The 130566-nt window shown below is 40.1% G+C and overlaps 1 long non-coding RNA gene and 1 pseudogene across 1 annotated transcript; both read right to left on the bottom strand.

Moving 5' to 3' along the window:
• Positions 1-54858: 54858 nt before the first annotated feature.
• Positions 54859-64132, bottom strand: LOC134810649 (uncharacterized; annotated as a pseudogene).
• Positions 64133-76410: 12278 nt separating this feature from the next.
• LOC134810878 (uncharacterized) lies at positions 76411-106266 on the bottom strand. Its single transcript, XR_010159596.1, has 3 exons — positions 106172-106266; positions 95009-95127; positions 76411-76620 (listed from the first exon to the last, which is right to left on the bottom strand). It is a non-coding gene; the product is annotated as an uncharacterized LOC134810878 (long non-coding RNA).
• Positions 106267-130566: the final 24300 nt, after the last annotated feature.

Below are 130566 nucleotides of genomic sequence, written 5' to 3'. Positions count from 1 at the left end.
TGACCAAAGGAAAGAATATTCTTGCAGCATACTACAATTAACCTGGTTCATTTGAAAAGGGAAGACCAAACCCACCAGTTTGGGCTGGCAGTCTCCTTCAAGATAATCCATCTACCTTTATTCTGATTGAACTCAGTAGGGGTTTTTTTCAAAATGTAAATATCTGTATTAAAGGGGTTTTTTTCTTGATAATATAGAATCTTTTTTAAAAAATGAAATTAAGTGTAGAGAGAGTGGAAGTTCCCTTATAATTTCAACCTCTAAATGTAAACACTGTTAACAATTTGCGATACACTGGTAGACTTTCTAAGTGTATTTATGAATACATTATTAATATATAGTTCTTCATAATATATATACTGTTCCATAATCTTCCAAATAACCTGCTGATTTTTTTAGGAAGCAAGCTTACTTCTTATGAAGCTGAAACAATAAATAAGCAATATGGATATTTTGAGCCACTTAGCATCTCTCTTGGTATAAATAAATACATTTACATTGTTATTTAAAAGATAAAGTAAATTCAAAATCTAGAGTTTGATCTCCTCACAGGGAAATAATTTTTTAGAAACCCTTAAGGATCAATAAATTAACAAGTGGCAAGTTCCAATTGCTCTCCCGTCTAAAAATAATAATAAAATCAGATTTTCTGAGAGGATTCTGTGAAGATGGCAAAGTAGAAAACATCAGGAATCTGTCTTCCACCTACACAACAATTGCATTGGCAGAACCTGTCTGATGTAACTATTTTGGAGCTCTGTAGTTTATTGAAGGATTGCAATTTTCAAGGAACATCTTGGATGATGTTTTAGTCTGCTCAGGCTGCTATAACAAAATACTTTAGACTTATCAAGAATAGAAATTTATACCTTATTGTTCTGGAGGCTGGTAAGTTCAAGATCAAGGCACCGGTGGTATCTAGTGAGGTCTGCTTCCTCATAAACCACACTTTTTCCCGTATTCTCATATGGTAGAAGGGACAAAAAAGTTCTCTCAGGCCTCTTTTATTAAAGGGCACTAATAAATAAGAGAACTAGGAGCCCTCATGATTTAATCACCCTATAAATGTCCCACCTCTTAATACTATTGCATTAGGTTTCAACATATGAATTTTGGGGAACACAAACATTCAGGTCATAGCAGATGATAATTATAGTTAGTTTTAGTCAATTTCACCAATGAGCACAGTAACAGCCATTCATAATCAACCCCCATCTCTGGCAGGCAGCCTTATGCGTATTCTAAGAGCAGCTTGCATGTAGCTAGAGGGAGTCACTGTGGGCAAAAGGCACCCAGTCTTCCAAATATTAGAGATCTGATCTCTGATTACTAATTTTTGTTTCTGATCATAATAAGGCAGCCATTGTTGTTGCATCTCCTCTCATTATTTCAAGCCCCTCCCCTTCTGGCTGAAGTGACTTTCAGAAGATTTAAAGGGCTGGCACCCTCCTGCGCCCTTCATTTTTCTCCTTGTCTTATTTGGGGAGCCAGAGAGTAAAGACTAATAATAATAACAATTCAAAAATGTATTAGTCCATTTTCACCTGCTATCAAGAATTACCCGAGAGTGGGAAATTTATAAAGAAAAGAAGTTTAATTGGATCACAGTTCAGCAAGCTTAAAGGGACACATGACTGGGAGGCCTTAGGGAACTTACAATCATGGTGGAAGGCAAAGGGGGAACGAGCACCTTCTTCACATGGTGGCAGGAATGACAGAGCAAGGGTGGAAGTGCCGCACTCTTTTAAACCATCGGACCTCTTGAGAACTAATTCACTAGCATAAGAACAATTAGGAAAACCTGGCCCCATAATCCAATCACCACCCACCAGGTCCCTCCCACAGCATGCAGAGAACAGCCCCTTTGGCTGCTTTCACTGGCTGGCATTGAGTGCTTGTGGCTTTTCCAGGAGCAAGGTAAAAACTGTCAATATATCTACCATTTTGGGGTCTGGAGGACAGTGACCCTCTTCACACAGCTTCCTGATGCAGTGCCCCAGTGGGGACTCTGTGTGGGGGCTCCAACTCCACACTTCCCCTCCACCCTGACCTAGCAGAGGTTCTCAATGTAAGCTCCAACTCTGCAGCAGACTTCTTCCTGCACATTCTCGTGTTTGCACCCACAGGCCCAACACCATATGGAAGCTGCCAAGGCTTGGGTCTTGGACCCTCTGAAGCCACAGCCTGAGCTGTCCCTTGGCACGTTTTAGCCATTGCTGCAGCTGGAGTGGCTGGGACACCAGGGCACCATGTCCTGAGGCCCCACAGAGCAGTGGGGCCCTAAGCCTAGCCAAAGAAACCATTTTTCCCTTCTAGGCCTCTGGTTCTGTGATGGGAGGAACTGCCTTGAAGATCTCTGAAATGACCTGAAGACACTTTTCCCATTGTCTTGGCTATTAACATTTGGCTCCTCTTTAGTTATATCAATTTTTGCAGTCAGCTTGAATTTCTTTCCTGAAAATGGGCTTTTCTTTTCTACTGCATGGCCAGGCTGCAAATTTTCCAAACTTGTACACTCTACTTTCCTTTTAAATATAAGTTTTATTTGCTTATTCAAATGAGCATAGGATTTTAGGAGCAGCCAGGCCACATCTTGAATGTTTTGCTGCTTAGAAATTTCTTATGCTAGATGCCTTAAATTATCTCTCTCAAGTTCAAAGTTCCACAGGTCCCTAGAGCAGGGGCACAGTGCCACCAGTCTCTTTGCTAAAGCATAGCAAGAGTGACCTTTTCTCCAGTTCCCAATAAGTTCCTCATCTTCATCTGAGACTACCTCAGCCTGGACTTCATTTTTAATATCACTATCAGCTATTTGGTCACAATCATTCAACAAGTCTCTATGAAGTTCCAATCTTTCCCACATCTTCCTGACTTCTTCTGATCCCTCCAAACTATTTCAAACTTTGCCCATTACCCAGTTACAAAGTCATTTTCACATTTTCAGGTATCTTTATAGCAATGCCCCACTCCTGGTACCAATTTTCTGTATCAGTCTGTTTTCACACTGCTATAAAGAACTACCTGAGACTGAGTTATTTATAATGAAAAGTGGTTTAATTGGCTCACAGTTCCACAGGCTTAATAGAAAGCATGACTAGGAGGCCTCAGGAAACTTACAGTCATGGTGGGAGGTGAAAGGGAAGCAAGCACCTTGTTCATGTGGTGGCAGGAGAGAGAGAGAGAGTAAGCGGGGAAGTGCCACACACTTTTAAACCATCAGATCTTGTGAGAATGTACTCACTATCGTGAGAACAGCATGGGGAAATTCATCCCCATTATCCAATCACCTTCCACCTGTTCCCTCCCCAACATTGAGAATTACAATTCAACATGAGATTTGGGTGGGGACACATAGACAAACCATATCAAAAAGCAACTGCATATATGGGGAAAATTATTAAATAACTGTGCCTGCCCAGAAAAAGACACAGACTCAGAAAAGACCTGGGAAGACCTTAAGTTAACACCTCAGCATGATTCCAGGCACAGAGATAGACTGCAACAGTATTTTTAAAAATAACAAAATAACAGCAAACCCTGGATAAGGGGAGAATCTGATTTTCAGGGTTACCCCATTATTCGACTCAAAGGTTAAATTTTCAACAAAAAATCATAAGGCACACCAAAAAAAAAAAAAAAAGAAATGGATTGCTCATTCAAAGGAAAAATAAATAAATCAATCAAAACTGTTCCTGAAAAAGACCTGATGTAGATATACGAGACAAAGACTTTAAATCAACTCTCTTAAATATGCTCAAAGAACTAAAGGAAGATGTAGAGAAAGCAAAGCAAATCATGTGAGAAAAAAAGGGAAATATCAATAAAGAGCTAGGAAACCAAAAAAGAAACAAAAAATAAACTCTGGAGCTAAAAAGTAAAATACCTGAATTTAAAAATTTACTAGAGGGGTTCAAAAATACATCTAAGCAAGCAGAAAAAATAATCCGCAAATTTAAAGATAGGACAATGGAAATTATCAAGCCTGAAAAACTGGAAGAAGAAAGATTAAAGAAAAGTAAACAGCCAACCAACATGACTATTATGGCAGTCAAAGAAGGAGAAGACAAAGAGAAAAGGGAAGAGAGGATATGTGAATAGATAATAGCTGAAAACTTCCAAAATTTGATGAAAGACATGAGTATACATACATCCAAGAAGCTCAATAAACTCCAAGTAAGAAGAAATCAAAGAGACACACACCAGACACAGTATAGTCACTTTCAAAAGATGAAGAGTCTTGAAAGCAGCAAGAGAAAATTTGCTGATAATTTTCTGATAATAAAATGTACTTCATTTACAATAGCATCAAACAGAAAAAAATACTTAGGAATTAACTTAACCAAGGAGGTGAAATACTTGTACAATGGAAACTACAAATTATTACTGAAAAAATTAAAGATATAAATAAATGCAAACATATCCCATGTTCATGAAATGGAAGACTTAATATTGTTAAAATGTCAATAATACCCCCAAAAGACCTACAGATTCCATCTAAGCCCTATTAAAATTTCAGTAACTTTTTTTGAAAAAAAAAAAAAAAAAAAAAAACCCTGAAAAACCCACCCTAAAATTCATAAGGAGTTTCAAGGAAACTTGAAGAGACAGAAAAATCATAAAAAAAAAAAAAAAAAAAAAAAACGAACAAAGCTGAAGGACACAGACTTCCTGATTCCAAAACTTACTACAAAAGCTACAGTAATCAAAACAATGTGGTACTGCCATGGAAACAGATATGTAGATCAATGGAATAGAATAGAAAGGCCAGAAATAAACTGACATATGTGTGGTCAATAATTTTTTGGCAAGATTGCCAAGATCATTTAATGGGGAAAGGACATTCTTTTCAACAAATAGTGGTGAAACAACTGGATAGCCACATACAAAAGAGAATAGAATTGGGCCATTATCTAACATCATATACAAAAATTAACTCAAAATTGATCATACCTAAATATAAGCTCTAAAATTATAACAGCTCTTAGAAGAAGAAGACATAAGGTAAAAGCTTCTGACATTAAGTATGACAATGATTTCTTAGATATAAAGACAAAGGCTCAGGCAACAAAATAAAAAATAGACAAATTTAACTTCATGAAAATTTAGAAGTTTTCTACATGAAAAGACATTATCAACAGAGTAAAAACACAACCCAGAAAATGGGATAAACTATCTGCAAATCATACATCTAATAGGTAATTAATATCTGGGATACATAAAGAATTCCTAAAACTCAACAGCAATTACAACAAAAACTCATTTCAAAAATAGGAAAATGACATAAATAGACATTTCTCCATGAAAGATACACAAATGACTAATAAGCTTTTGAAAATATGCTTGACATTACTAATCCTTAGGGAAATGCAAAACAAAACACCAATGAAATGGTACCTCACACCCATCAGGATGGCTACTATCAAAAGAACAAAAAATATCAAGTGTTGGTAAGGATGTGGAGTAACTGGAATGCTTGTGCACTGTTGGTGAATGTATAATATTACAGTCCCTATGGAAAAGAGAATGGCTGCTTGTCAAAAAATTAAAAATAGAGTTATCATAGCCAGGCACAGTGGCTCACGCCTGTAATACTAGCACTTTGGGAGGCCGAGGCAGGCGGATTGCCTGAGTTCAAGCATTCAAGAACAGCCTGGGCAACACAGTGAAACCCTGTCTCTACTAAAATACAAAAAATTAGCTGGGTGTGGCAGTATGCGCCTGTAGTCCCAGCTACTTGGGAGGCTGAGGCAGGAGAATTGCTTGAACTCAGGAGGCAGAGGTTGCAGTGAGCCAAGATCATGCCACTGCACTCCACCCTGCGTGACAGAGCGAGACTCTGTCTCCAAAAAAAAAAAAGAAAGAAAAAAATAGAGTTATTGTATAATCCAGCAATCCAAAAGAACTGAAAGCAGAGACTCGAACAGATATTTGTACACCCATGTTCATAGCAGCATTATTCACAATAGGTAAAACGTGGATGCAACCCAAGTGTCCATTGACAGATGAATGGATAAGCAGAAAGTCTGTGTGTAATGAAAAAGTATTCAGCCTTAAAAGGAAGGAAATTCTGACATCTACTACAACATAGATGAACCTTGAGAAAATTATGCTATGCGAAATGTCAATCACAAAAAGACAAGTATTATATGATTCCACTTAAATGAGGTACGTAGAGTAGAGAACATCATAGAGAAAGAAGGTAGAATGGTGGTTGCTAAGGGATAGAGAGGAGTGGGGTAGGGGGAGTTATTGTTTAATGGCTGTAGAGTGTCAGTTTTACAAGATAAAAATTGTTCTGGAAATGAATGGTGGTGTTCTGAAATGTTCTCGAAATGGACGCTTGCAGGCATTATGAATATATTTTATACTACTGAATGATACACTTAAAAATTTTTAAGATGGTATATTTTAAGTTATAAGTATTTTACAACCAGGAAAATGGGAAAAAAATCAATTATCTAAATCCACCGTGTGTAGAGAACCAAGTCCTTTTATTGGAAATTGACTGTCACAGGAACAAAGGGAGGATTCTGAGCTATGGGAACTCGAAGGACAAAGTCTTTTTTTTTTTTTTTTTTTTTTTTTTTTGAGACAGAGTTTCACTCTGTCCACCAGGCTGGAGTAGGGTGGCACAATCTCAGCTCACTGTAAGCTCCGCCTCCTGGGTTCACGCCATTCTCCTGCCTCAGCCTCCCAAGTAGCTGGGACTATAGGCGCCCGCCAACACACCCGGCTAATTTTTTGTATTTTCAGTAGAGACGGGGTTTCACCGTGTTAGCCAGGATGGTCTCGATCTCCTGACCTCATGATCCGCCCGCCGCGGCCTCCCAAAGTGCTGGGATTACAAGGGTGAGCCACCAAGCCCAGCCTCGAAGGAGAAAGTCTTGACTTAAGGTTTATAATTAAAGACATCCTTCCCACCAAAACTACAGCTAAGGGAAAAGGCAATAAATTACGATAATTTTCAAGGTTTGCAACAACAGAAATCCTATTCTTTAATACTTCTGAATAGAAGTTAAATCTTGACAATAAAAGAAATATAACAATAAAATGAAATTATATGATCATTTTCAGAATGAAAACATAAGGTAGTTCTCTCTTCTGATATTTGTAAGAATCTCATGTTTACACATATCTTACAATGTTTATACATATCTTTAGTGAGGAGGGTTTGGTTTACTGATTGTTTCACACTTTAAGTAGTACCTGAAATGCTTTACTACATTGAACCTGCTTTTTATCCTAAAGAAAGAGTGACTGTCTTTCTAGGCTTACTTTAATCAATTTTAAAAAGTTCAAATGTCAAATTATTGGGGTAATTTTTCCAAAATTTTTTTTCAAATTTATGGTCTTTCGAGATGATTTTGAAAGTGTAATATGATAAGATTTTAAATGGGCTATGAAAGCAGAACAACTTGTGTTTAGATCCCAGTTCTGACAATTAACGTGATTGTAGGAAATCAACTTAGGGTCCTTGTGCCTGGGAGTTTTTTAACTTATAAAATGGATATATTTAGTAATACTCCATCAAATTGTCATAAAAATTAAATGAGATATTGTCTATGAAGTGTTTAAAATAATGTCTGATACAATAAGTTAAATTCTTGAATCTTATGTAAATATGTTTATTAATTATATAAAAATAAACATATTTCAGCTGCTGGCAGAGTGCACAAACACAGCGTTGGGTACTCAATAAATTCTACTGAGTGAAAGTTAAGAAAACACCTGCATTGGCAAGTAAGTGAAGTGTTATACAAAGTGATGTGTCGATCATTTTCCACCTTCTCCAAGTAAGGTTAGAGCTCCCTTCTCAAAAATCCCTCAGCATTACATTAAGTTCATGTTTTTATTATAGGACTTTTTCTTTTCTTTTCTTTTCTTTTTTTTTTTTTTTTTTTTTTTTTTTTTTTTTTTTTTGAGACAGAGTCTTGCTCTGTTGCCCAGGTTGGAATGCAATGGCATGATCTCGGCTCACTGGAACCTCCTTCAAACAATTCTCCTGCCTCAGCCTCCCAAAGAGCTGGGACTACAGGTGCCCACAATGACGCCCGGCTAATTTTTGCATTTTTAGTAGAGATGGAGTTTCACTATGTTAGCCAAGCTGGTCTCGAACTCCTGACCTTTGGTGATCCGCCCACCTCGGCCTCCCAACTTGCTGGGATTACAGGCATGAACCACTGTGCCTGGCCTATTATAGGACTTTTAACTATAGAGTTCTCTACTGCCACAATTGTCTCTTGCTCAGATCTGTAACCTCAGAGCCTGGCACGGTGTCTGAGGTTTAAGAAGTTCTCAATAAGTTTTATTTGAATAATTGAATTTCAATTACTTAAATTAAAGATAAGACTCATTTGTAGCAGAACATTTGTCAGAATAATCCCCCAGCCAAACTGACTGTTCCTGGGGAAGGAGGGACAGCTCTGAAGAATGCTAAAATTCATAAATTTTAAGTAAGAAAGGTTCATAATTTGTGGCCTCAATTATGCATTGAACAGTCAATTAATAAGTACCTTCTGTGTGGAAGACACTGTACAAGATGCAAAAGTAAAAGAAAATAACATTTCCCTGCCCTGAGAGCTTATATTTGAGTAGAGAAAATAACATTTTTACATAAGTCCCTCAACGTAAGATATGACAAATTCTGTATAATAAAGTTTCTTTAAAAAAAAAAAAAAAGGCTGGGCGTGGTGGCTCACGCCTGTAATCCCAGCACTTTAGGAGGCCGAGGCGGGCGGTCATGAGGTGAGGAGATCGAGACCATCCTGGCTAACACGGTGAAAACCCGTCTCTACTAAAATACAAAAAAATTAGCCGGGCGTGGTGGCGGGCGCCTATGGTCCCAGCTACTCGGGAGGCTGAGGCAGGAGAATGGCGTGAACCCGGGAGGCGGAGCTTGCAGTGAGCAGAGATCGCACTACAGCACTCCAGCCTGGGCGACAGAGTAAGACTCCATCTCAAAAAAAGAAAAAAGAAAATAAAAGAGAGGAGAGCAGAGGACAGAGGAGGGGAGGGGAGGGGAGAGGAGAGGAGAGGGACGGGCGCGGTGGCTCACGCCTGTAATCTCAGCACGTTTGGAGGCCAAGGCAGGAGGATTACTTGAGCTCAGGAGTTCAAGACCAGCCTGGGCAAAATTGCAAAACCGGGCTCTACTAAAAAAAGGGGGCTGGGTGGATTTCCACCTAGTGTGATAAGGATGTGCATCCTAAGACAAAGGTGGGTGTTACAGGTAGGTAAGAGCTCAGTGAGGAGGGGGATGGATAAGGAAGAAGATGGAGAAAGGACATGTTAGAATAAACAGCAAAACTGTAAATAGAAGAGAATGCAAGATGTTTTTAGAAAATTTCCAGCTTCTCAAATGTATTTGTAATGTTTGTTGAATGAATGAATGAATGAATGATTTAGAAAAGCCCGGATAGAGGTGTACTGGCAAGAACTCTGACAGCCTGGACTTTGTTGAGTTTAGGAAGATTTAGAAAAATTAATGTGGTATAGTTAGAATGCAGAATGGTTTGACAGCAGGAAGGAATAATGTGGTATAGTTAGAATGTGCAGAATGGCTTGAGAGCAGGAAGGAATCTAGTGTGAAAACTCAAGTTGAGATAATTAGTGCCAGAGCAAGGAATTGAAGGTAAGAGAAAAGCCAATGAGAATAATCTATGAGGTCAAATTGCTAATGCTTGCAACTGACTGAATATGAGGGATCAGTGGAGAGGAGGCAAAAATGACTTTTCATCATTAGACAGTCAACCTTTGGCCAGCAGATGAGAAATCCCTTCCTTGTGACTCATGCATTACCAGAAGTCTCTGATTTCCTGGAATTTTTGATAAAATTTCTGAATCTCTTAATGATAAATTTTAAAACCACAATTTGTAATATTTTGCTTATGTAGTAGTATCTCTATGACAGTTTTTGGAGCAGACATTCTTTTCCAACTCCTGATATGATCAGTCCCAGTGTTACCACATTTGACTAATAATTGGTCTCTGAGATATCTATTACCTGAATACAATTTGTTGCCAATCTTTTTGTGTTAGATTTGCAGTGAATGAATGGCTGGATTCATGGTGTTCTTTTAAATAGGAAAAATTCTTGGTGAACTCATAAAAGGTAAGATGGGCCATCCCACCATACTGATCACAAGTTTCCAGGATTCAATCTGTGCGCACACTGTTCACTGCAGCTACTGGGAGTAGATTCCAATGCATGGCAATTGAGGGACTACGTAGCTAATTCACATAACCTAAAGCCACATCTCTGGGTCAGATTTCTCTCTTTAACTCTTCTCTTCAAAATCCAAATATGTATTTAGAAATCTTCACCTAGATGTCCCATGGGCACCTCAAATTCAACATAGTCAGAACAGAGTTCATTATCCTTCACTGAAAACCTACTTCTTTTCCTGTATCTCTTGACACCTGTGTCTCAGAGTCATGCTGTTCCCTCTCTTCCTCTCCTTTTCTATGTTTAGTCCATCAGGAAGCCACTGCTTGGCAAATTTTGTGACAGGACCCTCCTCTTCAGTTTAATTTTCTTGTTTTTGTGTTTTGCTTCAGTCCTATTTTGTCATTGTGGATGATGTCTGCAATCATCACTTGCCTAGGGTTTCTGCAATAGCTACAAACAAGCCTCATGCCCTCCAGACTCGGCCTGCTCCAATCTACTTGCTGTATTACAACTAGAGTTATTTCTCTAAAATGGAAATTTGAAAATTTGTTATCTTACTTGAAACTCATCAATGGTCTCTAATTTCAAAATAAAGTCTAAACTCTTAAATCTAGTCCCCTGCAACAGCATGTATTATGTTACACAATGACTGGCTACTCTTTTATCTAAATCTTCCAACATAATGAAAGCTTCTAAATGTTTTTGGAATGAACAAATGAATAGCATATTGTATACTTTTATGACATTGAATTCTCACAGAAGAACATCATCAAATAAATACAGTTTATATTCTGCAAAGGAAAAGAATAAGACTCAGAAAGGATATTTAACTTGTTCAAGTAACAGAGAGTAGCTGACAGAAACTGGATTGAAGAGCAAATCTATCTAACCCCAAAGCACTACAGCTCAATGCCCTTTCACATGGCCCTAGGTTTGTATTTGTTGTTTTCTGATTTTGTAGCAGGCAGGCCTAGATGAACCTATGATATACTTCTCATTGCTATTGTGTATGTGTATATGTATGTGTGTCATTAGATTATAAGCTATTCAAAAGCCATAATCACCTTCACAGCCTCAGTACCTAGCATAACACCTTTTAGATATGCCTTTGGTATGTTCTCAATGACTATTTATTGAATTAAATAAAATAGTGCAATGGGGAAAATGATTTTGTTATTTAAGAAATAATGAAACTTAAACTAGTCATAAACATAAAGAAATTTTGAAGTACCATTTAAGTAGCACTATGTATGAGATGTATAGTAGTATATAAAGAAAAAAATATTTGCTATATGCATGTACCATTTGTAGCTCATGAATTTTAGCTACTAAAGGAGACAATATATGTCTAAAAGTTTGGTATTAGTAATAGCTCAGTGTTCACAGGGCAAAATTTTCCCATTAGATTATTAATAGGATTTCATTTTGCTTTAGATTCAGATCATCCTTGGCCAATGTTATTATTAGTCTTTCATCTTGAAGTCTCTATATAGAAAAATTTGTCTGGAATCATAACTCCTACCAATAATGAAAGCTTCCAGGGTGGGGGTTCTTAGAGAAGTGATCTCCTAGGAACCCTCTGGCTTTTGCAGAGGTGATCTTACCTCTGTATTGATCAGCTCTAACTATTGAAATGAGTTCTAGAAGTCACACTTCCATGATAAAATTTGAAAGAGTAAGAGAACAAGATGGAGTTGTCCTTGTGAAAACAAAATCACTGAAAAAAGGTTGGGAAAATTGGAAGTGTGTAGCCTGGTGAGATGCTTCAGGAGAGGGTCATTTCTGTATTCAAATATTTGTATGGTGTTTGTAAGACACACATATAAAATTGCTTACTGCATGCCCTGTTTCTAGAAATTGCTCTTCTTTGTCCCCTTCTCCCACATGGTTGCAGCAGGAATGTCCATGTTCCCACATGACAGAGCCCACAGCACAGTAGATTTGTTCAGCAGTGGAACGTGTTCCAACCAGAGCAATCATTGTCTTTTCCAGGAATTATGGGACAAAGAATAAAGGGAGGAGGGGGGTGGAAGTCCTCTGGATGGCAGAATCTGAAACATGTAAAACTTGGGGGCTGGCTGGGCGCGGTGGCACACGCCTGTAATCCCAGCACTTTGGGAGGCCAAGGCAGGCAGATCACGACATCAGGAGATCGAGACCGTCCTGGCTAACACTGTGAAACCCCATCTCTACTAAAAATACAAAAAATTAGCCAGGCGTGGTGGTGGGCGCCTGTAGTCCCAGCTACTCGGGAGTCTGAGGCAGGAGAATGGCATGAAGCTGGGAGGCAGAGCTTGCAGTGAGCCAAGATTGCAACACTGCACTCCAGCCTAGGCGACACAGCAAGACTCCGTCTCAAAAAAACAATTTGGGGGCTATTGGTGACCATGCTTTCTGCCACATGAACTCAAGAAGAAAGGAAATGAGGAGTGAGGCAGAGAGTCAGGGAGCGGAGAGAAACATAAGCCAGGTTAAATCACCAATGAGAAACATAGAGAGAATCTTGATATTTTTGACTCTCTGATTCCAGGTCATTCCTAAGACCTAAGTCCATTTCTCTTCTTAGTTCCTAGTAGACAACTTGGCATTCTTATAATTAAATTCCTCTTTTTGCTGAGGTTAATTAAGGCCACCCAAAATGCTGGGATTACAGGCGAAAAAAAATTTTTTTTAATGTGATGTTTGGTGGAATGGAATGTAGCAACTATAAATGACAAGATGGTGATGAGAATTTGAGAGGAATTGCTAACCTGATACCAGCAGGCTAGTCTTGCAGGGACAGTATGGGAGTTAGATAAGAAAGCGTATGAATGAAAAGTATGAGGGGCTGGGCACGGTGGCTCATGCCTGTAATCCCAGCACTTTGGGAGACTGAGGTAGGTAGATCATGAGGTCAAGAGATCAAGACCATCCTGGCCAACATGGTGAAACCCCATCTCTACTAAAAATACAAAAATTAGCTGGGCATGGTGGTGTATGCCTGTAGTCCCAGCTACTCGGGAGGCTGAGGCAGGAGAATCGCTTGAACCTGGGAGGCAGAGGTTGCAGTGAGCCGAGCTCGTGCCACTGCATTCCAGCCTGGTGACAGAGCGAGACTCCATCTATAAAAAAAAAAGAAAAGAAAAGTATGGGGAGGCATGACCTGGAGACGGCTGGGAGGATCCACCAGCTTCCTGACAGGATACCAAGTATTCCCAGCATCTAGACAGTGCCTGGCACACAGAAGATGCTCAGCGAAGTCATTAACTAGATGGGTGCGTGGGTGGATGGATGCATGGATGGATACATGAATGAAAAGATAAAGCAATAAAAAAATTCAGCCAAGAAAATATGAGAGGAACCTAAGAAATTAGAATTAACTTACAGAACTCAGTTGAAAAACCGTCTCTTTAAGGCTAGATTACATGCGTTGGATCTAATTTCCTATTTCAAGGCTCCATTCACTTGGTTTCAGAAATAATTGTAAGTCTGACCACTAACATAGAGCCCTTACTGCCTTTCCAGACACTGAGTATATAAACTAAGGAATCCCTACCACAGCCACAAACATAGATTCTCCATCACCACAGCTCAGACTCACTCCCCGAGAGCATAAGACTCGAGCTAACCAATGTTACTTCTCTGTCCTTCAATCTGAAGCAGATTTTAAGTGGGAGAGGAATCTCTGAACTAAACAAGAGGTTTGAAAACAATTTTGATGGTTGGAAATAAATTAAGGTGCTTAAAATGCCCATTAAAGACAGTGAAGAGCTTGAGTCATGCTGGTAACAATATAGAAATCAGACACTTTTGAATCTGAAAACTCTTAAGTTACGTAAGTGACCTGAGGGTGCTGGGAGGAGAAGCCTCAGAGTGCCTTGTTCAAATTCCTAACTAGAGCTCAGGTGCTATGAGGATTGGAGAATAACAAGCTGCTCCTTTCCCCAGCACCCTTTCTACTCTTCACACGTTCAAGCTCTGTTTAAAAGATTAAATTTCTTTTCCCTTTCTACTTTCAAACCCTTGTCTTTCAGCTGTCTCATTTCTTGCTTGGAAGTTTTGGTGCCCTGAATTCCATTTAACCACATGCATCAAGCACTGAAGGCCAAGGAGAGAAGGGCAGAATAATTCCTTTAACCATGGACACCAGCATACTAATCAAGTGCTCTGAATGGCCAAACTTTCCACATGCTGACTTAGCTTCCTACTCATTTCGTCCTTGATTTCTTCTTCTGATAATTAATCCACTTGTGTGATTAAAGAATATTATGCAAAGTCTTAGGCCAGGCAGGCAAAATATTAGCTTTAGCATTGATGGGGAGCAAGGGGTAAGGTGTTATGGGGACCAAGGATTTTGGGGGCTAAAATTTCACTGAAAAATCACTGAGGTGAAGCAGATTGATTAATAGGAGAAAAGGCATACAAACTTACATAGCATGCATACACAGGAGTCTTCAGAATGAAGACCCAACCGCCCAGTGAGGTACAAAAGCTTATATACCATCTTCAGGTTACAGAAGGAGTGGGGGTTTGGGTCCTGTTTAAACAGGTATGAGAAGGGGAAGAAGAGGAGTTCAGCTGAGAGGCAATAAATGATTACTAGGGAGAATGATTGGATCATAGAACAGAAATTAACTTGTAAATAGCTCTCTTTGGAATTTAAATGATCCTTGGAGACAGTCATTATCTTGAAAAAGGGTCTGTTCAGCTGTGGTTACATTTTTGGTCTGAAATCTTTCCTGTAATGGATAATGAGATAACAAGGAGGGGAACAGGAACAATTGTTCTCCTTGGTGGGTCAGTCCTATCTTTCTGTAGACAGAAGGAAAGTTTCTTCCAGGGCTTGTTGATCTCTAAGGGTTTTTAATTCACAATACTCATTATGCTAAGGAACCATATTTTGGGGTAAAATATTTAGATTTCCTTCAGTGTTTTATTTTTTTCTTTTGTTGAATCTAGTTTATAAGAGGAGTAACATACAGAAGGCATTTTAAAAGGAGCCCATACCTTTCAGTTTTGCACTTGGTGCTAGTAAAAGACTGACTTATACACTCCAGGAGAAAGAATGACCCATTACAGTGTTGCCTACATAGCACATACTTGTGCCACCAACATGTACCAGCATGGTTCACCTAAGGATTGAGCTTTTTAAAAAGCTCCTAATGTGGCTAGTGTCTGTCCTAGTCCTACATTAGTCCTGATGCTGACTATTTACATCTGATACCACATCATTTCTTTCCCATCCACTTCACTATGTATTTATTTATTAATTCATAGCCAATTTTATTTAATTAATATAAAAACATTTTTAAACATGGATGTTCAGGTTATTACCATATCCTGTGTCATAAGGCAAAAGTCCCTAGCTATTGACACATTAATTCAGAAATCTCAGTAGCTTCACATAGCTCAAGTCCAGTTGGTGGCAGAGATAGAAAGCAAAAGGTGCTCGCATCCACACAGTCATCCAGGGACCCAGGCTCCCTCCAACTTGTTGTTCTACTATCCCTTGATACACTGGGGTCCTCTACTGTATCATGGCATCCAGTACATGGAGGAAGAGAGAAACAGATCATGAAGATTGCCCATGAGGCTTTCATAGGCCAGTCCTGGAGGTGGTGTCCTCACTTCTGCCCACACTCCATTTCCTGTAGCCCATTTCAATGGGCTCACCTGTTACAATGAAGGCTGGGTGTGTGTAGTAGCTATGTGCTCAGGAGGAAAGAAAAATGGAATTGAAAAAAAAACTAGCCAGCCTCTGCCATATTTAGTCACTGAAAAATAACAATAATCTAATTAATATTCAACATTTTTGAATACACACTCTCTACCAATCACCATGCCAAGCACCTGAAACTTATTCCTTAAATAATTCTTTCACAAAACCTTAAAAACTAGGCCTCATTATTATTATTTCTGTAAAAAATAAAGTAGAGGTTCCTCTTCAAAGACTTTCCTCCCCACTTAATAAGGAATAAATAGTAACTTCTCTTAGAAGCAAAATTTATTCAAAGACCTGTGCTAACATTCTTAAATATCTGCTAGCCATGATAAAGAAATCAATGTACTTTGTGTTCTTAGCTCCCACAATTTAGCCTAAATATTTGCCCTGGCATGCTTATACTGGTCCAAGCAAACGTTAGGTCATAGCCTGTTCCTCTTCCTTATTTAAAGGTGTTTTTACCTTTCTCAGCATTCCACAAGTTACTTCCTCCTTCCTTTGTTCTCCTCTACCTTTGCCTCTTTTAAAAAGTTCTAAGTTGCTAGCCAATCGGGACAAATACAGAATGTGAGGTCCCATTCCAGCCAATGGAAACCAGACACAGCAGTAGGTGGACTTGTCAGATTATAAATGACTCTGTCTCCTTTGTTAGGTGTACTCTTGCAGCAAAACTGCTGGCAAGTGTACCCTTTCTGCAGGAAGTAAAAATCGCCTTGCTGAGTAAATTAAATTTATATTCAAGTGCTATTTCTTTGCGGCACCAGGGAACAAGCATTTCAAACATTACTATCTCATAAATGAGGATTCTGAGGCTGAGGAGTTGAGTAATTTAACCAAAGTCATACTGTTTTCCATGGCACACAGTGGGAGCCCAGGCAGCATTTCTGGAGTAGTGTTCTGCAATCACTGTCAAGACAACCAGTGTCTTCGGCCACCTGCCCTCTTGTCTTCTTCTACGGGGTTCCACACTTCAGCCCCAGGACCATGGTATCAATTGCTTCCTAGGCCACCTCTTCCCATCTGATCTTGTCGTATCGACCGAATAGACTGTTATTATTTCACTTCAAGACTTAAAATGTAATCACAGATTTTTAGTATGAGCAGCCCCCTTCCAAATCTGCTTAGACTAGATCCTAAGCTCAGGTGGTCCAGCTCTGCTTAATGGGGCAGGTATGATATATACGTAGCCTGTGAATTCATTTGGGGAAAAATAGCTTCTGAGCAGTTAGGCAACTACAGGCATGATCCTCCATGGGCATATCCTATTTCCTACCTCCCTGTCTTTCTGCTAAGAATATTATAACTGCCCAAAGGTTCTCCTTACCTGCTGCCTAGACAGAGCTGATTTATCAAGACAGGGGAATTGCAACAGAGAAAGAGTTGATATAGGAGTTAAAGAGAAATTATTTAGGCAGATAGTGAGGGTAACAAAGTCCTCAGTAAGGTTTTTCTTTTAATGAAAAGCAGCCTCAAAATCATTTCCTTTTCTAACAAAGAGCATCCTGGAAAATCAAGCTCCAGACATAGACAAGCAAGCTGGAAACTTGCACAGGTGAATGCTGGCAGCTGTACTAATAAGGAAAGGCTATCTGGGGGCTAGGCATGTCCAACATGGAGGCTCCATCTTCCCTTTTTCTTGCCAATCAGTGTGCAGTAGGGAGCAGACAACATAGTGTTGTCAGGCAAAGACCCCATTTGCATGATAAGATTAGGGTGTGGCAGGCCAGCTTCCCCACATGCTATGTAAATGTCACACCTGGTCCAACCAATATTTGGGCCCTATGTAAATCAGACACTGCCTCCTCAAGCCTGTCTATAAAACCCTGTGCACTCCACCACCAGCCGGAAGACCCACTTCGGTGCCCCTCTCTCTCTGCAAGGCAGTTATTCCCTTTCCTCTTTCTTTCACCTATTAAGCCTCTGCTGTTAACCTCACTCCACGTGTGTCTGTGTCCTTAATTTCCTTGGCATGAGGCAATGAACCTCGGGTATTACCCCAGACAATGGCACTGCTTCAGACTTTAATTCATGCAGAGCTGGCTGTACAGAAGACCGGAGTTTGATTACTACTCAAATTAGTATCCCTGATAATTCAGGAATCGGGTGTTTTTAAGGATAATTTGGTAGATAGGGAGTTAGGAAGTAGGGAGTGCCAATTGTTTGGGTCAAAGAATAAATCATAGGGGTTCAACTGGGTTTTCCTTGCTGTCTTCTGTTCCTGGGTAGGATTGCAGAATTTATTGAGCCAGTTACAGGTCCGGGTGGCATCAGCTGGTGCATGGGAATACAGAATCTGCAAAACACCTCAAGCACTGATCTTAGATTTTGCAACAGTAATCCCAGGAGCAATTTGGGAAGGTTCAGAATCTTGCACCTTCTGGCTGCATGACTCCTCAGATATAATTTCTAATCTTGTAGCTAATTTGCTAGCCCCACAAAGGCCGACTGGTCCCTGGGAAAGAAGGGGGTTTGTTTTGGGATAGGGCTGTTATCATCTTTGTTTCAAAGTTAAATTATACTAAATTCTTCCCAAAGTTAGTTCACCTGTGCCCAGGAATGAACAAGGACAGCTTGAAGTTTAGAAGCAAGAAGCTAGGTCAGATCTCTTTCACTGTCATAATTTTCTCACTGTTATAATTTTTGCAAAGGCAGTTTCAATATGTTCATTCTCTGCATGATCTGGCTGTCAGAGATCAAAGTCCTCCCTCTGTTCTCTATGTTCTCTCTCTCTCTTTCTCTCTCACACACACATGCACACACACATACCAAAAACCCACAAACAAAAACAAATGAAAATTCCATCTGGGACTGGAGAGAAAGTCTGCATTATTTTTTTCATCCTCCAAGTTTCCAAACCAAATGCATATGGATGACATAGGTGCAAATATGAAAAGTAATAGAAAAGGTGATAGAACAATATTAATTCTAACTGCTATGACTTAGGTGCTCTGGAATGGTTCTTAAAATATTGCAAATGGTGCGGAACCAATGCTGAACAACAGACATTAGAGACAAAAGGAAAAAAGTGGTTGCAGCTTTTGAACTAATTCCCTGACTCCCATCCTCCTCCAAATAGACAGTGGAGCCCGAGGCCATGCGATTTCAAACCGGTTAAGTGAGCCTGGAGCGTCCTCCTAGGAGCTCTGAAATTCACTGCAGGCTCAAGAGAGCCCTTTAATGGATTCAGTTTTTGGACTCAAATGCAAAAGGTGAACTCAAATGGGCTTCTCTAAACCTTAAGCTGTTAAACAGGCAAGAACAAAAGCTCACCAAGAGCCTCTTTCAAACTGCTCTCAGCTGCAAAACATTTTCTCAAACAGACCTGCTTTTGGAGTAATAGACAAGGCTTCTCTGTTAAAAATTGAGGCAAGATTTTTTTAGAAGCTTCATATTGTTATGAAAAAGCACAAGTCTCATACAGTAAATTTTTTTGTAATTCTCTTTATACTTTTAAAGGGAAAATGCTCTGGGTTACTAAAGCAGAATTTTTGATGGTTGCATTTCAGGAGGAAACCATCATAACTGCTTTAAATAGACAACACTGTAATAAGGGCAGCTGATAACACAATTAATTCACGAAGGGAGGAAAAGAGATAGAAAAGGCAAACTTTTGGCAAACTATTAATAGTACTTTAGTAGAAATAAGCATCCTGTGAGCCTAAATTACTGCTACAGAAAGACTGAAGAAATTTTTTTAAGTGAGGTCACAGCCATTCTAATAGGCCTCAGATTTGTATTCAAGAGTCCCAGGAGTTGCTGGTTTGGTTGCATTCTATGCCAAAGCAAGCTCATATTAGATCACCTTGGAGACAGGAGGTGCAGCAGGTGAGGACTCTGAGTCGGAATCTGCTCTATCACTCACTAGCTGAATGAGCTTTGGCAAGTCACTTTACCTCATCTGTCTGCATCTGTAAAAGGAGATATAATATTACCTAAAGCACGAGTCATTCTTGGCATAACTGATGTTTGTATGTCCCACGTGTGCTCCACTCCTCAACAAATGAAATTTAGCAGCAAAGTCTTAAAGAAAAGTGGCATGAAACTGCTCTGATTGGACTAAAGGACACTGCAGTGGAGCCAGCCCCAGGTCCTAGTGTGCAAACAAAGAAAGGAGATTGAGGGGACATCCAGACACTCTTGAAAACTGCTATTTGGCATGGGTTAAAAAGCAACTTTTGAAGTTGACGATTTAGGTCTTGTTTATCTCTGCATTTCCAGTGCCCAGAATATGGTAGAAATATTCGATTAATGCATGGAGAATGCATGCATACCTGAGTGAATGAATGAACAGCATCATCTTCTAAATCTTTCACCAAATTTTGCTCAGTTTGCAGTGGGCCTTTCTCTGGCCAGACTGCTGATAGCCAAGACCCAGAATGTACATCTGCTGTTGTTAAAGTTAAGCAAGACCTGTAAGAATGGCCAGAATATATTGGGTATCTTGAATCTGCTTCATAAATTCTCTAGAATTCAAAAAGAAAAATGTCTGGCTACTTGAAAAAAGTGTATTGCCTGATAAATATTCAATAATTTTTAAAAAATAAATTAAAAAGATAACCAAATCTGTTCAATTAGTACCTGTGTATGTAGCCTTCCCTCCCCAGCCTCCTTTGCCCCGGGCAAGCTGAGGACACTTCTTTCATTATAGTCTGGAGCTGAGGGATCTGCTGAGTTGAGCTGAAAACAGGCGGCTTTTGTGGTGGCCCCTCCTCTGCAGCCACATGCCAACAGAGATTCGCTGCAAAAACAGGAGAGCTGCAATGCAGTATTTTCCTCTGGAACTTTGAAGCTATATTAAAGATTTCAGACATACAATGAAAGCCTATTTGTTTTCAGTGTTCAAATGCAACTTAAATGGTAGCTGTTAAAGGAGGCAGATGAATTATAGTCAGCTCAGCAGCACTTTTTTGAGCTGGCCGATCATAATGGTATTTTTCTGAACTAAATTATTTTAGGTCCCCTTAAAAATTACGTAGCTCTTCCCTAGAAAGGGCCTGCTGCTATTAAGTGTAGCCCTTTAGTACCATTGTGGAGAGTAGAGCTGGAGAGAACTCAGCTGTCTGCTGAAAACAATCAGCCCTGAACCTTCCAGACCCAGGGAAAGAAAACTGATAAAGGACCAGCAGGGAACTCATAGCAAAACAAAGGGAAATTTCAAGCTACCTCTCCTTTTTAAAGGTCATTTGTCTTACTCCTACTGATGGTAATCACAGGGATTCGGATTTCTCACTGGAGACTTGTATTCTTCTGTGCAATCTTACTCCTGCGTCCTCTCGTTTCTGCACACTCGGTGTTCCAGGGTATGCATTACTGTCTAACACGCCAGCACATTCTTTTTCTTTCCCTGTCTTGCCTGCACTTTCACATGCATGCTGCTAAAAAAAATTTCTAGTCTCAATATAATAAAAATCTGTCAACACCAACTAGTAGAATACATCTCAGTTGCCAATTCTGAAGTCCGACTTAATTCTCAGAAATCAGAAGAGAGTTAATGCGAAGAAGAGGATCTGCAGTATTGGAGCAAAATGTCATGGGCGAAGTGTGAGAATGCTAGAGAACGGAAATGCAGCATTCCTTATCCACTCATTTTCATTTAGTAGATTTTTATGGTGTGGTATGGTAAGTGGAATTTGGTGCTGCACTTTCAGAGGGTGATACTCAGAACCAACGTAAGACTCCATTAATCCTCCTAACCCTTCAGCAAGATAAAGAGCTGGCTACAAACTCGGCTTTATAAGTACGGAAATGGAACACTAACAGGTTAAGAAACGTGGCCAAACTACTTGTCATATTAATGCAGAAAACCACACTCTGTGTGTGTGTGTGTGTGTGTGTGTGTGTGTGTGTGGTGTTTGGATTTAGGTCTACCGTTCTATTATTTTGCTTTTTGTCTTCAATAATTTTTGTTTCTCTTTTCATCCTTCCTTGCCCTTTTAAATTTATTCAAACATGTTTTAGTAGTCTGTTTTAATTTATTTCATTTTTTGATTTATTCCTTTGTATTTTGCCTATTTACATAGATATATCTGTATGTATATATACACATAAACTTTTTATAAGACTTTTCCCAGTATCTTCCCATTTCAAGAAATGCATACAATCTTATTAGAGAGTGAAAATGAGTTAAAATGTCTTTCAGAAAGTCAATCTTTGTTTTCTTCCTTTCCAGCTAACTTTATTTCCCCTCTCTGTCATCTCATAACTGGTTAAAAAAAACCCAGGATGGCTCATCATCAAATCATTAAGCCAGGTCTATGAAATTGCCACTTGGTTAGCTAACATTATCCTGCACTCAGAGGTGAAAATATTGAATCTTTAATTAACCTGAAACTTTTCTGCAAGCAGCTAGACTCTTTTATTCCCGAACATTAGATCCCAACTCCTCTTCCCATAACTAATATCTTAAAACGGAATTTTCACAAAAACCAAACAGCTTCCTAAATAAGCTCTCTGCTTCTCTTCTTGTGAAATTGCTTCTGCCATGGAATTCTTTGAATGTCTTTCTCATATTCCCTACCTGAATTAATTCATCAATATTCTGTGAGAGCAGCCATATATGGGTATGAAAGAGAGAGTTTATACAGCCCTTCACCCTGGGCACCCCTGAAATGAGGCCATTGCTTAAACCAACTAGCCTATCATAATATTGGCAATTTATAGAGATTTTTATCAGCAAGGTAATGACCATCTGAAATGATCACCTTGACTTCTCCGGATCCTTCAATTCTTTTAGCTTATTATTATGAGGCAAAAGCTATGAAATATCTTATCCTGAGAGGCACATAAATCATCAGTAGAGAGATCATAGCAGAGTTCTGACTGAAGCAGCACTGCCATCCACGTTCAGTGGTGACAGATCCTGTGGGGGCATCGTGAAGACACACCCTCTCTGCTGGTCATGTGGACAGAACCTGTGCCTTTGCTCCACCATGCATTTGACTGCCTCTAGCATCCTCGGATGGCATGATGCCCACCATTCCATCATCTCTGCTGATCTTGTGCTGTGCTCCACAGCACAAGCACCTGTGGTTGGAACATGTCTGCCTGCTAGATGCACTCCTTGTTGTACATAATAATTACCCAATGAATTCAGATTTCTGGCCCTAGCAGTTCTCTTTCAAATAGTTTCTGTCTGTCCCACAATAAATAAGATTGACGCCAACCACATACTTTGATTTTCCATCAGAATCCAGGTTTAAGTTGCTCATCATCAGCAGTACCCTCACACTTGTTAAAAGGTATATTCTGGGCTGGGCACGGTGACTCACACCTACAATCCCAGCACTTTGGGAGGCTGAGGTGGGCATATCACAAGGTCAAAAGATCTAACCATCCTGGCCAACATGGTGAAACCCCATCTCTACTAAAAATACAAAAATTAGCTGGGCGTGGTAGTGCGTGCCTGTAGTTTCAGCTACTTGGGAGGCTGAGGCAGAATGGCTTGAACCCAGGAGGCAGAGTTTGCAGTGAGCTGAGATCGAGCCACTGCACTCCAGCCTGGTGACAGAGCGAGATTCCATCTAAAAAAAAAAAAAAAAAAAGTATGTTCTGGCATTTGCGCTGCAGGTTCAATGTTGTGACTAACTCATGTTTGTGCTCTTAACCTTAAACTGATTTCTCGCTCCCCATATCCTGCCAGCTACTTTGGCTGAAGGAAACCAGACTAGGCACGTGCATCTCAGGTTGAAGGAAGACAGGCCATAGGGGAATTCCTTTCCAAAGAGGAAAAGGATAGGAATCAAGCCCACGTGAATGTCCTGTATAACAGAAAAAGACAAAGTTGAAAAATCAAGTATTGTCCCTCTCTTGGGATGGAACCCCAAGGAGAAGCATAATAAAAACATCCAGAGAGTTTGAAGAAGCCAGAGAGCAACAGGTGAGTCTATGGCACACCTCCAAGTCTAGCTTGTGTGCCTATGGGGAGGGAGTGGCAGGAGAATCCCCACGTTTAGCCATAGCCATCTGGTGCAGGAGCAATATTACGGCAGTGGGAAGGAATAGTTATAGGAGCTGGAGGTGGTGCCCATGGCTCTTTCATAGCCTAGCCAGTTCCTACAAAAGCCCAAAAGTCTCCCTCTGTCTCAATTGCAGGATAGGACCTGCACAGTTACTTAAAGTGCTGGGAAAGCAACAGAGGTTTGAAATTAGGTTAAAACAGCTTCAACACATAACGACTTCATGACCAACTGAAACCACAATATCCAGTAGTGAATGCAGCCCTCAGAGAAGGCCCAGCAGTCGACAAGGCCCAATAGCAGGATGAAAGGTTCTGGACCTTCCCACCTCCCCACACTGCCACAAGATCATTAGGCCCTAGATGCCACCTTAGCAAGGCACAGGGGAAAGAGGGGAAATGTGAAAACTTACCATCTACGTAAGATAACAGTCATTCAAAAGACCATTTCAATCAAAGGAGACTAGGTTACATTGATTCAACAAGCTAAGTTTCTCCTCTATATAGAGTGATTATTATAGGAAAGGATGGAGCTGGGGAGGTTAGATTGGGAATAAATGTATTCATTATTTAATAAGCAAACAAAACAAGACTCACAAATTCTATTTTTATGTACAAGCCTTAGAACAAATCTTGTTCCTGAGTATAAAGAGACACATAAAATGCACTCATAGTAGGATTCTTTATTATTACAAAAATAACAGAATGATCCAGATGTCCTTCAACAGGAGAACGGATAAATAAATTTAGGTAAAATCACACTATGAAAGACTTACCATAAAAAAAGTTATGTATATCAACATGGATGAATGTCACAAACATAATATTAAGCAAATAATGGAAGTTGCAAAAGGATACCTATGATATCATTTATATGAAATTTAAAAACATGCAAAAGTATGGATTTAAGATAACAATGATTGTAGACATTTAATATGGAGCTTCTAGGTACTATTCTAAGATTTTATGTGTATTCAATTAGTTACTCTTCATAACCTTAAGAGGTCAGTACCATTATTATCCCCATTTTACAGATTTTTTAAAAAACCAAAGTATATATAAAGAAATTAAATAACTTCTAGAGGACACACAGCTAGAAAATGGGATTCCCAGGACATAGACCTAGGTTGTCTGGTTCCAGAGTCTATGCTTTCAACTACTATGCACAACTGCCTCTCAAACTGTATAAAAACAAAGTAAAACAATAAATAAATATGTAGAATGATAAAGCCAAAATTCAGAATAAGTGGTAACCTATGAGAACAGAGAGAACAATAAAATGGGACCAAGTGCATGGGCCACAGAGAAAGGGTTTGAAAATTGCAAAATTTTCAAACATTACATTTTGTACTTTGCAACTGATGGTTTTGGGGTCCCATATAAACACATTTTTTCCTCTTGGGAAAATGGATGTAACTTCCAATCTCTGCCTAACACTCCTCTGAATCAACAGAGATGTAGGATTGATGAGTTTCCCATTTTTGTTGTTGTTGTATTTGTTTTTGTTTTTAAGAATTAAAGTTATTTCATTTCTTAAGTTTGGTGATATTTATTATGTTAACATTTACACGTTTATTCCAATATACCTGGAATATCTTACCAAAAATTGTTAAGTAGCTACATTTTTTACACATCTAAGTATAGTATGGGTTAACTTAAAATGCTATTACATATGGCAACATCATCTGGAATACTATTGGCTCATGAATTTGGGTGTAAATTGGGTTGCAGTTTGGGCAGGCTGTTCAGCATCAATCAAGATCAGCATAAATAACTTTAAGAATGGCCCATGGGGATATACATCAAGCTGTCCTTCTGAGGGTTACCTTCTAGCACTGATCAGGGTAGTGAGAAGTTTAGGGACTCCAGTAAAGCCAGATTCACATAATTGGAGGCACACAGTTCAAAGTAGATGTCACAGCAGGGTAGAAATACCTATGGTTTTTCCATGAGGTATACCAGATTACTGCCAAAGAAGGATCCAAACGAGCTGAATGAAAGGAAGACTGTGGAAGGTAAGCTACGAGGCATTTTCCCTGATGCAGCACACTTCAAATGGCTGAGCATTTGTGAAATATGGAGTAGAGCCTGCTCAGAGCCCATAACCTTCTTCACCCAACATGGAGAATTGGCTTCTTTACCAGGAATCACCTTTGGGAAAGGAACATTAGGCCTGAAACATTCACCCACAGCCATGGGGCCCTCTCGGTAACTAGAAAGAATGTCTGAGTACCCACAGTCTGGTTGGAGGGAGAGAAGAGAGCCAGAGGGCAGTCCGCATAACCTCATCAATGATCTCCAGAGGTCTTTGGGGAGGTGGCAGGTGGAAGCTAGTGCAGAAAGAGTGGCCTGGAACATGGTCAGATATAGGATACTGCTGAGAAAGTGGTGAGTATATTATCCAAAGGCTAAATAAGCTTACTGACCTTTTGTGGATAAAGAAGAGAGAAACTAGTGATTTTCCAGCCTTGTAAAACTCTGCCAAGAACTTTTCCACCTCAAATTTATGGATGATTCTTAATCCTGCCTCAACCTTCAGGTTGATTCAAAAGTTATTTTTTTTAATGTTCCAAGAAATGATAGTAGCTCTCCCTCCTATGGCAAAATATTTCCACTAAGCTGTGAATTGCTCTCCTTAGCCTGCTCCCTCGCCCTTGGAGATAAGCCAAAGCTCTTGACTTCAAGGTTCAGACAATGCTTGCTGCCAGCTGAAGAAAAGAAATGAAAAGAACTTGAAAGGAAGAAAAGAAGAAGCAGGCAATTTTATTGGCATTGTAAAATTTTCAAACATTACATTTTGTACTTTGAAATAAATGGTTTTGGGGTCCCATATAAACACATTTTGTCCTCCTGGGAAAATGAGTGTAACTTCCAATCTCTGCCTTAACATTCCTCTGAATTAACAGAGATGTAGGATTGATGAGTTTTCCATTTTTGTTGTTGTTGTATTTGTTTTTGAAACAGAGTCTCATTCTATTACCCATTGCACATTGGAGTGCAATGGTGCAATCATGGCTCACTACAGCCTCAACCTCCCAGACTCAAGCAATCCTCTTGTTTCAGCCTCCCTAGTAGCTGGGACTACAGGCATGTACCACCATTCCCAGCTAATTTTTAAATTTTTTGTAGGGCTGGGTTCTCACTAGGTTGCCCAGGCTGGTCTCAAACTCCTAGACTCAAGTAATCCTCGAACCTTGGCCTCCCAAAGTGCTAAGATTATAGACATGAGCCACCACACACAGCTGAGATTTCTATTCATTTTCCTAAATTTTCTGTGTCAATAACTGCTGTTTTGAAGAAGAAATAGAAGGGAAGACAGAATAAAGAAAACAAATCGGGCCGGGCATGGTCACTCACACCTGTAATCCCAGCACTTTGGAAGGCTGAGGCGGGCAGATCATGAGGTCAGGAGATCTAGACCATCCTGGCTAACACAGTGAAACCCCATCTCTACTAAAAATACAAAAAATTAGCCAGGTGTGGTGGCAGGTGCCTGTAGTCCCAGCTACTCGGGAGGCTGAGGCAGGAGAATGGTGTGACCCCAGGAGGCGGAGCTTGCAGTGAGCCGAGATGGTGCCACTGCACTCCAGCCTAGGTGACAAAGCGAGACTCTGTCTCAACAAAAAAAAAAGAGAGAGAAGAAAAAGAGAGATAATACAGGAAGGGAGGAGAATTAGAGAAAAGCAATTAAAAAGAGAAAAAGGAGTAAATGGATACATAGATTACAGTGTTTCCATTGAGGTATTGGCAAGAAAACCAGGGTTTTGTATCCTGGACATGAGGTTCTACTTTTCTAAGATAATTAAGGATTGTTCTCAAAGTTAGTTTCATAATACCATTGTTTGAGATTTTCTAAGATAAAGAAAGCTGTAGAATTGAAGGAGATAGAAAAGATCTGAGTTTGGCTGGGCCCAGTGGCTCAAGCCTGTAATCCCAAAAATTTGGGAGGCTGAGGCCGGCGGATCACCAGAGGCCAGGAGTTCAAACCAAGCTAGCCAACATGGTGAAACCCTGTCTCTATAAAAACACAAAAATTAGCTGGGCCTGGTGGCAGACACCTATAATCCCAGCTATTTGAGAGGGCCGAGGCAGGATAATAGCTTGAACCTGGAAGGCTGAGGTTGCAGTGAGCCAAGATTGTGCCATTGCACTCCAGCCTGGGTGACAAGGGCAACATTCCATCTCAATAAAAAAATAAATATAAATAAATAAATAAAAGATGTGAGCTCAGAAAGAACTGAGTCCCCAAATGCTGGGGACAGGATCTCCCAAGAAGGACTCTGCCCTCTGTACACAGCACTTTCAGGGCTTATAAGACCTCTAAGAAGAATCATTGCCAGTGTGCCTGAAGAGTTTAGGCAGTAAGTACTACAGCCTGGGAGCCTTGACAGAGATTTCATGACTCCACAAAGGGAAAATAGAAGCACAAGGCTTCAATGACAAGCAGACATTGTCAAAGACAAATGCCAATAGCCGCCATAAAAACTAAAACTGAAACTAGACCCCTTCCCAATTGTTCTAGAGCAGTGGTTCTCAACCAGGAGCAACTACCCTTCAAAGGGATATTTGGCGATGCCTAGAGATGTAGAGGAGGAGGGTTCTACATTTCCCACATGAGCACCCAGATGATGCTTCTGACATCTTGTGAGCAGAGGCTGGGATGCTGCTAAACACACTCCAGTGTACAGGACAGCACTCAAAACAAAGAATTATCTGGTCTAAAATGTAAGTAGTGTCAAGATTAAGAAATTCTGCTCTAGTCTAAGCAAGTTCTACTGATCTTGTTTCACCCTGAAGAAATAGGGAAAAGTGGGTCCCAGATGACTGAGGTTGAATTTTATGACAACTCTGATGAGTAAACATCAAGCCATATTTGCTTTTTTTTAAAAAAAAAAAAAAGGTGTGGTGTGTTTGGAGCAAATGCATTTTGTTGGACAATAGGAATCTCCCTCCACATTGCTAAGAATCCTTCTAAGCATAACATTCCCCAGCATGTATTACAGCTTCTAGAGTTGGTGCAATAATATGATTTTGAGAAAATTATCATGACTATTTCACAGCTTCAGAGAATACTCAGAAATGGCTACTGAGTAGAGGGATTAAACTCCGAATCTGGCCACTTGGGTATGCTCCTTTGTCTGCTATCAATGTAGACATCCTGACCAGGCAATGCAGATGTAAATCTCTAGAAAAATGAGTAAGATATTTGCTTTGCCCAAGTACAGCAGTGGTATATTTCAAAAATATCAACCAATCTCTAAGGAAGCAGAAGTGCTCCTTTTTGCTTTGCTTGCAAAAATACGTTTCCTGATATCTATATCTAGTCTTACCATAATAGCCAGGACTCCAAGGAAGGAGAACGGAAAGAAAACCTAAAAGCCCATCTGGTAATGGATAGCAGGCTGAGGTGGAATTGGCCATAGTCATAAGAGCCACCTCTCCAATATGCATCTGAATAATCCATTGGAGGTAGCCAGGAAGGTACTAACATGGGGCTCTCATATTATACTGAGGTATACCTCATTCTAATGTGGCTAACTCAGAGGCTGGGGAAAATAATATGATTCTGAGGATTTAAAACATTGTGGTTAAGCGGGGCCTGGACAAAATATTATTTAAAAATCAGTAAAATAAATGGATGTAGTTTTTTTTGTGCCTCAAGTGCCATGGAGCAAATTTTTACATACGTATTAAAACATAGACCCATAGACATTAAAATACATACAAAAAATATGGAGAACATGGAATAATCTGAAGAATAAAGGACTAATCACGTATGAAAAATAAAATGAATATTCCATTGAATTAAAGACTTCATCTAGTTTCAGAAGAAAATCCTTTCATTTCTCTGCAATTTAGTTTTTTTGTTTCCCTTTAGAGAAAATAATAGTTGCTATTAAAAAAGTATGAGGAAAACTTTGTTTCCATAGCACTTTTACATAGAAAGCATTACATAAAAACATTTCCTTTCATAGACGTGCTCTAAAATGCCCAAAATGCTATTCCTCCAAAACACTTCCTGAGTAGAGAAAGTAAACTGTAATTTAAACACCAAATAATGTCTACTAAAAGAGTCACCCACTATTTAAAAACAAGTGTCACTTTATAACAATTTAATGTGTCTGAATGATTTAAACTCTAAACTGTTTGGGACCATTAATCAAGTTTTAATTCCTCTTCTCTAGTCTAACATGTCAAGTATCTGATATAAAGAAATAACATTAACTCAGATAAGAAAGAGGAAAACTACATCTAACTATTAAAGTAATAGTGTCATAATTTTTTAAAAGGATGCAAGTTAATTGATTCTTACATTTTATTCTCTTCTCAGAATTTAGTTCATCTTTATTCTTTTATGTTTTTATAATATGACTATAGATTATGAATTAATCTGCTTAAACGGGATAGTATTTCACAGAAAATGGACATCCTCATGAATCCCAGAACTCCTTACCAAGATGAAAGACCATGTTTATTAAAACAGTATTAAATTACTCTGCAATAATAATTGCTCTGCTTCCTTCTTCCATAGAGAATGATAATAAAGGAAGACTTCCTTTTACCAATGTCCACTGCCATGTCAAAAACTGGGGCTGTTGGCTTGATTTAAAATTTGGCTGTAGGGCCTACCACTTCTAATTAAGATGAATAAATCTTGATTTAGAAAAGAGAAAAAAATGCTTTAAAAAATACAGCATGTCCTAATCAAATAAGAAGATAATTCAAAGGTTTTTATTTTGCCCATGGAAATGACTGCCAGTTGAGACATATAAAAGCAAATTTAATCAAGTTGATATAATCTAATATATAGGAACATACTTGAGCTGCATAATATAAAAAAAGAAGCTCCCTGTGATTCAGGAATTCAACACATAATGAAGACTAAGTCAACAGAATCAGTATCAGTAACTCCAGTCCTAAATAGGCATTTTTAAGGGTCTTAATTTTTTTCACTGTAGCTATTTATATTAATCAAACAAAGCAAAAAAACAGTAAATGGTCAGTGTGACAACGACTACTTTTTTAGAAGCCAGAGACTTACAAAGCATAGTTAGAGAAGATATGTGGTATGGAAACCTGCAGATACTTGGCAGTGTGTTAATATATACCTTAGGTGAGTGACTGAGGTACTCGGTCAATTCAGACTTCTTTTTTCTCTTTTTTTTTTTTTTTTTTGAGATGGAGTCTCGTCTGTCGCCCAGGCTGGAGTGCAGTGGCGCAATCTTGGTTCTCTGGAACCTCCGCCTCCCAGGTTCAAGCAATTCTACTGCCTCACCCTCCTGAGTAGCTGGGACTACAGGCGCGTGCTACCATGCCCGGCTAATTTTTGTATTTTTAGATGGGGTTTCGCCATGTTGGCGAGGCTGGTCTCGAACTCCTGACCTCAGGTAATCCACTTGCTTCAGCCAGATTTCTTTTTAATGTTGGGTTCAGTCAGAGCTAGAAAGACAGGTACAATGAAATGGAAAACTATGACGTATATTCAAGAAAAATGGCACTCAATAGAAACTACCTCCAATTTGGGCCAGATGTTGAATTTAGCAGGTAAAGACATTAAAGAAGCTATTACAAATATGTTCAAAGAATTAACAGAAAATATGCTGGATTAAAAGGAAATTAAAAGAAAATTTGCTAGTGATAATAAGAAATCTCAGCAAAACAGTAGAAATTATGTTTTTCAAAAAGATATAGAGCTGAAAAGTAAATAACTGAAATTTAAAATGGCTAAATGGGCTGAAGACCAGACAGAAGACCAAATAAAAGTAATTCATGTAATTGAAGATACATCCGTAGAAACTGTCCTAGCTGAAAGAAAAAAAAAAATAGAATAAAAAAATTAAAAACCTCAGAAAACTCTGAGAACGATATATGAAGTGGTCTAAATAGGTATAATGGAAATCCCAGACTAGAGAAAAAAGGGGAGAAAAAATTTCAAAATAATGTCTTAAAACTTTCCAAATTTGTTGGAAAATATTAATTTATAGATCCAATAATTTTAATAAATCTTAATTCAAATAAACAAACAGCAAATTGTCCTCATACACAACATGGTCAAACTCCTGAAAGTCAAAGATAACAAGAAAATATTTAAAACAGCCAGAAAAATATATATTATACACAGGAGAGTCACAGCAAAATTAATGATTAACTCCTCTTCAGAAATTATGGGAGCCAGAAGAAACTGAAAGGAAATGCTCAGTGCTAAAGGAAAAAACAAACAAGAATTCTATATCCAGCAAAGCTATTATTTAAATTAAAAGAAAAATAGACACTTTTAAATAAACAAAAATTGAGTAGATACATCCCTAGGAGAAGAGTCAAGTGGAACGCTACTAAGTGGCAACTACACAGATCAACAAAATGAAGAGTCCCAGAAGTAAATGTATGATAAATATGAAAAACTAGTAAATAGATACATCATTTGCTCTTTCTCTTAGTTTCTCTGAAAGAAATATGTATGTTTGAAGTAAAAATAACAGCACTGTATAATGGGTTTACGACATACACACACGAACTATATATAATATAGTACTGGGAGTCGGCAAAGAAAAATAGCCTGTTTTAACATTGCTATGTTTTCCCCCAAAGTAATTCAAATATTAACTCTGAATTGACTGAGGCTAATTTTTTTTGTTTGTTTGTTTGAAACGGAGTCTCGCTCTGTCACCCAGGCTGGAGTGCAGTGGCGCAATCTCCGCTCACTACAAGCTCCGCCTCCCGGGTTCACGCCATTCTCCTGCCTCAGCCTCCCCAGCAGCTGGGACTACAGGCACACGCCGCCACGCCCAGCTAGTTTTTGTATTTTTAGTAGAGACGGAGTTTCACTGTGTTAGCCAGGATGGTCTCGATCTCTGACCTCGTGATCCGCCCGCCTCGGCCTTCCAAAGTGCTGGTATTACAGGCGTGAGCCACTGCGCCCGGCCTGACTGAGGCTAATTTTAAGGTCCTTATTGTACAGTGCTAATTTTAAGGTGCATATTCCCTACAGCAACCACTAAATTAATAATACAGAGAGACACAGCCAAAAATCTCACCAAGAAATTAAAATGAAATACTAAAAAAAATAATTGATTGGGAGTCCTAGCCGGAGCAATCAGGCAAGAGATAGAAATGAAAGGCATCCAACCTGGAAAAGAGGAAGTCAAACTGCGACTGTATGAAAGGAAAATATCCTGGGCCCCCAAAATCACTAACGAAAACACGAGCTGGAAACTGCTTAGGGCAAACCTGCCTCCCATTCTATTCAAAGTTATCCCTCTGCTTACTGAGAAAGCTGCGTGTCTGATTAGATTGCCTCCTTTGGAAAGGCTAATCAGAAACTCAGAAGAATGCAACCCTTTTTGTCTCACCTGTAAGTGATCTGGAAGCTCCCTCCCTGCTTCCTGCCTTTGCTTCAAGTTGTCCCACCTTTTTGGACCAAACCAATATACTTCTTATATACATTGATTAATGTCTCATGTCTCCCTAAATTGTATAAAACCAAGTTGTGCCCTGACCACCTTGGGCACATGTCGTCAGGACTTCCTGAGGCTGTGTCGCAGGTTCATCCTCAACCTTGGCAAAATAAACTTTCGAAATTATCTAAGACCTGTCTCATATTTTCTGAGTTCACAGCTGTTTGCTGATGACATGATCATATACTTAAAAAACCCTAAGGACTCCTCCAAAAGACTCCTAGATTTGATAAATGAATTAGGTAAAGTCTCCGGTCACAAAATCAAAGTACCCAATAGAGTAGCACTGCTACACACCAACAACAACCAAGATGAGAATCAAATCAAGAATCCAATCCCTTTTACAATAGCTGCAAAAATAAATAAATAAAAAAAACCACCTAGGAATATACTTAACAAAGGAGGTGACAGAGCTCTGCAAGGATAACTACAAAACACTACTGAAAGAAATGACAGGTGACACAAATAGAGATGCATCCCATGCTCATGGATTGTAATAATCAATGTCATGAAAATGACCGTACTGCCCAAAGCAATCTACAGATTCAATACAATTCCTATCAAAATAAAAAAATTATTTTCACAGAATTAGAAAACAATCCTAAAATTCATATGGGAAAAAAAGAGCCCAAATAGCCAAAGTAATTCTAAGCAAAAAGAACAAATCTGGAGGCATCACATTACCTGAATTTAAATTATACTACAGGCAACAGTTTCCAAAACAGCATGATACTGTTATAAAAGTAGATACATAGACCAATGGAACAGAATAGAGAACCCAGAAAGAAAGCCAAATACTTCCAACCAACTGATCTTTGACAAAGCATACAAAAACAAAAATTGAGGACAGGACATCCTGTTCAAAAATCGTGCTGGGAAAACTGGATAGTCACATGTAGAAGGATGAAACTGGATTCCTATCTCTCACTATATACAAAAGTCAACTCAAAATGAATCAAAGACTTAAATCTAAGGTGGGAAACCATAAAAATTCTAGAAGAAAACCTAGGAAAAATTCTTCTGGACATTGGCCTAGGCAAAGAATTTATGACTAAGACCCTAAAAGCAAACAGGACAAAAACAAAAATAAATAAATGAGACCTATTTAACTAAAAACCTTCTCTACAGAAGAAATAATCATCAGAGTAAACAGAAAACCCACAGAATGAGAGAAAATATTTGCAAAGTATGCATCCAACAAAGGGCTAATACCAAGAAATTATAAGGGATTCAAACAAATCAGCAAGAAAAAACCCAAATAATCCCATCAAAAAGTGAGAAAATGACATGAAAGGACATTTCTCAAAAGAAGAGCTACAAATGGACAACAAACATATGAAAAACTCTCAACATCACTAATCATCAGGGAAATGCAAATTAAAATCACAATGAGATACTACTTTACCCCAGCCAGAATGGCCATTATTAAAAAACAAGAGATCTTGGCATGGATGTGGTGAAAAGGGAATGCTTATACACTGTAGGAATGTAAATTCGTACAACTTCTATGAAAAACAGCATGGAGATTTATTAAAGAACTAGAAGTAGGTCTACCATTTGATCCAGTAACCCCACTACTGGGTATCTACCCAAAAGAAAAGAAGTCATTATATCAAGAAGACATCTGCACACATATGCTTATCACAGCACAATCCACAATTGGTAAGATATGGAACCAGTCTAAGTGTCCATCAATCGATGAGTGGATACAGAAAATGTGTACTGGCACCATGGAACACTTTTCAGCCATTAAAAAGAATGAGGTTAGGCATGATGGCTCATGCTTATAATCCCAGCACTTTGGGAGGCCAACGCAGGTAGATCACTTGAGGTCAGGAGTTCAAGATCATCCTGGCCAACATGATGAAACCCTATTGCTACTAAAAATACAAGAATTACTCAGGCATTTAGTGCATGCCTGTAGTCCTGGCTACTCAGGAGGCTGAGGCAGGAGAATAGCTTGAACCTCGGAGGCAGAGGCTGCAGTGAGCCAAGATCATGCCACTGAACTCTAGCCTGGGTGACAGAGCAAGATTCCATCTAAAAAAAAAAAAAAAGAATGAAAGTGGCTTGAAGCAACTTGGATAGAGATGTAGAACACTATTCTAAGTGAAGTAACTCAGGAATGGAAAACCAAACACCATATATTTGCACTTATAAGCTATGAGTATGCAAAGGCCTACAGAGTGGTATAATAGACTTTGGAGACTCAGAAGAGGCAAGGGGAAAGGTGGGAGAGGAATGAGGAACAAAAAACTACATATTGGGGGCCGGGCGCGGTGGCTCATGCCTGTAATTCCAGCACTTTGGGAGGCTCAGGCAGGCAGATCATGAGGTCAGGAGATCAAGACCATACTGGTTAACACCGTGAAACCCCATCTCTACCAAAAAAAATACAAAAAATTAGCTGAGTGTGGTGGTGGGTGCCTGTAGTCCCAGCTACTCGGGAGGCTGAGGCAGGAAACTGGTGTGAACCCAGGAGGTGGAGCTTGCAGTGAGTGGAGATGCACCACTGTACTCGAGCCTGGGCGACAGAGCCAGATTCCGTCTCAAAAAAAGAAAAAAAAAACTACATATTGGGTACAATGTACACTACTTGGGTGACAAATACGCTAAGATATCAGAATTCACCACTATAGAATACACTCATGTAACCAAAGCTATTGAGAAAGAAAGAAAAGGAAAGGAAGGAAGGAAGGAAGGAAGGAAGGAAGGAAGGAAGGAAGGAAGGAAGGAAGGAAGAAAGGAAGGAAGGAAGAAAAAGAAAAGAAAAGAAGAAGAAAAGAAAGGAAGAGAAAGATATAAATCCTTTTGGATCAGGACTCTACCCTTATGACCCCATTTAACCTTAATTACTTCCATAAAGGCTCTGTCTCCAGGCACAGTCAAATTTGGGGTTAGAGCTTCAACATTTTGAAGGACACAAACATTTAGGCTGTAACACATGTGTATCATATACATGTAACTTATCTCTCCATATAAAGCTTTATATCAATTGAATCACATTGTATATGATACTTCAAAAATATATGGGTAACTTTTTATGGCACTAAACATAGAAACAAAAAATAAGTGGTTACCACACACACACACACACACACACACACACACACACACACAAAACAAAAACAAACAAAAAAAAACAGAAAAGGACAGAGAACAAAATCAAGTAAGATCAATATAAAACAAATAGCAAAATGTCAGACTAAAAACCATCTTATCGGTAATTATATTAAATGTAAATAGACCAAATACTCCAATCAAAAGGCAAAGATTGCCAGACTAGATATAAAAGCAAAACTCAATTCTTTGTTATCTACAAAGGGGGTGCACTTTATTTTTTTGAAACAGAGTTTCACCCTTGTTGCCCAGGCTGGAGTGCAATGGTGCGATCTTGGTTTACTGCAACCTCCACCTCCCGGGTTCAAGCGATTCTCCTGTCTCAGCCTGCTAAGTAGCTGGGATTACAGGTGTCCAGCACTACGCCCAGCTAATTTTTGGTATTTTTAGTAGAGACGGGGTTTCACCATGTTGGCCAGGCTGGTCTCAAACTCCTGACCTTAGGTGATCCACTCACCTCGGCCTCCGAAAGTGCTGGGATTACAGGGGTGAGCCACCGTGCCCACCAGGGGTGCATTTTAAATACAAAAATACAAACACACTGAGAAAGCATAAGAAAGTTGAAGTGGCATATTAAATTAGACAAAATAGACATCAAAACAGGGAATATTGCTATGGACAATGATATAAGCTTCAATATATCAGGAAGATATAACAATTATAAATATCTATGTGCCTAACAAGAGAGATGAAAATATATGAAGAAGTTACGGAACTAAAGAAAAACAGACAAATCCAAATCATCTTTAAGACTCTAACACACTCTTTTCAGTAATTTATAGAAAAAATAGATAAAAATATTGTATGAATATAGAACACCTGAATGACATTAACAACTATCTTCACCTAATTGACATTTTTAGAACGCTGTATTCAGAAACTGAAGAATACACATTTTTTGGAAGTGCATATAAAGCATTCACCAACATGGATCATATGCTAGGCCTTAACATGTCTCAATAGGTCTCAAAATATTTAAATCTTAACAGAGTATGCCTTCTGACCACAACAGAATTAAATTAAAAGTTAACAAAAATAAAAACATTTAGAAAACTTCAAATGTCTGAAATTTAAGTAACTCTAAACATTCTATGTATGAGTGAGAAACAAAAACAATAAATTAGAAAATATTTTAACTAAGTAAGAGTTTCTGGCAAGGTGCAGTGGCTCATGCCTGTAATCCCAGCACTTTGGGACGCTGAAGCGGGCAGACCACAAGGTCAAGAGATAGAGACCATCCTGGCCAACATGGTGAAACCTCGTCTCTACTAAAAAAAAAAATAACAAAATTTAGCTGGGCGTGGTAGCGGGTGCCTGTAGTCCCAACTACCCAGGAGGCTGAGGCAGGAGAATCACTTGAACCCAGGAACCCGGGAGGCGGAGGTTGCAGTGAGCTGAGATCATGCCATTGCACTCCAGCCTGGCGATACAGCGAGACTCCATCTCAAAAAAAAAAAAAAAAAAAAAAAAGAGTTTCTGTGATATGCAACAAAATCAATATTTAGAGGAAAAATATAACATTAAATGCTTATGTCAAAAGAGCGCAAAGGTTTCAAACCAGTGATCTAAACATTCATCTTATAAAAAAAAAACCTAGCAAAAGAAGAGTAAATTAAACTTACAGTAAGAGAAGGAAGAAAACAACAAAGATAAGAAAATAAATCAATGAAATAGAATACTGAAAAAACAATTTTAAAAAAATCAATGAAGCCAAAACTGTTTTTTTCAAAGATTAATAAAACTGATAAATTTCTAGCTGAGCTGATCAAATAAAGAAAGAGAAAGAGAAGAAACAAATTACCAACTATCACTTCAGACCCTACAGACATTAACAGGGTTATAAGGGATTATCATGCCAATAAATTTCACAAAAATAGATTAAATGAATACATTCCTTGAAAATCACAAATTTATTAAGTCTCACTTAAGAAAAAGTGGATAATTTGAAAAGTGTATATCTATTTTAAAAATTAAATTTGATTTTTTTAAACTTTCCACAAAGAAAACTTTAAGTTTATAAACTTAACTGGTGAATTCTAAGAAAGTCCAAAAAACTCCTCCAAAAAATCATACAGGAAAAAAACACTTCCCAATTTTGTGTGTGTGTGTGGGGGGGGGTGTATGTGTGACACTAAGTCTCTGTCGCCTGGGCTAGAGTGCAGTGGCGTGATCTCGGCTCACTGCAACCTCCTCCTCTCGGGTTCAAGTGATTCTCCTGACTCAGCCTCAAGAGTAGCAGAATTACAGGTACCCACCACCATGCCCGGCTAATTTTTGTATTTTCAGTAGAGACAGGGTTTCACTATGTTGGCCAGGCTGATCTCAAACTCCTGACCTTAAGTGATCCGCCTGCCTAGGCTTCCCAAAGTGCTGGGATTACAGGCGTGAGCCATGGCTCCTGGCCCCAATTCTTTATTAGGCAAGTATTACATGACTACCTAAAACATACTACAAAATTACAAGAAAAATAAACCTATAGATCAATATTTCTCAAAAACATACACACAAAAATCCTCAACAAAATTTTTAGCAAATCCAATAATATATAAAAGAATAACACGTCATCATTTACTAGGCTTTACCACAAAATCAAAACAACAACCATATAAACAGAATAATGAGGAAAAAACATGATAATCTTAATATATAGGAATAAAACATTTGAATAAAATCCAACATCTACATATGATAAAAATTCTCAGCAAAATGGGATTAGAAGGGAAATTCTCAACATCTAAAAAATAGAACATCTATTAAACAAGCAAACAAAAAAAACCCAGTAACTAACAGCATACATAATGGTAAAAAAAAGGCTTTTATAAGCCTTCCTTATAAAACGGAAGGCTTTTTTGATTTTCTCTTAAAATTGGAAAAAGGTAAGTATGTCCACACTCATCACTTCTAGGCAATATTATACTGGAAGTCCTAGCCAATGCAATAAAACAAAAAAAAGAGGGGGGAGGAACAAAAAACAGACAGATTGAAAAAAAAAAAACTCTCTTTGTTCACAGATTATGTGATTGTCTATGGAAAAAATCCTAAGTAATCTGTGACTAGAACTAACAAGCGAGTTTAGCAACGTCACAGGACACACTATACAAGCATTAACTGTATTTCTGTCTCCTGGCAATGAAAAATTAGAAGTTGAAATTTAAACAATAGTATCACTTACAATGCATCAAAAATTATGAAATATTTAAGAATAATTTTAGCAAAATATGTGTTATACTTTATCCACTGAAAGATACATGATTGCTGAAAAAATTAAAGAAACCCTAAATATATGTATATCAATACTCTGTTCATTAATTACAAGACTCAATATTGTTAAAATGTCAAATCCATCCAAACTGATCAACACAATACCAATCAAAACCCCAGTTATAGAAATTGATAAACTGACTATAAAACTCTATATGGAACTGCAAAGAAACTCCAGCAGCCAAATAATTTTGAAAAGGCAGAACAAAGCTGAGGACTTACACCACATGATCTCAAAACTCACTACAAAACTACAGAAACACGACAGTTGTAGTACTGGCATAAAAGATAGATTAGTAGATAAATGGAACAGAATAGAGAGCCCAGAAATATTTCCACAATATGCAGTAAATTAATTTTTTATAAAGGTAACAAAATAATTCATGGGGAACTGATAGTTTTTTCTAAGTGTTTAGAACAATTGAATGACCATATGTAGAAAAAATTCTTGGATCTTTACTTAATATCATATTCATAACTTAATTTGAAATAGAAAGCTATAAAACTTATTAAAGAACAAATCTTGGAAATCTGGACTCAGACAAAATGTTTTTACTATTCTATTAGAAAACAAAAACTATTAAAGCAAATTGGTAATTTGGAATTCATCAAAATTAAAAACTTATGCTCTTCGAAATTTACTGTTAAGAAAATAAAAACACAAGCCACAAACTGGAAGAAAATATTTGCAAAACACATATCTGGTAAAGGACATATCGCTAGAGTACATAAAAAACCTTAAAAGTAAATGAAAAGAGGACAAATACCCTTTTTTTTTTATTGGGCAAAGATTTAAACAGAAGCTTCACAGAAGATGATATACAAATGGCAAATAAGCACATAAAAAGATGTTCAATATAATTAGTAATTAGAGCAATGCAAATTAAAACCACTTTGAGATACCACTACAGTCACCAGAATGACTGAAATAAAAAGACACAATCAATTACTAGTGGAAAACCAGAACTCTCAGTCACTGCTGGTGAGAATGCAAAGTGGTCACTTTGGAAAATAGATCGGCAGTTTTTTTTTAATAAAATTACACACTTGTAATATTACCCAGAATCTCACTTCTAGGTATTTACCCAAGAGAAATGAAACATAAATGTCCACACAAAGGCATGGATGCAGATGCTCATAACAGCTTTATTCAGAGTAGCCAAAAACTGGGGGGGAAAAAAAAAAACAAAGGTCCATTAGCTACAGAATGGAAAACTTTAATATATCCATACAGTGGAGCATTAATATAAGATAAAAAGGAAAAATTATTGATGTTTAATAACATGTATGGATCTCAAAAGCATTATATGAAGCGAAAGAAGCCAGACACAAAATATTACACACCTTATGATTCTATTTATATGAAATTCTGGAAAAGACGAAACTATAGAATAAGAAGGTAAATCAGTGTTTTACTGAGGCTTCAGTGGAGGAAAGGAATTGATTACAAATGACCATTAGAAAATTTCAGGATGATGGAATGTTCTCTATCATGATTCTGGTGCTTGCTACCTGACTGTATGCATTTGTCAAATCTCATAAAATTATCTACCTCACACTGAGGAATTTTATTTTATGTAAATTACACCTCAATAAAAAATAAAAACAAACCTAAGGGTAATAAAGTTGCATAAATCTGAAACATGTAATAAATATAGTAAAAATATTAATAAATACTAGTAAATTATTAAATCTAGATGATGCATATGAGGGATTCATTACACTCTCTTCTACTGTTTCAATTTCTCTGTATTTTGCTAATTTTCTTTGTAAAAATGTTTTAAGAATGGTGTTGATTTTTTGTGAAAAGACATCTCTAAGTGAACATTAACAATTTTTAAAATCTTAATAAAAGGGTTTTGGGGTTTTTTTTGTTTTTTTGTTTTTTTGTTTTTTTGTTTTTTTGTTTTTTTGAGGCAGAGTCTCACACTGTCGCCCAGGCTGGAGTGCAGTGTCGCGATCTCGGCTCACTGCAAACTCCGCCTCCTGGGTTCACGCCATTCTCCTGCCTCAGCCTCCCAAGCAGCTGGGAATACAGGGGCCCACCACCACGCCCGGCTAATTTTTTTGTATTTTTAGTAGAGACAGGGTTTCACCATATTAGCCAGGATGGTCTCGATCTCCTGACCTCATGATCCACCCGCCTCGGCCTCCCAAAGTGCTGGGATTACAGGCGTGAGCCACCGTGCCTGGCCGGGTTTTTTTAAAAAAAACATTTGATTGTGGTCACCACCACATCTAGTGGTTCTTTGGAATGAGTTTATGACCCCAGCTGAGACTGAACTGACATCTCTTGAACTTTCTTTAAAAACAGTCTCATGAGCAAGAGAAAACCAGGTAGTAAAACTACCTGGTGCTATTTTATCACAGTGAATAATTTTTTATTGACTCAGATTCCTTTCCTTTTTTCCTTTTTTCTTCTTCTTCTTCTTTTTTAATGCAAAGTTTGGTTAAAAGATTTTTTCAGGTTTTCTGTTATTTATTTTTGATGACTTTCTTTTCAGCTTGACTACTCACAAGTTTTTTTTTTTTTCTTTTGGTTTTTTTTTAATCAGTTGGTCATTTTATTTTTAGAAAATGAAGGTGTAAAAAAGAACATATTTCACTTCTCTCAGTTTCTGAAGCAGCTCTGAGAAACTGGGTGAAACAGAGAAAATACTAATGCTGACAGTTAGCAATTATTAAGAGTCTTTGTTAAAAAAATTCTGAAATTCTATGATATATTAAACACTCATTAAAATTAATGAGAATGGTTTTATTCTTACCTGTGAAAAAAATTTTAATGCCTGGTTTAGATTTAAAAATTTTAGTCTTGAAAGTGTTCTGTAAGTGTTAAGAAGTCTGGAGGGACCATCTGAGAGAAACTGAGAATGCATAGAGTTGTATGAAAAAAATAAAATTGTTAAGACTATGATGGGTAAGAAGACAAATGATATCACAGCATTCTGCATCTCCCTTTCTACCACAACCGTGAATTAAACACTCTTCTGGAAGTTTAAACAAAATCAATATTTTCCTCCATGTCAAATACATAAAAACATATTTTCAAAGGAAATATTTGTCTAGTTATCTATTTGTCATAGTGGAAATGATCAATATTTGATATTGGGGAAATCATTTATTCTTGTTTATGTTTTCAAGTAAGCAACTTTCCTTTAAAAAGAGTCATGTTTTATCTAAAATTTCTCATTCTATCCTCTTTCCTTGACTTGATAAAAGAAAGGGGATGGGGGAAAGAAAATTCTCCTAACTTACTAAGTATGGAAGGAGTTAACTATATCATTCCCAATAGAAGGAGGAAAATAAATATGATTTCCTGAGAAATAAAGAAGACTATGAAAGTAGCTAAAATCTGAAAGTCTTTCCATTTATACTGTAAATCTAAACCCACTCAATAAACTTTGTAAAATTAATCCAGGAAGAAGGGTAGGAGACACATGAAAATTAAACACAGCTTGCAGCACACTCAGCATTATCATTAGGTCAGCCTGCTGTCTGACCTGCTTCCTCATAGCTGTTTGCTGACTATCACACCAGAATCACATAAACACTGTCACAAGATTATAGTCCCCCTTACTTGCTCTATAGACAGCAACTTGAACATTATGAAATGTTAAGTTTTCCCTTTGAGACATTTTTTCATGTCTTGCATACCAGTGAAACTATTGATTTCAACTGGTCTAAAGGACCCCATGAGAAGCCAAATTATGAAAGAATGCAATTTCTACATCCTGATGATTTCATCCTACTTACTTTGACCAATCAATGACCCCAGTTTTCCAGCACATTGCCCTCCATGATCCCCTTAAAAACCCTAAACCAGGGCTGGGCCTGGTGGCTCATGCCTGTAATCCCAGCACTTTGGAGGCTGAGGCAGGTGGATCACTTGAGGTCAGGAGTTTGAGGCAAGCCTGGCCAACATCGTGAAACCCCGTCTCTACTAAAAATGCAAAAATTAGCTGGGCATGGCAGCAGGTGCTGGTAATCCCAGCTACTCGGGAGGCCGAGGCAGGAGTATTGCTTGAACCCAGGAGACGGAGGTTGCAGTGAGCCAAGATCATGCCACTGCACTGCACTCCAGCCTGGATGACAGAGCAAGACTCTGTCTCAAAAAAAAAAAAAAAAAAAAAACCCCGAACCAGAACGCCTCAGGAAGATGAATTTGAGAGTCTCCTCCCATCCCCTCACTTGGGCACGCTGCAATCGTTAAACTCTTTCTCTGCTGCAAACCCTGCTGTCTCAGTATATTGGTCTCTTGCTGCAAAACAGACATATGAACCTGTTGCAACAAATTCCGCATTCAGTGTCATTGAATCCTGTTAGCACATAGTTTTCTCATAATGTCTCAAACACAGTGGAAGCAGTTTTGAAATCTTCTTTAGGAATCTTTCACTTGTACTCCTGAGGATGTTAATTTCTAACAAACTAGAAATTTAAAGGTCACTCAGACAACATTTTTTCTTAACTCAGATAACATTTTCTTAACACTAACCAGCTACTGCTGATTTTTACTTACTTTATTTTTCAAAACAATATTTCACAAAGAGAGAGATGGAAATTTCAACATCGAGGATTTCATATCTGTTCACATGTGCTTTTTTATTATTAGGCAATTCCTTACCACATGCCAGTAAAAAGAAATTACAGAAAAATCACACAGAATACAAAATTTTAAAGTCTGTCATCTATGTAAAATTTACAAGGTAACATCAAAGACAGTTTTATCTCACACTATTGCAGAAAAAAGTCACCAAATAGTAATTTAGTAACACTGTGTAGATGTCATTGGGCTAGGCACTGTGTAACCTACAGAAATATTTGCCTACCCTTAGGAAGAGTATTGTTTTGTTAAAGAGAAAGACTTACAGATCTACATCTCAGGACAGTAATGCAAGAAAAGCCATGCGGAAAATCCATGACTAAATGCCAATAGTAAGGTCCCAATAAGTACAATGCTCCCTCGGAAAACATAACTCCTGTATTCCATTGAAAATTCTGTGAACTTCTCAGTGTATAACAGCATTGGTTTTAAATCATGCTTTTTGAATAGTTTGTCATACAAGGAAAGACAAAGAAATCAAATTAGTCCCACTTTAGTGTGAAATCAGATTCTATCGTCTAGAACCTCATGGTTAGCATTAATAAAAATGGAAGTAATAATATTTTCTCATTCGTTTTGAGGATTACATCAAACAACATAAGAAAGTTAATTTCAAATAATTGAATATGATCTTTTTAAAGTAAGAGGCTATTGTGTTTACCATTATTGTTGGATTCCAAGTATTGGCTATGGGTTTTCTATTCCTTGAGAATCTTGTTATACTATACCTAAATCTTAATTTCTACACACATAGAATAGAGAGTCCTTCCCATGATTCCTGCAGGATTCTTCCTTATGCTTCTGTCTCCATCAATCTGGTCAGGAAGCACAACCAACCCCTCACCCTTCTTCTGAATTCCACATTAATATCTACTGGTCCATAAGCAGAGGCTGTGTGTACCAAGAGATGTTTAGGGGAGAGTGAAGGAGCATCATCCCAAAATTTCAAACTTTCAATGTCTCCACCAAAGTCTCTCAAAGTAATCATGTGGTCTGAGTAACAATAGTACACTGGTTCACCAAATACTGCCTTGAGAGGAAGCCATTCCCTTCACCATTTTTTTTCCTCCTCAACCTATTCTATATTTACTGAGGCCTGCTGGCTACCAGTGACGGGCTTGCAAGTGATTCTAGCTCTTCTTTTCTGCGACCAGGCTTCCCTTACTGGCAGCAATTGAAGGATTTGGTCCCATCCAGGGCCCCATATGGGATGTGGAGATCCAAAAAGATCTGAGGAGCACTGCTCAGACCTCACCCTGAGACTCACCTCTGCTCCATCTCTAGTCACAATCCTACTGTTATATTTTATCCCTGAGAGCCTCATTGACTCTTTTTTTGCTTTTCTGGAATTAGTTTCACTAATAGCAAGGATTTGAGGACTGCTATAAGCCTGAATTTCTCCAGTGAATGTTGCTGTAAGCTTCTCACACCCCCAGCAGCATATTCTAGGAGAGCCTGATTTTTCCAAATGGCATTCCATAGTATCCTCTGGTACAGTTTGCTGCAAGAATCACTCAGTTGTATGTGCATATGATGTTTTTCCCCCTAGGATGTGGTCAGGCATTGACCAAAAAGTGTCCCTGAAACTTCTAGCTTCCCAAATATTGGTTTGAATATTGTCAGGTATTCTGCCATAGAAACAGACCCTGGCAGAAACAAAGCCACATATAATCCCTAATATCAGACCCAACAGACTTTCTTTAATTACTGATACTTCTCCATCCCCAAGGCCTCCCATGCTCTATCATGCTATATATGTCAATAGCATGTTTTAACAACTACTCAGAATTACCTTCTCCTCTCTGAGGCACATAAAGTCCTTAAAACACCTCCAACTTCTAGAAGAAAATTCCCATTATGTACAAGAGTCTGGTCTTCAGAAAATTCTGTTTCACCACCTGAAGCATTTAATAATAAAAGTTTGTTATATACCAGGAACAGCTAATTATACTTTACAAGTATTGTATCATTTAAACATCATAATTCCTCTATTAGGAATTAATCATCTGAGCAGGAAGCACAACTAACTTCTCACCCTTCTCCTGAATTCCACATTAAAATGGACTGGTCCATTAGCAGAGGCTCTGTGTACCAAGGGATGCTTAGGTGACAAAGAAGGGGCATCATCCCAGAATTTCAAAGTTTCAATTTATTGGTGCCATCTGCATTTCTGAAGTGAGGAAACTAAGGCACAGAAAAGTTAAGTAAGTTTCTTAGGTGACTGACAGAATTTCATAGCCACCCTCTGGATTTGTACAACATAAATGTATCAGAATTACTAACCTATGACCCTGGTCTGGAATCAGCCAAAGCTTGTCTGTCATAGCCCTCCTAAGACTGTTTTATTTTTCAAATGAAATTGAGTGTCATTTGAAATAAGTCTAGCAGAGCTTTTGGTATCCTTCTGCATTGGTTTCTTCATAAGAAAATTTTCCTAGGAAAATTTTTTCTTGGGCTTCAACAAATAACATTGCAAAACATTGAGTATGTATGGTTCTAGCAGAACAGCCTATAAAGTCTATAGAACAGAACTCATTCCAAGCCTCACAGTTTCCCCCAAAAGCTGCAATCGGACTTCCAGGAGCACCATGACCCTGGCACAGCAGATCCAATTCTCTTGCACCCTAAATCCAGTGATTTGACATTCAGAGTGAGGGTGCATTTCTGGACCAATTTAGGGTTTATCTGATTAATCTAGTTCAACAATTCCATGCAAGCCCATATAACATCCAAAGCCTCCTTTAAAAAAATCTAGACAACTTGGCCAGGCATGGTGACTCATGTCTGTAATCCCAGCACTTTGAGAGGCTGAGGCGGGTGGATCACTTGAGGTCAGGAGTTCGAGACCAGCCTAGCCAACATAGTGAAACCCCGTCTCCATTAAAAATACAAAAATTAGCCAGGCGTGGTGGTGGGCACCTGTAATCCCAGCTACTTGGGAGGCTGAGGCAGGAGAATAGCTTGAACTCTGGAGGTGAAGTTTGCAGTGAGCCGAGATCACACCACTACACTCCAGCCTGGGTGACAGAGTGAGATTCCGTCTCAAAAAAAATAAAATAAATAAAATAAAATAAAATACAACAAAACAAAAAATATCCAGAAAACTCAACAAGTCATGTTTCTGTAGTTTTGTGATAGTTTGGAGTCCATTCTATGATTGGGGGATTATTTTCTAAGGCCTCATTCTGCTTCCTCATTCTCACACATACTTTGGTTGCCTAGCTCTGCCCCAATTTAATTAGGTATATAAGGTTCAGCCGCTCAACAATTTTCACTAAGCACACATACATAAAAGTGAAATAAGAAAAAAACTACCGAAGTAATTTCACTGAAGTTTCAGAAGTAGGAAGTATTAAAATGAAAAATGCTTGATACAAGCCCATCTTGCTTGATTCATTTTCCCTGCAGAATAACAGTAACTCTTCTTTTTTTTTTTTTTTTTTTTGGCATTCGAGAACATTCCACAAGAATTCAGATCCCATCAGGGTCTAACTTATTAGCTCAATCAATTTTCTAAACACTATCTTCTTCCAAATGAAAGAAAATAATTTTCCGACGTAATTTTTTTCAGCTCATTAGATGATGGTTGTTCTCACAAAGAAAATAGTCTAATTCATGCCCTTCTGTTGCTTACTTTTGCTCTAGATTTAGGTGAATTGGCAATGAAAGCATAATAAATTAAATGCATTTATTTTCCATTATTTCTCAAAGGCATGTAGGAGTATATTTTATTTTTAAGCTTTTGAAGCATGCATAGTATTTCTGTGTATATTTCCAAGGTTTGGGCTTATACATTTGTACACAAAACTAAAATATTTACCCTGTTTCCATGGTTTTCAATGCAATAGTGATACAGTATCTAATTTCCATGGCTCTCGGTAATTTGTTAATATATACTAACAATGTTTCCATTTTTAATTAAGATTAATATTTTACCAAAGATGGTCTTTTCTGTTTTATATATATACTGTATTTGCACAACATATTGTATACACACAGACACCTCTTATTCTAATATCAACCTCAATTCTAGGTTATTGCACTAACTAGTTATGGTAAGTTGATGTATTGGGAGTCCTGAAGACAACCCTCAGGCTAGATGATTGAATAGAAAGACTCACAGGACTCAGAAAAGCTATTATAAACACAGTTCCAATTTATTCCAGTGAGAAGATACATATTGAAATTTGCAAGGAGAAAAGGCATACTGGACAGAGTCCAGGAGAAGCCTGACACAAGCTTCACTTATCCTTTCCCAGCGGAGTTACATGGACAGTGCATAATTCTCTCACTAATAAGGTGTGAAAACACATGCTAATTGCTAAGTGTTGTGAACCAGGTAAGCTCACCCAGCCTTAGTGTCCAGAGATTTTATTAAGGGGTCAGTCACATAGGCATGTAACATTCATATGACTGACCTTAGCTACTCAATCTCCAGGCCCCCACTCCCAAGAGGTCAAACAGAACGTGACCCATGGCCTCAAGCACACAAAAATAGGCATTTGCCATAAATTATATTGTTGACATGAACTATCTGGTGTGGCTGAAGACCTTACAAAGAAACTTACAAGGTAGGATACTCTACAGACTCAGAGGTCTTCTCTTAGAGACAAGGCCAAGGGCCAGTCCTAAAGACATTGAGAATGTGCAGGATTTAAGCAACCTGGGCCTCCTGAGTTAACCCTTTCCTGAACAACTGAATAATAGTCCCCAAAGATATCCAGATCCTAATTTTTGAGATCTGTGAATCTTACCTTATATGGCAAAAGGGACTTTGTGGATGTGATTAAATTAAGAATGTTGAGATTATCCAGGATTATTTGAGTGGGTTCTGAATGTAACCATAAGAGTATTTTATAAGAGGGAGGCAGAGGGATCCTGTATCCAGTGATCTTGGAGAGATCATGCATCAGAATTAGAAGCTGATGACCCTGGTCCGGAACCAGACAGAGGGCAACATGAAAACTAAATCAAGATATGAAGCTGCTGGCTTTGGAGAGGAAGGAGCCATGGGCCAAGTGATGCAAAGAATGCAGCTAGAAAAGACAAGAAAAAGCATCCCCCTGTAGGCCCCAGATGGAGGATGGCCCAAACAATACCTCAACTTCAGTTCAGATTTCAGACTTCTGATCTCCAGAACTGTAAGAGAATAAATGTGTCTTCTTTTAAGCCACGTAGTTTGTGGCAATTTGTTACGGCAGCCATAAGAAACTAATACACTTGGGAACAAAACCATGTAATGAGATCACTTTGGCATTTCAATTACTAAATCTTCTTGGAAGTCACCCTTTCATTTCATTCAGAGTGAACTGTTAAAGCAAGATGTCAGTATATACATGAACACACATACATGCATTTAAAATGCAAATGATCATAAGTACAAAACATTTCAAGAATTTGAAAGCCTAAAGAAATAGCAGGCAAGCTACCCTAAACCAGATGGCTAACTAATGGATTCAGCAGTTGTCCTATAAGGATATTAAATTCAAATATCAAAAGCTGTAATATCCTGAGTACTGTGACTTGAATATAAAAAATAATTGCTAACATGAAAATTTCAAAAAGCAAACTGGCATCATATGAAGGATAAGATAATCAAATGGCATGGGAAATATCAATGAACATGACTGTGTTTCTGGTGGGAATTTCTATATTCTATAGTAAACCTGAAGTCTACTCAAAATATCATGTTTCCTGTTTTTAACGATGATCACATTCTGTCCCTGATGACTTGCCCAGCTTCAGGTAACATACATATTTTCAAGTGCAGAGGAGATGCTTTCCCGTTGTAATTCACATACATGTATTTTAGCCATTAGATCAAAACAGGTTTTTTTCCTTCCAAGTACACTGGTGAATCTTGAGTCTTTTTCTCACTGAAATGTACCTATTAATATTATCATATTTGTTTTTATAGTTTATTAGCCTCCCTTCTATTCATAGCCTAAGCCAGAAGAAACATCACATAACCAGGATGATTTTCCTGAGCTCTATTTTTGTGATAAAGGTAAGGTTGTCAAATATGAATTTTTAAAATTAAATTAAAGTAATTTTAAAAGGGAAGAAGGGATGTTTATCCATTGTTTCCCATTTTTAATGTTTGACACTGTGCTCTGTAAACTGATTTTCATTGTATACTATCCATATTACACAATTAGTGAATCATCAAAGACTAAATTATGTGCGTATAACTTTAGAATATATCATATTGTATTAAATTGTTTGAAAATTGATGGGCTATATATGGATTATCTTTAAACAACAAATAAAGCAGAATATTAATTTTCTCAGAACAGCCCAATGTGTGATCATTCACAAATGGTCAAGATTTAGTTACATCTACTTGTTGGTACACTTTAGTAAACATGCACCCTCTATCAGGAACTTTATGACCATTTCTGTAAGAGTAGACTTCAGTCTTCACTACTCCCACTTCATTGAAACTTTATTTAATAAATTAGGAGACAAAGGCAACAAGAAATTGGACAGTTTAACCAATTCCCCTGGTAAGTTACCAGCAGGGTCTAAAAATGGTTACAAACTTTACCAAAGATACTAACACATATTCCCAATTTACCATGAAATATTTGAGAACATATTTCTTATTGAATATTCATAAAATAAACAATATTCAGGGGTTTTTCCCCTAACGAAAAGATCGGAGAATTTTTAACAATCTGGACAAGTTCATATTTATAAAAGTCACTCATTAACCGCTACATTAGATCTATGAGTCTAAATTGAAGGGAAATGTTAATATTTGACATTGAAAACAAAAATATCCAATAAGTAATTTGTTTCTGAAAAAGTTTTTCAAGTTATAACCAAAAATATCAGATGTCCTCAGCCATTTGAAGGGCTGGAGCTTTAGGGCCTACTCAGGGGTCATGACAGCCTGCCATCCCGTCCGTGCTGGCGATGGGCTGTGGATGTCAAGGGGAAAAGCAGCTCTCCTCAGAGTCCAGCTGGCAGCTCTAACAACTCAGGCACATGGGGCCGTTTCCACTGTCATTTCCATGGAAACCACTGGTAGCATAGCTTACCAAACCAAGAACCAGGTATGACACTTCTCAGCTAACTGCATGGCAAGTTCAATCTCTGACGGACAAAACGAGGATGAAGTATTTACATAAAAACCAATATCCTATACACTGACCAAGACCCAGGTGAAGATTTTATAAAATTAAATTAGTGTGAGGGTGGGTCAAGGCCTCCCTTCCCTGCTGAGTAATAGATGCCTATTTGCATATGACTGTCCACCCCAGAGGCCAGGGCATCCCAACAGCAAAAGAAGTAAAGGCTTTTGTGGTTTATGTATTTTTGCGTGTGAATGTTAATAGCTCACCTTTACATATGACTTTCTACCAAGGAGACCAGGTAATAGCACAGATTCTTACTTCAGTTCTATGAGTGCTCTTACTCCCTAATATTGTAAAATTATTGAACATTTAAAAATAATTTTCCATTTATATTAATGTCTCTTACTTGAGTTAACAAAGAGAGAGTTCCCAGTTTGTCATAATAAAGTACTTACCTAAATTTGCAGTTCTTGGGTATGTATGACTTGACACAGATACAAAGAGGACTAGGAAAATTCACACCCACATCACGATCACTTCAGGAGACTCTGTCATCCTAAAAGTATTTACTGAACACCTACTGTGTGCCATGCTCTAAATGAGTGCTAAGGATACAGTGGGAGCAAGACAAACATGATCCCGTGTCTTCAGAGAGCTTGCAGCCTAGGGTGTTCCGTACTTTGGGTGATCAAAGCCTTGTAATTATTGGGCAGAAATTCAAAGAAGCAGTCGTGGGTAGAAGAAGTCTTTGCTAGCTGGAGTAATACTCATCTAACGCACATGTCTTTCTAGTTAGCCTATAAAACACGAATTGCTTAGGGGAAATAATGTTGGCTGTTATTAAAAAAATAAATAAACCCTGAAATCCCAGCTCCTGACTTACCTCACGGGAAGGGGTGAGGGCACTGTTTTCCATGATGTTCCTCGGGATCTAGGCTACTTCCAGCTTGTGGCCCTATACTCTTCCAGGTCCCTGGAATTTTTATCTATTCAGTGAGTAAAGAAAGCAGGAAGATTACGGATGGGAAGATGTTATAGACCAGGCATGGGATTTGGACACGTGACTTCTGTTCAAATTCCACTGGCCAAAGCTTGGCCACACCTAACTACACTAAAATCCAGGAAATATCATCCAGCAGTGTACCCAGGAGATGAAGAGAACACCCACACCAGGTCCTCCCAGCTCTCTATATTCCACCAGCTGATAGGAAAAGAGAGCAAAGAAAGCATGAGAGGGCTGGGCACAGTGACTCAGGCCTGTAATCCCAGCACTTTGGGAGGCTGAGGTGGGTGGATCACCTGAGGTCAGAAGTTCAAGACCAGCCTGGCCAACATGGGGAAACCCCATCTCTACTTAAAAATTAGCCAGGCGTGGTGGCAAGTGCCTGTAATTCCAGCTACTTGGGAGGCTGAGGCAGGAGAATCACTTGAACCTGAGAGGCGGAGGTTGCAGCGAGCCGAGATCGTGCCACCAAACTCCAGCCTGGGCGACAGAGCGAGACTGTCTCAAAAAAAAAAAAGAAAAGAAAAAAGTAAGCATGAGAGAATTTTTGTGAGCTAGAACTAGACGGGAACACATGACCTCCTCACATTCCACTGGCCAGAACTCAGTTTCCCAGCCACACTTCACTGTCAGGGACCCTGCAAGTTTGCACATGGGTGCATGCTTAGGAGTAGAACACCGGTCTTGGGGATTTCCTTCCGTACCTAACCCAGGCTCCTTCTCAATCATTAGTAAGACAAAGAAGAAAAGTGTGCCCTTATTTGTTTATGTGCATTCCCTTAGCTGCCCCATGTGATTAATTTTTTCTTTTAGCAAAGTCCTTGACATTTATTTTTTCCTATTTTACATGAGAAATTAGAAGACTCAAAAGGTAAAATGATGAGTAGCCCAGAGTCAGATAGCTAACCAAAAACAACTTGCCACTAAATTTCAGGTCTCCTAATTCACAGTACATTTAGTTTATTTTCATTAAATATGTACTGTGCATTTAGCACTGTGTTAAATACTTGGGGGATAAGAAATAAATAAAAGACCTAATATTCATCTCAAGAAGCTTTAGATGTTTTCTTTTCTTTCTTTCTTTCTTTCTTTTTTTTTTTTTTGGAGACAATATCTCTCTCTATCGCCCAGTGAAGTGCAGTGACGTGATCTCAGCTCACTGCAACTTCCACCGCCCAGGTTCAAGCAATTCTCCTGCCTCAGCCTCCAAGTAGCTGAGATTACAGGCATGTGCCATCATGCCCAGCTAATTTTTGTATTTTTAGTAGGACAGGGTTTCACATTTTGGCCAGGCTGTTCTCAAATTCCTGACCTCAGGTGATCCTCCTGCCTTGGCCTCCCAAAGTGCTGAGATTACAGGCGTGAGCCACTGTGCCTGGCCCAGATTCATTCTTGAGAAACAAAATATTTACATAAAACAAATGCACATATTTAATTGCTATTTAGAGGAAAATGCATGCAATGTATCACACATAATGTGATGCCAGCCTCTGAGCATGCACTCCAGGAAGGTTTGATGACAAGAAAGACCTGTGCAGAGCGTAATACCTGGGAAGAACTTTGTGGAGTTCAATCTTGAAAAATAGTAGAATGTGGATGAATAGAGAAAGGGGAAGGACTTTTTGAAGATGACACTTATGGTGGGAGGAAAGCATGAGCACAATTGTGCTCTGAACAAAAAGAGAAGATAAGTGTGGCTGAGAATGAGAATTGGTACTGGGAACAGTGGAAGTGGGAGACAGAATCTAGGGGCCTTGTGGTAGGTGGTTCTGAAATCATAAGCAATTACTGAACCATAGTAGGCACATGAACTGGCCATAGCATGCCTGTCCAAGTGTTTAAGAAATATCTCTTTAAGAAGAAAGAGATGGACCTTTATAGAAACCAAGGAACAAAAGGATATGCAAGAGAATTTGTATGAAGAAAGCGTGGGAAAGGAGAAGACATCATCTGACCACAGAATCTCACAGTTATGGAACCACGTATACAAAATGTTAAGATGTTACAGGATAAATGCTGAACCCAGTAATTTAGGCTGACAGCCCTACGTGGTGGCCCACTTATGGTAAATCTATGCATTCATGTCCTGTTTACATTTTTACTGTGAGGGGAAATTATATAACCACCTAAATAAGACCCTGTGCTCTCCCCTCAAAACAATAATATTTTTTGGCAAAGATAATTAAGTAAAGCCACAAGCCTATTAAGAAATGCAAGATTATACACATTATCTCCTACAGGCAGGCAGTGATGTTTGTAATACACTAAAGACATGTCTTCTCAAAAGAAACAGATGTTCTTGGTTGACAATAGAAACGTAAACAGAATCATACAGAATGTTCTCATCGTTTAGCCTATTTATTTATATACTGCCTTTGCTAAAAAAAATTAATTAGACAAGCTTACAGAGATAAAATAAAGCAAGATAAAATTTAAAAGGTGATGGAACCAGGGCAAAAGAATAATAAAAGTAGGAAAAATAAGATAGAGCCATGAGTAATGTTGGTGTATTTTAAAAACAACAACAACGACGACAAGGTAAAGCCCTTCACTGATTAGAAGTGAATCCAAAATTTGATTCTCAATTTTCTGCCCAAAGCAGAATTGTTTATATGATATACAGTATCCATAAAACAAACCATTTACTCAGAAGGGAAAAAAGTCATTCCTGGATCTAGGATCTTGAAGACTCTCAAAAAAAAGAGGTAAAATTTCCTATGTTGTAGTGGTCAGTACTCTTTCAGTTGCAAATGAGAGAAAGCCCAACTCAAACTGGCTTAAGCAGAAAAGGGAATTTACTGACTCATGTAACTAAAAATGTGTAAGCTAAAAAAATTAAAAATTAAGTTCTTAATCTATGATTTCAGGTATTGCCAATCCAAATGTTCACAGTGTTGTCAGGAATCTCTCCCCAGATATCAGTGCTGCCTTTCCTTTGTGGGGCTTGTATTAGTCAGGGTTCTCTAGAGGGACAAAACTTATAGGATAGATAGATAGATAAAGGGGAGTTTATTAAGGACTATTAACTCACATGATCACAAGGTCCCAAAATAGGCCATCTGTAGGCTGAGGAGCAAGGAAACCAGTTCAAGTCCCAAAGCTGAAGAACTTGGACTCCGATGTTCAAGGGCAGGAAGTATCCAGCACAAGAGAAAGATGTAGGCTGGGAGGCTAAGCCAGCCTAGTCTTTTCATGTTTTTCTGTCTGCTTTATATTCTGGCAATGCTGGCAGCTGATCAGATGGTGCCACCCAGATTAAGGGTGGGTCTGCCTTTCCCAGCCCACTGACTCAAATCTTAATCTCTTTTGGCAACACCCTCACAGACACATCCAGCAGCAGTACTTTACATCCTTCAGTCCAATCAAGTTGACACTCAGTATTAACGTCACAAGTCCATCCCTTGTCAACTTGAACTTATACACATCTCCTGAGATCAAACATAATATTAAGACAATAATAAGGTCATAATTACACGTAACATAATACAACTATCTTTTGTACAACCAGAAATGCTCCAATCCCCAACTGAAATGTTATTATATAAAGTTAACAATATTTAAACGCTGATATGAAGTCAATAAGTCTTATGTCACATGATAAAGGAAAATGGAAATAAAATGAAGATATTTTCTTAGTATAAGTGTATACACACACAAACATGTTTTTAACGAAAGAAGGAAGAAATACTCATGGAAATTACAGTCCTCGTTTCTGCAACTGGTCACGTGGTCGTACTGGTATTAAGGACTACCTTCTTCTACTACCCATTATGTATTCCCTTTGCCTTCAGGAAGCACATCAGCAGGTCATGGGTTTTTTCCTGGTGGAGTGACACAAACCTTCATTCCCCAACAGTCTTGGCCATTTGCAGTTCTGCCTGGATTGGGCCGTTGTAGTCTCCCACTGACTTTAATCACAAGGCATGGTAATAGTAAGAGACACCCTAATGGATCTCCTGTATTCCATGCAGACTCTTCCTTACCTCCATTGTGGAGTAGTAGACTAATTTCATCTTGATAGTGGGGTCAATCACCCCAGCCAACACTGTAACTCTCTTCTTAGCCTGTTGACTGAAAGGTAGGAGCCCAAAGTGTCCAGATGACAATCTTTAAACTTCCAGTTTAATGGAATCATTGTTGTGTCTCCTGGTGGCGGTGTTCCTCCCTCTGGAATTAAGACCCTTAGGCCAGCAGAACATAATGTCACAGGAACAGGAAGCAAAACTTTTGCTAGTGAATCACTAGGGGTGATGGTGAGTGGTGCCACTTCCATTTTCACCCCTTGATTCCTGTACCCATGAATCCTGGCTATAGGAGAAACATATATTGGATGCTGATTCAGGGCATACACAGCCTTCTGGAGAACTTTGCCCCAGTCCTGCAAAGTATTGTCACCTAGTTGGCATTGTAATTGTGACTTCAAAAGGCCATTCCATCGTTCTTAAAATCCAGCTGCTTCAGGATGATGGAGAACATGGTAAGACCAGTGAATTCCATCAGCATGAGCCCACTGCTGCACTTCTTTAGCCATAAAGTAAGTGGCTTGGTCAGAGGCAATGCTGTGTGGAATATCATGATGGTGGATAAGACATTCTGTGAGTCCATGGATGGTAGTCTTGGCAGAAGCATTGTGTGCAGGATAGGTAAACCCATATCCAGAGTAACTGTCTATGCCAGTGAGGACAAACCTCCACTCTTTCCATGATGGAAGAGATCCAATATAATCAACCTGCCACTAGGTAGCTTGCTGATCACCCCAAGGAATTGTGCCATATCGAGGGCTCAGTGTTCGTCTCCGCCACTGGCAAATTGGGCACTCAGCAGTGGCTGTAGCCAGCTCAGCCTTAGTGAGCAGAAGTCCATGTTGCTAAGCCCATGTGTAACTCCATCCCTGCCACCATTGCCACTTTGTTCATGGGCCCATTGGATGATGACAGGGGTGGCTGGGGAAAGAAGCTGAGTGTTGTCCACAGAATGGGTCATCCTGGAACAATAAAAGTTCCTGTGTCCCCCTCACAGTTTGTGCAATGGGGGTGTGGCTCACTTTTTCAGTGCTCTGCTACTCAAAACTCTCAGGCAGCATACAGACAGGCAGGCTGTGGGGCTCCGACCCCAAGGCAGTGTCTAGGGGTGAATGTTTACAGCTCCTGAAGCCCCAGTGGGCCTGGAGCAGGGCTGCTCAGTGGCACAGGCTCTCCTCTGACTACCCCGGCCAAATTCTGCCTCGTTCCACTGGTCAATGGCCTGCCAGCATGCCAGCATCTCCTGCACCAGTGCATTTCTCTTGACCTCCAGCTGCCATGTGCTCTTCCACTGATGTGCTCCTCTTGACATCCAGCCACCTGTGTACCTGCCTGCTAGGGTCTCAGGGGTTTTTATAGGCACAAGATGGGGGTGTGCTGGGCCAAGGTGGTCTTGGAAAATGCAACATTTGGGCACAAAGGCATGAGTACCTGTCCCCACCTAGGTATGTGGGCACAGACCTGGGGGTGGAACTCTCACTGGGGACCTGCCCTTCTCCTCCCCTTCCATATCACATCCCCCTTCTGAAGAGGTACATCTAACTGCCTTTAGAATATAGACAATAACAGAGCTTAGTGCTTCCTGCTTACAGGGGGCATTGTTTTGCAGAAAACAGCAGTCAGATTCCTCCCAGAGTTCTATCTAAGGGTTCTTAGCAAAGGGAAACCACCATCCGAGGCTCAGGTTGCCTGACTGTTTGGAGTTTGATGGCTTGTAAGTGAGAGGAAAATAACAAGTTTTATAATGGTAAGTATGCACAGGTTAAACATGTGTATTATACAAGGAAAGAATTTCATGCCAAAGATTACAGAAACAAGAAGTAAAATATACTAACCACAACATTGTACCCCAAGCTGTTTCACCCTGGTGAAAGAAATTAAACTTTAGAGCAGTTAAACTTTTAGAAGAGAGATAACTGTTCTTGCCGTATCTTTAGCAGTTAACAGGTGCACCCTGGGAATTCTAGGGTTTGTGGGCTTGCCTGGCAGCCATTAAAGCTTTTGTCTCTTTCCTGTGTTTCCTTTCTCTATTGTAGAAGACTGAGGTGGCTACTTTCAGGAGGTCCTCTAAAGTACTATCTGGTCCCAGGGTCCATTTCCGCAACTTCCTCCTGATATCAGGAGCTGCCTGAGTAATAAATTTATCCTTTAGGATTAGCTGTCCCTCAACTGAATCAGGAGATAGAAAGGTGTGCTTTACCAAGGCCTCTGTTAGCCTTTCCAAGAATGCAGTGGGATTTTCATCAAATCCCTGGTCAATCCTGGGCAACTTAGTATAATTGAGAGGCTTGGTCCTAGTTGTACGTAAGCCCTCCATTATGCACACCTGAAAGTGTCTCTTTTTCCAGTCTTCCACCTCGTCATTGGGATCCCATTTAGGGTCATTCACTGGTACTGCTTCTCTTCCAGTTGGATAATATTTGCCCCCTTCTCTGATGCTATATGTGAGGCAAAGCTCATCCCCAAATCTCTCTGCTGCTTGCAGAGCAGCCTCCTTCTCAGTGTCCATCAGGGTCTGATTCAAAAGTAACATAATGTCTCTCCAGGAGAGTTCAAATATTTGACTGAAATTCTGGAAAGCCTCTATATATCTATCAGGGTTGTCTGAAAACTTTCCAAGATCCCCCTTAATTTGCTTTAAGTCCTGTAGGGAAAAAGGAATCTGGAACTTACTGGACCCAAATTCACTGGGCATCTGTTGAAGGGGCAAGAATGAGACTGGAGCTTGTTTAGAGTGAAGATTTCTAGGAGCGGGTAAGTGACAGGCTGAAGCTAAATAGGAAGGTTGGGGTGGACCCAGAGAAGCAGGTCTGGGGGAAGCTGGCTCCTCTGCTGGGGGTGCCTCTGGGACTCATGTCTTTAATTCCCTGGGTTTGCCCTTTGCTGCCTTCCCTGAGAGGGCAAACAGGAAGGCTGGATCGATCCTACATTGTCGGCAAAGATCTGGATTGCCTTGCAAGGTGTAGAAAGCCTGCACATATGGGGCCTCAGACCATCTGTCCTCACATATACAGAAAAGCTCCAATTGCCAGATTGTATCCAAATGAATGGTTCCTTCCTGAGGCCAAGCCAGTCCTTCCTGTAAATCATAATTTGGCCAAACCTTTGTGCAGAGGGCTATGAGGTGCTTTTCCTCCAGATTCTGAAGGTCAAAGCAATCCCAGTGGTTCAGGATACACTCCAGAGGAGTATAAGCTAGGGGTGGTGAAGAGACCTGGTTGCCCATTCTGAAAGACAGAGGATAGAGACGTCCCTCATTCCCTTCCTTCTCTCAGTGAAAACTCCGGGTGAGATGGAGAGAGAAAGCAAGCATCCTCCCTTCACTCCCCACCACTTATCCCTCAGCCCTGGTGACCTTGGCAGGTGCCAGCCATGGGTATCGATGTGGTATGCACCCATGAAGCAGGGAAAACCTGGAGAATAGGAATTAACCACCCTCACCTATGCCTTCATTTCTCCCTGGTATCAGCAAACTTTGAGTGCCCTGGGCCTGTTTATGCCATGAAGCATGGCCTCCTTCTGTGGGGTGGGATTCGGTTGGCAGAAATTTGTCCTGCTCATTTACATTGTGCCTGTTGCCTGTCTTTCAATCCTTCAGACCTCGTTTTCCTTTCTAGGGCCTGAGCCTGAAGCTTGGAATTGAGTTTGGGACTGAAAAGATATTTTAGAGGCTGTTTTTATGTGTTTAGAGTGTCTCAAATGTGCCCTGCCCAATTTGCAGTTATCAGCCAGCAGGAGTCACTCCTCTGTTAACTTCCCTATCAGAAACAGAGTTGGAAGTGGGGAGCCCTCTCACTTTGAAAAGGAAAAAGAGAATAACAGCTTAAGTGGCAAAACAGGGAGATTCTGGGGAAGAAACCCTTGCTTAGTGTAACTGGGCCTTTCTAATCCTTACATCTTTCCCCCGGTTCAGACGGGGTTGAATTCTTTGGAATGAGGTGGAGTTTGGCCAGGGGAGTTGGAGGAGAGCCCAGGCCACCAAGCAGCCCGACCCCAAGGGAAAACCACCTCCCTGGTTAATTCCTATTCTCCAGGTTTTCCCTGCTTCATGGGTACATACCACATCAATACCCAGGGGAGGAAAGTTTCCATTGGCACAGCAGGCGAGAAATATTCATTTGTCCATTAGCCCTGTGGGGTCATGGCTACCACTGTGGCTTTCTCCTGGTCTCCCATCCCTCCATGGCTGCTGGACTCAGCCTTTGTCTGCTGTCGGCATGCCCAGGCACCCGAGCTGGGAGGGGAAAGGATAAGGAGAGGTGCCCTGAGCTGTGCGTGCTTGCGGCTGTGGAGGTAGAGGCATATATGGCAACTCTAGGAACAGTTGGTCTGATATGTACCTTTGGAGCCTGGGCCAGATGCTCATTTTACTTAGTAACTTTGCCACAGCCTGTAGCAAAACTCTTAACATTATAAAGGAAGAGATAAGAGCCATTTCAAACCATGAGAAAAGAGACAAACTCTGGGGGTTTTGACCATCCCAGTTAGGGCAGAGGCAGAGGCCGGCGGATCACCTGAGATCGGGAGTTCGAGACCAGCCTGACCAACATGGAGAAACCCATCTCTACTAAAAATACAAAATTAGCTGGGCGTGGTGGTGCATGCCTGTAATCCCAGCTACTCGGGAGGTGCATGCCTGTAATCCCAGCTGCTCGGGAGGCTGAGACAGAAGAATCACTTGAACCCGAGAGGCGGAGGTTGAGGTGAGCCAAGATTGTGCTATTGCACTACAGCCTGGGCAACAAGAGTGAAACTGCGTCTGGAAAAAAAAAAAATTCTGTGAAGGAAGACAGAGCTTCTTACCCACAAGAAATAGAGAGAGATGGCAGGGTTTTGGAAGAGAGAGGCAGACCCCACAGTTTTACATTCGTTCATACTCACCTTCTAGGATCCAGGCGCGGTCCCCAGTTGAAATGGGAAAAGTTCCCTTGTCTCCCTCGCAGGGCATGTGATGGGGGTGTGGCTCACTTCTTCAGTGCCCCACTGCTCAAATCTCTTAGGGAGCATACAGACAGGCAGGCTGTGGGGCTCTGACCCCACAGCAGTGTCTAGGAGTGAATGTTTACAGCCTCTGAAGCCCCAGTAGGCGTGTGTTACAGGGTGCTCTTTTAATTTAGTTGTCCATGGGTGGCTTGTGTTAGCTCAATTAGATCCTCTGCCTTATTACAAGGACAGAGGGCTTTCTGTATCCCAGGGTTCTTGCCTTGGTGTACCAGAAGAATCGGATCACACATGGGCTTGGAGAATCAATGCAAGGTTTTATTGAGTGGAAGTAGCTCTCAGCAGATGGGGGAGCCAGAAGGGAGATGGTTTTCCCTTGGGGTCGGGCTGCTTGGTGGCCTGGGCTCTCCTCCAACTCCCCTGGCCAAACTCCACCTCATTCCACCAGTTGATGGCCTGCTGGCATGCCAGCATCTCCTACACCAGTGTTTTCCTCTTGATATCCAGCTGCCCATGTGTTCCTCTGCTGATGTGCTCCTCTCAACAAGCAGCCACTTGTGTGACTGCCTGCTAGGGTCTCGAGGGTTTTTGTAGACACAGGATGGGGGCATGGTGGGCCAGGGTGGCCTTGGGAAATGCAACATTTAGGTGCAAAGGCAGGAGTGCCGGTCCTCACCTAGGTCCGTGGGCACAGGCCCAGGGTTGGAGCTCTCTGTATCAATCTTATCCACTTGATTATTAAAATCCTCCTCTGCTGAGGTCACCTGTTGGTGAGCACTCACATGGGATACAAATATCTGCACAGTTTTTGACCACTCAGAGAGGTCCATCTACATACCTCTTCCCCAAATTTTTTTGTAACTGATTTTCCAATCATGCTTCTTCCAAGTCCCTGACCATCCAGACAAATCATTGACTACAGCCCATGAATCAGCATATAATCACACATCTGGCAATTTCTCCTTCCATGCAAAGTGCATAACCAGGTGCACTGCTCAAAATTCTGCCCACTGGGAAGATTTCCCTTCACTGCTGTCCTTCAAGGATGTCTTATAAAGGGGCTGTAGTGCTACAGCTGTCCACTTTCGGGTGGTGCCTGCATATCGTGCAGAACCATTTGTGAACCACGCCTTAGTCTTCTCTTCCTCTGTCAACTGATCATAGGAAACTCTCCATGAAGCCATCAGTGCAGGCTGGGGGACAGAAGGCAGGGTAGGAGGCATGGAGACCATGGACATTTGAGCCAGTTCCTCATGTAACTGACTTGTGCCCTCAGGACCTGCTCCAGCCTGATCATGTATGTATCACTTCCATTTGATGATGGAATGCTGCTGTGCATGACCCACTTTATGGCTAGATGGGTCAGAAAGCACCCAGTTCATGATAGACAGTTCAGGTCACATGGTGACTTGATGACCCATAGTCAAACGTTCAGTTTCCACCAAAGTCCAGTAACAGGCCGAGAGCTGTCTCTCAAAAGGAGAGTAGTTATCTGCAGAAGATGACAGGGCCTTGCTTCAAAATCCTAGAGGCCTCCGCTGTGATTCACCTATGGAGGTCTGCCAAAGGCTCCAAACAGCATCCCTATCTGCCACTGACACCTCAAGCACCACTGGATCTGCTGGGTCATATGGCCCAAGTAGCAAAGCAGCTTGCACAGCATCCTGGACCAGTTGCAGAGCCTTCTACTGTTCTAGACTCCACTCAAAACTGGCAGCCTTTTGGGTCATTTGATAAATGGGTCAGAGTAACACAGCCAAATGAGGAATGTGTTACCTCCAAAATCCAAATAGGCCCACTAGGCATTGTGCCTCTTTCTTGGCCATAGGAGAGGCCAAATGCAGTAACTTATCCTTCACCTTAGAAGGAATATCTCGACAAGCCCCACACCACTGGACCCCTAGAAATTTTATTTAGGTAGAAGTTCCCTGAATTTTAGTTGGATTTACTTCCCATCCTCTGGCATGCAAATGTCTCCCCAGTAAGTCCAGTGTGTTTGCTACTTCTTGCTCACTGGATCCAATCAGCATAATGTCATCAATGTAATGGACCAGTGTGATATCTTGTGGAAGTGAAAAGCGATTGAGGTCTCTCTGAATAAGATTGAGACACAAAGCTGGAAAGTCAATATACCCCTGAGGAAGGACAGTAAAGGTAAATTGCCGGCCTTACCAGCTGAAGGCAAATTGCTTCTGGTGGGCCTTATGGACAGGAATGGAGAAAAAGGCATTTGTCAAATCAATGGCTGCATACCAGGTGCCAGGAGATGTGTTAGTTTGCTCAAGCAATGAAACCACATCTGGTACAGCAGCTGCAGTTAGAGTCACCACTTGGTTAAGCTTATGATAATCTACTGTCATTCTCCAAGATCCATCTGTCTTCTGCACAGGCCAAATGGGAAAGTTGAACAGGGATGTGGTGGGAATCACCATCCCTGTGTATTTCAAGTCCTTGATGGTGGCACTAATCTCTGCAATCCCTCTAGGGATGCAATATTGTTTTTGACTTACTATTTTCCTAGGTAGAGGCAGCAGCTCTAATGGCTTCCATGTGGCCTTTCCCACCATAATAGCCCTCACTCTACCAGTCAGGGAGCCAATGTGGGGGTTCTGCCAGCTGCTAAGTATGTCTCTGGCAATTATACATTCTGGCCCTAGGGAAATGACTACAGGATGAGTCCGGGGACTCACTGGACCCACTGTAAGTTGGACCTGAGCTAAAACTCCATTAATCACCTGACCTCCATAATCCCCTACTTTACCTGGAGGACCACAATGACGTTTTGGGTCCCCTAGAATCAATGTTTCAAAACTATCATTTTGCCACATTTATCCCTCTCTATCTCAAAAAACAAGTTACTTCTAACCCAGGGTGTAGGTGTTATTTGCCCCAGCAACATCAGCTCAGAGCCAGTGTCCAGTAGTCCCTAAAATATCTGATCATTTCCCTTACTCTAGTGCACAGTTACCCTGGTAAGAGACTGGAGGTCTCCTTGGGGAAGGATGGGAGAAAAATTAACAGCATAAATTATCAGTAGTATAGTGGGTTCATTCCTCAAGGGGACCCAGCCTCCCCTTCATTCCAGGGGTTCTGGGTTTGTAAACTGGCTCAAGTCTGGAAACTGATTGAGGGGCCATGATTCTCTGTTTTTATAATTCAAATTAGTCTTTTGTCCATTCGACCTGGAATTTTTCTGCTTATATAAATTATAGGAATGGGCCGGGCACAGTGGCTCATGCCTGTAATCCCAGCACTTTGGGAGGCCGAGGCAGGTGGATCACAAGATCAGGAGTTCGAGACCAGCCTGGCCAATATGGTGAAACCCTGTCTTATCTAAAAATACAAAAATTAGCCAGGTGTGATGGTGGGCACCTGTAGTCCCAGCTATTCAAGAGGCTGAGGCAGGAGAATCGCTTGATCCCGGGAGGCAGAGGTTGCAGTGAGTCAAGATCATGCCACTGCACTCCGCCTGGGCAACAGAGCAAGACTGCATCTCAAAAAAAATAAGAAAGAAAGAAAGAAAGAAAGAAAGAAAGAAAGAGAAAAGAAAAGAAAAGAAAGAGAAAGAAAGAAAGAAAAAGAAAGAAAGAAATAAAGAGAAAGAAAGAAAGAGAAAGAAAGAAAGAAAGAAAGAAAGAAAGAAAGAAAGAAAGAAAGAAAGAAAGAAAGAAAGAAAGAAATGCAGTAGGCTTCCTATCAATTTCACTGCTAGGAACAATGTGATTAATTAGCCAATGCCATAGCTGTATATGAGTCAGACTATTCTGATTGCTGCTTTGCTTCTGCTGTCCACTACAGTAGCTACGCCCACCTTGCCTTTGATGATTGAGTGCCACCAATTGGCCCCTGTCACCTTGCGATCCAATTATTCCTGTTGTATTTATATTTTGTAGTTGAGTAGTTGCGGTTCCCACGATTAGATGTGACATACAGAGAAGAGCAATTACAGGGCTCTTCAAAGATGCAGGTGCTGCCCTCACAAATCTGTTTTGCAAAACATTGATCGAGGGTATATCTTCTGGACTCTCCCAGCTGGGATGAGTAGGTGTAAAGTGACTAATTCACTCCCCCATTTCAATCTCCCTAAGCCTTTGGATCCCTTCCTCTCCATTAAACCAAGGGAGATCAGGCATTTCCAGCTCGTTCACAGTGGGCCATCTTTTAAAAAAAGACATAAAGTTTAATATGTTGTAGTGGTCAGTACTCTTTCAGTTGCAAATGATAACTGGCTTAAGCATAAAAGGGAACTTATTGACTCATATAACTAAAAATGTGTAAGCTAAGAAAATTAAAAAGTTAAGTTTTTAATCTGTGATTTCAGGTGTTGCCGGTCCAGGCGCTCACACAGTGTTGTCAGGAATCTCTCCCCAGATCTCAGTGCGACCTTTCCTTTGTGTGGCCCCATTTGCAAAAAGACTCCCCACTCAGAAGTGACAGTGACCAGCAGCAGTTCCGGGTGTAAATTCTACCAGATTAGCAACTCCAAGAAGAATAGATTCCCTTTTTTAAAAAAAAATCCCAGCTTCCACCACAGCTTCTGTCCAGGAAAAGTTCTGTGTCTCCTGGTGGTAGGGTGGAATTCGTGGCATCCAAACCACATGGACTTGGAATCGGAGATGGGTGGTTCCTTAAAGGAATCCTGACCAAGCAGAATCATGCTCCCTGTACATCCCAACAACATGATAATAGCAAAACAGGTAAGTATTTATCTAATAACATTGAATCTTATACATTCCCCTGAGTGGCGTACATGTTCTTACAACAAAACTCTACAATTCTACAAAGGTCAATATAGTGTTGGTCAGGTACACAACTCTCTTTTAGTATGGTGTAGTGGGGTTCTACTTGTCAGGCCTCTGGAATAAACCAGAATTCACCCAGATGGTTTAAACAAATAGACTTTAAGAAAAAAGCTATGTATAAAGATGTGGGAAGGGATAAGAGCAAAATAAGAAGGGTGTCTTGGCACCCAAAATCTAGCGGTATTAGAATGTTGTTAAAACTCCTGCAGCCAAAGGGACATGGCTTTGCCAGTGGAGCTGTGGCTGTGGAGGAAGGCACTTGCTCCCAGTGAAGCAGCCCTACAGCCAGGAGAAGGTGGGAAAGAAATATCTTGATGTCTCTCTTCTCTTTACCCTCTGATTTTCCTGTTGGTGCCAGAAGAGTTGGCACAGATGAGTAAGTGATGTAGTCTGTAGTGGTCGACTTCCTGTGACACAGAGTGAGAAGAGAAGGATGGAAATGAATCTGCAGGAGCAAAGAGGAACAGAGGGCATAACCTAGCATATCAGAGTATTAGACATAATTTAGGTGGTGGCCCACGGGTCCCTCTTTGGCCATGCCCACCTACACACACCTCCCAATGTCCACTGGCTGCAGTTCACTAATCCAAGGATAGAGATGCCTGACTCAAGCAAGTCAACAAAACTCTCCTCCCTGAATTTCAATTTTGAACAGACATACAGAGTCTTCAGGGTGTGGGAGCTGAATCATCATACAGCAGCACCCTAGAGAGAAATTCCTATCGTTTCTGATGCTGAAGTCTCACAAGCTTCTCTGGTTCCTGTCCTTCCTGTAGCTTGTTTTTTCAGCTGTTTCTCCACTTACATGAGCTACCCTAGTATTACTTAAATAAATTCCACTTTAAATTTTGAGCCAGAGTGGTTTTTCTATTGCTTGGAACAAGAAACAGGCTAGTTACAACATTTGGGATGGATTTTTTTCTCGTTTATACATTAACGAGGACTAGGTGGCTCCATAGCTGCGTCCAGTTTGAGCATGGACATTACGTGTTTCTGGTTAATGTCCAGACTTGTGCTCTTTAACTGTCGATACAGTGATATCTTTGGGTCGAAGTTGATGAGTTTAATGAGGACAAGTTCCTAAATATAAAAACACAACTTGAAAATAGTGCAAAGAAAGACCATTGCCAAAGATGAAATTCACTTCACAAAACAATTTTGGGTCAGTTCTGACAAAGATGAATGAGAAGCCAAGGTCACAATAATTCCTATCTGAAAACATTCAAAAACTGTTATATGCAACCTTTCCATTCAGCTGTAAATAATTCATAGACAATAACATCAGTTCTTGGATATTTTGCTGGCTTGTTTGTTTTGTCCTTGACCAGCTGGCCCAGGTTGATATTTCACTCTTGCCTACCTGCATCCTTTCTGCCCTTGCATTCACTGGACCTGGTGAATGGCACTGAGCTGATGGCAATGGGACAAAGGGGACAGGGAGCAGTTCTGGCTTTGTGAAGATTACAATCTAACATTTGTTAAAACTGGGTAGTGGGTCTCTTGGAAAAGGGAAAGAGGAGGCCAGATAAATGTGGGTCAAGGAAATCAGGAGTCTTCTAGGGACAATCTGAGATCCATTTTGAGCCCCACTTTAAAATCCAGGAAAATTACAACTCAAGAGAATTGACTAGGGCAGAGCTTAAGATGGACAGACACCCTCCCAACAGTATATCCACCAACCACTTGCATCTTTACCTTTTATCCCCACAATCCTCAGATGCAATAATGGCTAGTCAACTAACTGGGACCCTCTGGGAACCTCTGGAAAATAATTCTGGACAGTGACATGCTGAATCTTCTAGAGTTGACCATGACTTTTTTGGGCTCTTTTAAAGAAACAGCACTGAGCAACTTGCCTACCATCCTCTTAATTTACACCATTATCCCCTGCGCCCACAACATCACACTTCAAATAGACCCTGTCAGTGCATTGAATCCAGACATGAGCAAACGAACCGTCCCATGACTCATGACATGGGGAAAAACACCTAACACTTTTCCTCAAGGTGGGCTCTGTATGATGAAAACTTGACTGGAGACTAGATGGCTTCCAGACAATACTCAGCTCCTCCATAGCTCCTAGCTGGCATCAGTGAGTAGCATTCCCCAATAGAGACTGGGTCCCTCCAGATGTGGACTCCACCCTTACCAGATGGCCCACCATCCTCTTTCCTTTCTTATATTCCCTCCATCCATTTTTCTTTTCCCAGCCAAGGAAAGCCTTTCAAATCCCAAAGGCTGAAAAGCTTGGCTTTTACTCATTACGTATCATGGTCTAGCTTGGCACTACCCAATTTCAGCCATAGTAAAAATGATCTGTAATTTTGAGCCATACAATACAGTAGCCTAGCCACATTTATCTATCAAGCACTTTAAATGTGGCTAGTGCAAATAAGAAACTGGCTTTTTCATTTTATTTACCATTAATTAATTTAAGTTTAAATAGTTACTTGCTATAGGCTGGTAGCTACCATGTTGGACAGTGCAGGTCTAGCCCTTGACACTCAAACACTAAGAATTTACTCTCTCTTTTTTTTTTTTTTTTTAAAGAATTAATTCTCTTTTATTTTTCTTTCAGATTCTTTCTGATTTTCTTCTGATGTTTCTAAGAAAACAAACTTGGAATATTCTAGCTAAAGAGTGGGATAAGTGAGGACAATATTTCAAAACTATCATTTTGCCACGTTTATCCCTCTCTATCTCAACAAACAAGTTACTTCTAACCCAGGGTGTAGGTGTTATTTGCCCCAGCCTGTCTGAGAAGGATTTCATATGCTTCAGTACTGGGTAACATTCTTGCCTGTCTCATGTGTCACTTCTTAGGTCTCCCAGGCAGATATTTCATGGTAGAAATAAAGGGCTTAACAAAATCAAAGAGGGCAGAGAGAAGTAAACATCATGCCCATGACTCCACACCACTTTTCCTGTATGTCACACTAAGAGGTGTTTGAACCCCATGTAACATTGTGAGGTGGAGGTGGCCTGATCTCACCATCCAGCCTGAGTCCTATAAAGGTGTGTCTAGGTAAACAGAGGCTTGTGCCCAGGAATGGCCAGCCTCACAGGTTGCCAGAGTCCTGGAGTGGCTTGGAAGTGGATGACTGTGTGCCTGCTCAAGGGCTAGCAAAGGACCAGCAACAGCAGCCTGAACCTGAGGAGGCCTGGAGAGCAGGGGCAAAGGATGACTCAGCAGTGACTTTTACAGACCATTGGCCAAGGACCAGGTGGGTTCAATGACACCTCAGTGGATACAATAATGGACAGATGGCAGCTAAGACCAAATGTCGCCCCTCCTTCCAGGTCTTTGGCATAGTTTAAGTCTCTCAGAAATATGATGGAATCAGAGAGAAAAATAGAAGACCAAGGAAGTTGAAATTAAGTTTTTATAGACCCCAGAATATTAGCATACAAAAGTAAAATTTAGTTATAGAAAAATAAGTTTACATTTATTTCTTACTTAGGTTGGTGAACTGCTACATTATTATAATGAGATTATTACTGTAACACATATTTTTTATATTATATTCCCCCAAAAGTGTCCACTGAAAGCGGACTACAAAACCTAGGCCCCAATTCCTCCTTGTAAAGGAGGAATAGGTTAAATTAGTACATGTAGTCCTGAGTTTCTAGTATTCTCCAATAAAGAAAGGCAAATTAAATGCAAACTAGAAGCCTATGATTCTCAAAGATTTAGAATTTTACTTATGGGGAGGGAAAACAAATAATTTTTTATGCTAAAATATATTAATACAAAACATAAAATTTGCCATTTTAACCATTTTAGGTGTTGAATTTAATGGCATTAAGTCCATTCACATTGTTGTGCAACCATAACCACCAACCTCTCCAGAATCCCAAATTGAAACTCTATACCCATTAAAGGATGACCTTTCATCCTCATTCCCTTCAGTCCCTGGCACCCCCCATTCATTTTCAGTCTCTGTGAATTTGACTACCTTAGATATCTCAAGTAAATGGAGTCATAGAATATTTGTTATTTTATGTCTGGCTTTTTCACTTGGCATAATGTCTTCAAGTTTCACTTAGGTTGTGGCATATATCCAAATTCCATTTTTTTTCTAAGGCTGAATAATACCTCATTGTATGTATTCACCACATTTTGTTTATTCATTCATCTGTTGATGGACATTTGGGTTCTTTCTACCACTTGGCAATTGTAAAGAAAGATGCTAGGAACATGGGTGCACAAATATCTGTTTGAGTTCCTGCTTTCAATTATTTGAGGTGTATAACCAGGAGTGGAATTGCTGGATCATATAATAATTTAATGTTTAATTTTTGAGGAAACACCATAGTGTTTCCCAGAGCAACTGCATCATTTTATGTTCTCCCCAGCAATGAACAAGGGTTTCAATTTTTACACACCTTTACCAACATATTTTTTATTTTAAAAAATCAAGTTGGAGTTAGCTTTGATCTACTAGAATAGAAATAAATTCTATGCTTACTTTTTCTTTTTAATTGGGTTCATGTTGCTGCTTTTGTCGAAGCATCCAGCAAATTGCTTCTAACACTCATTCTTTTCTCCTCGTCTCCCTGATTTTACTATTGTGACAAAGCAGATCAGAGAAAAAGTCAAGAAAATAGTAAAGTTTGTCTTTCAGTCCTCTCAGTAGTACATTTACCAGGGAGCTGCATGCTCTCTGCCTCCCCAGCCCACCCTGGCACTGCTCATCAACCCAGACGCCTCACTCCCAGACCTTTCTCTTTTTCCCCCCACTCCCCACACCCCAGTGTAACTTGGGGAACCTAATATAGAGTACAATGCTAATACAATACTTTGAAAAGCAATGTGCATACAGACTACTTTTGTAAATAACACCTTAATCATGACGAATGACTTGAAGGGGGAAAATGTCAGGTGCACCAATAGGATGCGGGGGAGTTGCAGAGGCTCAGTGTAGACGAAAGACCTAGACAAGAAGTCCTATCATATCATTTCTAATCAGACACAATCGCCAACTAACTGGAAAACTTTAAGCAAGCCATTTAATGTTTCTGGGACTGTTTCCCCATTTGTAAAGTGCAAGATAAACTCCTTCCAATGAAAAAGCTGGATGATCATTTCATCTGTCTAAACATTTGAATGTATATGAGTGAGTAAAAATAATGTCCTTCAACAATATACTGTGCCATTTCTAAGATGTGTCCTATCAAATATAAACCCACAATAAGAGTATGGCGAGAGTGCAGAAATAGGAAAGCACAACCAAAAGCTTGGTCTAGAAGTAGACCCAAGGATATCAGATAAAACTTATGCATTGTTTAATCACTCAACATGTGCCAACTATAGTAAGTCCTCAATGCCTTCAATAGATCCTTGGAAACTGCGACTTTAAGCAAAGTGACATATAATGAAACCAGTATTTTTTTCTCATCAGTGTTATAATGAAACAACACTGAAGGAGACAACATTATTGGAGGACTTGTTGTTCATTGTTTCACTTAAAGTCACAGCTTCCAAGAACCTATCCATGGTGTTAAGTGAGGGCACACTGTGCTATATTTTGTATATTAATATTATTAATTTATCACTTAATTTCTGCAACATGATTATTGAAGTAAGAGAGTGAGAAAGTAATGGATGTCATGTTATTTATTTATCTATTTTTATGTATTTATTTATTTATTTTTGAGACAGAGTCTTGCTCTGTTGCCCAGGCTGTAGTGCAATGGCACAATCTTGGCTCACTGCAACCTCCACCTCCTGGGTTCAAGCAATTCTCCTGCCTCAGCCTCCCAAGTAGCTGGGATTACAGGTGCTCATCACCACGTCCAGCTAATTTTTTGTATTTTTAATAGAGACTGGGTTTCACCATGCTGACCAGGCTGGTCTCGAACTCCTGACCTCAGGTGATCCGCCCGCCTCAGGTGATCCACCCATTTGTTTTCTTTTCTTGCTTTATATTCCTTGGAATTGAATCAAAAGCCATTTCTTCCTCTTCACACCAGGAGAGTTAGCTGGGACAGACTGTATTGGTAAATTCTAGCCAGAGGTTATAACTGTGACCCACAATGTAAATTTGGTTTCTAAATGTAAAATCTACAGTGTCATTTTTAAAATATAAATTAGTCAATTTACCAATATTTGAAATTAAAGGTGTTTCACATGTTTTCTTTTATAAAATCCAAATTTTCAACAACTCTTGAAAAGTCATTAGAATTAGGCAACACTGGGCATTTATTACCAACAAGATCAGCCGAATACAAGTAACACCTACCTATTTAGACTGAGTGTGTGCTCTGCAGTTCACTAGACACTCCCACTCTCCATTAATCTGTATGTTACTGCTTAACTACCCGCAGAGGGTATTTCAATTTGCACCTTCTGAGATGTTAAGTTACCAGCTTTCGTTGTTTAGGCTCTGAAGGGAATCCACATGAAACCTCAGATGGGGAGGGCATGGAAACTTTTGTACACAAATTGTAAAATAGGAAGGCATGGGAACCTACCATGGGACAGTAACTAGATGCAGAACACTGGGGAATGGGTGGTTACAGCTTCCACAGGTGCATGAGACCCTGGCCACTCTGAGCAGGCCCGGCCAAAACACCAAAATCTCCTAGGGGATGAGGACATGACTTGATAACAAGCCTCAGGTTCTTACACGCCTGGGTAATGCCTGCGGTTCTTGCCAGCCTGGGCAATGCCTGGGAGTGGTGCCCCCGTGGAAGATCCTCACTACGAAGGGCTTCATAGTGGCCTGTGCAAGCAGGACGACAAGCCACGTAGATCTCCATGAAGACGTAGCAAATGACAACGCCTGAGGGCAGCCCCATTAACTGTGAAGAAAAATGGCAGAATTTCCTTGGGGACCTCTTTACAAGGGATGTAGGAGCACTTAGGGCTTCTTTTATCTTCTGGAGAACTGAAGAGAACCCACAGAGAACAACTAATGAACTTCTGACACAACTGAGTGAGGTGGTGGCAGTGTGGTGGATGGTGAGGGCAGGAGCCCATATTCTTTGTGTGTGTGTGTGTGTGTGTGTGTTCCAATAAAACTTTATTTAAGAATGCTGACATTTGGCCCGGTGCAGTGGCTCATGTCTATAATCCCAGCACTTTGGGAGGCCGAGGCCGGCAGATCACGAGGTCAGAGATCGAGACCATCCTGGCTAACACGGTGAAACCCCGTCTCTACTAAAAAAATACAAAAAAAAATTAGCCGGGCTTGGTGGCGGGTGCCTGTAGTCCCAGCTACTCGGGAGGCTGAGGCGGAAGAATGGCATGAACCCCGGAGGCAGAGATTGCAGTGAGCCAACATCGCGCCACTGCACTCCAGCCTGAGCAACAGAGCAAGGCTCCATCTCAAAAAAAAAAAAAAAAAAAAGGAATGCTGATATTTATTTAAATTTTATATAATTTTTACATCATGAACTATTATTCTCCTTTTGATTTTTTCAACCATGTAAAAATGTAAAACTATGGTTAGCTTTCAGGCCATACAAAAACAGGCAGGCAAAAGTTTGCTAAACACTGAAATAGAGGAAGGAGGAGGAGAAAGAACAGGAAATAAATGACTATGGTAGAGCAATATATTAGTTTAGTGTTTATATTAGGCTAGATTATGGTGAAGTAACAGACAACCTCAAAATCTCAGTGATTTACAATAACAAAAGGGTATTTCTTATTCACAGCACATGTGTACTTTGTGCTGGCTAAGTTCTATTCCATGTTATTTTCATCCTGGAATTCAGGTTCATAATGCAAACTCCATCTGGAGTACTGCTGCATCTAGGAGCAGAAGAAACACAGAGAACATGGCAAACCAAGTGCTGGCTCTAGATGTTTCTGCCTGAAATTGACATACATCATTTTCACTCTGTTTCATTGGCCAAAACAAGTCACATACCATGCTAAACTACAATGGGGTAGGATATAGAATCCTCTTCCAGACCAGGGCAATTACTATTTATGAAAAATAACACAAGAGCCCATATTTTCAACAAGCTTTCCTGGAGGTTGTGCTAAACAAACAGGGTTGGGAGCCCGAGTTCCAGCTATTTGCTCATTAATGTCCCTTACATCTCCAAAATTCCATGATCCTAGGAGTTATTTTGCATAAGGTTCCCATGGATGGGTAAAGATTGAAGGATGTAAGAACTTGGGTGCAGAGCATGTTGGTTGGCAGAGGAATTTATAAACATAAAGCTGCCTTACCAGGGCATAGGCCCAATGTAGGAATTCTAATTTGCCCATCTATTAGTACCATCACCAAAAATTAAAGAAAACTTTCACTCAGGAAATGGCACGTGCTTCCTAAACAGTGTGATGGTAATGGCCACTGTTGGCTGCCCAGCGTGCATTTTCCCCTCCTGGTAGCACCCTGAGTACCCTTCAGGGCTTTCCCTTTCCCCTGGTGGTTGCAGCCTCAGAATGCAGACTAGGCTATTTTGACAAAAGCTCATTTAAACAAAGTAGGCTTCTCTTACAACATTCAAGGTGGTCCCCAGTCCTGAGGGGCAGGCCAATAGTGTCGGGCACACGGGCTCCTTCCATGCTTTTTTCTTTGTCATCCTTGAGGTATGGCCTTTGTCCACGAGGTCAAGGATGGCCATCCACAATCTTTACATTCCACTATAAAAAAATGAGAAAATGAAAATAGAATAAGTACCTTTCCTTCTAAGGGTACAATCTAGAAGTTGCATAAACCATTTTTGCTCATATGGTCCCATTGACTAGAATTAAGATACACATACTTCTGTGTGAGGGAGCCTGGAAAAATGGGGTGTGTGGCTCCAATAAATTTTATTACTAAAAAAGAGGAAAGCAGACAATGGGTAAGTGGTAACTATAATAGGCTGTTTTGCTTCCCTATAAAGGAGTACCTGAAGCTGGGTAATTTATAAAGAAAAGAAGTTTAATTGGCTCATGGTTCAGCAGGCTGTATAGGAAGCAGGGCATTGGCATCTTCTTGGCTTCTGGTGAGGCCTCAGGGAGCTCTTACTCATGGTGGAAAGTGAAGTGGGAACAGCATGTCACATGGTGACAGTGGGAGCAAGAGAGAAAGGAGAAAGCATCACACACTTTGAAACAACCAGATCACAAGAGAACTCACTCACTATCATGAGGACAGCACTAAGACATTCATGAGGCATCCACTCCCATGACCCAAACACCTCCCACCAGGCCCCACCGCCAACATTGGGGATTACATTTCAACATGAGATTTGGAGGGGACAAACATTCCAACTCTATCAGTAACAGTCTCTGCCACAAAGGTTACATCCCTGGTGCCTGCCCTCCATTAGGAAGGCCAAAGAGCCCCTATCTTCCTTTCACAACACCGATATAACCAGGGGTGGGCAGGTAACTAAGCATGGCCAATGGAAGGCTCTTTTCAGGGCTCTGAATACTGAGTGAATGAAGCAAGGATGGAAAATAGCATCAGAAGGTAGGTATTGCAGTGCTGCTGTGTTGAACCACTGCTGCTAAGACAATGTTGTGATGCTTCCTTTCCCTGGCTTCTGGAACTCTGCGGCCTCCAACAGGTTCCCAAGCCTGCTCAGAGCCTCCTGTTGATTTTATACCCCCATTCCACCCCATCTACCCCATTCCAGACATCTTTCCAATAAATTTACTTTAGTTGGCTAAATTCTATATTCGTTGCTCTTAATGAAGACCCCTCTCTTAGTCTGGTTTGTGTTGCTATGACAGAATACAATAGACTGGGTAATTTATAAAGAAAACAAGTTTATTTCTTACAGTCTGGAGGCTAGGAAGTCCAAAATCAAGGAGCCGCATCTGATGAAGGCCTTCTTAATGTGTCATAACATGGCAGAAGATACCACATGGCGAGAGGGCAAGAGCACGTCAACTCAGTTCCTTCCTCCTCTTTTTATAAAGCCTTGAGTCTCATCATGGAGACCCCACTTTTATGACCTTATCTAATCCTAGTTATCTCTCCAAGATCCTACCTCCAAATATCATTAATATATAAATTTGGGGAAAGTTTCCAATACATGAAATTTAGAAGACACATTCTCACCATAGCAAATCCCAATTTAGCCTCAGCCTAGGGAAATGGAAAGAAACTCAAAACCAAGAAGTTAGATAAACCCTAGTATGCTCTCAGCCTCATGCCACACTGGAGACTTGGGATTATATCACTGTGGCTCCTGTTTACAGTGACCTAGGGCCCACTGTAGAATTTATCATTCCCATTGCACACTTCATCTATCTTATCTATTGCTGCATAATCAATAACCCCAAAAATTTAGCATTTAAAGCAATAAGCATTTATTATCTCACAGTTTCTGTGAGTCTGAAATCTGAGAGTCACCTAGCTGATTTCTCTGGCTCATGAGGAGACTGTCAAGCTGTCAACAAAGGCTGTGATCTCATTTGGATGCACAGCTGGGCCTTGAGGGGAGGGACAGAGATCTGTTTCCACGTGCATTCAGAGGATGTTGGCAAGCCCTGGTCTTCCTCATGTGGGTCTCGCCACAGGGCTGCTTACAACATGGTGGCTGGTTTCTCACAGGGGAGAGATCTAAGAAAGAACAAGAGAAAGCACCCAAGATGAAACTCATATTTTACAGCCTAATATTGGAAGAGACAGCCCCTTATTTCTGCCATTTCCTATTTGTTACAGTGAGTCACTAAATCTAGCTCACACTCAGGAGGAAAAGATCACATAAGGGCATAGGTACCAGAAGGCAGAGCTCACCAGGCCATCTTACAGTCAGGCGGCCACACCATAACGCTCATCCATCATGAATCAGTGAATCACAATCAGGGGAAGAGGATGAAGGGTAAAGCTTACCTAAAGCATAATTTCATTTTTTTAAATGAAATGGCCTAAATACATTTGTGACTATTTTGCTTTCAAAATATCAGGCAGCAATTGTCAGGCAGAACCCACCATTGCCAATTTTTTTTTTTTTTTTTTACTGTACTATAATTTACATCACACTGCTACAACTGCTATTTTATATGACATTCCCAAGGATATTTTAAATGATGCTAAAAAAGACAGTTATATCAATTTCTGGTATTTTATTATTATTATTAACAATAACAACCAGATGAGCAAAAAGAGGTAATATGTCCCTTTCTCATTTATCTTATTTTAGTTCTCTGTTAGGATTTCTTTAGCTGCCATTGTAGCTTTCAAAAAGATAGCTCAATTGCTGAAGTACTACCCATTAAATTAGAAATGATAGGTTTGCCAAAGAAATAAGCTATTATTTAGAAGTAAAAAGCATAGGCAACGACACTGCTAACCCTCAATGAATTTCCAGAAGTCTTAACACCATTTCAAAGCCATTGTGAACAACGAAACTAAGTTGATACTTTTGAAATCTAACACATTGTTAAGGCACAAAATGACAATACCTGTAAATACCTAGGATTTCTCAATTATTTAATAAAAGATCTCATGTGCAAACAAAGTAATGTGTAAGCATCTATGTGCCAGTTGTTTAAGCCCGGGAGTCCTCTGTGACTTTTCATAGTTCCCACCTGAACAAGTGTGATCTTCCCTGGGGTTCTACCTCTCAGGGCAATCACAAGCAGGGAGAGCTCATGCAGGGTCAAAAAAAAAATGTTTTATTTCAACATATGAAAGGAAAGGAAAGGGAACATTATTAGCAGGGTGCCCAGATTTCCCTTTACTAAACACATCTTCTCATTTAATCCAATCTTAAACATCACTTTCCTCAAGGAAAACTTTCCTAACCACTGTCTCTAATGGATCTCAGACACCCCTTCCCCATTTTTCTTTGCCACCCACACTGTTTATTTCCTTCATAGCACTTATTTTATTTTTAATTGTGCATTTCTTTGTTTTCTTACATATGCACCATCCTAAACTGCAAGCTTCATGATGGTAGTGTCTCCACTCACACCATCAGGCAGTGCAGCAGATGGGCTGAGCACACACTTCTGGAACCAGGTTGCCTGGGTTCCAGTCCTGGGTATGGAAATCACCAACTATGTGACCTACGCAAGTTTCGTAACCTCTTCGGGCCTTACTCTTGTCATCTGCAAATTGGGAATCAAAGTAGTACCCCCAGCACTTTTGTTATGAGGATTAAGTCAAAAACTGTGTATTAGTTATCAATGAATGCCTAGCTTTGGGCTCAGTAAATGTATGTTTAGGAATAAATTCAACTCTCACAATAGTTCTACCAAATAGACATCATTGCTAAGTCTACACATGAACAGTCCAATCCTCAGAAGCCAGCTAAAATCACACACTAGTAAGTCAGTCCTGGTAGTCCTAGATCATACATGTTACCTCCAAACAATCTGTAGTTCTTGGATCAAATTATCTAGTTTTGTGTTGCCTGTGATGTTACTCTTTATTGTTTTCTAGCCTTTAGTAAAGTTTCCCAGCTTTAAATTAACTATATTATGGGTTATTAAAGAAAATATCTCCAGAAGCTGGACTTACTTATCATAAAGACTTGGCAGTTTCCTTTCAATAGTGTTTGCTAATTTTCACAAGAACCCTGCTAATAAGGTATTAAGATCCTCATTTTACAAAAGAAGCATTGGGAAGGAGTTGAGTAACTGCCTCCTTCCTTCAGCACAGTTGTATAGCAGGGCTCCAAATTGCAGTGGTTCCATCAATGAGTTCTGGAAGCACATACCCCCGTTCTGAATCCTGGTCCACTCTCTTAAATATCTCTGATTTAGCTTCCTAATCCAGAGAAAATAAGGAGTTCATTTCTCAACTCCTCATTGAGTTGTTGTATAATATAAACAACATCTATACATGGAAAGTGACTAACATATTTCTCAGCTCATAATGTGTTCAATCTTGATAAATTCTAGTGCTGATGGTAGTGGTGGTGGTGGTAGGTGGTAACTGGTAGCAGCATTCCTACCGTGTACACAATGATATTTGAAGGATGAGTTGTCCAGATGGACAAGGAGAAGGTAGATGAAAGCCCATTCTTACAGAAGATACAGTCTATGAAGGCTTGAAACAGGATGGCAAGTTTGAGCAATATGGCTCCAGGAGAGGCATGGCATCAGATGAAGAGAGAAAGGTATAAAAGACTGGGTTTGTTATGAAAAGGAGTTTTAAGTGGAAAAAAGATATGGGTAGATTTGCATTTAAGTCCAAATGTACTGAGCTTTTAGGGTTGAATCAGAGGAGACAGTCATGAAGACCAGGACACAATCAACAGTGAACACCTTAATTGAGGCTGGATTTGCAAACAGCAAGAAGGCACACAATTTAAACTTTTGGGAAACAGACATGACAGGATATGACTGTGTCTTGAAGGGATCTAGAAAGCGAAGAGGCTAGGATCTTATGTGTTTAGGATAGGTGACTAAGTAGATGATCCAACCATTAAGAAAGACATTCAGAAGGAACATCAAGCTTCAAGATGAGGCAGAAAATGAAAAATTGTATCAATGAATTCAAAACCCTTAGAGTAGAAACTCATCAGACAGCGAAATCTTATAGGACAAGAGATCAAAAAGTGGGTGGACATATATCTTCTTGTGTTTTTACTGAAACAACCTGACTTAATGGTCTCCAGGACAGGATTCCTGGGTTGTTTATCTTATAATGTAGTTCCTGGGCATGGTGTCTTTCCCCCAGAATTACGTCTGAGAGCTAGGTCTGAGACTAGTGCTGTTTCTTCACTTGAGCAGCAGAGGAGCTAGTTGGCTCGTATTTAGGACCATGATGTGAGAAATGGGAGAATATTTAAACAGGCCAGTAGTATAAAACTCAGCATGGGCCAGGCATGGTGGCTCATGCCTGTAATCCCAGCACTTTGGGAGGCCAACGCAGGAGGATCGCTTGAGCTCTGGAGTTCAAGACCAGCGGGGGCAACATAGTGAGGCCTTGTCTCTATTTTTAACTTAAAGGAAAATAAAATAAAATAAAACTAAGCATGAAGATAGGTGCCAAGACAAGAGACACTATCTCACTCCCACCCAACACATGCATACACTGAGTGGAAACCAGGCAGAGCTGTCTGGTCAATTCAAGTTGTTATTTCTCTGCCCTAATGCTCCCCATTTTAATTTGCTGAGTGAATATAGCTACATATAAGTTAAACATGTAATGTGAGTCCTCTATACAGGTTTGATCAGTCTTCAATGGATAATTGAGTTAATGAATGAGAAAACCTTCTGAACTTCACAAGCTTTCTCATGCCTACCCCAGTGGAAGGTAATACTGTGTGTAAACTCAGAAAATGGAGTCCTGTTAACCAATGGTCTTCAAATTTTCTTGTGTGCTTACTCCTTGAAGGAATTTGGACAGACCAAGAGGTCCTTTGCATATTTTTAAGTTGATAACAAAATGTTTTCAGCAAATTTAAATAGTTGCAAAATGTATAATTTATAGGATAGTGTCAATAATGAATTTTTAAGATAAAACTATGAGCTTACTCTTTCAAATATACTCAGTGGAATATAATACTGTATGATTTTGACAAATCCTCATTCACTTCCAAAGTATCCACTAACTGCTGGGATCTGTGGCTCACGCCTATAATCCCAGCACTTTGGGAGGCCAAAGCAGGAGAATCACTTGGGCCCAGGAGTTCGAGACCAGCCTGGCCAACATGACAAATCCCTCACCCCACTGTCTGTACTAAAAATACAAAAATTACCTGGGTGTGGTGGCATGCACCTGTGATCCCAGTTACTCGGGAGGCTAAGGTAGGACAATTGCTTGAACCTGGGAGGCAGAGATTGCAGTGAGCCAAGATCACACCACTGCACTCCAGCCTGGGCGACAGAGAAAGACTGTCTCAAAAATAAAAATCAAAATAAAATATCCACTAACAAGCTCTTCTTTAACAGTGAAAATTCTTACATTATTCCTTTTTTGCTCTTTATATACTTATTTCCATTCTACTGTCCTGTCATAATTCTGTCTTAATGTAATGTATTGATGTTTAATGATAATTTTATTATTCTATCATAGTTTTCTATTGAAAAATATGTATGTAAACTGAAATCAAACTTATTTCTGTAACTATATAATTATATGTTAAAGATATTTTTCTTTGAGAATGTTGTCAATTTAAACATTACTATTGATTACAAATGATCAAAACAATGTAAAATACATTAACTATGTTGCTTAAATACCATTTAACATAACAAGTAACTATTTGTTGTTATTGTTGCTGTAACAAATTACCACAAATTTAGCAGCTTAAAACAACTCATTTGTTATCTCACTGTTCTGTGGGTCAGAAGTCTCAGTCTGCTCAGTTTTGCAAACAAAAAATCAAGGGTTAGCAGGATTGAATTCCCTTCTGGAATCTTGAGGAAAGAATCCACTTCCAGGCTCATTCAAGTTGTTGGCAGAATTCAGCTTTACACAGCTGTAGGAATGAGGTGCTATTTCCTTGCTGGCTGTGGGCTGGAGACCACCCTTAGCTCCTAGCACCTGCCCTCTGGTCCTTGCAGGTGGGTCTCAGGACCAGCAAGGGTACAACATATCCCTCTCACTCCACATCTCTCCTGCCTCTTCTTCCACTGCTGCATCCCTCAGACAGATGCTTCTGCTTCTACAGACTCATGTGACTACTCTGGGTTCACCATAATTCAAGATAATCTTTCTATTTTAAGGTCAATTGACACATCAATTGATTGGTAAATTTAATTCTGCAAAGTTTTTTCACAGCAGTGCCAAGATCAGTGTTTGACTGAATAACCAGGGGTCAGGAATCCTGGGGGGACACCTTTAGAATTCTGCCAACCACAGTAATCTGTTATTAGAAAAATAGCTTTTAATGAGATAGACGAGGCATTTTTTTAAATTAGCCCATGTGTCTGTGGGTGAATATTACTCATTGCCAGGATGAGACACATTTTTAAAGATTGTATTTCTGTTTTTCACTTTCAAATATGTAAGTGCTGAGGAACTTTGTTCACATACATAAGTAGACGGGAATGGAAGGAGTTTTGTTATAGCAACACAACTGGTCTGTAAACACCTTCTAAATTATTCTCGAAAGTATCATAAAGTGATATATCATTTGAAGTTTTCTTTTGTTCAATGATTCATCAACTAAAAAGCCACTGAGGGTCTCCCGCAATTATGTTGAAACCAAACAATTAAAAGCCATCTGATATGCAACAGGATTCTTTACACAACCATCTCATTCCCAATTTCTGGAACACACAGTGGTCCCTCCTTCTCCATGGACCCCAGCAGATGCCTGAAGCAGTGGATAACACCAAATCCTATGTGTACTATGTTTTTTCTATACATATATACCAATGGTTAAGTTAATTTACAAATTAAACACAGTAAGAGATTAACAAGAACCAATAAGAAAATAGAACAAATTATAACAATATACTATAATCAAAATTATGTGAATCTGGTCTCTTTCTCTCAAAGTACTGTAATATTTTCAGACTGTAGCTGACCACAGGTGAGTGAAACTGTAAAAAGAGAAACAGTGGATAAGGAGAGACTACTATGTGCCAAAAAGTCTGTACCATGCCCATTATTCTTTCATTTATGAAAACAATGAAACAATTTTTGGAGGCACAAATAAGTTTGAAAAGAAAGAAATGTTTCATTCCCCAGCTATAGCTACTGCGTAAACAATATTTTTAAAGTAAATACCCATGTTCCAGAGGTTGGACTTGTCCCCACAAGCAACCAAAAACCCAACTATACAGAGTGAAGGTCCAAGGCTGCTTTAATTATACATTCAGTAACAAGAAAAGATTCAGAAGTGGTTTAATCATAAAATCTACATTAACCTAAAATAAAAAGGATTTTTTTTCAGATTGGCAACAATAACAATAATAAACAAACATCCTCAATACCCCTCAAAACTAAAACAGGAATATCTGTAAAAGAATACCTAGTCCAGTGGGCTAATAGGTTCTTTCAAAAGAAATGCAAGCTCTGTAGAGAACAACTGGCAGGACCGAGATAGATTGTTTGGAATTATGCAGGATCTATATTATCACATCAACCTCCTCACCTCATCCTGAGAGGCCACAAAGCATAAAACCAAAGCCAACATTCTCTCTTAGCCCACCTTACACCTTACCTGTTGCCATCTCAAAAATAACCCTTGTGCCAGTTATCAATCTATTCCCTCATCTCCAAAATCACCCTTCTTTGCCTGCTGTGCAAAAATGGATCTAGATGCTTTGTTTTTCTTTGCCAGTTGGCACAATATTAAACTTTGTCAGTAGAGGGCACTGGAGAGACATCACAGGAAGGAGCAATTTTCTTCCTGGTTCAGGTGTGCTTTCTCATAAGGCTCCTGAAGCACAGCTGGCTCTTCCAGCACCCAGCTCTGGCAGTGCCTACGGCATCTTCAGGGCCCAGCTCATACAGTACTCACAGCTTCTCCATGGCTAGCTCCTGCAGTGCATAGCAGTCAGCAGCACCTGAAAGCCAGCAGCTTCTCTTTGCACCCCCTCACCAGGAGGCTTTGTAGCAGAGTGGCTCCACTGACACACCTCCCCATCAACAGCCTTCCCTGGTACCCTAGAGGGTATACTTCCAGCAACTTCCACCAGAGCATGATCACAGCAACTTCCCTGCCATTCTACGGACCACAGCCATGCCTTCTACAACAAGGACTTGATCTGTACCTGAGGAACTGGGAGAGAGCTTCCTTCTTGGGTACCCTGCCCCAGCCCTAGGAATAGGGTTGCTTCATGTATCTGCCATTCCTGTATTCTTTGCCATTCTCTTTACTTCCTCCTAGTTAATCCCATGTAACTCCAATTCCCTGTTATAATTAATAATTCTTCACATTAAACTTTCCCTGTGCAAATATCTGTGTGGTGCCCATTTCCTGGTTAGACCCTGATACAGCCCTAAAATCAGACACTTCCAAGGGGATTTGCCTTAGCTCAGCTAACATAGGTATGTCTCTTTGAGATTCACAGAGAAGGAAATTTTTTAAATATGTCATAGTTTCTCTTTTAAACAGATCACTTTGTCTGAGACAAATTAATATTATTTTTAGCAAATTCCCTTATGATACAGAATGAATAATCCCAATTCATTTAACCTTTCTTCACAAACTCCTATTTGAATCATTCAGCATACTTTTCATTGGCGTTTTGGGATCTTCTAAATGTGACGAGGGGCTGTATGATCTCAGACAGACTTTCAGACATGCTGCTGTGCACTTCTGTTATAATAGTTACATTTTCACAAATTATGAAAAGCGAGAAACATGCCGATGAAAAGGTAAAATTATTTAAATAGGTGGAAAGACACTCTCGCTTTCATCTTTCTTTATTAAAAATGGAAGTGTGGAAAGCAGAAGAGAAAAGAAGGAAAACCACAAAATGTTAGGCAACCTAATCAAAACTAGAAAAGAAGCTGGTGATATCTAAATAATAAAATAACAACATGGAATTGTGAGCAAGGCATCTAAGGAGCTTTTAATTCTAACCTCAGACTTCTAAAAAGATTTCTAGTTGCCCTCAAGATTATTTGATGGAGCCTAAGGTACATATTAACCCATCATTCGAATTAATTCTTCTTTTGCTATTGTCTTCTGAAACGAGCCCAGAGAATTCTTCTATCCATCAAGGTCATTTTCTGTAGCAAGGGCAACAGAATTCTGCAGCCAATGTAAGTTGATTCAGCAGCTGTAATAACATGAAGCCATCTGCAGCCCTACATTTAGTATGCAAATGAGAGAAAGCAAAGGTCTAGCATTAGATGCAAGATCTTAAATTCTGTATTTCTCCTCTCTGGCTTTCTATCTGTTTACCTCCAGTAACATCTGATTCATTCTTTCTTACATCAAATAGTTATTGAGCATCTGAGGATACAGACATGAACTAGAACAATAGGAGAAAGCTACTCTGGCCACTTGACATTTTCTTATTCTACCTAGTCTACCAAACTCCTTTTAAATTAATTTGCTCCCTTAAAAGCCAGGACCAGCCAGTTGTTTACTTCCTCATTTCCCACTCCCAGGCCATGAAGCATTGTGGCTGTCTCAATGTTTCTGATGATCCTCTAGCCCCAAGCCCATTCCTATGCCAGCAGCTCACAGCACTTGACTGCGACTCACTCAGTTTTGTGGAAACTGAGGCCATACAGCATTAAACCCTTCAACTTTGGTTCTTTCCTCCTCAACATTTGTCCTGATTTGTTCTCATTTTTTCAAATTCCTTTTTGTCTGATCAGTGACACCTATCTGGTAAAATATTCCTAAGATTTTTCAAATTTGTGCTCCAAATGCACCTCTATAATTCCTCCCTGATGCAAGCCCTAATCAGCCCTCATTGGAAAGATGGCAATATGTTTATTGATATCATCTTGTATTGGTAAGTGTTCTTAGTTGCAAGTAAGAGAATCTTCATGTTCTGGTTAGCTGCAGAATCTGCAGAAGGGCCAGGCATCGAGCTCTGGAGCTATGCGTCCAGGAACAATGTCCAACCATACCCTAGGGGCTGCTCAGTAAAAGCTCCAGTGCCACCACCTCCTGGCATCTGGGAGGATGAAGACAATGCCAGAGACTCTGCCACAGCTGCTTCCAAAGAACCAGATATGTCTGTCACTGTACTTGCTACATGAGCTGTTTTCCCAGTTAGCCAACTCCTATCGTGGCTCAGTTCCAAATCCAAGTCTTGCACAGGTGCCTCTGAATGGTGTAACTGAGATCACACACCTGTACACTAGCTTCAAGGGAGCCTAGGAATATGAGTTTCCCGAATTATAGTTTGGAAAGGTAAAATTCACAATGTAGAATATTCATAAAATGTAGAAAGTACTCAACAATGTTGGGCTGCCACAGAAGCAAAAGACCACTAAATATACCCCTTCAATCCATCTTCTAATATAAAATATAATTATTTTATTACTATTTTTAAAAATAATTTTATGGATTCCCTTTTACCCAAAGATTAATGTAAGCTGCTAAAATAATATGTAAGCATTTGCATGGTTTTGCCTTCTTTTCTTCTGTTCATTCCCTAGTATTTCATTCTCGTAAAAAACTAAAGCATTATAAGATTTTTTTAAACCCATTGGTGGTTTATGACTCTCTGCCCTTGCATGTGCTTTTTTTCCTGCATAGAGTGTTCTTTTCCCTTCAAGTCTCTTCTTAGAGCATATATTGCATGCCAATCTGTGGACTATGCACTAGAAAAACAAAAATTAATAATTAGCTCCCACCTCAAGGGATTTAGCAGGGTGAGAGAGATATGTAAGCAAACAGTATGAAAACATAAAGCTACTCCTGGGATAGAGTGGTGCTGTTGGGCAATCCGATAGATCCCTGTCCAGAGAACTATGTAGACTTGGATAAGGAGGTTAATCACTTCTGTTTGGAATGGCAGAGATAAAGAGAGTCAGGAAAGGTGTGGCAGGATAATATTTTCAAATATCAATACTTGGGGACTTTTTGATACCTGATATTTCCCTCTGATTCTCTTCCATGTCAACAGAAGTACCTTATAAGCTTTATGGCTTTTCTCATTCAAAACTCTAAGCCCTTAGGACCAAGATCACGTACCAGACGTGCCTGAAGTGTATGCACCCTACAGACATGATTTGTTTGGCTTAAATGCTGTTTTTATTCATGTAGAATTAGTTGTCAACACAAAAAAGTTTAACAATTTCACATAAGACTAAATTTCCAGCTTCTCTTGAAAAATCTGGAACTTCTGCAAACTTCAGGTTCACAAGTTTCATGGCATCAATCAGCTGGAGCTGTGTAGTGGCTGCACCTTTAAATATACCCAGTCCCCACCACTCCCTGTTGTCTCCTACACTCACCTGTTTCACCTTTTTACACTAACTACCTTACCCCAGTAGGCATTTTAAGTTTCAACACATGTCTTAGAATAACTGAGATGGTTTTTAGAGGAGCTAAATGTGAGAAGAGGATTCTGGAATATAGATAAATATCAGTAAGACTAGGACTTCTCACCCATCATAGAAAGAGTTGTTGCCTGGCTAGGAGTGGAACAGAATAGCAGTCTGTGGATCTGAGAGCAGTGAGAATGCAGCCCACCTTCATGGCCATATTGCTTCAGAGATTCTAGCCCCCAGCAATGCATGATTGGTTGTGAGTCTATAGTCAGAATGCACTGAGAACCTGACCAAAACCTCTATACCCCAAGAGTGCCATGAAAGTATCAGACAGCTGCTGGAGCTGCTGAAGCTATCAGGAAAAGGACACAGATGGTTGTGAGCAACCTGGGTAACCAGGTTTGAAGACTAACGAAAATACTTTTTTCTTTAATTTTATTAAACAATCATTTATATAGCACATATTATATGCCAGCCCTTTTCCAATTACTTTATCAATATTAACTTATTTAATCTTCAAAACAACATAGTGAAATAAGTACTGTTGCTATTCCAATTGTCAAACAGAGAGACTGAAGCATGGGGAAGTTAAAAGAGTTGCCCAAGTTCACACAAGTAATGAGAGATAAAGCTGAGATCCAGCCCCACACAATTTCTCCAGAACTCCTGCTCTTCCCACAACCTGGTGCTACATCTTAAGAGAGGGGGATAGCCAGGCTCAGTCTTGGGAAGGCTGCAAGGGATGGAGTGTAGGGTGCAGCCAGATACAAACATTAGACAGAGAGAAGCATGCCTCCTCCCATGTAATAAGAGGGACAGAAATGGTGGAAGAGACACAGGTTAGGACCAGGAGGAGTTTTTTTCTGAAAAAAAAGAAAAATTCAACTTGTATTTTAGATTCAGGGGGTAAATGTGCAGCTTTGTTATATGGGTCTATTGTGTGACACTGAGGTTTGGGGTATTAATGATTCCATCACCCAAGTCTGAACATAGTACCCAATAGGGAGTTTTTCAGCCCTTGTCTCCTTCCCTTTCTCCCCTCCCAGTTGTCCCCAATGTCTATTATTTCCATCTTTATGTCTATGAGTATCCAATGTTTAGCTCTCACTTATAAATGGGAACATGTGGTATTTGGTTTTCTGTTCCTGCATTAATTTGCTTAGGATAATGGCCTCCAGCTGCATTCATGTTGCAGCAAAGGACATGACTTCATTCTTTGTTATGGCTGCATAGTACCCCATGATGTCTATGTACCACATTTTCTTTATCCAATCCACCATTGATAGGTGCCTGGGTTGACTCTATGTCTTTGCTATTGTGACTAGCACTGCAATGAGCATATGAATGCATGTGTTTTTGTTTTTTTGTAGAATGATTTATTTTTCTCCAGGTACATACCCAGTAATAGGATTGCTGGGTTGAGTGATGGTTCTGCTTTTAGTTCTTTGAGAAATCTCCAAACTGCTTTCCACAGAGGCTGAACTAATTTATACTCCCACCAACAGTGAATGCATTCCCCTTTTCCACAGCCATGAAGAGTTTTTCATCTGGTGACTTCTATTTCTTTTTCTCTAAAGTAAGAGATAACACTGTTTGCTGAGATGAAGGTAGAGGCAGAAGGAGCATAATTTGGGGAAGGGTAGAAAATGTTTAGCCACTATGAACAATGAGGGGACAGCTGGCCAGAGAAATGCATGGGGCTGGCTAGCTGTGTGGAGAAACCAGCTGAGGCTGGTAACTGCCTATGCATGATGATTGCCACCAAGGCCGGCAGCACAGTCTGCAGGGCCAAGTGCAAAATGAAAATGTGGGGCTCCTTCTTCAAAAACCAGGACAAAAAGGGCCACTAAAGATAGTAAAATAAACAATTGTTTTCCTTTCTACATAGTCTCTCTTGTCTTGTCCTGATGTTTGCTATATGCTATGTAATGTCACCCTCCCTCCCTCCTGCAGGGAGATACTCTTTGGATGAGTGTGGAACCTCTCAGGCCCAGAGCCTCTGACTCCATGTGTGTGCTTGTGTGCTTGTATGTATGTGTGTGTGTGTGTGTGTGTGTGCATGTGTGTCCCACCAACTAATGGTTTCCCTTCCACCAGCCCCAGGACCAATATCCCTTCCCACAAACCCATCCCAGCCTACAGCAGATGGGCACCAACCAGGGGACAGACTCTACACATGGGAAAGCATTGGGCACCTGGATGGCAGATGGGGTAGGAACCCCACCACCTGAGTCACTAGCAGGTATTGCACTGCAACCAGCCTGGAAGGAGGACAGCCACAGCCACACCCCACCCCAGACAGTGTGGGCACTGGCGCCAACCTCTGGGAGCAGAGCAGAGGACAAGGTAGGGAGCAGGGAGTGGGAAGCAGCAAATGGGGAGGCCGTTCATATGAATCACAGCAGCCCCTCAAGAAAGGGGCTTTTAGATTCTAGCATTCCAACCAAAACATCTGCTGCCTCTCCAACTAGGGAGTGCAGTCATTCAGGCTGGGGGCTCCTTTCACCAGGATGACCTCCCCAGAAGAAATCTCAGGCTCCAAACAGAAGCAGCTGAACATGTAACAACACAGTTTCCAACAACAACAGGTACACGGACACACCAAAATCCAAACAGAAGATAATTTCCTGCCTAACTTGAAAGAGTGGAGATTATGAAACCTGAGAAAAGAGAACTTGTATAGTCTTAACATCCAAATAGCTATGGCACTTCAGAGAAGCCTGTGTTTAAGGAACATTTTCTAATTCAATCCTTGCTTCCTAATTCACACGTCCCAATAATTTTTGGTCTTCTTAATGAGGTACTTCACCTTGTGGCCATCCACTCATGTGCAGAGCAAACATCTTGCTCCCCCAAATTAAGGTGGAAATAAGCTTGTGGATTCAATCTCTTCTGGAAGGTCAGGTGCTAAGTAACCTGGTTTTGCTAATTCGTGTCTCAAATATCTACCTGTGAAGTTTCTATCCTACTCCAACAGTGAACATTTCAGATTTACTTTATAGAATCAACTTTCATTTTCTCAGACAGTTTTGATCAACCTAATCCATTACTAGTTTCAACTGGGAAGAAAATTTCTTTAAATGAGACAAACTTTTGGAGCATTCTCAGATAGATTCAGTTTATAATATACTAATAATAAAGGAGTCCCTGTTGAAGAGGAAACTTCTGATCGAATACTCTTGGAAGATTCTGCCCAATTTAAAAATCTCTTTGAAACATTAGAAAAGGATTGAAAAGTAAAAAGACCACTCCAGCATCATGTCATCTCATGCTTTCTCTGTGGAGGCTTAAAACAGATATGGCAAGATTTACGTTCTCATATTTCTCTTTGAAATTGGCAGTAAAAAATTAGTAGTTATGCAATTTAAACAAAAAAAAGCTTTAAAAATTATAGGCCCTTCCAAAATTGATTGAATTTGTAGAAAAATGTGTATCTTTTTATTGCCTCTGAACTCAAGGAAACTGAACTGAATGAATGCCTATATTGAACCAAGAATAGCAGTCTATTTAAACTATGTGAAATAGTGCTGATTTTCATGGCTCTTAACTAAAAATTCATTTCCCTCACTCTTAAGCCCAAATCACATTCAATTCTATTACTGTATGAAATGATTGTGACTTGAAGACTTTTATAATCTAACTTTTGCCGATGACCTATATGCTCTAAAAAGCTGAGCTGCCTTCTCCCTAAGAGAAATGGCAGTGGGGTTAATCCAGCTTATTTGAAGGGCTGCTAACTCCCCGCCCCATCCAACTTGGCTTAATGCAGGCCAGAGGTATAAGCATTATTCTTAGAACCTTTGAACTGGGTGAGGCTGTAGAGATCATCTAGTACAATGTCCCATTTGCCTTATGGATTTCACACACTTGCAAATGAATAATTCTTTTTCCAAATGCACGACAAGTTACAAAAAATAACCTCAGGGAACCAGAGGTGCATGATTGGATATGTAGAAATGGTAAGCATTTTCTATATTAACACATAAGTGGAAAGAAATCATTTCTATTTTTGTCAAATTTTAAAGAAATCACTCCTAACTGATCATTAAACTTTAAATATTGAATTTTATCCAAGTAAAATCAGTATTTCTTACAGAGATATTGTATATGTATATACACATACATATAGAGTGTGTGTATATATATATAGCCATATATATGTATATCTCATCATGTAAAAGATATAGACTAATACAAGTTCATGCTAATATTTCTCCCAAAGAAAAATAAGATAAAAGAATATCCTATTCCCTTCTTAAAGGAAAAACGCTTGATTTTAAATAGTGTTAATGCTATAGTTGTTATAGTAATTTCTCCCTTTTCAGTACACAAAATGGCAAATACTAGAGAATTTTTAAATGCTCAAAGTAGAATCTCAATAGATCATATCCCAAAACAGTCAACAGTTTGGGGCAGTTGATTATTCTCCTCCCTGAAACACCGTCTCCATTTGCTTTGCAGGACACCACGCTCACCTGTTTGTCCCTCTACCCATTGGGTATCTCTTCTCAGTACCCTTTGCTAGTCTTTCCTCTTATTCCCAACTTCTCAACATTGAAGTTACCCGGACTCTTTCCCGTGCTTCTTCTCTTCTCCGCTTGTTTCCCTAGTGATCCTTTCCAAGCTGATGGCTTTAAATACCATCTATTCATTAGGGATTCTAAATTTATATAATATCTCCAACCCAGAACTCTACTCTCAACTTCAGAGTCAAGATTTCAACTGCCAACTTGACATCTCTGTTTGAATGTCCAGTAGGCAACTCAAATTTAACATACACACAACTGAGCTTTAAACCTTCTTTGTCTTGACTCATCCCCATCTAAGTTATTGGCAATTCTATCCTTCCAGACATGAGGTAAAGACCTTCGAATTGTCTCTAACTTCTCTCTTTCTCTAATACCCCAGATCCAGGCTGTCAGCAAAATCTATTGACTCGCCTTTGCAATAAATACAGAATTCAACCACACCTCGCCACGTACATCACTCTCACCCTCATCCAATCCACCATCAACTCTGCCTGGACTATTTTAACATCTGCCAGAAGGGTGTCTCTGATTCCACCAACTCTTTTTTTTTTTTTTTTTGAGACAGAGTCTCACTCTGTCACCCAGGCTGGAGTGCAGTGGCACGATCTCGGCTCACTGCAACCTCTGCCCCAGGTTCAAGCAATTCTCCTGTCTCAGCCTCCTGAGAAAATGGGATTACGGGCGTCTGCCACCACGCCCAGCTAAATTTTGTATTTTTAGTAGAGGCGGGGTTTCACCATGTTGGCCAGGCTGGTCTCAAGCTCCTGACCTCAAGTGATCTGCCCACCCCGGCCTCCCAAAGTGCTGGGATTACAGGTGTGAGCCACCGTGCAGGGCCCTGCTTCTACCAATTCTTAATACTGCAACCGAAATCATCCTTTTAGTCTTACCTAGTCTTGCTAATCTGTGTCCCAAGTATCTACTTGTGACTTTCCTGTCCTACTCCAATAGTAAATACTTCAAATTTACCAAAGTCAGATTATATTATACCTCTGCTTAAACCCCTCCAGTGGCTTCCCAGTTCACTCAGAGTAAGCCATATCTTTACAATGGTCCATGAGGCATGATTTGTATGAACCTGTGTACACACACACACACGCACATCTCCTACTGCTCTCCTCCTTTTTCTGCTCTTTTCTACAATTGCCTCCTGACTGAGTCTCAAAGACTCAAGATATCCTCCTGTTTCCAGGGGCTTTTCACTAGCTGTTCCTTCTGCTCTTCTTCAAAGAGGCGCAAAACTCCCTGAACCTCCTTTGCTCAAATATCACGTTCTTAAGTCTGTCCTGATTAATCTATTTAAAGTCCAATAGCCCCCATCTCCCAGAACACACTAGCCTCCAGCTATGGCCTGAATGTTGGTGTCCACCCAAAGTTCATATGTTGAAACCTGATCATCAACATAATATTTTTAGGAAGTGGAGTCTTTAGGAGGTAATTAGGTGATGACCGCAGAGCTCTCTAATGGATGAGATTTGTGCCCTTATAAAGGAGGCCCCAGAGAACAGCCCTGACCTCTTCTGTCACGTGAGGACAGAAAAAAAAGCACCATCTTGGAACTAGGAGGCAGGCCCTCATTAGACCCAATCTATTGACACCTTGATCTTGGACTTCCCAGCCTCCCCAACAGTGAGAAACAAATTTCTGTTGTTTATAAGTGGCCCAGTCTTTGGTATTTTATTACAGCAGCCAAGTTGACCAAGACTACTTCTTTCTTGCTTTCTTTTTTCCCTTTATCATGTATCAGTTTTAAATATGTTTTGTAAATTGCATATTGAGTTTATTCATTTTCTTTCTTGCCCACTAGAATGCAAGCTTCATGAGAAGGGGGATTATCTGCTCTGCTTACTGGTATTTCTCTAATACCAAGGTCAGTACCTAGCAGTACTCAATAAATGACTGTTGAAGTAAATTCAAATATAAACTTTAAACAGCTAATATAGTATGAAATAACTCTAGGGTAAATTTTGTTTTCTTAAAGTTAGAAGCTTTTAAAATTATAATCCTTAATTTTTGCACATTTAAATATTCTAAAGATTCTTCTTTCAGCTACAAATTAGGAAAAAAAGAGATATAAGATAAAGACAAGTAAAAATGGTGAATATATTTTTGTAACTTACTTTGGTTCGATTTTGTATCTTTATAGAAGCCAATGAATTGATTTTTTCTGACCTTGGCCAGAATTTTATATATCAGCCACAAGCCTTTTCCAGCTTTAAAAAGTTACCTTTCCATTAAACAAAAAGATATCAAAATAAAGGGCGACTTGCTCTAAAGCTATAATTTGATTAAAATACAGCCAGAAAGATCAATAAAGTTAATATGGATTTGCAGACTGTATTCCAGAAATCTGTCTGCCAATCAGTCTAATGGAATTACTCTTACCTTATTGAGATCCTATTGAATATTTGAGCTCAAATATTCATAAAGAATGCTGTGCTATTATTTAAAAACCAATTACAAAGTATTTGGTTATTACATCTACCACCTGATATTAAGGAACCAAGATCAACAAGATTTTACAGTCTGTCTCTCTCACATACACAAACGCATGTCCACAAGGCACAAACACGAATAGGCTGAAATTTTTTACCACAAAAGGAAAATATTTAACTCCATTTTCAAAGAGTGAAGACCAGAAAATAAATTACACATTTAAATTCAGAAAGATAATTAGAGAAGTAGAATGGGATGTTTCTCTGATTTTAAATCTAATGCTTAGTTCATAATTAGAAAAAGCATTGTTCTTTCAAGAACAATATAAATAACAGACTATGCTAACTATGCCAAAGAAAACTCAACACTGCTCCCACTATTTGTCATCTACTCATAGCTCACAAACACAGTGGTAATAAAAATTATAAAACAGTGAAAATCTGGGTGGAAGTGTAAGATAATTTCTGGAGATTTCAAAAGTAAGAATCAAAAGAGCTGATGCTTTCTTCACAGCTGAAGAGAAATTTTCAGGTAATGTCCAATCTATATGTTGGCCTCTTCTGCCACTAAACAAAAGAAATTACACACATAGACCCATCTTCTTCACTACAAGACATAGAAAGTAATGACTCCCAGGGAACAGACTAGTATTACTACTTCAGTGGGTTTCACCAAAAAAGAACATTGGAAGAGAGCAAATGTCCTCATTCTCTCGCACCATAGCTGAGCTAACACAAAGGATCAGGTTATCAAGACATTCACACTAATCAAGGATCTTACCTAGTATTAAGCTTACTAATTTAAGCTTGAGAATATAAATGACTAAGATGCACATACACAACAAAGAGATGTTTGATGTTTCAAGTACAGCTCTCCAGATGCTTATTTTTTGTCTCAGTTGTACCTCTGGCCCAGACAATAGATACTTCACCTGCTCTCCAGGTGAAGTACAGTTTTCTCTCATAGCAGGGGGCATTTTAGGTTAGGAAACATCTCTGAGTTATTTCCAGAAAGTTACATCTGAGGCATCTTCTAGGAAGTTGTGTCTCATAAATCCACAGATTCTGAGTTTGTTTGCTGTAGGCATTTTAAACCAGAGACATCTTACTAAAACATTCCACAGATAAGAACTTCCCTTCTATAAATTATCATTAGCTATGCTGGTTACTGACATGTTCACAAGGATACTGTGCCTGGCCTCCTGTCTTCTCTCCTTCTTGGGCATGTACACCATCTCCTCATAAACGGAAAGAAACAGATCACAGGTCTTCTCCTTCCTCCTGGTATTGATCTGTGAAGTAGCAGAAAAGAAATAGCAGTAACTATTACTATGGAAATATAGTTAATAATCACCCAATACTTAGTTTGAACCTCTTAAGCAAATATAGACAAGGTATCTAAAAATTATTTGCAATTGGTAGACAAGTTTTGATATAAGGAAGAAACTTTCCAAACTCAACATATTTGAAATAGCAGGATGGATCAGGAAACAATGCCCCAAAAGACAACAAAACACATGGTCTTGATAAAATCAACATGGAGCTAACGCCCTTAGTGCTATATGTTATTTGTAATTGTTGTCCACAAAATTATGCTTAAATTAAACACGTATTAAATTGTATCTACTGTGTGGGCACTGTTTTTCTCAAGAAGTCTCATTGCTATTAAAATGGTGAAAATTTAGTGGTTCCCTCCTGGAACTGTTAAACAGAATCAGGTAGATAACCAAAACACTTGCAGTGTCAAGATTATGGTACCCAAAGCTGGGTTTTAAAAATTATGCTGTGTTGCTGCTGGTGTGTGGTGTCCATCGTACACTCTAATTATTTTCATAAAGTTCTCCCAGGTACCATAAAGAGCAAATTAAACATGCAAGGCCTTTACTCTCAAGAAAATTACAGCTTAAAAGAGTCAACAAACTGAGAAATCAGGAAAATGACTGTTTCAACTCTGACCCAGCTGAACTGACAGACGTCATTAAAACAAATGATTAGACCACAGAAGGATGTGCTGTTCATGGATAATGGAGACCCAAATGCTGTACAGCTTTGCTACTAACTATCTGTTGGGTCCTCGTGCACCACTTCCGTTTTCTGCATCTCAGTTGTATCCATGAAATAACAAAATTTGGATTAGACGATGCTCAGTCTGTTCAAAGTCTGAGCTTATGGAAGGAATATGTAAAGTAAATAGATAAAGAAACTTGGCATTCATGATGTTGGTATTATGGAATGTGTCATTAAGTCCCAAGAACTGAGTGCCACGTGCAATTTGTTTGAAAAAAAAGAAACATATTCTTTCATTTATTAAAAATCATATGCATGCCCAGCACTTTGGGAGGCCAAGGTGGGCGGATCATGAAGTCAGGAGATCGAAACCATCCTGGCTAACACGGTGAAACCCCGTCTCTACTAAAAATACAAAAAAATTAGCTGGGCATGGTGGCAGGTGCCTGTAGTCCCAGCTACTAGGGAGGCTGAGGCAGGAGAATGGCGTGAACCCGGGAGGCAGAGCTTGCAGTGAGCCAAGATCGCGCCATTTCACTCCAGCCTGGGCGACAGAGCAAGACTCCATCTCAAAAAAATAAATAAATTTAAAAAAAAATCATATGCATGAAGAAAGAACTTGAAGTGGCTTGGCTCTAGTGCTTCTGTAAGTGTAATATAACTGTGGTTCATATTTTGGTCCCCAGTTATTGGAAGGCCATGAGCCCTGACCTTAGCCTTGTACTCAACAGGCTGTTTAAGTAAAGTATTCTAATAAGTTTTATACCTTTAGTTAGGTCAAATACAAAAAGAAAAAAAAATAGCCTGTTTGCCAAAAAAGCAGAAACCATTTCAAAACATTAAAAGAAACCTTCAAGAATATTAGGGAATGCAACCATATGTTCTGGTCAAAGTACTCCCATAAGGAGCCAAAAGCCAAACTAATTTTGTGGACATTTGAAGGTTTGCTGTTAGTGTAGTCCCACTTGTAGGGCATGGAGAAGACAAGGGGTCCATGTGCTCTTCCCAACCCTTACCAGCATGAAAGAGAACCCTGCTGAGGAGCTAAGATGCTAAACCTTAGCCTAAGCTAATGGCAGAAGTTATTTAATTGTTTTCTCTGACTCTAAAAATAAAGAGAAGGGGCAGAAATTCAGCTTAAGTCTTTTTTTTAACACCTTATAATGGCAGAAACATTTGAATTTCCTAACTGGTGCACAAGAGAGAGGAAGAAAGCATGATGGGTAGAGATTTAAATTCAATTCTTTTTTTCTATTGTCTGAGACTACAGCATCAACAACTGGCAATTGAGAGAAGAGACACATCATTATACTTATTTATAGCATTAACTACTTTACATTCATCCACACAAGTGAAACTGTAAAAAAAAAATTATAAAGGGAGTGTGTGGTTCTTTCATTAGCTTGTCTGTAATACTGGATTGGTCCATAAATTAATGTGTATAAGAGGATGGGGGGAAAAAGGATTCAAAGCTCTGCCATTCTAATTACAGCTCTTTAAATATCAAAAGACACAAAGAAAGATTCCTTTTGAAAAGCCTACCGACTCTCTTGGCAAGACACTATTAATTACTTGCATAAATCTGCAGTTTGTACACCCAGAGTTATGGGTGACATTATTATATTATCTGAGCTTTTAACAGTCCATGTTGTTCTCAGGGTGTTTCTTTAAACTCTTGTTTACCAAGCAATCCCTTCGTAAACTTCAGCTTCCTGCTCAGAGGGAATGAGCAGAGCTCTGAGACAACAGGTACCTTTGAGCCACTCATATTATCTACAACTCTCACAATTCAATTAAAGAAACTGTACCATGCGAATTATTAAATTAGGCTGGAGATCGCCATGGGCAGTAATAATATCACAATCTTATTTAAAAACAACACATATAACTTCCATAAACAAACTGTTTATAAACAAACCACATGGGCAATGGAAAATACAAAGTAGGCCTCCCATCTAAATTAATAGGTAAAGCCCCAGAGAAATGACATCTAGAGAAATAATTATAGCTTAGAAAACATTGGCCTCCAAATTTCTAACTTTTATGTATACACTTAATCAGAATTGCTCTTTTGAACATCCATTGCATAGAAAAGTTAACAGAATTAAAATCTGGCCCATGGCTCTATATTTTTGCAATAAATACATACTCTAGAGAACATTCTCCAAGCTGCTTTGGAGGACAGAGGAGATGTGTGCTGCTTGATAAAATTCAAAGCAGCAAATGTGTCCCCTGTTGTGCCCAAGTGCCAAGTTTCAGCTTTAATCATGCACCAGAACATTTTGCAAAATGTTTAAAAAGGGAAATAGACTTATGACCAAACTGGATTGGTCCACATTATCTATTTGGGGAGAAAGAAGCAGGCAAAGCAGGCAACAAGTCAAAACCTAAACTGTCTGAAGGACCCCATGCCAAGGAGGAAGCGGTAGGTACTCTTTCTCTTGGGATCCCCAGTGCAAAACCAAAGCTTAAGCTTCCCTCCAGTCAGACCCTTGTAATGACTGTGAGAGTCAAACACTCAAAGGTTGACCCAAGGCAAGTCTGCTCTTACAGCGGTTAAACCTGATGTGACACCATTTAATAATACAAGTTTATGTGTTCCTCCTAATTGGCCAACAAGCCTGTCAATTATAAGGCTTGGCCAACAGCCCAATTCTATTGGCATCATGAAACTTAATCATGTAACAAAATGCAACTGCTCCTTTTAATCTTCTCAGTCTTTTCTGCTTTTAATCACATAGATGAACATGGGAATATTTTGAAGTTTGGAGTTATGGGGGAAGGTCAAGAGTGTCCAGATATGTGTGTCAGTAGATAAATCTAGGTGAGTATAGATTGACTCAATAATAGAGATTATAAGACAAAAACAGGTGCCATCTTAAGCAGATGCCTATATATTTGTTAATAACTTGCTGGGAACTATTCACATTAGCAAAGACACGGAGTCAACCTCAATGGCCATCAACAGATGAATGGATAAAGAACATGTATTACAGGCTGGACATGATGGCTCATGCTTGTAATCCCAGAGTTTTGGAAAGCCAAGACAGGAAGATCACTTGAGCTCAGGAGTTCCAGACCAGCCTTGGCAACATAGCAAGACACTGTCTCTACAAAAACAAAGGAAGGAAGGAAGGAAGGAAGGAAGGAGGGAGGGAAGGAAAGGCAAGGAAAGGGAAGGGAAGGAAAAGAAAGGAAAGGAAAGGAAAGGAAAGGAAAGGAAAGGAAAGGAAAGGAAAAGAAAGGAAGGGAAAGGAAAGGAAAGGAAAGGAAAGGAAAGGAGGCCAGTGTATATATATACAATGTAATACTATTTGGCCGTAAAATAGAATAAAATCATGTCATTTGCAGCAACATGGATGAAACTGGGGGTCATTATGTTACATGAAATAAGCTATGCACCCAAAGATAAATTTCATGTTTTCTTACTCATATGTGGGAACTAAAAAAGCTGATCTCATGAATATAGAGAGTATAATGATATATACTAGAGCAGCAGTCCCCAGCCCTTTTGGCACTAGGGACCAGTTTCACGGAAGACAGTTTTTCCACAGACCAGTGGGGGCAGGGATGGTTTGGGGATGATTCAAGTGCATTAAATTTATCATGCACTTTATTTCTATTATTACTACATTGTAATACATAATGAAATAGTTATACAACTCACCATAATGTAGAATCGGTGGGAGCCCTGAGCTTGTTTTTCTGCTCGGGGGAAATCTGGGGATGATGGGAGGCAGTGACAGATCATCAGGCATTAGATTCTTGTAAGGAGTGTGCAACCTAGACCCCTCACATGCGCAGTTCACAATAGGGTTTGCGCTCCTATGAGAATCTAATGCCACTGCCGATCTGACAGGAAGCGGAGCTCAGGCAGTAGTGCTCATTCACCCACTGCTCACCTCCTGCTGTGCAGCCCAGTTCCTAACAGAACACCAACCAGTACCAGTCCATGGCCTGGGAGTTGGGCCCCCCTGTACTAAAGGCTGGGAAGGGTGGGGAGTGGGGGCAGTGAAGGCAGGCTGATTAATAGATACAAACATATGGTTAAATAAAAGGAATAAGTTATAACCATAAAAAATAATAAGTGCTAACATTTGATAGTAGAGTGACTACAGATAATGGCAATATATTGTATATTTTGAAATAGTTAAAAGAGAGGACTTGAAATGTTCACAACACATAGAAATGATGCATGAAATATCTCCAGGTGATAGATATCCTAAAACCTCTGACTTGACCATTACACATTCTACGCTTATAACGAAATATCACATGTACCTCATAAATATGTATAAATATTATGTATCGATGAAAGAAAGAAATCACTGGGAGCTCCCAGTGCCTCCTGGAGAAAGGCTGCAAAACGTTCCAGCTAAAAGATATTCTGTCAATGTGCTGAAGCAACTCCTTTATTTTACTGATAAGGAAATAGATAGGGAAGGTGCATGGTTTTTTCAAATGTTCACAAATAATTGGTAGTAGAGTTACAATTCAAGCTCAGATTTATCTTGTACTCAAGGAGTTTTCTGCTATTATGCTGAGAGTAGAAAGAGATTCTTAAATTTAGCAACTGTTTTTTATCATGGTGGCCATGACTAGCTAAGTAAATATAAAAAGAAAAGAAGACATCAAAGTTGAAACAATAAAGATAAACATATTGTGTGGTGGAAGATGTTTCATTTTTTGGTGTGTTTCTATTTTTTTTTTTTTTTTTGAGACAAGGTCTCACTCTGTCACCCAGTCTGTAGTGCAGTGGCACCATCTCTGCCCACTTTAGCCTCAAACTCCCAGGCTCAAGTGATCCTCCCACCTCAGCCCCCAAAGTAGTTGGGACTACAGTAGTGTGCCACCACGCCCGGCTAATATTTTTGTATTTTTTTTAGAGACAGGATTTTACCATGTTACCCAGGCTGGTCTTAATCTCCTCAACTCAGGCAATCTGCCCCCCTCAGCCTCCCAAAATGCTGGGTTTACAGATGTGAGCCTCTGCGTGTGTGGAGGACATTTTAAAGACTGTCTGGAAAAAGAAATAAGAGTCACAAATTGGATCATGTCACTGTCTTACATTTCAATGACATTTTTATTGCTCCTATAAGGTTGGATTCAAACTCCACCCTGGCCTTCCAGGTTCTGCCCCAGCCTTCTCTCCAGTCTACTCACATGACTTTCTCCTTCAGCTTCTGCATTCCTAGGCCATCAGACTTCTAGTTGGTAGTGGTAGCATATTATCATCTTCCTCCCTAGATCATTTGTCCTTGATGTCTAGCCTAGAGCCAGTCATGCAGCTGGTGTTCAGAGTATGTTGAATAAATGTGCGAAATCATACAGGTAAAAATGTATGGAATATTTTCAGGATGCAAACCACTATTAAAATAGGAGGTGTTTCTTCCTTGAGAAGACTTTAAAAGTTCATGGAAAAAATGGAATTAAAAGATACAAATAAAAACTATAAACTTTATTGAATGAAAATGGATGTCCTTTAAAGATTTTTTAAGATTAGGAAACAAAGAGAAGCCAGAAGGAGCCAAATCAGGACTCTAAGGTGGATCTAATGACTTCCCAATGAAACTCTCATAGCCCTTCTTTGATGAGAAGAATGAGCAGGAGCATTGTCGTGGGTAAGGACTCTCAGGTGAAGCTTCCAGGCTTTTTTTCTGCTAAAGCTTTGGCTTTCTCTAAACACTCTCATACTAAGCAGATGTTATTTTTCTTTGGCCCTCCAAAAAGTCAATATAAACTTTTTGTAAAGCATCAAATATTTCATCATTCTTCCACCCAACTTTTAACATAAATTTGATGTTTACTTTTGCTTTGATTTTAGCAAAATTCATGTTTCTCTGATAGGGGCTCTTTTCAAACTGATGTCATATCCTTCTTAATGCCTCAAACTAGATCCTATTCAGACACATTATATTAAGTTAGTATGGGCTTATTTTGGTGTGAAAAAATTTTGAAATCCATGCATAACTTTTTCATAATACTCATTTTCCATGAACTTTTTGATAACCCCTCATATTTATTTCTTAATGCATTTGGAATTTGATTTTCACATACAACTTTTCAGGGACATATTTATGGCCTAAAGATGCATGCATTGTATTACACTGTGATATCTGGATGAGCCAGGGTAATTTAAAATGCACTAGTTTCATCACCTCTCACCCAGCTCTTGTACTAACCAAACTGAGCATTCTTAACTCTAACTCCTATTAAAGAAAAAGAAGGATATTTCTTGTCCAGTTAGCAAAAAAAAAAAGGCATGAACTATTCAACTCCTTTATTTTCCCATTCCTGGCCGTAAGGCAGGGTACTCTCAGTCACACAGTCATCCTCTGAGGACAAATGTGTGTGATGGCAAATATGATGTCATTGGTCCACCTCCAAACATGATTTGATGGATTGAGCTGAATTTCTGCCAAGGGTCCACTCTAGGGATTGCAGAAGGTGTCTTGGACATTATCCAAACAGAAAGCAAGGGCCAGCCACATCTTGAACCCCGAAGGAGACTTGGTTCTCCTCCATTGGTTCCCACCTGCTCTTCACTATCAGAGTGGAGCATGCTCCCCATTGGCTCATCTCCCCAAATGCTGTTCAATCAGGAGGTGGACTTATCTCATAAATGTGTGTGTGTGTGTATATATATATATATATATATATATATATATATATATATATACACACACATATATACACACACACACACACACACACATTTATTAGTGTGTGCTGTGTAGGTAAAAGGATTAACTGCTTTATCTTGATGGAGGTGCCATGTGAATTAAAGCATTTTAATGTCCAGGTCATGCTGTCCAGTATAGCATTACTTCTGATTGATTTATTTTAAAAGCCCACACAATTAGTATCTTAAGCTAAGCATTTCATTTGTTCATTTACTCAGTTTCTGAGGAAGATGTGTGCGTGTGCATGTGTGTGTGTGAGACATCCCACAAAGTCTCTATGCTAATACAGTTTACATCCTCATTGAGAGAGACAGACAATAAGTATATACATGTCAAAAGTGATAAGTGCTAAAGAGAACAGAAAAGCAGAATAAGAGGAAGATGATGGGGCTGAGGGAGGGAGGGCGAGATTGAATGGATGGTGGTCAGGGAAGACCTGGTGGATAAGCAATCCTGAGCAGAGACTTGGTGATAAAGCGATTCATGCAAATATCTGTGGAGGTGACAGAACTCGCACAGAAATGAGAAGTGCAGTTGTGTGATATGGGAGCATGTCATATTACCTACAGGTTCTTTTTGGTGTTTTTTTTTTTTTTTTTTTTGAGACACAGTCTTGCTCTATCACCCAGGCTGGTGTGCATTGGTGCAATCTTGGCTCATTGCAATCTCCACCTCCTGGGTTCAAATGATTCTCCTGCCTCAGCCTCCCAAGTAGCTGGGATTACAGGTGCATGCCATCACACCTGGCTTATTTTGTGTTTTTAATAGAGACAGGGTTTCACCATGTTGGCTAGGCTGGTCTTGAACTCCTGACCTCAAGTGATCCGCCCATCTCAACCTCCCAAAATGTTGGGATTACAGGCCTGAGCCACCACACCCAGCTTGCTGTATGTTCTTATTTTTAGAATTTTTGATGGTCTGGCCTCTGGGGCCTTGCTGGATCCTGGAGAGACCACCCCTCCCAGGGTGAGCTAGTTCCTAGAGAGAGCAATGCCTTTCACTTGCAAATCAACCAACCCAAAGCCAATACCTCCAGCCACCTCTTTTATTGAGCTCCTACACTGAGGGCCAATATTCCCATGTCCTAATCACCCCAGGGCCATGTATCAGACAACCAGAGACAGCCTCTGTACTCCAGAGCCTGCTGAAATCATTCAGACTGGTCCATCCTAAGCCTGGTTACTCTGCCTTGCCTTTCCCCATAGAAATCACAGTAAAAGCTTTTCCCCATACCTCCCCTCACCCCTTTGCCTCCTGACTGACACTGGTGCTTCCTGTGTGGCCCAGCATGGCTTACAATGGTCTCCTGCTTCTAGGAACCATGAGTAAATACTTTTTCCTTCATAACAATCATTTCTGTATCTATAAGTCATGCCATACCTGATTAAAACAAATACTGGGTACACATTTTTAAATGCATGCCTGGTGCATTCAAGGAGCAGCTAGAATGCCAGTGTGGCTGGAACAGAGAGTGAGGGGATGAGACAAGGGAGGGAAACAAAGGGCCAGCCCATGTAGACACCTACAAGGATTGGCTGTTAATCTGACTAAAGCAAAGAACCACTGAGAAGTTCAGAAGAGAAAAATGACGTGACTTCATCTACCTTTCAATAAGAACAATCTGGCCACTATGTTGATAATAGAATGAAGAGTGGCAATGGAGAAGCACAGAAGCAACTTGGGGACTTATTACAATAATCTATTCAAGAGATGCTGGTGGACAGGACCAGGGTGGTAACCGGGGGAGGCAGCAAGCAATGGTTGAGTTCTGGATATAAAGTCTTTCGAAAGTGAAGTCAATATGATTTGCTGATGAGTTGATGTGTTGTGAGAGAGAGCAATCATAGATTACTGTAAGGTTTTTTGGCACGTGAAACTATAAAAATGTAGTCACCACTTACTGACACAGCAAAACTGCAGGAAGAATGTACCCGGGATGGGGAGATGGATTGCAAATCAGGAATTCAGTGTGGAACATGTTATGAGATGCTTATTACACATCATTGATTTTATGATTACAGCAAGCAGGAATAGGTAGAAGTAGATCTTGAAGGATAATGAAGCAAGCTTCCATGTTGGAGAAGCTTGCATGGCAAGGAACTGAGGGGGGCCTTCAGGCAGGAGCCAGCCAGGAACTGAGGCCCTGATTCCAACAGCCGAAAAGAACTGAATCCTGCCAGCAATCATGTGAGCTTGGATGCACATCCTTCCTCAGTCAAGCCTTCTGATGAAACCTTAGTCTCTGCTGACACTTTATTGTAACCTGTGAAAAACCCTAAGTTAGAGGACTCAGTAATGTTATGCCCAGATTTCTGACCCAGAGAAACTGTAAGATAATAAATGTATATTGTCTTAAGCTGTAAATTTGGGGGCCAATTTGTTATGCAGCAATGGATAACTAATACATGGTAATTGGAATGAATGTAGATAGAAAACAAAATTGGGGCTTGGCCCTGGGTCACACCATTGTTTAGAAGTCAGTAAGATATAGAAGAGCATGTACAGAAAACTGAGAGCCGTCAGTGAAGAAGGGGAAAGAAAAGACTGTACAATAAAGGATTGAAGAAGGAGGAGGAAATTATCAATTGGTCAAGTGCCCTTGATAGGCCAAATATAGATGAGGACTGAGAATTTGTCATTGAAGTCAACAATGTTGAGGTCATTCATACAATAACATTAAGAACAGCAAGGTAAAAAAAAAAAATCTGCACTTTAATTTCTTTTATAAAGATAGCCCAAATTTCATAAATGAGTTTTCCTTTAAGGAAGATAGAGTTCTACCTATTTCTACTTGCTGCAGCAATTTTAACACTGGAGAAAGATTTAGATTTTCAACTTTAAGTATACCTTTTATAGATGAACACAATGTGCTATGTGAATTATCCAAGGTGACATAGCTAACAGAAGAGTTAGGAACTGAAATGAGACTAAAGTTCCTTGATCTACTGCTCTTTCTGCTATGTCAAACTACCCCTTTGATTTCCTACTTCAAGGTGAACAATTAAAAATCTTAAAAAGCTGTATAGCAGTATTAAATACAGTTATGCACCACATAATGATGTTTCGGTCAGTGATGGGCCACAAATACAACGGTGGTCCCGTAAGACTATTGTATCATATTTTTACTGCACCTTTTCTAATTTTAGATATGTTTAGATCACAAATAGCATTGTGTTATAGTTGCCTGCAGTATTCAGGACAGTAACAGGTTTGTAGCCTAGGAGCAATAGACTATATCATATAACCTAGGTGTGTAGTAGTCTAGACCACCTAGATTTGTGTATGTACTCTCTATGAGGTGCATGATGATTAAATCACCTAAAAACAATTTCTCAGAACTTGTTTCTGTCATTAACAACACATGACTGTATAGCTCACCTTTTGTACCTGAAGCTGATTTTTGTATGCTTTCCCTTATTTAAAAATATGTAAAAATCTTATTAAGAGCAAGGTTATGGGATAATTTTTAAGCTACTGAAAGGATCAACATGTAAAATACAGAAGATAGTCATATGAGAGGTCCCAGAATTTAATTTCAAAGCTCAATAAAGCAAATAAGATGCTGTTAGTTAGAACATCTGCCAGTCACTGTAATACTTTAAAGAATGATCTACAAAGCTCATCGTTAACATGTAAAATTACTTACTTCATAAGATTTTCCAGCTTTCTTTGCCTTCAAATGTAAGCTCATGGATCTTGTTGGTCTTGCGCGCTTCTGTATCTCAGGGCATGTAATAGTTCCTGGGAATCAGTAGGAAGTACAATACGTTTGTTGGATGAATGAATGTTTGAACTGAGACTCAAAGAACTTAAGTGGAGGCATGAAAAGCAGAAGGAAAAGCCTAAACACAGGCGTGGAAGCATAAGAGGACCTGCCATACTAGGAGATATGAAGGGGCTTGGGTCCCTGGACAGAGAATGGTCAATAGGGAGTGGTGGGAAAAACAATTTGTGTAGTTGAGTGGAGTGAGTCTGCATAGTCCTTGAGTGACAGATGAGGAAGTTTGAGGTCTGGCCTCCATTCTTAAAGCTCAGGGGAGCCACTGAAGAGTAATGATAGGGAGAGTAATACACATAACAAGGCCTGGAGTTTAGAAAGGACTTGGACTTGAGGGTGGATGAAAAGCTGAGACTGAGATAGGAAGCAGGAAGATTCATTGGCTTGTTCTGGATTCATTAAAAAAAAAAAAAAAAGATGCCACCATATACTTGAGCTAAAACAGCAATCAAGATATTGACCGCTCAATGGGATCTCAAGGGACTCACAGTCCAGTGGGGACACAGATGCATCACAGACCATGGCTGCACAGCATGGTAAGTGTAATAAATGAAGTGAACACAGAATGTGGGTGGTGCAAAAAAAGAGGTTCTGAGGGCCGGGCACGGTGGCTCAAGCCTGTAATTCCAGCACTTTGGGAGGCCGAGGCGGGTGGATCACGAGCTCAGGAGATCGAGACCATTCTGGTTAACACGGTGAAACCCCATCTCTACTAAAAATACAAAAAATTAGTCGGGCCTGGTGTTGGGCGCCTGTAGTCCCAGCTACTCGGGAGGCTGAGGCAGGAGAATAGCGTGAACCTGAGAGACGGAGCTTGCAGTGAGTCGAGATCCCACCACTGCACTCCAGCCTGGGTGACAGAGCGAGACTCCATCTCAAAAAAAAAAAAAAGAGGTTCTGAGCTGAGATTTCACTGCAAGTGACATCTACTCTTGATGCCAGAGGCATATGAGAAGCATCAGTAATCAGGAGGGTAGCCCAGGAAGAGGGAGACACATAATCCACGGACAGCAAGGGCCAATGGAAGAAGAGAGCGTTCAGTGAGAGCAGAAAGCAAGAAGGCAGTCAAGGCATTCAACCCATAATCTCAAAAATCCAGGTGAACGTGAGTGCAAGTGGGGAGGGGATGGAATAGCTCCAGAAACCCATTCGTTTCCTCAGGCCACTTCATAGTCTGTATCTTGCATTCCCATCCCCCTCCTGTGCCCACCACCAGAGAGCCATTATTCTACCTTCTTCACTGTAGATTAATTTTGCCTGTCTTAAATCTCATATAAGCAGAATCATAGAGTGTGCACCATTTCTTTTTAATCTGGGTGGTAGTTACACAGGTGTGTCTGTATAGAAATCAAGCCATATGTTTAATATTTGTGCACTTTGCCATAGGTATAGTATATCCAAATTTTCAAAGTGGGGAGAGGAAAGGGAAAATCAAAGATGACTCCTACCTTGTGTCTCTCAAAGTTTCCACCAGGCACTGGTTTCACAGGATGGGGTTACATTTTTTAAAGGGTCCCATGTTCAAATAAGCTTGGGAGATGCTAGGTTAAATTGAGTTGAAGCCACTTCATTCTGCAAGTCTTCTCTGAGTTTTTGCTACATTGGGAAGCATTGGGAATCTCCAAAGGGGTGATAAATATCCAGTTTCTCAGACTTTTCCTTTCACAGTCTCTCTTGGGACTCAAATATTAAGGAACTCACGGTGGAAAAATTTTCTAGCCTGAACACTGTGGGAAATGGATTATGTTCATCCAGGGAAATAATTTTCTTAGGCAAATTGAATTTGAGGTGCCAGTGGGTAAATACATCAGGCACCAAGTCTCCAGCAGCCTGAAATGCAGGAAAGCCCTTCCAAACGCGATCAGGCCTGGGGATATATTTGAACTCTCTGACATATGGTTGGTGTCTGAAAATCTGTGGATAGACATGGATTACATCCCCCAAAAAGAGGCATTGCATGAGATGTTCCCGGGGCCCCGGAGGTAGCTGGGTGCAGGGAAAGGAACCAGGAAAATGACAAATAAACAGAAGTTATGGGATAACAGTGCTCCTTCTTGGGGCAACAGTACAGGCTGGATGCCTTCAACAATATTTCTTTCCCATCTTAAGATTTTGCTCAATGCTCATATCAACAGCCAGCACTCAGAGCTCCTTAAATGTCTTTAGAAGTTCCATCATAGGTCAGATGACAGGATTCTTAAGTTGCTAAGAAGAGAAGCTTAGTCCAAAATACAACACTTGCTGGAAGAGTTTACAAATTTCAAACAAATACGTGGTTCTGAAATAAAAACATTTCTGCCAGTCTAAAAATTGGTTAAAAACAAAAAGAAGGGGGAGGAGCCAAGATGGCAGAATAGGAACAGCTCCGGTCTACAGCTCCCAGCGTGAGCGACGCAGAAGACGGGTGATTTCTGCATTTCCATCTGAGGTACCGGGTTCATCTCACTAGGAAGTGCCAGACAGTGGGCACAGGTCAGTGGGTGCGCGCACCGTGAGCGAGCCGAAGCAGGGCGAGGCATTGCCTCACTTGGGAAGCGCAAGGGGTCAGGGAGTTCCCTTTCTTAGTCAAAGAAAGGGGTGACGGAGGCACCTGGAAAACCGGGTCACTCCCACCCGAATACTGCGCTTTTCCAACCGGCTTAAAAAACGGTGCACCACGAGATTATATCCCGCACCTGGCTCGGAGGGTCCTACACCCACGGAGTCTCACTGATTGCTAGAACAGCAGTCTGAGATCAAACTGCAAGGTGGCAGCCAGGCTGGGGGAGGGGCGCCTGCCATTGCCCAGGCTTGCTTAGGTAAACAAAGCAGCCAGGAAGCTCGAACTGGGTGGAGCCCACCACAGCTCAAGGAGGCCTGCCTGCCTCTGTAGGCTCCACCTCTGGGGGCAGGGCACAGACAAACAAAAAGACAGCAGTAACCTCTGCAGACTTAAATGTCCCTGTCTGACAGCTTTGAAGAGAGCAGTGGTTCTCCCAGCACGCAGCTGGAGATCTGAGAACGGGCAGACTACCTCCTCAAGTGGGTCCCTGACCCCTGACCCCCGAGCAGCCTAACTGGGAGGCACCCCCCAGCAGGGGCACACTGACATCTCACATGGCAGGGTATTCCAACAGACCTGCAGCTGAGGGTCCTGTCTGTTAGAAGGAAAACTAACAAACAGAAAGGACATCCACACCAAAAACCCATCTGTACATCACCATCATCAAAGACCAAAAGTAGATAAAACCACAAAGATGGGGAAAAAACAGAACAGAAAAACTGGAAACTCTAAAAAGCAGAGCGCCTCTCCTCCTCCAAAGGAACGCAGTTCCTCACCAGCAACGGAACAAAGCTGGATGGAGAATGACTTTGATGAGCTGAGAGAAGAAGGCTTCAGACGATCAAATTACTCTGAGCTACGGGAGGACATTCAAACCAAAGGCAAAGAAGTTGAAAACTTTGAAAAAAATTTAGAAGAATGTATAACTAGAATAACCAATACAGAGAAGTGCTTAAAGGAGCTGATGGAGCTGAAAACCAAGGCTCCAGAACTACGTGAAGAATGCAGAAGCCTCAGGAGCCGATGCGATCAACTGGAAGAAAGGGTATCAGCAATGGAAGATGAAATGAATGAAATGAAGCAAGATGGGAAGTTTAGAGAAAAAAGAATAAAAAGAAATGAGCAAAGCCTCCAAGAAATATGGGACTATGTGAAAAGACCAAATCTACGTCTGATTGGTGTACCTGAAAGTGAGGGGGAGAATGGAACCAAGTTGGAAAACACTCTGCAGGATATTATCCAGGAGAACTTCCCCAATCTAGCAAGGCAGGCCAACGTTCAGATTCAGGAAATACAGAGAACGCCACAAAGATACTCCTCGAGAAGAGCAACTCCAAGACACATAATTGTCAGATTCACCAAAGTTGAAATAAAGGAAAAAATGTTAAGGGCAGCCAGAGAGAAAGACACTTTGAGGGTCTACCCTCAAAGGGAAGCCCATCAGACTAACAGCGGATCTCTCGGCAGAAACCCTACAAGCCAGAAGAGAGTGGGGGTCAATGTTCAACATTCTTAAAGAAAAGAATTTTCAACCCAGAATTTCATATCCAGCCAAACTAAGCTTCATAAGCGAAGGAGAAATAAAATACTTTACAGACAAGCAAATGCTGAGAGATTTTGTCACCACCAGGCCTGCCCTAAAAGAGCTCCTGAAGGAAGTGCTAAACATGGAAAGGAACAATGGGTACCAGCCGCCTCAAAATCATGCCAAAATGTAAAGACCATCGAGACTAGGAAGAAACTGCATCAACTAATGAGCAAAATAACCAGCTAACATCATAATGACAGGATCAAATTCACACATAACAAAATGGACTAAATGCTCCAATTAAAAGACACAGACTGGCAAATTGGATAAAGAGTCAAGACCCATCAGTGTGCTATATTCAGGAAACCCATCTCACGTGCAGAGACACACATAGGCTCAAAATAAAAGGATGGAGGAAGATCTACCAAGCAAATGGAAAACAAAAAAAGGCAGGGGTTGCAATCCTAGTCTCTGATAAAACAGACTTTAAACCAACAAAGATCAAAAGAGACAAAGAAGGCCATTACATAATGGTAAAGGGATCAATTCAACAAGAAGAGCTAACTATCCTAAATATATATGCACCCAATACAGGAGCACCCAGATTCATAAGGCAAGTCCTGAGTGACCTACAATGAGACTTAGGCTCCCACACAATAATAATGGGAGACTTTAACACCCCACTGTCAACATTAGAGAGATCGAGACAGAAAGTCAACAAGGATACACAGGAATTGAACTCAGCTCTGCACCAAGCTGACCTAATAGACATCTACAGAACTCTCCACCCCAAATCAACAGAATATACATTTTTTTCAGCACCACACCACACCTATTCCAAAATTGACCACATACTTGGAAGTAAAGCTCTCCTCAGCAAATGTAAAAGAACAGAGATTATAACAAACTATCTCTCAGACCACAGTGCAATCAAACTAGAACTCAGGATTAAGAATCTCACTCAAAACCGCTCAACTACATGGAAACTAAACAACCTGCTCCTGAATGACTACTGGGTACATAACGAAATGAAGGCAGAAATAAAGATGTTCTTTGAAACCAGTGAGAACAAAGACACAACATACCAGAATCTCTGGGACGCATTCAAAGCAGTGTGTAGAGGGAAATTTATAGCACTAAATGCCCACAAGAGAAAGCAGGAAAGATCCAAAATTGAGACCCTAACATCACAATTAAAAGAACTAGAAAAGCAAAAGCAAACACATTCAAAAGCTAGCAGAAGGCAAGAAATAACTAAGATCAGAGCAGAACTGAAGGAAATAGAGACACAAAAAACCCTTCAAAAAATTAATGAATCCAGGAGCTGGTTTTTTGAAAGGATCAACAAAATTATGATAGACCGCTAGCAAGACTAATAAAGAAAAAAAGAGAGAAGAATCAAATAGACACAATAAAAAATGATAAAGGGGATATCACCACCGATCCCACAGAAATACAAACTACCATCAGAGAATACTACAAACACCTCTACGCAAATAAACTAGAAAATCTACAAGAAAAGGATAAATTCCTTGACACACACACTCTCCCAAGACTAAACCAGGAAGAAATTGAATCTCTGAATAGACCAATAACAGGCTCTGAAATTGTGGCAATAATCAATAGCTTACCAACCAAAAAGAGTCCAGGACCAGATGGATTCACAGCCGAATTCTACCAGAGGTACAAGGAGGAACTGGTACCATCCCTTCTGAAACTATTTCAATCAATAGAAAAAGAGGGAATCCTCCCTAACTCATTTTATGAGGCCAGCATCATTCTGATACCAAAGCCGGGCAGAGACACAACCAAAAAAGAGAATTTTAGACCAATATCCTTGATGAACATTGATGCAAAAATCCTCAATAAAATACTGGCAAAACGAATCCAGCAGCACATCAAAAAGCTTATCCACCATGATCAAGTGGGCTTCATCCCTGGGATGCAAGGCTGGTTCAATATACGCAAATCAATAAATGTAATCCAGCATATAAACAGAACCAAAGACAAAAACCACATGATTATCTCAATAGATGCAGAAAATGCCTTTGACAAAATTCAACAAGCCTTCATGCTAAAAACTCTCAATAAATTAGGTATTGATGGGACGTATTTCAAAATAATAAGAGCTATCTATGACAAACCCACAGCCAATATCATACTGAATGGGCAAAAACTGGAAGCATTCCCTTTGAAAACTGGCACAAGAAAGGGATGCCCTCTCTCACCACTCCTATTCAACATAGTGTTGGAAGTTCTGGCCAGGGCAATTAGGCAGGAGAAGGAAATAAAGGGTATTCAATTACGAAAAGAGGAAATCAAATTGTCCCTGTTTGCAGATGACATGATTGTATATCTAGAAAACCCCATTGTCTCAGCCCAAAATCTCCTTAAGCTGATAAGCAACTTCAGCAAAGTCTCAGGATACAAAATCAATGTACAAAAATCACAAGCATTCTTATACACCAACAACAGACAAACAGAGAGCCAAATCATGAGTGAACTCCCATTCACAATTGCTTCAAAGAGAATAAAATACCTAGGAATCCAACTTACAAGGGATGTGAAGGACCTCTTCAAGGAGAACTACAAACCACTGCTCAAGGAAATAAAAGAAGATACAAACAAATGGAAGAACATTCCATGCTCATGGGTAGGAAGAATCAATATCGTGAAAATGGCCATACTGCCCAAGGTAATTTACAGATTCAATGCCATCCCCATCAAGCTACCAATGCCTTTCTTCACAGAATTGGAAAAAACTACTTTAAAGTTCATATGGAACCAAAAAAGAGCCTGCATCGCCAAGTCAATCCTAAGCCAAAAGAACAAAGCTGGAGGCATCACCCTACCTGACTTCAAACTATACTACAAGGCTACAGTAACCAAAACAGCATGGTACTGGTACCAAAACAGAGATATAGATCAATGGAACAGAACAGAGCCCTCAGAAATAACGCCGCATATCTACAACTATCTGATCTTTGACAAACCTGAGAAAAACAAGCAATGGGGAAAGGATTCCCTATTTAATAAATGGTGCTGGGAAAACTGGCTAGCCATATGTAGAAAGCTGAAACTGGATCCCTTCCTTAGACCTTATACAAAAATCAATTCAAGATGGATTAAAGACTTAAACGTTAGACCTAAAACCATAAAAACCCTAGAAGAAAACCTAGGCATTACCATTCAGGACATAGGCATGGGCAAGGACTTCATGTCTGAAACACCAAAAGCAATGGCAACAAAAGACAAAATTGACAAATGGGATCTAATTAAACTAAAGAGCTTCTGCACAGCAAAAGAAACTACCATCAGAGTGAACAGGAAACCTACAAAATGGGAGAAAATTTTCACAACCTACTCATGTGACAAAGGGCTAATATCCAGAATCTACAATGAACTCAAACAAATTTACAAGAAAAAAACAAACAACCCCATCAAAAAGTGGGCGAAGGACATGAACAGACACTTCTCAAAAGAAGACATTTATGCAGCCAAAAAACACATGAAAAAATGCTCATCATCACTGGCCATCAGAGAAATGCAAATCAAAACCACAATGAGATACCATCTCACACCAGTTAGAATGGCAATCATTAAAAAGTCAGGAAACAACAGGTGCTGGAGAGGATGTGGAGAAATAGGAACACTTTTACACTGTTGGTGGGACTGTAAACTAGTTCAACCATTGTGGAAGTCAGTGTGGCGATTCCTCAGGGATCTAGAACTAGAAATACCATTTGACCCAGCAATCCCATTACTGGGTATATACCCAAAGGACTATAAATCATGCTGCTATAAAGACACATGCACATGTATGTTTATTGTGGCATTATTCACAATAGCAAAGACTTGGAACCAACCCAAATGTCCAACAATGATAGACTGGATTAAGAAAATGTGGCACATATACACCATGGAATACTATGCAGCCGTAAAAAATGATGAGTTCATGTCCTTTGTAGGGACATGGATGAAATTGGAAATCATCATTCTCAGTAAACTATCGCAAGAACAAAAAACCAAACACCGCATATTCTCACTCATAGGTGGGAATTGAACAATGAGATCACATGGACACAGGAAGGGGAATATCACACTCTGGGGACTGTTGTGGGATGGGGGGAGGGGGGAGGGATAGCATTGGGAGATATACCTAATGCTAGATGACGAGTTAGTGGGTGCAGTGCACCAGCATGGCACATGTATTCGTATGTAACTAACCTGCACAATGTGCACATGTACCCTAAAACTTAAAGTATAATAAAAAATAAAAAAAAAGAAGAAGAAGAGGGGCAATATGAGTGTGATTTGCTTGTATTTTGTACTCTAAAGAGGCAAAGGAATTTTCAAATGTGTAAGCATTTTCAAATGTTGATGACATTAAACATTTCATGTAGCTAATACTAATTTAGTACTACTTGATAAATATAGTTATACCAATAGTTTGCTTTCATTTGAATTTCAAAGCAGATATATAAAGATTTGTCCATAAAATATAGCAAAGATGGGTTGAATCTGAAGTTAAATGTTAAGCAAAAGGAAAAAAAAACTAGTCAAAAAGAGGCAGCAGTGACATGAAAAAAATGTTGGTAATATCTTACGAAAAATTTATAAAAATACAATTTTGTAATACCAAAGAGACAACCAATAAAGATCTTGTTTCTTCCATCTGACTAATCCGGGAACAGCAGAGAATGTCGTTCATTTTAACCATCTTAAAAAAATGATCTTATAATATTGCCATCTGTTGGCATATGACAGATACAGCATTCCAACGATGCAAATAATGAAGCAAAAATACAGAAAATTAAAGGGACAGATGTGAAAAGCTCACACACTCATTTGGCTTAGCATTTCACATCTGTTCTCTCCAAAGCCTTCCCAGTAACACAAATCTAATTCCTAGATCCAGTATCTTGAAATATTATGCAACGCAGCAGGCAACATATCTATGACTTGCTGAAGATCCATCCATTCCAGCACATCATGTGTTTTCTCATCAATATTGGAAATCTTCTATCCAAAACTCAGTTTCTGTCACAAGGGAGAATCTACATAGGTATACATAGGTGCATACAATGTTGCAATTTATTTATTCATGTTTCTAAAAAATTGCCTCGTAGGCATTTGAAATCAACTGCAACAAGAAACACATAAATATGGTCCTCCATATATTCTACATACCTTTCTATTATTATCCACCTTCTTGACTGGCAAAGAGATGAAAAATAGTACAGATATTAACCAATTCCTGCACAGTGTGTAAACATTGATTTACACCTCAAAACTTTTTTTTATATACTTTTAAAAGTTTGGACTCAGGAGGCTGAGGAGGGAAGATCACATGAGCCCAGGAAATCGAAGCGACAGTGAGCCATGATTGCACCCCTCCAGCCTGGGTGACCAGGCAAGGCCCAGTCTCTAAAAAAATAAAATAATATTTTGGACCATGTGAACATATTGCCTATTCAAAAAATATAGTTAAAAATGTAATGAAATACATATTTAATTATTTCACACTTGACACACACTTGCTGCAACCAAACCCTTTCTGTCCAATTTTCTGTTGTCAAGGCAGCATTATGAAGACCAACACTGTGAAGATCGGTGCTTCCCTGAGGCCCTCAGACAACTGGGTGTCTTAATTGTACTCTTGATAGCATGAGGATTCCTAGCAAAATATTTAAAGTTGGTGTCGCTGGCCAGCCGCGGTGGCTCACTCCTGTAATCCCAGCACTTTGGGAAGCTGGGGCCGGAGGATCACCTGAGGTCAGGAGTTTGAGACCAGACTGGCCAATATGGCAAAACCCCGTCTCTACTAAAAATACAAAAATCAGCCAGGTGTGGTGGCGAGTGCCTGTAATTCAAGCTACTCGGTAGGCTGAGGCAGGAGAATAACTTGAACCCGAGAGGTGGAGGTTGCAGTGAGCCGAGATTGTGCTCCTGCCCTCCAGCCTGGGTGAGAGAGTGAGACTCCATCTAAAAAATAAAAATAAAGATGAAAAAATAAAGTTGGTGTCTCTATTAAACTAACAGCCTTTAAAAAAGTAATAAAACTATAATTTCAATCAATGGATAACCTTATAATTTAATAGGACCAAGAAATTCTTTCTCCTTTAAAGAGGCCTATTACTTAAATTTGAGAACATTGGTATAAACTGCCTGCCTCAGCATTTGTTTTTATGAATGTGTTGGCACCCCATGGCACTGTATCTAAGGCTAATGTGAAATTAACAAAAGTGAATTTCATATGGAAATCCTGCTTTTCAGCCAAACGAAGGCCCAATGACATCAGAGGCTGCAAGACAAAAGGCCTTGCAGTAGTTCCCATGGAGAAAAGTGGCAGGAAAATTGGAGTATGGCAGGGCCCGGAGTACAAGAGTCATGCTGATCTCAAAAGTTCTTTTGCCTTTAGTAGTCAGCAGCATATTTGGGCTGCAACAAACAGGAAATCAACATCTCTCTCACATACTATCAGACATATACTTACATTTTTCATCTTAAACTTACATTTTCAGCTTATGCAAATACCAGTATTTAACAGAATAGTTTACATCCAAATAAGGGCCCAATAATTTTTTTTCCTTAAAAGGATTAGTACATTACTTTAGCTTAAGAAAAACTAGTATCAATGTTAAGGCCACAACATTGAGACCTACTGGCTTGGGTTTCCCCAGGCTCTGGCTCTTACCAGCTGTTTGACATGAGGTAAATTATTCAATTACTGAACTAGAAGCTCAGGCAATCAGGGCGGCACTTCTGACTGACCCTCTAAAGCTGTGTCTTCACGGCAATATGGAATAAGAAAAAACAACCTGGTGCTTGTCAGGAAGATAAAATAGATAATGTTTATAAAAGACGTACCACAGGCCGGGCGAGGTAGCTCACACCTGTAATCTCAACACTTTGGGAGGCTGAGGCAGGTGAATAGCTTGAGCTCAGAAGTTCGAGACCAGCCTGAGCAACATGATGAGAACCCCCCCCCCCCATCTCTACTAAAAGTACAAAAATAATAAGCCTGGCGTGGTGGCACATCCCTGTGGTCCCAGCTACTCAGGAGGCTGAGGTAGGAGGATCCCGATCCCTTGAACCCAGGCAGTGGGTGGGCGAGGGCAGTGGTGGAGTTTGCAGTGAGCTAAGATCATACCACTGCACTCCAGATTGGGCAACAGAGAGAGACCCTGTTTCAAAAAAAAAAGAAAAAAAAAGACATAGCACAGAGCCTGGCCCAAAACATAAACTCAATATTTGTTCATTATTTTTATTATTTATCCCTCACAATAACACTACAATAGAAATTATTGAGTCCATTTTATAGGTGAGGAAACTGAGACTCAGGAATTTCCAGTAACAATTGCACAGACAGAAACTGAGAAAGCTGTAATATAAGGCTAGATCCGGCTGGGTCTGAAGCCTGTAATCTTTCCACCGTACCACACTGCTCCTCTAAAAGCAGCCCAAGAACTCTCATTTCTCTAGCTGAAGATACACCTCCCTGGCCATTGGTCAGAACCTCCAACTACAGCTTCCTCTCCTCTGTTTCCAGAAGCTGGGGTAATCGAGGCAGCACTTCTGACTATAGTGATTAAAGTATCAGTGGGCCAGGTGTGGTGGCCATGCCTGTAATCCCAGCACCTTGGGTGGCTGAGGCGGGCAGACTGCTTGAGGCCAGGAGTTCAAGATCAGCTTGAGCAACATGGCAAAACTGTATCCTTACAAAAAAATACAAAGACTTAACTGGGTGTGGTGGTACGCGTGTGTGATCCCATTTACTCGGGAGGCTGAAGTGGGAGGATCACTTGAGCCCTGGAGGTTAACGCTGCAGTGAGCCGAGATCATGCCACTGCACTCCAGCCTGGGTGACAGAGCCCGACTCTATCTCAAAAAAAAAAAAAATATATATATATATATATATATATATATATATATATATATATATATATATTAGAGATGATCTACACAGGAGCAGCTTCTCTGGACAAAGCAGAGGCAACTACTTGCTAATGAGACAAAAACTCTTCTATTCCACCTCCTACTCAGCCTCCTTGGGCTACAGGAAGCCATGAGCAGAAAGGCGTCAATGCTGAATCCAATTGAAGGGAATTTCAACTGGATGGCCTGTGAACATTATATTTCCTTTTTCCTGCCAGAGAATTTCCTGGTTATGCATTACAATTTGAGGATCTGTTGAAAACAAAAGTAGAAATAAATACTTGTGGGGTTTTTTTCTGTTTTTTTTTTTTTCATGGAAAAACCTCCTCTATATTTTGATATGCCCTCAAGAAACTAAGGAAGCAAATGGATGAAGAGTTGAGTCTATAATGAATGTGGTGGCTCACACTGCAGACTTCACACTGTCTTCACCACACAACAGGGAAATAAAATTCTCTAGACTATCAAATGTGACAAGTCTGCAGTGACAGTCAATCCTTTTTATTTCTTGTCATTAAATGTGCTCTGCATCAGTATAATATGTAATAATTGTCCATGAAATGGATGCCTTTAGACTGACTTACTTTCAGTGAAGGGAAATAATAGAGATTTGCAATGAGGAGATATTAGTAGTGGTGAGGAGGAGGAGGATGAGATAGTATTATTAAATGTTATTTGAAACATTATTATTATTCAAGTATTATTTGAAATCTCTTCTTTCAAAGAACTAAACACAGACTATAAAAACGTCTTGACCATAATCCGTGAGCAAGAATTCTACAGCCATTTTTTAAATAAACCCTTGCAATATTGTCATTTATCCTCATCCAATTTCTGTAGGATTCCTATTAATGGCATGAGTCACAATCTGGATTAAGAGGCTTACACCATAAACACTCATCTTTGTCTTTGTTCCCATTGCCACGTGGAGACACAGAGGCAGGCCACCGTGATAAGGCCCATGTAAGGAACCCTTACCCTGATGGTGTCCTACTTTCATGCACAGTGCCAGGCTCAGCTTCTTAGAAATGCATTCAACCAGTATTTATGTGAGCCTATGTCATGCCAGGCATTACTAAAGGCATGTGAAGGATGCAAGCCACAAGGAGCTTACAGTCAGCTGAACTGGCCTCTGCAATCAAGTGTAGTGTGTGTGACAATAGAATTAAGTATGGGGTTCTGTGCTAGCACATAGGACGGGCTCCTAATCCAGTCACAGAGGGTCAAGAGAAGACTTCCCAAATGAAGTGCCATCAAAACTGGGACCTGAAGTTTGGATAGGTGATATCTAGGTGCAGAAGGGTCCGAAGGAAGAGTGTTTAGGGCAAAGAGAACACCACGCACAAAGCACAAAGGCAAGAGAGACAGCTTGGCATATTTGACAAATCGTAAGTGACTCAGGATGCCTGGAGGGAGGAGCAAGAGAGAATGGGGAGAAGTGAGGCCTGTGGGCTAAGAAATGGCAAATTAAAAAGTACAACCTTGAAAGCCTGATTAAGGAATTTTGTTTTGGTCTGAGGCTGATGGCTAGCTATCAAAAGGTTTTAAGAAGGGAAGTCACACAAGCAGACCAAAGATTCATAAAACATCATTCTGCAAGTGAGAATAGAATAGAAGGAGGTAAAAACGAGGACCTATTGCAACTAGGAGACAAGTAGAAAAGCTGTGTGAAAGGGTGGTTTGAATTAAAGCAAAGCGCAGTGGTTGGTACACAGGAAATGCCGAATGAATAAGTGGGTAAGTACTACTAATAACACTAACAATGATGTGAAGACAGAAAAAGATGGATGAGGTACGTTAGGAAGAGGAGGACATGTGCCTCATGGTTATTTCACCGAAGGTAATGAGAAAGCAGCAGCAGTCAAGGATGTCATGGGCTTTCTGACTCAAGCAACTAAATGCACGGCTGTGCTGGTCACTGCCATGGAGATGTGGAAGAGGAACAGGTTGGAGGATCACAGATGAGGAGGTTGAATCTATTTGGGGACATGTTCCGCTCACTATGGCAATGAATATCTCCCAGCTTATCTTTTCCAGTCCTCTCTTTTCAAAAAAATTCACCATTTTAACCATTTAAACTGTAAAGTTCAATGGATTTTAGTACATTCAAGATGCTATTCAAATGTCACCACTGTCTAATTCCAGAACATTTTCATCAGCCCAAAAAGAAACCCTATACCTATTAAGCATTCACTCCCATACTCCCCTCCTCCTATCCCCCTGAAAACCACTAGTCTGCTTTCTGTCTATGGGTTTGCCTATTCTAGATAGTTCATTTGAATGTAACCGCGTACAATATGTGATATAACCCAAACAATGGAATATTATTCAGCTGTGGGAAAGAATAAAATACACACTACAACATGTAAGAAATTCAAAAACATAATGCTAAGCGAAAGAAGCCGAACACGAAAGGCCAACTACTGAGAGTGATTCCATTTATGTGAAACATCCAAAATAGGCAAATCCGTAAAAACAGCTGGGCGCAGTAGCTCATGCCTGTAATCCCAGCACTTTGGGAGGCCAAGGTGGGCAGATCATGAGGTCAGGAGATCGAGACCATCCTAGCTAACACTGTGAAACCCCTTCTTTACAAAAATATACAAAAAATTAGCCGGGCGTGGTGGCAGGCACCTGTGGTCCCAGCTACTTAGGAGGCTGAGGCAGGAGAATGGCGTGAACCCGGGAGGCGGAGCTTGCAGTGAGCTGAGATCACGCCACTGCACTCCAGCCTGGGCGACAGAGCGAGACTCCGTCTCAAAAAAAAAAAAAAACAAAGACAAAAACAAAAAAAAAACGGAAAGCAGTTCTGTGGTTGCCAGGAACTGTGGAGGGAGGAAACAGGAAGTGATTGCTTAATGGATACAGGGTTTCTCTTTGGAGTAATGAAACAATTTCGGAATTGTATAGTGGTTGCACAGCGTTGCAGAGGTCCTTAATGCCACCAAACTGTACACTTTAAAATGGCAAATTTGGCCGGGTGAAATGGCTCACACCTGTAATCCCAGCACTTTGGGAGGTTGAGACAGGCAGATCACCTGAGGTTAGGGATTCAAGACCAGCCTGGCAAACATGGCGAAACCCTGTCTCTACTAAAAATACAAAAATTATCTGGGCATGGTGGTGGAGTCCTGTAATTCCAACTACTAGGGAGGCTGAGGCAGGGAGAATTGCTTGAACCCGGGAGGTGGAGCTTGCAGTGAGCCGAGATTGCACCACTGCACTCTCAGTGACAGAACGAGACTCTGTCTCAAACAAAAACAAAACAAAAAAAAGGTAAATTTATCTTATATGTATTTTGTAAAAGAAAAACAGAAACACTGAAGTGCTGATACAATCCCTCTCTGAAGAATAGTGTTTCCACCTTTGAAGGGAGTAAGAGCTCTCTAATGATCATCACAGGTTCTGGAGTCCAACTGTCTAGATATGAATTATTGTTCCTCCTCTTAATAGATGTGTGAATTTGCACATCTATTACTCAATTTTTCTAACTCAGTCTTTTTCTATAAAATGGAAATAATAATAGTACCTGCATACGAAGTTATTGTAAGGGTTATGTGAAATCATAAACACACATCTTGAGCATGGTGCCTGCCCCAAAAATAAATGTATTCAACAATGTGGTTACCTTTAAAATTATCGTTGTTGTTATTGTTATTATTATGTGGCCACAGTGATTGGTCTTCAGGGTGAGCACATGTAGTATGGGCCAGGAGGGACTTTCCCAGGTATTTCTGAAATGGAGCTAAAGAGAAGCACTCTTTTCCTCTCGTATTATGGAGCTCTGCAATAGGAGTTATGATCTACCAGCCGTCATCCTGGAGCCAGTACACCAAAAGAAGCCAGGACATGTGATTGCGGCCAGGTTCAATGTACTAGAGTTCCCCATGCCAGGTGCCCATGATTTGGTCACATTATCCAATGGCTTCCCCATTTTGGACTTAGTGAATTCAGATTTCAGTTTTGTTTCAATATTAATTTGAACCAAATAGTGCTCAATAGTATAACTGTTGCCTGGTAGGACCAATGGTGCATTGAAGTAGAGATGTTCAGCAGACAGCTGGCTGCCTACATGGATTCAAAAGTAGAATCTGGGGTAGAAACATGGGGATAGGAGCCCTTAGCCTATAAAAAGTAACAAACCTGCGAGAGTAAATAAGATACATAGAGAGACAGCACAGAATGAGAAGATAAGACCAAACTTCAGGGAACAGAAATATCTAATGCAAAGACAGAGACAGGCGCGCTAAAGACAAGATGGGAAAGCTAAGCAGAAAGGAAGGAGAAAAGCCAAGTGAGCATAAAATATTAATAACAGAAGCCAAAAGAAGAAAATGTTTTTAGAGGCAACTGGTCAACAGTCAGTTACTGAAGAGAGGCCAAATATAAAAAGAGGACCCAAACTGTCCTTTGGATTTGCCAAAAAGAAACCACCAGTCTCTAGCACATTCACTTATGAAGACCAGGAAACCACAGGGCCCTTGTCGCCCCTTCTCTTTCCCTTATTTAGGAGCCCTGAACTCCCCCAGACTCTATCCATTCATGCATCTTGTATGTTGATGCCATTTCTTGGAAGAAGATGAGGGCAATGAGTTAGGGCCCCTTTTCCCCCTTGCCTCCCACCAGATTGCTCTCCCTCCTGTCATTTCTTCCTCCAGGCTCTACTCTGTCAGCCCTCCCCTTTTTATGCCCCACCGATACACTGGGACCACCCCTTACCTGGGACAGGATGAATGGATCAAAGGAGTGAGTTTGCTAAAGAACATCCTTTTCCCTCTCATTCTATCCCTTTCCTCTCCTTGATTCCTTGTAGAGCTGCTGCAGTTCTGAGAAGGGCAGTTCCACCTCCTCTGTCCCTTGGCAGAAGGACGTTTCTACACCTCTTAGGGGATGGGCATTAAACTTCTTTTGCCCCCTTCTTGTCCCCTTTGAGGGGCATTTAAGGTGGAGAAATCAGTTGTGGTTTCACTGAATCATGGTCACCTGTATTTATTGCTGGGAGAAGCCTGAGGGTGGGGGGAGATGATCATGTGTGCTTGGGGGAAGCCCTGGGTAGGGGGTTGGGGGAGGACTAATGGGGAGTCAGGGGGAATATTTGTGGGTATTTTTTTTACTTCCTCTTGGTTCCCAGCTGTGACACGTTTTGATAAAAGGAGAAACAATAAAAGGATAAGCCATAAAAAAAAAAAAAAAAAAGAAAGCACCAGTCTCTTGCATAAAAACCATCTCATGAGGGATGGGCAAGGAATGTGGCTGGGGAAGGAAGTAGGAATGAGCACGGCTTTGAGGTTATCACTCTGATCCCAATACTAGTTGTACAGCCTTGGACAAGTGTTTGCCTTCACTGAGTCTAGGTCTCATTATTCATAAATCTGCAAACGAGAATTGAAATTACAATAATTGAAGGCTACACGTAAAGCACACCTTTTACAAAGGTCAGAATAAATATTAATGTGAACTGGCTAGGGTAACAAACCCAGTCAAGGACCTCTCAGGAATTTCCCTGAAAACTCCTGGAATTCATTTTGCATAGGTCCAAGTAGGCTTCCTTAAAAAAATAATAATGATGATGAGGACTTTGGGATTTGTGGACTTTGGGATTTGTAGAACTTCAGTGTGACCCTGCACTGGAAATGCCATAAACCCCTGGATGGGAACAAAGGAAGGAGGGGGTAAGTCCTAAGTCTTCTAGTCATGGATAGTGTGGTGCGCACCACCCAGACACCTTCTGTACGACTGAAGCCCTCACAGCCCAATGCTGAGGACTTAGGTGGCAGACAGAACTTAGCTATAACTCAACCCAAAATTAGCCTCAGTCAGAGAGTCATGTGGCCAAGATCACACCCCGCCCCGCCCCGGAGCAGGCTGCAGCCAAATGACTGGCCAGTGTGGCTCAAAGACCAAAGGGCTGTCCCTACCCAGAGGCCCTCAATCCAGGGAAATTGTGCTGAGCCAGCATCACAGTCCACCTCCACAGCCCCGTCCTGCTACATTCACACCCCTGCAGTTGTGCACCATGACACCAGCCCCAGGGAACCTTCTGCACACAAATCTCTATCCCAGAGTCTGTTCCCTAGGAAACCCCAACTAAGACACCTACATTTAAAAAGTTGATGCTGAAAGAGAAGGAAAGGTAGGCAGACTGGAATTAGGAGTGAGTTAGCTCTGACTGTATCCCCAAATATTCAGCAGCATCAAAAAGGATAACTTGTAAGTGGTGTTTCTCAAGTGCTCCCTGGAGCACTCTCTGAAGACTTAAAACCTGAAAAACCCGGCGACCCTCTATAGAACCTGATACTAAATTTGTAAAGTGAAGGAGAGAGTCTTGCCCCAGCTTGGCCCTGGTTGGAGCCCCAAATCTGTAGTGTCGAGAGTGGCACTGGTGGTGGCAGTAGAGTCATTTTAACAGTCACCAAGAACAGGAGAGCTGCCCAGGGGTCAAACAGGGTTGTGGGGAGAGCAGGTGAGGTCTGAGGCTGAAGGAGCATGCCAACACCTGTGTCCACCCACAGCCCAGATGCTAGAGCAGTTTTCCTGTACACCAGCACCCAGATCCATCTACGGCAAATGAGGATAACGCCAACACAGAGTAATACTTACGGGACAGGAATGTGAACTGCACAAAGCCAAGGCAGCCTGCTTCTACTCATAGATTCCTTTTAAAAAAAATCAGCTCACGATCCTAAATTGTTGAAAAATAATTTACTTTTCACTTCGGTCTCTGAGAAAAAAAAAGCACACCAAAATTTTTCAAAGTCCTCTTTCCTGTCCATCATTCTTCCACCCTACAGACTCTCCTCTATTCAGGTTTTCTTAGATTCGACTCATTCCTTGTCTTTCCTGCCCCTTCACCCTTCTCTGTCATTTTTTCCTGCCAGTGGCTCACTAACCTCAGAGGTACCGCCCCACACCCTCTCGTACTTCTTCAGGGGGTGGGGGCATGTCTGTGCTGGGGGAGAGACACTTTACCTGTTGCCCCCGTGCACAGGACACAATGTCCTGGCCTTTTACTGCCCATGACATGAGCTCCTTTCTTGTGGAACAAGGGCAGCTTCTTTGCTTTCATTCCTGTCATACTAAATTTATTACTTTTAGAGACTGTCCTTTATTTCAGGACATCCTCTCTGCCTTTGAGTGTTGGAATGTCATACCTTTGACAAAATAATGGTAACAGTAAGTGGTAGATATTTTGGCGTTTCTTTTTCATGTATTTTGCTAAATAAAACGTTTGCAGCCCTATGGCAGCTCTCAAAACTCTCCTTAAATTTTACAAGTCCAAAAGTCTGAGAATCATTATAGGAGGACAATATACAAAGACAGACTACAAAGCAGGAAGGAGGAAGAATTTAGGACCATTGGTCGGCAACAATATGACTGCTATCACTCTTGGAAGATGAATTTGAGGAGAGGCCAGGCGCAGTGGCTCACACCTGTAATCCCGCACTTTGGGAGGCCGAGGCCAGTGGATCACTTGAAGCCAGGAGTTCGAGACCAACCTGGCCAACATGGCAAAACCTCGTCTCTACTAAAAATACAAAAAGTAGCCGGGTGTGGTGGTGCACACTTGTAATCCCAGCTACTCGAGAGGCTGAGTCAGGAGAATTGCTTAAACCCAAGAGGCTGAGGTTGCAGTGAGCCAAGATTGTGCCTTTGCATTCCAGTTTGGGCAACAGAGCCAGACTCCATCTCAAAAAATAAACAACAACAACAAAAAACAATAATAATAATAATTTGAGGAGATGCTGGGGAAGAAAAGGAAAGGAACAACAGGGTTTAGTAACACGCCAGTCACTACGTGACGGCTCTTTACATGCATGATTATATGTAGGTATTACCAATGGTACTGATGATGAAACTGAGTTTCAGAGAGGTTAAGGAAATTGTTCAAAACCACTGAGCAGGAAGGTGGCATAGCTGGAGATAGTCGGGGCTGCCTCACAGCAGAGGCAGGACATTAGCAGTTGATTTTGGAGACAATAGAATTAATGGTTGGGTCCTAGGTCAGTGTAGGACCCCCAAAAAAAGGCTTGGGGGAAAGTCTGCCTCATTCCCTAACGATAGACAGGTACATTCTCCTGAAATATAAATCATTTGAAGAGCCTCAGAGATGGAGCCAAGCAAATAAAAGATGATTATCTTCAACCTCACTAAATCACCGTTCATCACACATCTACACACATCCACACAGAGGGTCATACAGAAGTTTAATTCCCCATCCACCAGCTGCTTCTGCTGTGATCTCAACCACAGAACTTTGCCTCAAGTTATCAATAGTTTTTTTTCTTTCTTTCTTTTTGACTGAGCTAGCTCTACCGGTGCATCCTGACAGTATAATTAACACTAGCCTGGGGAGAGGAATTGTTCAGCATTAAAAAAATAAGTATTGTAGACAGATACTTTTAGATCTTCTCGCATGGCTGAGGAAGAATCAGTACACAGAGCGTGAAGTCAAGAGAAGTCAAAGAACAAAAGAAAAAGAATGCTAATGAATTCTCAGATGTGTTGGAAACCTGTTAAGTCCTAGATTTGACACTAGACATGGAGTTAAGTGATTTTTAATTTTTCTAAATTGTAATTTTAAAATTGAATATAATCCAAGAATGCTGTCTGCCACTTTACAAAACCTCACTAATGGTTACACATGAGGGACATATTAACTCCCACCAAAGGGACTCCCCTAGGAGTCAGTCTTCAAGAGTTTGGGACAAACGTGATCTTCCATGAAATTATGCATCTATTTTCCTGTACGTATTTCTAACTGTGCCGCTTATGTTTGTCAGGAGGGCCACATTGCAAAGTCATGAGGTTTTGGAGGTAGATAGGGAGGTTATCTAGTTTAGTATCTCAGTTTAAAAAGCAAGGAAATAGGCATATTACAGTCCAACAACTACGACACCAGTGACAACCATAGGATAAAAACCAGATCCTGTGGATCTTGATCCAAGACCCATTCTGTCTCATCACTGGACAGTTCTGGGGTTCAGGAGTCCTCTCGATACAAGTATCCCCAACTCTCATCTTTCAGATTGTCCTGTGAGTTTAGTGGTAATAAAATGCTGTCTTTCATAAATCAGCAACTTCTTAATTGAACACAACGGCATTGTCCCCAAACAATCATCTAGGAAAGTAAGAGTTAGAAAAATATTTCCTGGACTAATTCTCTGAGATGTTTCTGAATTCACATGTAAATTAGTCTACTAGCTTTTCATGTAAAATAAGACAATGTATAGGAAAATGCATGGTCGACTATTTAGAACTCTGTTAATGTGATATGTTGTTATTATTATCATTATTATTATCACTTCCACTATTACCATATTTGAATTTGGTGTTGTGTTGAGACATATAGTAAAATAAACACTAATTTAGGTTAGCTGAAAGAGAACAATCTAACTCATACTCTATGTTATTAAAATGTACTCTTGGTATGGTTAAGTCCGTGGTCTGACTCAACATTACTGCTAAAAAGTATAACCAAACACGGGTTTTTGTCTGTCCTGCTACAGGATAAGAAACATTTGTATATGAAACAGTACATTTGCATGCTGTGACTATTGTGCTAGATTCTTTAAAAATAAATTTATTATCTTAATTATTATAAATATGTCTATATATTAAAACCTCTTGAATTCAGGTTTCCAATAATACAGAGCTCAAACTCATTTCCTCTTTGTCAAAATGAAATGTACCTTTTCTTTCAAGGTAATGTAAAGGTATATTTCAGTACAGCACAAGCTGAATTAATGAAATTTAAGTATCTGGTCTCTGGAAAGTAATTCTACTTGAAAGTCTTTCAAAATCCTACATTGCTGCCATCTGGTGGTCAAATGTGGTTCTCTACTATTATTTTTTAAATTATAATGATTTTTCTTGATAAATAACAATGTAAACTCTACCAATAGGTGGATACTGTTGCAAATTTAAATGTATTGTCATAAAGAAAATGCAAGTACATAATTAAAATAATTACCTGCAAAAGTATATGTTTATATTAGTATTTATGCCTAAAGAAATTCTTTACTTGGGTATGTTCTATAGTGGGTTATTAATTACCACATAGAACAAGGTCCCTGCCTGGTGAATACAACCCCAAAACAAGGAGAAATCATCTTTGCTAATTACACTTTATGTATTTTCTTAGTATACCATAGAGTTTAACAGTTTGTGGATTTTAGAGTTTCATGGCCATGGGTCCAAGGCACATAAGGTCCTACTATTTATTAGCTAAGTGACTTTTGACAGATTGCCTAACTGCTCTGTACTTCCTCATCTGGAAAATGAGAATAATTACACTAAACTCTCATATTTGTTGTGAGGTTTAACTGTGCATGTATATAAAGTGTCTGACACTTAGTAAGCATAGAATTAATGATAGCAATTACTGTCCTAAACAGCATTTCTGAGCTAAATGCAACATAGATTAGATGCAAGGAGAATGTACAGTTGGTATATTTTCCCTAACCCTGAATTTTCAGTCAACTTGTACCTAAAGTGCAAATCAAACATCTTCTTTCTACCTTTCCCATGTAAACATTTAGGAAGAGATTGTCTCTTGAAAGACAAAATATTTGTCTTAGTCCATTTCGGGTTACTGTAACAGAATGCCACAGACTGAGTAATTTATAAAGAAAAGAAAATTATTGGCTGGGCGCAGTGGCTCACGCCTGTAATCTCAGCACTTCGGGAGGCTGAGACGGGAGAATCACCTGATGTCAGGGGTTCAAGACCAGCCTGACCAACATGGAGAAACCCCATCTCTACTAAAAATACAAAATTAGCCATGCGTGGTGGCACATGCCTGTAATCCCAGCTACTCAGGAGGCTGAGGCAGGAGAATCACTTGAACCCAGGAGGCTGAAGTTGCGGTGAGCCAAGATCATGCCATTGTACTCCAGCCTGGGCAACAAGAGCAAAACTCTATCAAAAAAAAAAAAAAAAGAAAGAAAGAAAGAAAGAAAAGAAAGTAGTATTTTACAGTTCTGGAGGCTGGAAAGTCCAAGGTAGAGGGGCCACCTCTGGTGAGGACCTTTTTGTTGTGGCAGAAGGTTGGGGGGCATAAGAGCACAAGAAAGCAAGAGCAAGACAGGGCTGAAATCACTTTTATAATAAAGCCACCCTCATAATGGCATTCATCTGTTCATGAGCCCTCATGACCTCATCGCTTCTTACTAAGCCCCACCTATCAACACTGTCACATTTGGGATTAAAGAACTTTAGGGGACACATTTGATCCATAGTAATATTTCTTGCTCTTTTCAAAATAGCCAAGAATATAAGAAATTTATACTCAGACATAGGAAGGATGGGAAATCTTCACTGAATTCAGTCTATCAGCCGTCCCCAACCTGTTCTGGCACCAGAGAACAGTTTCATGGAAGGCAATTTTTCCACAGGGAATTGGGGGAGGTTTCGGGATGAAACTGTTTCTCCTCAGATAATCCAGCATTAGTTAGATTCTCATAAGGAGCGCACAACCTAGATCCCCCACATGCGCAGTTCACGATAGGGTTCAGGCTCCTATGAGAATCTAATGCTGCTGATGATCTGACAGGAGGCGGAGCTCAGGTGGTAATGTTCAGTGGCCTGCCACTCACTTCCTACTGTGCAGCCCAGTTCCTAACAGGCCACAGACTGGTACTGGTCCACAGCCAGGCGACTGGGGACCCCTGCTTCAAATGACTGATTTCAAGGGCAAACTAGAGATAGTGACATAATTTAGAGATGTTTTCTGATTCTGACAATTCTCTACCTTTCTGGGCATTCCAAACTAGAAGCAGGTGTTTTCTGGATAGTTGGTTGCTACCCCCTGCTAATCCCTAAAAGAGGTAATCTACCACCCAGGAACTAACATTGACTCATCAGAAATTGTTTCATACACTCTGGTTTCCCAAAGGACTTGACTCAGATGCTTACCCTTAAATTGTTCTGTATTAGGGTATTTTTCAGCAGGAAAAGAGCATGAGAAGTTTGATCTTACTGACATGGCACACTCCAGGTGACTGCAGAACCCACCCAGAACAGCCTGGCCAGACTTGACCCTCCAAATCTAATAACATTCATTAAGTGCCACATGTATGCTTGTGTTGACTACTGTGCTAGATAATAAAGACTGGTCAGTAATAAATAAAGACAATGTCTCTTTTCAAGGAAAATAAGTCAGGCTGGGAAAGTCCAACAGTAGCAAGAAAAGTATGAAGAAACATCATATTATAGTAATATGATGCAGAGACAGTACATGCTTCTGTGCAGTATGAA

This window comes from Pan troglodytes, chromosome 7, assembly GCF_028858775.2.
Source record: "Pan troglodytes isolate AG18354 chromosome 7, NHGRI_mPanTro3-v2.0_pri, whole genome shotgun sequence".
In the NCBI taxonomy this organism is placed as follows: Eukaryota; Metazoa; Chordata; class Mammalia; order Primates; family Hominidae; genus Pan; species Pan troglodytes.
Note: the sequence above shows the minus strand (reverse complement) of the source record. Positions and strands in the feature narration are given on the sequence as shown.